This window comes from Hyaena hyaena, unplaced genomic scaffold, assembly GCF_003009895.1.
Source record: "Hyaena hyaena isolate Hyena2069 unplaced genomic scaffold, ASM300989v1 scaffold_248, whole genome shotgun sequence".
NCBI classification, from domain to species: Eukaryota; Metazoa; Chordata; class Mammalia; order Carnivora; family Hyaenidae; genus Hyaena; species Hyaena hyaena.
The window spans coordinates 763,814-898,182 of record NW_024080881.1 but is presented as its reverse complement, the minus strand read 5'-3'; the positions used below and the strand labels follow the sequence as shown (position 1 = coordinate 898,182).

Sequence of the window (134,369 nt, the reverse complement as noted above, 5' to 3'; positions counted from 1 at the left end):
TGATAAAAGTAACTCAGACAATAAAATATTTCAATAAGTTGACTGGATATAAAATTAACACACAGAAATCAATGGTCTTTGTATACAATAAACAATAATTAGAAGATGTAATGGCCGAGAAATTTATTTACAATAGCATAAAGAAGATTGATTTCCTAGGAAGAAACTTAGCAAGAAATCTGTAAAACCTAAATGAGGAAAACTTTAAGGGCGCCTGGGTGGCTCAGTCGGTTAAGTCCGACTTCGGCTCAGGTCATGATCTCACAGTTTGTGTGGTTGAGCCCCACGTCAGGCTCTGTGCTGACAGCTCAGAGCCTGGAGCCTGTCTTCAGATTCTGTTTCCCTCTTTCTCTGACCCTTCCCTGCTCATGCTGTCTCTCTCTCTCTCTCTCTCAAAAATAAACAAGACATTAAATTTTTTTAAATAAATGACGAAAACTTTAAACTATTGCTAAAAAAAGAAAAAATAAAAATAAAATATTGCTGCCAGACACAACAGTAGGTGTGAAAGACATCTCTGTTCTTGGAATGGGGGTTTCATCAACTTTGTAGAGATGTCAGTTACACTTAAGTTAATTTTTTTTTATGAGAGAGAGAGAGAGAGAGAGCACAAGAGGAAGAGAGAGAGAGAGAATATCCCAAGCAGGCTCCATACTCAGCACGGAATCCAACATGGGGCTCGATCCCACGACTCCAGGACCTCGACCTGAGCTGAAACCAAAAGTCACATACTCAACTGACTGAGCCACTTAGGTGCCCCCTGTTAATTTATTATTTTAATGGAACCCCCCCCCACAAAATAGCAAGCAACTTAGACAAGTTGATGCTACAGTTTATGGTGAAAAAGTAGTCAGGATGGCACAGAAACAGACACATAGGCCAATGGAATAGAATAGAGAACTCAGAATTGGACCCACAAATATATGGCCAACTAATCTTTGACAAAAGCAGGAAAGAGTATCCAACGGGAAAAAGACAGCCTCTTTAACAGATGGTGCAGGAAGAAATGGACAGCAACATGCAGAAGAATGAAACTAGATCATTTTCTCACACCATACACAAAAATAAACTCAAAATGGATAAAGGACCTAAATGTGAGACAGTAAACTATCAAAATCCTAGATTATAAAGCAGGATACAACCTCCTTGACCTCTACTGCAGCATTTTCTTACTTGACACATCTCCAAATGCAAGGGAATCAAGAGCAAAAATGAACTATTGGGACCTCATCAAGATAAAAAGCTTCTGCACAGCAAAGGAAACAATTGATACAACTAATAGGCAACGGACGGAATGGGAAAAGATAGTTGCAAATGACATATCGGATAAAGGGCTAGTGTCCAAAATCTATAAGGAACTCACCAAACTCTACACTCAAAAAACAAATAATCCAGTGAAAAAATGGGCAGAAGACATGAACAGACACTTCTCCAAAGAGGACATCCAGATGGCCAACAGACACATGAAATGATGCTCAGTGTCGCTTATCATCAGGGAAATACAAATCAAAACCACACTGAGATACCACCTCACGCCGGTCAGAGTGGCTAAAATGAGCAAATCAGAGGACTCTAGATGCTGGCGAGCATGTGGAGAAACGGGCACCCTCCTACACTGCTGGTGGGAATGAAAGCTGATGCAACCCCTCTGGAAAACAGTGTGGAGGTTCCTCAAAAAATTAACAATAGAACTCCCCTATGACCCACCAATAGCACTGCTAGGAATTTACCCAAGGGATACAGGAGTGCTGATGCATAGGGGCACATGGACCCCAATGTTCATAGCCGCACTCTCAACAATAGCTAAAACATGGAAAGAGCCTAAATGTCCATCAACGGACGAATGGATCAAGAAGATGTGGTTTATCTATATGATGGAATACTACGTGGTAATGAGAAAAAATGAAATCTGGCCATGTGTAGCAACGTGGATGGACCTTGAGAGTGTTATGCTGAGCAAAATAAGTCAAGCAGAGAAAGACAGATACCATATGTTTGCATGTATAGGTGGATCAGGAGAAACTTAACAGAGGACCATGGGGGAGGAGAAGGGGAAAAATAGTTGGGGAGAGGGAGGGAGGCAGGCAAACCATGAGAGACTCTTGAATACTGAGAACAAACTGAGGCCTGATGGGAGTGGGGGAGAGGGAAGGGGGGAGATGGGCATGGAGGAGGGCCCTTGTTGGGATGAGCACTGGGTGTTATATGGAAACCAACCTGACAATAAACTATGAAAGAAAAAAAAGGAAGAAAAAAAAAGTAGTCAGGAAAGTACTGGGCACCACAATGACTAGGAAGAAAGATTTGGGAGCCTTCCTCCAAGGTGTCCCCTCAGTGGCACCTTCTTCCAGTAGCCAATCCGTTTTGTCACCCCTCCTACCCTGTTCCTGGGCTGAACCAATAAAATATAGCAGAAGTGATAATATGTCAGTTCTGAGACTATGTTATAGAAACTGAGGTTTCCATCTTGGATCTCTCTTCCTTTCTCTCTCTTGGATCAGTTATTCCGAGGGAAAGCACGTCATGAGCAGTCCCATGGAGGGGCTCATGCCACAAGGAACTGAGGTCTCTGGACAGGAAGGAATGGAGGCCGGCCCACAACCACACGAGTGAGCTTAGAAGGTGACTTTCCAGACCACAGCCTCCACGGAGCCGTGAGCTGACTGTAGACTTGCCTAACAGCTTTATTAGCTCACGAGACACTCGAGCCAGAGTCCTCAATTTGGCTGCTCCCAGATTCCTGGTGCACACAGAAGCTGCTAAAACACAATAGAGGGCTATCGCAACAATAGATCGCTATACAGAGGACTAGCGGGCACTAAAACACGCTATAAAGCCTCTGAAATTAACACAGATGGTAGTGGGAGACGGATAGACAAACTAATGGAGCAAAATAGAAAACCTAACCCAAGCACAGTAGAAATTCGGTATAGGAAAGGAAGCACAGAAGGCATCTCCACTCATTAAAGATGATCTTTATGATAAAAAGTGTGGGGCAACTGACTAACCATTTGGACAAAGAAAAAAAAAATAGACCCATTCCTTACACTCTACATGAGTTGTTGGATCAGGAAGCTAAATGTAAAATACAAAACCACAAAAGCACTAAAAGAAAATATGGGTGAGTTCCTCTTTAACCTCTGAGTAGAAAAGGGCTTTCTTATTCTGATTCAAAATCCAGAGACGATATAAGAGACGATTAATAAATTTGACTACCTTCCATGAAGAAAAGATTTTTGCACGGCAAAAAATGCCATAAACAAGGGGCTCCTGGGTGGCTCAGTCGGTTAAACATTTGACTTCAGCTCGGGTTGTGATCTCACAGTTTGTGAGTTCGAGCCCCGAGTCGGGCTCTGTGCTGTCAGCACGAAGACCACTCCAGATAGTCTCTCTTTCTCTCTCTCTCTCTTCTCCTCCCCCACGTGCACACTCATGCGCTCTCTCTCTAAAAAATAAATAAAACGTTATTAAAATGCCTCAGACAACCATCTGAGGACCAGCAGGGGACACATCGGGAGACAAAAATCAACACGCTGAGGATGTCAGAGTAGAAACACAAGAAAAAGCTAAATCTCTGATGATACCATTGAACCAGTTAATTATCAGAGGAATTTACCACCTACTTGAACTTCTTGTAATGTGAAATAATAAATGTCCTTTATTTTAAAGCCTTTAGAAGGGGAGCTTTTTATTTGCCGTTGAAATTATCTCATGTTAATATTTGATCCCCATAAAACATTCCAGCAATAGAAACATTGTATATAAAATAGAAAACAAAAGCTCCTCACAAATTAAGAGAAAAATTTTTGACTTATATCCTTAATATAGAAAGAACTATTACAGGGGCACCTGGGTGGCTCAGTCAGTTGAGCATCCAACTTCAGCTCAGTTCATGATCTCGCAGTTTGTGAGTTCGAGCCCCGCATCGGGCTCTGTGCTGACAGCTCAGAGCCTGGAGCCTGCTTCAGATTCTGTGTCTCCCTCTCTCTGCCCCTCCCCTGCTCTTGCTGTCTCCCACTGTCTGTCAATAATAAACAAATGTTAAAAAATTTTTAAAGAAAAGAAAGAACTATTACAAAATGAGAGACAAAAGACCAAAACCCTGATTTTATTAAAAAAATTTTTTTAACCCTGATCTTTTAAAATGGAGAAAGAGCTGAACAGGAAACTCCCAGAATAAAAGACATAAAAATCCTTTTCAGGGACACCTCGGTGACTCAGTCGGTTGAATGTCTCATTCTTGATTTTGGCTCAGGTCGTGGGATCGAGCCCCGGGCTCTGGGCTGAGCATGGAGCCTGCTTGCGATTCTCTCTCTCCCCCATTCTCAATCTCTCTCTCTAAAATAAAAATAAATTCATAAAAATAAATTTTAAAAAGAATCTTTTTCAAACATATGAAAATATGTTCAAACTCACCTAAATGAATCAAATTAAATCAACACCGAAACACCCATCAGATTGGTAAAAAGTAAACAATACCACAACATATTTCGTTGGTGAGGCTGTGGGGAAACAAACTTATATGTCGCCAATGGAAACGGGAACTGGTGCAACAATCCTTCTGTGGGGAAATCTGGCACCTTCTAGCAAAGCTACATATGGACTTACTTTTTGGCCCGGCAATGCTGCCTCTAGAAATTTCCCCTGAGAAGACATCTCTAACCATATGAAAGCATACACGCACAAGGTTATTTATGGAGGCATTGCTTGTCATTGCAAATAACTGAAATGAACTTTACATGCTATACCATACGGGGGAGGTGGGTGAATAGATTTGGTACATCTAGACAATGCAGCTATAAAAGAAAAAAAAAAAAAAAAAAGAATGAGAAAAATCTCTTATGAACCATGAGGGAGTAATTTCCGGCAGCAGATAGGGTGCTACCCTTTACGTAAGAGGGAAGAGATTTTTTTTTTTTTTTTTTTTTTTTATTTCTAGGAGAGATAGAGAGAGAGAGACAGTGTGAGCAGGGGAGGGTCAGAGAGAGAGGGAGTCACAGACCGAAACAGGCTCCAGGCTCTGAGCTGGCAGTCAGCACTGAGCCCGACGCGGGGCCCGAACCCATGAACCGCGAGATCATGACCTAAGTGAAAGTCGGACGCTCAACCAACCAAGCCACCCAGGCGCCCCAAGAGGGAAGAGATTTTAAGAAAATAGACCCACACCGGTTCCTTTGTGCAAAAAGAAAGACAAGAAAGATAAACCACCACACTTTATGGAGTAAGTGGGAATGGGTTAGAAAGAATCCAGGGGGCACCTGGTTGGCTCAGTTGGTTGAGCGTCTGACTTCAACTCACGGTTCATGAGTTCGCAGCTCGCATTGGGCTTGCTGCTATTAGCACGGAGCCCGCTTCCGGTCGTCTGGCCTCCTCTCTCTCTGCTGCTCCCCGGGTTATGCTCTCTTGCTCTCTCTCTCTCTCTCTCTCTCTCAAAAAATAAATAAACATTTAAAAACAAAAGTAATCAGGGCTTTTTTGGAGAAAGGGTTCATTTCCGGGCTAGGGCAGATAAAACATGATGAGCCTGGAATAGCACCCGGTGACAGAAAGTAAGGAAGTACTCAGAAAATGATGGGGACAAGAGGGACAAGAGCTGATCTGAAGGAGCCCTCAAGGGCCAAATCTGGGACAATTTGAGCAAGGAAGTGAGTAATGATAGTGTATTGGGGTTCTCCAGAGAAACAGGGCCAATAAGATAAATATGGCAAGAGATTTAACAGGAATTGGCTCATGCAATGATGGAGACTGAAAAGTCCCACAATCTTCCATGTGCAAGCTGGAGCCCAAGGAGAACCATGGTATGATTCCATCAGAGTCTGAAAACCTGAAAACCAGAAGCACTAAGAGCCGGGGTGCCAGGGTGGCTCAGTGGTTAAGCGGCCACCTTAGGAGCAGAAGATTGATGTCCAGCTCAAGCGATCCGGCAAGGGGCAAATTCCCCCACCTTTTGTTTTTTTCAGACCCTCACTGGATCGGATGACACCCACTCACTTGGGGAGGGTAACTGCTTCCCTGAATCCACTGATTCTTATATTCATTTCATCCTGGAACACCTTCACAAACACACCCCAAAATAATGTTTAGCCAAATATCTGGGCATTCCATTATCCAGTCAAGTTGACACAAAAGTGAAGCATCGCAGATAGTAATAGATTATTACTTATAAATAAAATGAATATTCATGAGCCTATACTCATATAAATAAGTAAGTGGGGGAGAAGAAACAGCTCTTCCTTACAGTAGGATTCTAATAAATAAATGTACAAGGAACGATAGAAATAGAAAATCAGGGGGGCACCTGGGTGGCTCAGCGGGTTGAGTGTCTGGCTTTGGCTCAGGTTATGATCTCATGGTCCATGGGCTTGAGCCCCACGTTGGGTTCTGTGCTGACAGCTAGCTCAGAGCCTGGATCCTGCTTTGGATTCTGTATCTCCTTCTCTCTCTGCCCCTCCCCCGTTCGCATTCTCTCTCAGTCTCTCAAAAATGAGCACTGGGTGTTATATGGAAAACAAGTTGACAATAAACTATTAAAAAATAAAATAAAATAAAATAAATAAATAAATGTAAAAAAATTTTTAATAAAAAGAAAAAAGAAAATCAGGGGGTGCCTGGGTAGCTTAGTCAGTTAAGTGTCTAATTCTTGATTTCAGTTCAGGTCATGATCTCATGGTTCGTGAGTTCAAGCCCCGCATCAGGCTCTGCACTGACAGCAAGAAACAGTCTCGGGATTCTCTCTCTCTCTCTCTTTCTGCCCTTCCCCTGCTCTTGTGTACATGTGCAAGCTCTCTCTCTCTCTCTCTCTGTCTCAAACTAAATAAATTAAACATTGAAAAATAAAAATAGAAAATCATCATTAGGCAAACCCCACAGTAATCATTGTTGCAGACATGAATCATTGATGGATGTTAAAATTAGTAAGTAAAAGTATGATGGGAAACAAGATGTTTACATAAGTCCAAAGTATCTCCCCATAGATGTTTACTAATCACAAAGAGAAAGAGTGACTTCTCAGGGGAGAAACCCGGAAGGCACCACCTTGTGATGGAAGTTTATATGACCGGTTAGAAGATATACCAACATCACGTACCATCTAAGATAAAGGGCTTCACAAGAGCACTTCACTTCTGGAGTATTCTTACCCAAAACGAATAATCTCAAGGTAATCATTACAAAACATCGGATAAATCCAAATCGAGGGATATTCTAGAAAATAGCCGGCCGATACACTTCAAAAAAAAAAAAAAAAGTGTCAGGTTCCCGGAAGAAAGATAAATCTGACAAATTGTTCCAGATTGGAGGAGTCCAAGGAGGCATGACAGGTGTGGCAGCCAGCCTCCAAAATGGCCTGAGGGATGCTGCTATTCATGGAACGAGGCTGACCTGTGTACCAATAGGATGTTGTGGAAATGGCACAGGGTGATTTCTGAAGCTAGGTCATAAGGGGCTTGGCAACTTCAGCCGTCCTTTCTCTGGGTGAAGCCAGCTCCCCCGTTATGAGGCCACTCAAGCAACACCACGGGGAGACCCACGTGGCGACGAACGGATGAACTGGAGCCTCCTGCGGTTATGTGAATAGTTTGCCTTGAACGCGGATCCCCCATCCTAATCAAGACGTCAGATGACCACAATCCTGGCTGACACCATGAATGCAACGTCCTCTGAGACCCTGACCAAGAACTACCCACCTAAGCAGCTCCCAAATTCCTAACCCACAGAAACTATGAGATAACAAATTATCTGTTGTGTCGAGCTACTACATGTTAGGGTAATTGTTACGTAATTGTTACGTAACAATAAAAAATACCGCAATGATCTGCAATTTGGAATCCTGGATTGGATTCGAGACCAGGCAAAAGACATTAGTGGGACCTTTGGCATAAATAAAACAAATCTATAGCTTAGCTAACAGTATTATAGTGCCATTAATTTCCTAGTTTCAATAACAGTCCGGTGGTTGCGTAAGATGTTAGCGTTCAGAGAAGTTTGGCGAAGGGTATTCAGGAACTCTTGACACTGTTTTTGCAATTTCTTGCAAGCCTAAAATTATTTCAAAATAAAGAGTTTAAAAAAAAGAAAAGCGGGACACCTGGGTGGCTCAGTCGGTTAAGTTTCCGACTTCGGCTCAAGTCATGATCTCAAGGTCGGTTCGTGGGTTTGAGCCCGGCGTCGGGCTCTGTGCTGACAGCTCAGAGCCTGGAGCCTGCTTCAGATGCTGTGACTCCCTCTCTCTCTCTCTCTGCCCCTTCCCCGTTCACTCTCTGTCTCTAAAAATAAATAAAAAAGAAGAGAAAAAATATGCTAATGAAAGTAGAAGGAATAGGGGCGCCTGGGTGGCTTAGTCGGTTAAGCGTCCGACTTTCGCTTAGGTCATGATCTCGCGGTTCGTGGGATCGAGCCCCGCGTCGGGCTCTGTGCTGACTGCCAGCTCGGAGCCTGGAGCCTGTTTCAGTCTGTGACTCCCTCTCTCTCTGACCCTCCCCTGCTCACGCTGTCTCTCTCTCTCTCCTAGAAATAAATAAAACATTAAAAAAAATTTTTTTTAAAAAAGTAGAAGGAATAACCTCACAAATAAAAGAGCAGAAATTAATAAAATAGAAAAAGAATTTTAAAGCCAAAATTGGGTTATTTGATAATACCAAGAAAATTGAATCTGTTGGCAAGCCTGATGCAGAATAATTTTTATTTTTTATTATTTTTATTTTTTTTAAATTTTATTTCTGAGAGAGAGAAAGAGAAAGAGAGAGAGAGAGAGAGAGACAGCACGAGCAGGGGAGGGTCAGAGACAGAGGGAGACACAGAACCCAAAGCAGACACGGGGCTCGAACCGTGAGATCATGACCTGAGCCGAAGTCGGACACTTAACCAACTGAGCCACCCAGGCTCCTCTACCTTTCTATGTACACTTGGGTAAGAGGTGTCATCCCTGGACTGTCCTTAACCCACCCTCTATTATCTGTCCCCTTTACACATGCCCTCCGGGCCTGCGTCCAGAGGTCTGACATGGCTCCCTGTCTCTGCTCAGCCCTCCGACAACACTCAGGCTGTCTAGCCTGGTGGTGACTCTTCCCTGGCTTTTCCCCGAGACTGTGGGAAATGGCTTAGCCCCAGACACTGCTTGGGTTAGGGGTGCACCTCACCACAAGCCCTGGGGGAGCTCAGTTCCCAGGGCCTGGCCTTTGGCTCGCAAGAAGTGCTAAGGCGTGTTGAGGAAGCAGACAGAGCCCTAGCTCGGCCAGTCTCCAGCAGGGTGACTCTGGCTAAGTTCCCTAGCTTCTCTGAGCTTTTACTTTCTCATCAACAAAATGGCAACTTGCAGGGCACCTGGGTAGCTCAGTCAGTTAAGCATCCAACTGTAGCTCAGATCACGACCTTCCAGTTCGTGAGTTTGAGCCCTGTGTCAGGCTCTCTGCTGTCTGCTGTCAGCACAGAGCCTGCTTCAGATCCTCTGCCCCCCTCTCTCTGCCCCTCCCCGACTTGTTCTCACCCTCCCCGCCTCAAAATAAATAAATAAATATTTTTAAATGATTTGTTAAAAACAAATAAATAAATAAAATGGCAACTTGGGGCGCCTGGGTGGCTCAGTCAGTAGAGCAGCAGAGCAGGCGACTCCTTATCTTGGGGTTGCGAGTTCAAACCCCACGTTGAGCTTAGAGCTTACTTAAAAAAAAAAAATGCAGCAGCTTCTCACAGGACAGGGATTGAGAAAATGGACAAGGTGCAAAGTAAACAGGGGGTGAGAATGAGGCTGTGGGGCCACCCTGCCTGGGTTTCGGTCCTGACTTTGTCTTTCCCTAGTAGCTCAGCAAACCTTAGGCAAGTTACTCAATCTTCCTGCGCCTCGGTTCCCGCATCCAAGAAACAAGCATGATAACAGAACCCATGCTGTGGTGCCTGGGTGGCTCAGTCGGTTAATCATCCGACTTCAGCTCAGATCATGATCTCACGGTTCATGAGTTCGAATCCTGTGTCAGGCTCTGTGCTGACAGCTCAGAACCTGGAGCCTGCTTTGGATTTTGTGTCTCCTCTCTCTCTCTGTCCCTACCCTGCTGGTGCTCTGTCTCTCTGTCTCTCTCTCTCTCTCAAAAATAAACATTAAAAATTTTTTTAAAAAAGAAGAATTAAAATCATTTCTGGCATCCATTCAGAGCTCAGCACACACGGGCTGTGTGATAATCCTTACGATTCACAGCACACACAGAGGAGTAATTTTTACTATTCCAAACTCTGACCGGACGGAGGCCACAGACACAGGAGCAATTACAAAATAGGGTCACGTGAGACTGTGTTCCCCCTGGCTCCGTGCCACACGCACCAAGAGGAGGGAGAGATTCGTCTGGGTTTACAGCCGATGCTTGGAAGTGTCTTTGGAAACTGTTTCTGGGCAAATAGGAGACGGAAAACATCTTCCACCATGAGAAGCAAGAGAGAAGCCTTTGCCGAAGAGACCAGCAGAGTTGGGGGGTGTGAGGATGAGTGAAGTTTGGCCACAGGACAAAGTGCATGGGGTGGGGGGAGGCTGAAGCCCACGATGAGGGGGATCTAAGGGTCCCATGAGGACAGGCTTTGTCAGGGCAGTGAGTGGAAGCGGGTGTAGCCATCTGACTCACGTGGCATCTGTCCCAGGCTCCTTCCAGCTGCCTCCCTGGACCGCAGAGGTTAGAAGGAGAAAACAAAACAAAGCAAAAACAAAAAAACACCTACGCTCCAGCTGTTCAGTTGCAATCACGTGAGACTTAACTCTGAAACTAAGTGACACAGAGCCCCCCCACACACCCACCCCCCACCCCCGGGCATTCCTTCTGCCCCTGCGGCTCCCAAACCGCGACCCTGCGGAAGCTTCGGGGCCCCTGGATGGGAGTCTTCTCTCGCTGGAACAGCCTTGTCCCCGCTGCCTGTGCACTGCCACCTCAAGTGGCTCTGTCTGGAACCCTGCGCGGGAAATGAGTTCCAACAATCCCAACAGAGATGTCCCCTCGCTTCTCCACGAAGCTGCTGCCCTCTGTGCCCCTGATTCTGCCAGAACTGACCACTCCAGGGCCGTCACGTGCCCACCCATCTAGTCATCTGTCCAAACCTTTGTTACTTAGTCCTGCGATATCCACCGAGCTCTAATTTTGTACCAGGCGCTGGACCTGGGGCTGGGAACAGGGACACAAACCAGACATGGCGCTCACTGTTTGGGGCTGTCCATCGCCGTGAAACAGACCAGCCTAACACTTAAAGGTTTGCACCGATAACCACCCTTTATTTCCTTACAGTTTTGCGATTTGGGCACGGCTTAGTTAAGTGCACAACTCTTCTCCGTGTGGCATCATTTGGCCCAGCCAGCTGCTTTACCAGCAAAAGATGGGTTTACTGGGGAATCGCTGAGAATGATAATCTGGGACAAGCAAGCTACTACCGCAAAACCCCAGCCAAGTCCCTGAACCAAGGAGAGGACCGTCGTTTGACAGAAGCAAGTGGGGAGTTGGGAGTTATAAACTGGGAGCTTGAAGGATAGCGGCTTCTCAGTGGCTGAGCGGTGACGGTCTGTCATTGGCTGGGCTGTTGCTGGAGGAAGAAATTTGCCTTCCTCCTGCCGGGATAGGAAAGTAGGATCTATCTACTTGCAAGTTCCCTCTCTTCCTGTTGGGTCGGCAGTTGACAGCTAATGCTGGGTGTGAGAGCGCCCCCTACTGGCCTTCCGGCTCCATTCTAAATGAGGTTTCCTTTCATTCATTTTCACACTAGCATGGGCTCCGGATAGAGAAGAAACAGAACGCAATCCATGTGTGTCAGATAAATGATGGGACGAATTCCTGATATGTGTCCCCTGGGACCAATACCCAGATGAGTTGAGGAGTGGGCATTGCTAGTCAAGGAGTCTGGGAATTGTCTCCATTGCAATGCCTGCCTCTGGTAACGAGGCCAATGCCCACAGAGCTGGGACAGATAATGAGCAAAAGTGAACTTGGCCGCTGGGAACTGGAAAGCACTGGCCTCATCCAAGCAGCTCTAACTGGGAAGGTGGGCCCAGTGAGTCCAGATAGTCAAGTTTCCTGGAGAACCCCAAAATCCTTACTTCTTATGTGAAATCATATATTGTAAGCAAGGACAACTGATTTATAAAACTTGTCAGTGCTGCCCAGGCCAAACAAAACTCAAGCCAGGGCCGGAGGTGCCCATGGGCAGGCAGCTCAAGTCTCTGATCTGAAGGCTGCTTGTCCTCCAGAATACCGATGGTGCCTGCCTCCACGAAGCTTCAGGCTCACCTTGCCACCCAGCAACCCAGAATTGCTACTGTCCTTGTTTTTAAATCTTTATTTATTTTTCTGATTATGAAAGGAATCCCCTTTCTTGGTGAAAAAGTCAAACCTTACAGAAACTTGTAACCCATTCACATAGACCTAACCCTATCGCTACCTTCCACCCACATCAGCACCAGTAATAGTTGGTGAATATTCCTCCGGATATTTTAAGAGTTTCCCCCCCTCAAGGTCACAAAATTGAAATCTTACTATATAACCATTTTACAATCTCTTTTTTCCATAATAACATAGGATAGACAACTTTTTATGGCAGTGACATTGAACTCAATTTATCCTTCTTAATGCCTGTGTTTAGGAGGCACCGTGGTCAAGAGGAATGATTGTGGAATCAGATAGACTGGGGTTCAAGTCCTCTGTCTGCCATTTTGACTCTAAGTGACTTTAGCCAAATGGCTCAATCTCTCTGAGCCTCAGTTTCCTCCTCTTTAAAATGAGGGAAATAATGGTGTCTAGCTTGTAGGGATTAAATGCAAACATGAATGTAGGGTCTGGGCACATACAAAGAATTTGATAAACTGTAGTTATTAATATAGCATTCTGCCGCACGGTTATATAACTTTCACCATTTGCCTATTTGGTGCAATTTTCTCATTACAAACTGTCCTTCAGTGATTCTTTGTCAAGATGGATTCCTAGGATTGAAATTGCTGGGTCATGGGGTATCTGCATTTTTCTTGACTCACCGAAATCCTCAAAATCATTTTATAAATTATTATACAGGTAATAGATGAATACACTCTCACTCTCATATAGTTTTAAGTTGCTTATAAGTATACGGGGTAAAACGCAGTCATATCCCTTCACGATACCCCTCCCACACCTCCCCTCCTCCTATTTTCCCTAAAGATGTCCCTTTCAAGGTATATTCTTTCTTACTAGGTGTATGTAATACATAACACGTAATATAAATACACACACAGCTTATGTTTTTCTTTACATCAAAGAGATCTTACTTCCAACATTTCTGGAAGTTGCTTTTCTAACTTAATAACACATCTTAGAAATGTTTCTATATCAGGATATGTGGACTTACCTCATTCTAATTACTTAAAGAAATATTCCAGACTACAAAAAGAGAAAAAGGTAGGGGTACCTGGCTGGCTCAGGCGATGGAGCTAGAGACTCTTGATCTTGGGGTTGTGAGTCTGAGACTTGTGTTGGGTATAGAGACTGCTTTAAAAAAAATCTTAGGGGAGCCTGGGTGGCTCAGTCAGTTAAGTGTCTGACTCTTAAGGTCATGATCTTGCAATTCGTGAGTTCGAGCCCCACATGGGGCTATGCACTGGCAGCACGGAGCCGGCTTGAGATTCTCTCTCTCTCTCTCTCTCTGTCTCTCTCTCTCCCTTTCCCACTTGCACTGTCTCTGTCTCTCTCAAAATAAATAAACTTAAAGAAAAACAGTTTTAATCTTTAAAAAGAAATGTAGATACATCTATGTACCCTCCACCAGCTTAGGAAAGGAAGTGTTTTCAATAGAGCCAAATCCCTTGCGCATCTCTGATCAAGTTCTTATGCCTCCCCATCTCCCATCCTAAATTTGGTGTATTTCTTTATACTTTCACTAGTATATCTCTATCTGTAAACAAAATATAGTAAATGGTATCATACTGTATGAATTCTTTTATAACTTGTTGTTTTGATCTACATTATATTTTAGAAATTTCTCCATGTTGGGAGTACCTAACTGGTTTCGTCAGTGGAGCATGTGACTGTTAACGCCAGGGTTGTGAGTTCGAGCCCCACGTTGGCTGGAGAGATTACTTAAGAAATAAAATCTTTAAAAAGAAAGAAGGAAGGAAGGAAGGAAGGAAGGAAGGAAGGAAGGAAGGAAGGAAGGAAGGAATTTCTCCATGTTGGATCTCCTCATTCCTTTTCACTATATACTATTCCATTACATGACTCCATCACTATTTATGCTTCTCTTCTAAGGATGGGTGCATATTTGGGTGTTGTGAACAGCAATTGAGTATTTTCAGTGTCTGTTCCTTCTGGACAGATGAGAGATTTTCTCTAGGAGCGAAATTGCTACGTCAAAGGGTACACCCGTGGTCAAATTTACTAAATATTGCCAAATCACTCTCTACCTTGCCTCCGTAAAGCTTTTTGCCTTCAAATTCTTTTTTTTAAATATATATTTTTTAATATTTTTATTTATTTTTAGGAGAGAGAGAGAGAGAGACAGCGTGAGCAGGGGAGGGTCAGAGAGAGAGGGAGACACAGACTCTGAAACAGGCTCCAGGCTCTGAGCTGGCAGTCAGCACCGAGCCCGACGCGGGGCTTGAACCCATGAACCGCGAGACTATGACCTAAGCGAAAGTCGGACGCTCAACCGACTAAGCCACCCAGGCGCCCCTGCCTTCAAATTCTTAACATGTTGGGATGTTAAGGCTTTGCACTTTGACAACTCCTGGAATGAAAAATTATATCTCATTCTTGCTTGAATAGACATTTCCCTAGCTATCCATGAGTTGTGCATCTTTTCAAGCTTTTGGGTCACTAAAGTTCCTATTTACCTTTGACCATTTTTCTTTTGGGTCATTTGTCTTTTCTTATTGATTTGGAAGTGTTCTTTTTATATTGTAGATACTAATCCTTAGTCTTTGAGTCTGTAACTTGTTTTGTTTGGTTTATGGAATCTTTTGTTGTCAAATATATATGTAATTTTATCGAGGCATTATTTACCTATCTGCCCACCTCAAGTGTACAGTATAACAGATTTTTAGTAAATTTCTCAAGTTGTGCGACTGCCACCACAAATCGGTTTTAGAATGCTTCCCATACCCAAACATGACCCTTTAGATCTACTGACTGTTAATCCTGTTTATGGAACCTTTCAGTGCATAGAAACTGTATCTTTTTTTTTTTAATTTTTTTTTAATGTTTTATTTATTTCTAGGAGAGAGAGAGACAGCATGAGCAGGGGAGGGTCAGAGAGAGAGGGAGTCACAGATTGAAACAGGCTCCAGGCTCTGAGCCAGCAGTCAGCACAGAGCCCGACGCAGGGCTCAAACCCACGAACCGCGAGATCATGACCTAAGCAAAAGTCGGACGCTTAACCGACTAAGCCACCCAGGCGCCCCGCATAGAAACTGTATCTTAAGGAGTCAGATTTCTTCATATTATCCTTTCTGGTTTGTGCTTTCTGTGTACCTTTTTAAAGAAATCTTCTCCTACCTCGTATTGTCCTATGTTTTCTTCTGAAGCTTAAAATGTTTCCTTTTTAACATTTAAGTGAATCAGTCCTTCCCAGAATTGATTTTCATGTGTGGTGTGAAGGAGGAATCCAGTTGTTTTCCATATAGATAGTTAAGTCTCCCTCTACCATTTATTGTAGGGCCCACCTCCCCCCACCCCCACCCCTGCCCCGGGATCTGCATGGCTCTCTCTCATGTATCTGCTTCCCACACCAGCATGGGTCAGTCTCTGAGTCTCTATGTGGTTTCATTGATTTAATTATATATCACCTGGACAATATTACAATGTCTTAGGTACAATTATACTTGCTATGGAGAAGAAGTCCCCCAGTCAGCGTTTTTCTTCTTAAAAATTGTCTTAACCCTGTGATCGTATATATACATTTTTAAATAAACCCTTCAGTTCCCTCAGAAACCCTTTGGGTCTAGATTGAAATTTAGGTCCATTTGGAGGAGAATTGAGAGTTTTACAGTCCTGAGCTTGTTAACCCTCTGGGCCTGATAAAGCCTTCTGTGGTCTGTATCTCAGGGGGAGGAATGGAGATACTTAACTGCTGACTCATCTTAGAAATATTTATTGGTCTATTTTTCTTCTCAGTTTTAGCACATCTTTTATTTTCCAGGAAATTGTCCATGTCACCTAAGTTTTCAAATGTACTGCTGTAAAATTCCACCAACTACATTTATATTATTTAAAAACCTCTGCTGCGTCTGTGGTTATTTCTGATTTCCATTCTTTATAAGGCAACTTTTTTTTTTTAATTTCTTAATGTTTATATATTTTGAAGAGACCGAGTGCGAGTGAGTGAGGAGCAGAGAGAGAGGGAGACACAGAATTCAAAGCAGGCTCTGGGCTCTGAGCTGTCAGCACAGAGCCCAAGGCAGGGCTCGAACTCATGAGCCTTGAGATCATGACCTGAGCTGAAGTTGGACGCTTGACTTACCGAGCCACCCAGGCACCCTGTCTCAATTCTTTTTTTGATCAGTCTCAACAGAAGTCTATCTTGTGGGGTGCCCCAATCTTGTGGGGTGGTGGCTGGTGTCTCAGAGGTGAAAGAATTCACCCAAGGCAGAACAAAGGAGATAGAAGTTTATGGAATACATTGCAAAGGAGGGAGGACAGGACGAAGAAGAGAAGAGAGTGAAGAAGTGAAGAAGAGATTGTTTGCCAGGAGGCAGGGGTGTGGAGCTGTAGTTAAGGGCGGGAGGGTGAAGAGGCAGGGGTACATATGGAATTTTCCTGTTTTGGTGTCTGTGCCTGCTTGTAAGTAGTCCGTTGGCCAGCTAGGGCTTATGGGTATTTTGAGGTGGGTTGCCTGATTGGTTGTCGCTATGGGCCCTTCTACCTTCCTTGGGTTCCCATTGCTCAAGCCTGTTGCTAAAAGCAGCTTCGACATATCTTATTATTAGTGTATTCAAAGTACCAGCTTTCATCTTTGTTCATCACTAGTTCAGCTTTACTTATTTTATTAATTTCTACTTTGTTGTTGCCTTTTTTATTGGTAAAATTCACATACCATAATAGTCACCATTTCAAAGTGTACAATTCAGCGATTTGACGTAGAGTCAGCAAGCTGGGCAACCGTTACTAGTATCTATTCCAGAACATTGTTGTCACCCCCAAAGGGAATCCCATATCCATTAGCAGTGACTCCCCATTTCCCAATCCAACCCCTGGCAACCACTAAATTTCTGTCTATGTGGATTTTGCTATTCCAGATATTTAACATAAATGGAATGTAGTCTTTTATGTCTGGCTTCATTTTTTTTTTTAACTTTTTTTATGTTTTATTTTTGAGAGAGAGAGACTGAGCGCAAATGGGGAGGGGCAGAGAGAGGGAGACACAGAATGTGAAGCAGGCTCCAAGCTCTGAGTTAGCCGTCAGCACAGAGCCTGATGCGGGGCTGGAACTCACGAACCATGAGATCATGACCTGAGCTAAAGTCTGACGCTCAACCAACTGAGCCACCCAGGAGCCCCTATGTCTGGCTTCTTTCACTTAGCATAATGTTTTCAAGGTTCATCAATGTTATAGCATGAATCAGCTCTTCATTCCTCTTTGTAGCTGAATAATACTCCATTGTATACATATGTAACACTTTGTTTCCCTGTTCACAGACATTTGGGTTTCCACTTTTTGGCTACGTGGAATAATACTGCTATGAACACTCGTGTACAAGCGTTGGTGTAAACGGACACTTTCACTTCTCTTGGTTATGTACCCAGTGGAATTCAGGGTCATAAGGTAAATCTATATCTATTTTCTTCCTTTTTTTTTTTTAATATTTTATTTATTTCCAGGAGAGAGAGAGAGAGAGAGACAGCGTGAGCAGGGGAGGGTCAGAGAGAGAGGAAGTCACAGACTGAAAAAGGCTCCAGGCTCTGAGCTGGCAGTCAGCACAGAGCCCGACGCGGGGCTCGAACCCACGAACCGCGAGATCATGACCTAAGCGAAAGTTGGATGCTTAACCGACTAAGCCACCCAGGCGCCCCAATATATTTATTTTCTTGAGGAACTGCCAAACCGTTTTCCAAGGGACCTGTACTATTTTCTGTTCCTGCTAGAAATGCATGAAGGTGCCAATGTCTCCATATTCTTGCTAACACTTGTTACTGTGGGACTTTGTGTGTGCTTCTTTTCTTTCTTTCTCTCTCTCTCTTTTTTTTAATAACCATCTGGGTGCGAAGTGGTCTCATTGTGGTTTTGGTTTGCATTTCCTTCATGTGCCTATTGGCCATTTCTTTGAAAGAAATTTTTGGCCAACTCCTTTGCCGTTTTTGAATTGGCTTATCTGCCTTTTTATTATTGCATTGGAAGAATTCTTTTTATATTCTAGATACAGGTCTTTTGTCAGATATATGGTCTGGAAATCTTTTCTGTTAGTCCTTGGGTTGTCTCATCAATTTCTTGATGCTGTCTTTGCAAGCATAAAAGTTTAAAGATTTTTAAAAATTTTTTAATGTTTACTTTTGAGAGAGACGTAGAGAGCGAGAGGGAGAGGTGTAGAGAGTGAGCGAGACACAGAATCCAAAACAGGCTCCAGGCTCTGAGATGCCAGCACAGAACCTGACGTAGGGCTTGAACTCACGGACTGTGAGATCATGACCTGAGCGGAAGTCAGACGCTTAACCGACTGAGCCACCCAGGTGCCCCCAAAGTTTTCAGTTTTGATGAAGTCCAATTTGGCTAGTTTTTCTTTCATTGCTGTGCTTTTGATATCATATCCAAGAAACCATTCTCTAACCCAAGGTCATGTAGATGTATGCCTGTTTTTTTCCTAAGACTGTTACAGGTTTAGGTCTTACATTTAAGTCTTTGATCCATTTTGAGCTAATGTTTTGTGTATGGCGTGAGGTCAGGTTCCCAGAACCATTTGTTGACAAGACTACTTTCCCCCCACTACATTGTGTTGTTGGTAATCAATTGACTATAAAAGTATATGCTTGGGGCTCCTGGGTGGCTCAGTCGGTTAAGCGTCTGACTTCAGCTCAGGTCATGATCTCACGGTTTGTGGGTTCGAGCCCCGCGTTGGGCTCTGTGCTCACAGATAGCTCAGAGCCTGGAGCCTGTTTCAGAGTCTGTGACTCCCTCTCTCTCTGACCCTCTCCTGCTCACGCTGTCTCTCTCTCTCTCTCAGAAATAAATAAAAGCATTTTTAAAAAGTATATGCTTATTTCTGGACTTTTCAATCTACCCCACTGCCTTATTTGTCTATCCTTTTGCGATTACTACATACTCTTGATTACTGTAGCTTTGTAATAAGTTTTTTTTAAAAATTGGGAAGTGTGAGTACTCCAACTTTCTTCTTCCTTTTCAAGAATGTTTTCCCTATTCTGGGTCTCATGCATTTCCACATGAATTTGAAGATCATCTTCTCAATTTTTGCAATGAAGACAGTGGGTATTTTGACAGGGACTGCTAAAGTTTTAGATCAGTCTTGGGGACTACACTGTCTAACAATATTAAGTCCTATAACCCATAGATATAAGATATCTTTCCATGTATTTAATGTTCATTTATTTTTGAGCAAGAGAGAGACAGAAGATCCAAAGCAGGCTCTGTGCTGACAGTAGAGAGCCTGATGCGGAGCTCGAACTCACGAACTGTGAGATCATGCCCTGAGGACTGGAGCCAAAGTCAGATGCTTAACGGACCACGCCACCCGGACATCCCTCTGTGTGTCTATTTTTGTGCCAGTACCACACTGTTTTGACTACTACAGCTCATAGTAGAACTTAAAATCTGGAATTCTGATACCTCCAGCTTTGCTTTTCTTTACCAAGATTGTTTTGGCTATTTGGGGCCTTTTGTGATTCCATACATATTTTAGGATTATTTGTTCTAGCCCTGCGAAGAATGCTATTGGTATTTTGACAGGGACCGCATTAAGTCTGGAGATTGCTTTGTAGTACAGACATTTTAACAATATTTGTTCCTCCAATCCCCGAGCACGAAAGATCTTTCTATTTGTATCGTCTTCAATTTCTTTCATCAACATCTCATAGTCTTCAGAGTACAGGTTTTTCACTTCCTTGGTTAAGTCTATTCCTAGGTATGTTATTATTTTTGGTGCAGTTATAAATGGGATTGCTTTGTTAATTTCTTTCGGTTGCTTCATGATTGGTGTATAGAAATGCAGTGGACTTCTGTACATTGAGTGGCTATCCTGTAACTTTACTAAATTAATTTATTAGGTCAGGAACAGGACAAGGCTATCCACCCTCACCACTTTTTCAAGAAGCCCTGGCCACAGGGTTAAGAAGACGGAATACAAAGCATCCAAACTGATGAGGAAGGAGTAAAACTTTCACTATGTGTAGATGACATGACATGATACTGTGTGCAAACCCTGTAGTCTGGTTTGGTTATCGTTAGTCATGAAAGTGTCTATTCTTTTCAATCTGCCTTTTTAATGGATTAAACATTATTGGATAAGATGGATCTAACCATTCTCCGCTTAATGGACATGTGGGGATTTTTTTCTCTCCCCCATTTTACACGCTATTGTATCCAGTATTTTAGTTTTCTTAACCTCATGAATCAAATACTATTATTTGGGTTTTTTTAAATTTTTTAATGTTTACTTATTTTTGAGAGAGACAGACAGTGAGCGGGGGAGGGGCAGAGAGACAGGAAGACCCAGAATCCAAAGCAGGCTCCAGGCTCTGAGCTGTCAGCACAGAGCCCAACGTGGGGCTCGAACTCACAAGCTGTGAGATCATGACCTGAGCTGAAGTCGGACGCTTAACCGGCTGTGCCACCCAGGCGCCCCATGAATCATATACTATATTTGTTACTCCACTTATTAAAAATCTAATTTGTGATGAGTTTATTTAATTTTGGAAGAAATATGATGATATGGTAAAAATATGTGTCTTACTTTCTTTCATATGTGTGATACACATCCGGGGTCCCCACAAACAGGGCATATGCCTGACAGGCAGAGTGTGGGGAGGGGAGGCAAGATGTGAGCTGAGGTGTCAGAAGATCTTTCTGGCCATGTGGGGACAATAAAAGAAGAGTAGAGAATAGGAAAGGAGGGGCACCTGGGTGGCTTAGTCGGTTAAGCTTCCGACTTTCGCTTAGGTCATGATCTCGCGGTTCGTGGGTTCGAGCCCCGCGTCGAGCTCTGTGCTGACTGCCAGCTCAAAGCCTGAAGCCTGTTTCAGTCTGTGACTCCCTCTCTCTCTGACCCTCCCCTGCTCACGCTGTCTCTCTCTCTCTCCTAGAAATAAATAAATAAATAAGTAAAGAGAAGAGGAAAGGAGACTAGTTGGGTGGCTGTTAAACTTGGCCAGGCATAAGATGACGATGGTTTAGACTAAGACCAGGAGATGAAAATGGAGACACTTTGGAGGGAGACTCAATAGCACTTCACCTCTTGAGTAATACGCTGTAAGAGCCTTCTAACTGTTTCCCGGCTCTCACCTTTGCCCGCAACTCCATTCCATTCGATAGCACAGGTGCTAGAGTAATCCTTCTGGACCTAAGTAGAGCACGTCACACCTCTTCTCAGTGCCCTCCAACGGCTCCTCATGTCACTCAGAGTAAAAGCCAAAGTCTTTGTATATATATATATATATATTTTTTTTTTTAAATTTATTTCTAGGAGAGAGAGAGGAGACAGCGTGAGCAGGGGAGGGTCAGAGAAAGAGGGAGTCACAGACTGAAACAGGCTCTGAGCTGGCAGTCAGCACAGAGCCCGACGAGGGGCTCGAACCCATGAACCGCGAGATCATGACCTAAGCAAAAGTCGGACGCTTAACCGACTAAGCCACCCAGGCGCCCCAAGTCTTTGTAATGGCTAATGCCACCTGGTTCTGCCTCCTCCTCCTCCTTACCCTTACGCTATTTCCACTCTAGCCACACTCGCATCCAAACCAAGACAGGTCAACTCTTACCTAGCCGCAACTCTTTATCCAGATATCCACGTGGCTCACGCCTCTCTACCTCCTTCAAGTCCCTGTACCGCTTCTCACTGATACTGCAACCTGCTTCAAGCACCCTACCACACCCTGACCCCCTTTTGTTCTCTTTTTGCCTGTAGCATGAATCACTTATTACCTCCCAACATAGTAGGGAATTCACTTACATCATGGGTACTGTTTATCATCTAGCACATCTACTAGGATAAAATATCACAAAGGCAGAGAAATCTGTTTTGTTCGGCGACATCCTAAGTTCCTAGAACAGGCTGCATCTGACACACAGTTGTAGACGATGGAATAAAAGACTTATTTACCAGTTGGGATGTGGGGACAGATGGAAAGGGACAGGGGAACAAGATGCCTATGCTTCCGGGGCTGGGGTGGGAGACGACTAGGGGCACTGAAGTGTTTTAAAGGCAGGAGAAATTCCAGCTGAAGACCAGCCACGGGAGTCATCAGCACTTGGGTGGGGGTACGGAATCCACAGGAGCAGAGGGCATTATGTACACAAAACAAACAGAAGGGGCCCACGTGGACACTGACATTTAAATAAAAGGATAGACGGAGGAAAGGAGCAGATGTCTGGCCAGAGAGAAAAGCAGAGGCCTGTGGGATCACAGAAGCTGAGGGAGGAGACTCTTTAGAAGAGGAAAGAGATCGAGTCAGGCAAGAACTGAAAGCTGACCACTGGTTTTAGTCCCTAGAAAGTAACAGATGGCCCCATGGGGGAGCCAACTCGGTGACAGCTAAGTTGGTCAGGCCAGTTTTGGAGGTGGAGAAGGTGATGAGGCCAACCGCACGGGATCTAGAGTCAGACCCGATGCCAATCCGGCAGGTCTTGTTAAATCTCTGCACCTCAACTGTCCCACGTCCAAAATGAGTATCGCACCTCCTAGCTCATAAACTTTGGTGACTGAGTGTTAAGTGAGACGGAGGACAACGCAAGGCACGAACTGGGTGTATCGGCTTCATTCTGTCAACGAGCTGACCGCGTTGGCTGCGACTGCGACACAAACTGAAATACTGCGCAGCCCAAGTTCAAGAGTAGCTGCGCTTACGGCCCGGGGCTGAACAACAGAAGGAGAGCAAAGCTGTAGGCAGCGGGAAGCTGAAGTCAATCCTGAACACTATCCTCTGAACACTATCCCCAGATTAGCCGGAATTAAAGGTCTGCCTTCTTAGTCGCAGACACACCAGGCTGCCCCTCCCTTCCGTGGCGCAGCAAACGTTCCCGCTGGGCAGACATAGATCACCCGCCCACGGCCAGCGCTACCCCCCAGCCAACCCCGCCAGCTGTCCGCCCACTGGGGTTGGCCCCAGCCCTAGGCAACGCTGCCTCCCGTCCCTAGCAACGGCTCACCTGCTTTTCTCTCTCCCCAGGCCCGCAAAGGTCTTTCCTTTTATTGGTCCGCGTAACTCTATCTAGGCCAATTAGTAGCAGCCACGGGGACCCAACTCACTCCCACACAATTTGGGGGTGATCGCCGAGAAGCAAATTTTTCTTTTCTGAACCCAGTTCTCCAGGGAAGCATCTTATTTGTGAACCTGTTGTGAAATCTTCCGGAATGAGACTCTAGAACATTTTCTTTCTCTTAAGCCCGTCGTGCTTGCCCCTTGCACACTCCCCCTTCCAAGTGGTACGGCCCGCGCGAAGCCCCGCCTCCCAGCCGCTCGGAGAGCCCGAGCCCTCCGCTCGGTGGAGTACACTCAGCGGAGGAGGCGATACCATCTTTCACGAACACATGGGGGGACTCCAGCCACCTCCCGGGTTGTCCCATTCCGCTCCGACCACCTCTCGCGTCTCTCGCTCCGGCCGTGAGCACCAAGCCTAGATACACCGGTGGCACTACCGCTGCCGGCACCACGGACGGTGCGCGGCGCGGCCAAAGGGAGGGCGCACTTGGTACGATCCACGCCGCGCCCCGCCGGAAGTGAGGTGTCTCTCCCCCGAAGTTCCGGCTCGCAGGGGGTGGGGAGTGTTGTTAACCGGGGCCGCCTCCGCAGTCGCGGGGATTGAGCGGGCTCGCGGCGCTGGGCTCTGGGTGAGTCGGCCGGGGTGGGGCCCGGGTTGTGGTTGGAGTCGGGACCTGGGCCCTCCCCTTGCGGTCTCCGGGGTCGGCGCGCCCCCTCAGCCCCGCTTGCGGCTTGTCAGCTGGCGGTAGACCTCAGGCGCCCGCGCGGCCGCTCTCCGGAGTCTGGGCCCCACCTGCGACGTTCGCGGCTCCCGGCGCTTACAGGTGCGGGGGCGCCCCGGGTCCCTGGCCGTGCCGCCGCTGCATCCCTCCGGTCGGCCGTTTCTCCGGTGCCCCGAGTGGGCATTGCCCCGGGGGTTGGGGGACGCCGGGGTTCCAGGCTGACGTATCCCGCCCGCTCCCGCGGGGCGCGCCGCGGGGTTGCGCACCCGGGCCGAGCTGTCACCGGCGCTGTCGCCTGCCCGGCTGCGCCCCCCAGCGCCTGGCTTCTCCCAGGCCAGGCGGCACGTAACCGCTTCTGGAGACTTCTGCGTTTGCATCTCCCCCATCACCCTCGCGGTAGAGCCCGGGGTAGCCGTTCTCCCTCCTGCAACACGTTTGCCTGTCCCCTTGCCTCCCTGGAGGCGGTGGCTTGGCAGGCGGCGCAGAAAGAGCCCTAGATTTGAGACAAAACTGACCCAGGCTCTAGGCTCCAAGACGTGCGTCAGTCTGATCGCTTAACCCCCTTTGAGCCTCCATTTTCTTGTTTGTAAAATGGGGGGCGGGGGGGGACTTGTGCTCTGCTTGACGTCATGATAGTGAAGGAGAGGTGGGGGGGGTCTTCTCGCGCGCGCGTTTAGTGACAGCGCGCGGTAGGCGCTGTGCTGGGTTTGCGCAGTGTGCGCATCACGCAGGTTCTTCTCTCCCTGTCCCCACGCAGGTCCTCCAGGCCGGAGCGATGTTCCGCACCGCAGTGATGATGGCGGCCAGCCTGGCGCTGACCGGGGCCGTCGTGGCTCACGCCTACTACCTCAAGCACCAGTTCTACCCTACCGTGGTGTACTTGACCAAGTCCAGCCCCAGCATGGCAGTGAGTTCAGGGCTCAGGGTGGGAGGAGCTCCCTGGGAGGGAAGGAGGAGTCTGTCTGAGGCAGGGGCGGAGCTAGAGGGCAGGTAAGCGGGAGAGGCGGGAAGCGGGGCCACTGGCTCCGAACTTTGAACGAACGGGGACCACGGGGACCGGGGCATAGGGAGGTTCCGGAATCATGAGCCCCAGACATAGCAGAGCAGAAAGTGACCTCAAACCATAGCCTCTTCTCACTTCTAGGTCCTCTACATCCAGGCCTTTGTCCTTGTCTTTCTCTTGGGCAAAGTGATGGGCAAGGTGTTCTTTGGACAGCTGAGGGCAGCAGAGATGGAGGTAAGATGACTCCAGAAGTGAGGGGCAGGGAGTTGGGCAAGCAGAATGTCTTGAGCTCTTCTTTGCCCAACGCCCAGCACCTTCTGGAACGTTCCTGGTACGCTGTCACTGAGACTTGTCTGGCCTTCACCGTCTTTCGAGACGACTTCAGCCCCCGCTTCGTTGCACTCTTCACTCTCCTTCTCTTCCTCAAGTGTTTTCACTGGCTGGCTGAGGACCGTGTGGACTTTGTGAGTTGGGGGGTGGGGGGGGTTCTCCAAGGCAGATGGGAGGTGGTGGGCTCGTGAAGGCTGGTCTGGGGGTGTGGGGTGAGCCCTGGCCTTCCCAACGGGCCCCGTTTCTGCTCTGTCTCAGATGGAGCGCAGCCCCAACATCTCCTGGCTGTTTCACTGCCGCATCATCTGTGAGTGAGACCCTTGGGGAAAGGAGAGGAGGGAGCTGGAGGGGGAAGAGGCGCTAGGGAGGATGGAACGTGATAAGTCACTAACTGTGGACCCGTGCACTGGGGCACGGGCTTCCCCCTCCCCCCGCAGCTGTACAGGAAAGATAATTCGGGAGGTTAATTTGCATCCTCTGTGCCCTGTTCCGCTCCAGGGCTTCACAACTGTCCAGCCCCTCGGCTCTTGGCCTTCTCACCTGGAGCTTGGGCTGCTCCCGTGCCCTCCGAGGCACAACTGGGGTTCCCAGGGGGCTGGGTTCAAGCCTCCTGACTAGATGGCTAGGGCCCTGGTGGGCATGAGGGTGGGAGGGGTCTCGAAGTGGGAAGTGGCTGTCAGGCCCTGAGCTGACCCCACCTGCCCCCCCTTCGGGGGTCCCACAGCCCTCATGTTCCTCCTGGGCACCCTGGACTTCCTCTTCGTCAGCCATGCCTATCACAGCATCTTGACCCGTGGGGCCTCTGTGCAGCTGGTGTTTGGCTTTGAGGTAAAACTGGCTCGGGAGGCTGGGAGGACAGGCCTGAGGCAGCACTGAACGTGCCCGGAATCACGCGGCAGACCCTCACTGAGCACCTGCTCTGTGGCCAGGCCCGTGCAGGCCACCGAGGAGCAGCCACCGGTCCGTCTCCCCTCCTGCCTTGGGCCCTCCCACGCCTAGGAGAGCAGGGGGAGCACGGAAGGAGGCTTGGGTGGAGGGGGAGCCCTGGCCTGGCGCTCGGGGAGGGCCTTCCTGGAACGTGATGCCAGAGGAGCTGGCTGCCGATGGATGGGAGGACTTGGCTTGGTGGACGGTGGGGGAGGTGCTGAGTGACAGCAGCTCACGTCCCCACTGCGCGCTAGACCCTGTGCCAAGCGCCGGAGCTGTGTCTTTTAATCCGCAAAGCAACAGTCGTTAAGGAACGGTTAGTTCTGTCGCTCGGCAGACAGGCCAGCTCTGCGGTTCAGAGGGGTCTGCTGAGCGGCCAGAGGTCCCGCCGGCGAGTGCGCGGAGGCGCTCGGAAGACCGCAGCCGTGTCCAGTACCACGCTTGTGTCATTGCACTCTGCTGTGCAGAGGCCTGCGCGCGGCAGAGGGTGACCGGGGCGAGGGGGCGCTGTGTGCTCACGTACCCCGCCCCCGCCTCCCGCCAGTACGCCATCCTGATGACCATGGTGCTCACCATCTTCATCAAGTACGTGCTGCACTCCGTGGACCTGCAGAGCGAGAACCCCTGGGACAACAAGGCCGTGTACATGCTCTACACGGAGCTGTTTACAGGTGAGAAGAGCCCGGGCCTCCCCCTGACCGGGCCCGGTGTCCCCGGCCCTGCCTCCCGGGCCCGGTGACTGCTGCTCTCTGCACCTCCCCTTGCCCCCCAGGCTTCATCAAGGTCTTGCTGTACATGGCGTTCATGACTATCATGATCAAGGTGCACACCTTCCCTCTCTTTGCCATCCGGCCTATGTACCTGGCCATGAGGTAAGCTCAGCCCAGCCCGCCCTGCCCCTGCCCCTGGCCCACACCTGATTCTCCTCCCTCACCCAACTTTCACTGAAACTCTCCCTTCAGGCAGTTCAAGAAGGCCGTGACAGATGCCATCATGTCTCGCCGAGCCATCCGCAACATGAACACGCTGTAAGTGGGCCGGGCCGCCTGCTCTCCCTAGTTCCGCCCCAGGTTCCTCTGTCCCCACCCCTGGCTGGACCTCTCCCTGGCCTTGTCCTGACCAGGTATCCCGATGCCACCCCGGAGGAGCTCCAGGCGATGGACAATGTCTGCATCATCTGCCGGGAGGAGATGGTGACCGGTGCCAAGAGGCTGCCCTGCAACCACATTTTCCATACCAGGTGGGCGGGGCCCGGCGAGCCCGACAGCAGGGGCTGGGCCCTGGAAGGCGGCCCGTGGGGACTCTCTGACCATCACCTGGTCTTGACCCCCAGCTGCCTGCGCTCCTGGTTCCAGCGGCAGCAGACTTGCCCTACCTGCCGTATGGACGTCCTCCGGGCATCACTGCCGACCCAGTCACCTCCGCCCCCTGAGCCTGCGGATCAGGGGCCACCACCTGCCCCTCACCCCGCACCGCTCCTGCCCCAGCCCCCTAACTGTGAGTGCCCCTCATTTGGCCATCCAGCACACTGTCGAGTACTTGCCCGGAGCTGGGGATGGGAAGCACGGAGGTGAATCAGAGCCCCTGTCCTCCAGCAGCTCAGTCTGGGTAGGAGAGGGGTCATAGAAAGAGACACCAATGCATTGCAGTCACGGGTCATCAGTGCTGAGCTCAGAGAGGCCTGAGGGAGCAGGACAGAGTTCCTAACAGTGGGCCTCTCGCATGTGATTTGGAGCGGTCTCACTTGCACGTTTCCTCACTGCCTCGTCCTCTCTGCAGTCCCCCAGGGTCTCCTGCCTCCGTTTCCTCCGGGCATGTTCCCGCTGTGGCCCCCCATGGGCCCCTTTCCACCTGTCCCGCCTCCCCCCAGCTCCGGAGAGGCTGCGGCCCCTCCATCCACCAGTGCGGGTGAGTCTTTCTCGGCTGCTGCGACAGTCAGAGGGTGGGAGGAGTGGAAGCAGAGGCCTCAGCACTCAGCAACTTCCTGTTCTCACTCCGCACCAGCCCTTTCTCGGCCCAGCGGAGCAGCCACGACCACAGCTGCCACCACCGCCGCCTCCGCCTCGGCACCTGGCTCTGCCCCCGGCCCTGAGGCCGGCCCCGCTCCGGGCTTCCCCTTCCCTCCACCCTGGATGGGCATGCCGCTGCCTCTGCCCTTCGGTAACCTGAGCCACCCTCGGGGTCGATCTGGAGGGTAGAGGGTGTCAGCCCCCGACCCCAGGCAGTCCCACCACCCCGGCTGAGCCTCCGCCTCCCTGCAGCCTTCCCCCCGATGCCCGTGCCCCCCGCTGGCTTCGCCGGGCTGACTCCGGAGGAGCTGCGGGCTCTGGAAGGCCACGAGCGGCAGCACCTGGAGGCCCGGCTGCAGAGCCTGCGCAACATCCACACGCTGCTGGACGCCGCCATGCTGCAGATCAACCAGTACCTCACCGTGCTGGCCTCCCTGGGGTGCGTCCGCCCGGGGCCCGGGGCAGGGGGGAGCTGGGCCCCTTTCTCTTTTGCCACCCTGTGATACCTGCCGATCCCGGTCACCTCTCTGTAGGCATAGCAGCATCTCTGGGTTTCTTGCTGCCTCTATTCCTCGCTACAGGGACCCGCGTGGGTCTCAGGAGGGCTGATTGTTAGAGCTGACTTTGAATCTTGCTTCTTTATATTCTTCTGTAGTCAAATTACTCATATAATTGTCAGCGTTTTAATTCATTATGGGTACCTTTCTCCTATATGGGGACCCCGTGCCTGGAAATCACTGACCCTGATCTGAGACCGCAGATAAGTCACCCGGGGCCACCTGCTAAACGTCCGACTTCGGCTCAGGTCACGATCTCACAGTTTGTGAGTTCGAGCCCTGCACTGGGCTGGCTGCTGTCAGCACAGAAGCCACTTCGAATGCCTCTCCCCTACTCACACACTCACTCTCCCTCTCTCTTAAAACTAAATTAAAAAAAAAAAAAGTCACTCAGAACCAGCTTGGTCTAAGCTCAAGTTGTGGTCCCCACCATTCATTTGCTGGGTGACTGCTATCACTTTAGAATAGAAGGGTTCTAAAGCCTGTTCACAGGTTCCGTGCACAGTGCCTGGCACACAGCAGTGAGAGCACAGGCTTGGAGGGGAGTTGGGAGTCTGAGCGACCTGAATACAGTTTTCTTCAGTGGAAAGTCCGGGTGGGAACTCTGTGCGGAGCCTGGCAGCCTGCTAGGGGCCATGGTTTACCAGTGAGCAAGGCCAGCAGTTCCTGCCCGCACGTACCTTGGTCAGCCTGTAGCCTGGAATCCCGAGAACACGCTCACTCGTGTCTGCTGCGGACTCAGGCCACGGAGGCGCGTGTGTGCAGACTCCACCCTGCAAGGCTCACCAAGGGCAGAACCTTCCCAATCACGCCAGGTTTCCAGGCCTCACATCCCTCGTCTCGTCTCTTCTCTCCTAGGCCCCCCCGGCCTGCCACCTCAGTCAGCCCCACTGAGGAGACCCCTGGAGTTGTCACTGCCGCCACCCCCACCAGCGTCCCCAGCTCTGAGGCCACCACCCCATCCCCAGGAGCTTCCCCACCAGCCCCTGAACCAGACAAGCCTCCAGGTAGTCTCGGTGAGCCTGGAGGGGGGCGGGGGCGGGAGGGAACTTCTGTGGGTTCCACTTCCGAACTCTGTCCCCAGCTCCCGAGTCCGTGGGCACGGAGGAGCTGCCGGAGGACGGGGAGCCTGACGCAGCAGAGCTCCGCCGCCGCCGCCTGCAGAAGCTGGAGTCCCCCGTTGCCCACTGACCCTACCCCAGGCCTCCCCTGCCTCCACTCTTGAGCAGCCCTCGCTGTAACGTGTCCTGCCACCAAGTGCCAGCTCCCTCTCTGTGTGCACCAGGGAGCAAGAACCCCCAGCTCTGAGACAAAAGGAGGTGGCACCGCCTAGGCCAAGGGGAAGGAAGCCTGAGGCCCCAGTTGACTCCAGCCCTTCCAATCCCGGGCAGCCGTAGGGATCTCGGGTCAGTCCCCACCTTTCTTTCCAGCCCTTCACCCTTTTCCGCTGGGGCCGTGAAGGCAGAAAGGCAGTCTCCGAGAAGCCCTCTGCCCCCCTCTCTGGGAGAAGGGGCAGTCCTTCTAAGTCCACTTGTGTGTGTGTGTGTGTATGTGTGTGAAGTCGCTTCAGTGCTGAACAGTATTAGCTCCCCAATCCCATGTGTGAACTTCAGGGGCTGGAGGCAGGCCAGGAGCTTGCTCCCGGGGCCACCCACCACGACTGGTACCGAGTTCCCTTTTCTCACCCTGAACTCTCTCGAAGCTCTTTTTGACGGTGGCTGCGTCACTTATGCCCTGTGGTGTTGCGTGTCCTAGAGGCAGCTTCACGGCTCTGGGACAGGAGTAGTGCCCGGGGGCCGAGGAGCAGGCAGGTGCCACTCAGGTGCCCACGCCCCTCTCCCCGCCCCGGCGGTTTGTCTCCAGCGAGACTTCGCGGTTTCGCCCAGCAACCACTGCCCGGCCTCGCTGTAGGCAGAGGGCCCGTGTGCGCCCCGGAGCCACTGCAGGCCGCAGAGTGTGGGGAAGGCCACTTCTCAACTCAACAGAACTTTTCTTGAGTTTAGAAGAATTGGAATTCCTTGCCGTTGTCTTTTGGCTTAAATTTTGTCTTTGAACTTGAATGCTGACCCTAGGAAAGAGGAGCAGGAGCATCAGACTCCTGGTCTTTCCAGTTTAGAAAAGGCACTGGGCCAGGCAGGGACCACAGGAGCCGAGGCCTGCCCGCCCTTGTCTTTTTTTCCCTCGGTTTTGTGTTACAAGAGTTGCTGGAGACCGTTTCAGATGATTATTTAATTTGTAAATATTGTACAAATTTTAATAGCTTAAACTGTATATACCGCCAAATAAAGACTTGCATTGACCACGGTGGAGCTGGTATCCCGGGACGGTGTGCCGGAGTCGTCGACTCGCTCAGGCTAGGACTTGAGCGTCCCTGGGGGGGGGGGGGGGGGGGGGGGGGCGGCTTATTTAGACAAGCCATTAAACCATTAGGACGATACCCCATTTTCCAGATGAAGAAACCGAGCCCCCGAGAGGCTAAGCTTTTATAACTCCAGGGACGAGGCAAGCGTGACGATGCCCGGGCCCGGAGCAGGATGGGACAGCAGGGGCAGAAGGCCAGCATCTTCCTTCCCGAGGTCCCCCTGGCTGCCCGACACCAGCTCGGGGGGCCGGGAAGGCGGGCTCGCTCTGCGCCGGGCCGCTGGGGTCTCCCAAGCACCCCCTCGCGGACAGACTGGCTAAAGCTAACGCCTTAGCTTTCTGGAGCTAGAAACCCAGTCAGGCCCGACTCTGGCCTAGAACAGAGCAAAGGCGACTGGGCCTTCCACTTCTCGGGGCTAAAGAATGAGGCCAGGGGCTGACGCGGGGGCTCTGTGCCTCCACCCAGTACTGCACTTGGAACTGAAGCCCTCCAGGCCCCATGCCGGAGTTACCGTGTTCTCCACAGCCTCCACCAAGCCGGGCCGGGCCTGGGGGCCAAGGGGGGACGCGCTCAGCCTGGTGTTCCCCTCCCCTAAACTGGGTGGGGCTATTCCGCCAGAGGGCCAGTCAGCAACCTCCAGAATTTGAAGAGCTGCGCCCAGTGAGCTCCAATGAAGGCAGAGGCCAGTGACAGACAGCCCTCCCCCAATTTTACAGGGTCTCGTCCCCCCTTGATGTGAGCAAGGCCTGCTCTGAAGCCCTGAGCCCTCCCGTTAACCTGCCTACGCGCCTCGCCCTACCCTACCCCTGCTGTCCTCGTTGCTCCTACAGCTGTCTCCCTCCCGAGACCCCCCATCCCCACCCCGGACTCTAGTTGCGGGGGCTGCCATCAGGCTGCGCAGGGGGGGCCTCAGAAGCCCTTTTCCAGGAGCCAGGCTTTGAGCTGCTGGTCAAAGTAGCCCTTGACCCGCAGGGTACCTGTCACCTCATTGACCTGGGTGACAGGGGTCTTCCCCAGCAGTGGACTCAGGAAATCTTCCACATCCTTCTGCAGAGCCTGGGTGGGAAGAGAACAAACCAAGCCCAGTCAGACCATCCCCTCTAGCGGACTCCCATCCCTTCAGCCCTGAAAGGGTTGGACTCAGACCCTGACCAACCCCCTCACTTACCCAAATGTCCCCCTCCACCTTTCGGATCACAGTCATCTGGCGGTTGCCGTGTGTGATGTCCGTGTAGACAGGGATGTTGTGCATACGGGAGCGCCGCACAAAGTAGGGCAGGTCGGGCGGGGGGTCTGTGGCAGGGAGGAACGGCGAGGGGTCAAATCTGCCCCGGCTTTACATCACCGTAGCCAACACCCTTCCCCTCATAGTCTACGCAGAATCTACCTCTAGATCTCAGGTCGAAGACCCGCTCCTTCCCGAGGTTTAGAGCCAGGACCAGACTGTTCACCCGGTAATCTCGCAGGCCCAACCCAGGGCCTGGCACGAGAAGGTGCTCAAGAAGAGATGAGGTCAGGGCCACGCCTCCCCAGGTCCTCACCTGGGGCCAATCCTTGCACTTCACCCCTGGGTAGGGAGGCTAAAATCAAGCTCTGGCACAAAGAAATGGGGATTTGCAAGCACTGAACACCTACCTACCACATGCTGGGCTCTGTGTTAAGCACTGTGTTAAGTCCTGAGCAGATTATCTCCATTTTGAGAAACTATGTGACTAATGATCACACTGGCAATAAGAATGGAGCCAAATTCGAACCTAGAACTGCCCAACTCCCAAGCTCTGTTCTCAATTATGGTACGAGGCCTACCGGAGTCGGGGGGGGGGGGGGTGGTGAGGTCCCAGCTCTTGGGTCTTCTCTCTCTGCGTCACTCTTCCTGAATGGGAAGACCTCATCCCAGGAGCGTGCATGGATGGGCACTAGTAAAACAGGGCTGCATCCCCAGGCCCTTCCTTGAACATGAGACAGGTGCTAAGCCCTGAGTGACCTCAACACAAGCCCGGAACCCACTGGGGACTCCAGAGCCTCAGCCGGGGAGGAACACCACTAGGAGAGGTTTCCGGTAGCTTCCAAGCCCTCCCCGTCAGCCAGCTCACCTCTGGGTGGCTGCCAGCCACTAGGAGTGGGGTAACGTTCATGCTCTGGGGGCTCTGGGATGCTGCTAGGGGGTAACAGGCGCTCCACAAACTGGTATTCGTCCACAGACTCCACAAAGCTGGGGTAATCCGGAGGCCCCTGGGTCTGGCTCTGCAGCCAAAACCAAAAGGAAACCACCACTGATCCATTGGCCCAGGCACCCCCACAGGAGACGCAGAACCTCAGTAGGCAGAAAGGGAAACACAGGGGGCGCCTGGGTGGCTCAGCCGGTTGGGTGTCCGACTTCAGCTCAGGTCATGATCTCACAGTTCGTGGGTTCGAGCCCCATGTCGGGCTCTGTGCTGACAGCTCAGAGCCTGGAGCCTGCTTCAGATTCTGGGTCTCTCTCTCTCTCAGAAATAAATAAAAACATAAATTAAAAAAAATTTTTAATAAATAAATAAAACATTTAAAAAAAAAAGGGAAACACGGGTGCAGAGAATGGCATAAACAAAAAAAAGCCTGGAGGTAGGAAAGCACCAGACTTCAGTTTGCCGGGGTAGACGTGGGATTGAAAAGAAGTTCAGGCACTCTGAAGGACCTGCCTCTCTAGGGATTTCTGTGGGACTCCTGACCCAAAGCCAACTTACTGTAAATCAGATCAATACAGCATTTTTCAGTATTTAAAAATTTTCTTTTAACTTTTAGTCATTTTTGAGAGACAGAACAGAGTTGAGCAGGGGAGGGGCAGAGAGAGGAGGAGACAGAATCCAAAGCAGGCCCCAGGCTCTGAGCTGTCAGCACAGAGCCGGACACGGGGCTCGAACTCACTGACTGTGAGATCATGACCTGAGCCGAAGACAGACACTCAACCCACCGAGCCACCCAGATGCCCCGGCATTTTTCAGTATTTTAAAGTTTCTTCTAGAGGCGCCTAGGTGGCTCGGTTGGTCGCGTGTACAACTTCGGCTCAGGTCATGATTTCGCGGTTGGTGAGTTCGAGCCCTGTGTCAGGTTCTGTGCTGACAGCTCAGAGCCTAGAGCTTTGAGCCCGCTTTGGATTCTGTGTCTCCCCCGCTCTCTGCCCCTTGCCTGCTCGCAGTCTCTCTGTCTCAAAAATAAGCATAAAAAAAAAATTTTTTTTAAGTTTCTGCCAGAGGCTGGCTCCAGCACGTCCAGGGGTCCCTGAAGGATGGACGGTGTCGGCAAGAGAGAGAGCGAGCCCCGAGATTCTTTCTGATCACCAGGCAGGCATCTCTGTCCTGTTAGGTTTGGTGTCTTTATTTAAAGGTCCAACGACAACATGAGATCAGAAAAAGGAATTTTTACAATGGAAAGCTCTTTGTGATAAGATGCTTTGAAAAGTGTACAAGACCTGGTTTTTTGGAAGTATTCTTGCAGAATTACCCCAATCATAGTGAGGCTGAGTAAATCTTACAACTAAGGAAATAACAGGGTGTTCTTAGTGAAAAACAGGCTGACAAACATATTTGTTCTAATAACGCTAGGATTAGGACATTAGGTTAACTTGTAAAAAGACAGGCTAGGAGTCATTTTGAACTGGTTAATAAGTTGTCTGTGGAAACCTTTTTGACCTGATGCTGGATGTGTAAACACCATGGAAGCCCTAAATGTGTCGGCCTTTGTTTTTGGGTTATGTTTTAGCTACTCTTATCTATCCTCACCCCAGCCGCCAGTGTAAGGGAGGGTGTTTGCGGAAAGTAGGCCTTAAGTTCTGCCCTTATCTGTTTTTTAACGCTAAATTAGGCTCTTTGTCTTGGCAGCCAGGTTCGATTGTAACTTCTGTGTTCTTAACCCCCTTTATTATCTAAGTCTTGGATCTGCAAGGCCCATAGGAAGAGCCTTTTGACAATCATCCACAGTACTTTCATCTAAAATCTCTTTCGTAAAGGCAGGAATATGCTTTTCCTTATCAGGAATATGTGTGGGGAATATCAGTCTGATCTGGAATATTGTGAGGCCTGTTCAATACCAGCAGGTTCATTTCCAACATGAGCCAGTAGTAGCAGAAGGAGATCCCAGTTTTCATTTCTCATGGGAGGAGCTGTGCAAACACTGCCATTTCCTTGCTGTGACTGTCATCCAGCGAGGCCAGTGCGGCTCCCAGCAAGTTTCCTCTAAACATTCTAGTTCTGGGATGAGGCACTTTCAGCAATCTTGATAATGCCACTCACTATCATCTGATGTGAACGTTTTGGCCTCATATAACCACGATCAGGCAGTGGAATAAATGTATTATGGGTATTGTTTTGAGTTAATTCCTACAATGACACAGGTATTTTATTACCCCCTTTTACCATCAAGGAAAAATTAGGACACTAATAAACAATCCACCTATGGTAACTCTCCGCAGTCTGTCCTCCCATCTTCCAACAAATATCCTGGAATCCTGATAGCCCTGGGGGTTACAAGCAGAATGAAGTGGCCTGTATATCATGAACCCCAAGTTCTCTTAAGTGTCGCCAAAGATCTGGGGCCAACCCCTACACTGTGAAACGGTTTCCCTTTCTAAAATTACGCAGCAAGCGTGGATGGGTAGCCCCTCCCATTTCTGACTAACCCGAGCTGTCCACCAATCAGGTTCCAAGCCCCTCACACCGTTGCGCGCCGCAGGCCCTGCACTTTGCTTCTCAATCTTGTATCTGAGCTCCAGGGTTACAAGAATAACAACGAGACCCGCACGCAACCCTCTTCCCCCACCTCCAGTCTCAGCGCTCTCACCAGCCGCCGGAGCCCGCAGCCCGGCTGGACGCCGGTTCTCCAGCCCCTCAGCGAAGCTCGGAATACGGCCGCTGCCATCTTGAACCGCTCCCGTACACCGGCCTTCTGCGCGCGCAACCAGGTTGATCCCGCCCCTTCCTGGGCGCACCGCCCCCCCGGACCGAAAGAACGCCTGCGCAAAGCGTAAAGAGGCGGAGCTAGGACTACCGTGAGCGGTACAAAAACCAGAGGCCTTCGCCGTCGCTCAGCAGTGACGTGGCACGCAGCAGGCGGTGAGGACGTGCGCGCCCTTCTTCCTTCCTCTTTCTCGACTCCATCTTCGCGGTCGCGGCTGCGGTGGCCGTAGTTCAGGTAAGATTTTGGGCCCTCGCTGGATCCGGAGAGCTTAGCAGCAGGTTGGCCGCGAGGTCAGAAGACGCGGGAAAAGTAGAAGGAGAAGGGCTCTTCTGAGGGTCAGGTTCTGGTCCCCACCCGACCGCCCCGACAGGTTCGGCCTTACCCACGTGAGATCCCGCGACCACCGATCCCAGAGCGATCGGTCCCGGCCCGCCACCCTTCCTCCGACCCTTGTCTCCCAGAGCATTCTTTCTCATATAAGCCTTTCTTTCTTCAGTTGCCGACATGCAGCTCTTTGTCCGTGCCCAGGAGCTACACACCCTCGAGGTGACCGGCCAGGAGACGGTCGCCCAGATCAAGGTGAGGCTGCTTGGTGCTTCCTAGGCTCCATCCTCTTTGTTTTTAATCTCATCCTCCCACGGGAACGCTGATGAGTCTTATTTTTCCCCGTAGGCTCATGTAGCCTCTCTGGAGGGCATCGCTCCGGAGGATCAAGTCATGCTCCTGGCGGGCACGCCCCTAGAGGATGAGGCTACCCTGGGGCAGTGTGGAGTGGAGGCTCTGACCACCCTGGAAGTAGCCGGCCGCATGCTTGGAGGTGAGCTGGGGAGGATTGTCCTTTGAACTGTTTGTAAGCTCATAACGAGTGTGGTAGGTGGAGTTCATGGTCCTCAATCCGGGGCGGTTCTTGTTTACCTCCCATAGAAGGAACTCTTAAGAGGTCCGTGGGAGCTTGAGCCAGAGCCTAGTTCTGTTTTCAGTGACTTACAGACCCTGTGAAGCCTTGAATTGAGAAAGGATTCTACTGGGTGGGGTCTTCTCGCTCTCCTAACTCTTCCTGACCTTTCCCACCGCAGGTAAAGTCCATGGTTCGCTGGCCCGTGCTGGGAAAGTAAGAGGGCAGACTCCTAAGGTAGGTGAGAGTATTAGTGGTGTTCCTTGAACTTTGTTTTGTTTTGTTTCCTTCTATGAAAGCTAAGCCAAGACCTCTGGTCTTTCCTCTGTCTGCCTTCTCTCTGGAGTTAAGACTGAGGGAAGGCATGGAGGAAGCCAACCAGGGGCTCATCATTCCTCCCTTTTCCCAGGTGGCCAAACAGGAGAAGAAGAAGAAGAAGACAGGCCGAGCCAAGCGACGGATGCAGTACAACCGGCGCTTTGTCAACGTGGTGCCCACCTTTGGAAAGAAGAAGGGCCCCAATGCCAACTCTTAAGTCTGTTGTAATCCTGGCTTGCCCCCAATAAAGCCACTTAGTCCAGTCATCTCACGGTTTTATATTCACTTGCAGGGCCTCAGGGGGATGCATGGCTCCTAGGGCTGGTCGTGTGTTCATTAGTTCTTGGTACTGTCAAGTTGGAAGAGGCAGGGACCCTTGGCTGGCGTGGAGGAAAAGTGATCAACTACGAGAAGAGGCTTACCACGAACATTAGCAACCGCAGGTGCCAGCTCTTCCGATGTAGAGTTGGGCGAGTTTCCCGCCCCGGATAACCTGGTCATTCCCCCAAATCCTTTTTTGTTCTTGTGCTTTAAACAGAAGGTGCCAACAATTGGTGGAGGACTATGGAGGCAGGAGAGGAGTTTGAGCAGTAGACCGGCCAGGGAAAGCCATTCTGACCTGCCCTTGAAGTTGGGACCAGCTGTGGCCTTAGTGGAGTCCTTGGCAAGGGTCCGGTTTGTCCCCACTTCAGAAAGCGCACGGGGACCCAATTGAGTGGAGGCCAGTGACTGGGACAGGCAGTGTAAAGAATTCACCCAACGCAGAACAAAAGAGAAGTTTATTGAATACACTGCTGGGGAGGGAGGGCAGGACAGCAAAGAAGAGACTGGCAGGAGGCAGGCGTGGGGGAAGCTGAGGAGGTGGGAGAACGTATGGAATTTTCCTGTTTTGATGCCTGTGCCAGGTTGCAGGTAGCTCATTGGTCAGCCATGACTGGATGTTTTGAGGTGGGCCATCTGATGGGCCTATTTGCATTCAGCCTGGTGGTTGCTGTGGGCCCTTCTACCTGAGGTTTCCATTGCCCAAAAGTGGCCTCTACAGCAAGCATTGCCTGATGACAATCTGCTCCTTCTTGGAATACAGTATAACATGAGGTAAAGGCCTCGGGATCTAGATTTGGACTGCCTGCATTCTGCATCCTCGCTTCATTTGTATTCTGACTACCTGACCTTAAACTAGGTATTTAATCTCTGCCATCATCTCTTGAGAGTTGCTGTGGAGATGAATAAAGGATGTGAAGGGCTGAGGCCAGCACTTGCCACATGGGAAGCATGCAAGTATATTGGCTATTTTTCTCCCTAGTAATCTTTTAGAAAAAAGACATGCCCCCCTCCCAGCTAGGAGTTTGCATTCTTGTGGGTTTAAATCAGAAGCTAGTTAGTTACAAGTGCTAGAGCTTCAAAGAAAGGAAGCAGGGTGTTGTAATGAAAAAGGGGCAGTGAGGGGTGGACAGATCCGATATCCTGGGGAAGGTCTCTGAAGACGGGATGTGTGACACCTAAAACAGAACCTGGTCAGGTGAGATGACCAGAGTTCCAGCCAGGAGAACTGTGTGCAAAGCTGTGTGGTTTTGTCAACACGGACAGGAGTTTGGGTTTGAGTTAAGTGGCAATGGAGCGTCACCAAGCACAGGGCAGGGCTTAAAGCAAGGGCCTGATGTGATCTGACTTGTGATGCAGTACTTTATCTGCCTGATTTTTCTGGACAGCTGGCAAGAAAGGAAATCAGTTGAGGGACCAGTGGCTGAGACCAGTGGTGGTTGGGATGTAGAGAATGAGCAGATTGGAAGGTCATCAAATCCATCCAGATCTTGATAGGGAAATAAATGATCCATATTGAGAGAAATACAACATACTGGGCAGGGACTAGATGTGAGGTGAGGGACTAAAGAACCAGAGCTCACTTTGATGGGTGCCATGGGTCAAGTCTTCAGGGCGCTTGCCATGGTTTGTGTGGGCCATCACCCACACTCTACCACAAATTAAGCTCCATTAGGACAGGGACCACGTCTCTGACCCCGATGTGATTTTGGCACCTAGTATGGATTCTCCCCTTTAAAAAGTTGAATAAACCATAGGTTTGGAGGGGAAATCAAGTTCAGATAACTGAAAATTTGCTTTTGAGGGGAAATGCCTGCAATACACACACACACACACACACACAATCTAGGCCAAGTAGATTCTACTTCATCCTTTTTCTACTCTCCCCTTTATTTGCCAGTGTCCCCCTAGTTAGAATGGCTGCCCTTCCAGCTCGGGGACGCATCTCCTCCGCCAAGGGCCTGGCGCAAATAGCCGCCTAGAGTGGGTGCCTTGCAAAGTTGTTTCCGCGGTCACGCTTTTTGGTGCCGAAAAGGGAACCACTAGGGGGCGAGCTGGTACCAGCGGAGCTCGTACCCTCTCTCACCGCTCGGGGCGGGGCCTGTGCGTCGGGACCCGCCCCTGCCCGAGCACTCCTTGATAGAAGGATGGGGCTTGGCTTCCGAGTGTGGGCGGAAGTTGCCGAGAGTCCTCGGGAACTCTGGCTCCGCCCCGTTAGCCTCGCTTGGAGGCGGAAGCAACCGATGAGCGCCGGAAGTTGCCCAGAGCAGCCTGTGAGTGTTCGCGAGCCGCGCGGGACGCCGGTTGCCATGGAGCCGGCCGGGCCGTGTGGATTTTGCCCGGCCGGGGAGGCCCAGCCGGCGCGCTACACCTGCCCTCGCTGCAATGTGCCCTACTGCTCGCTGCGCTGCTACCGGGCGCACGGCACCTGCGCCGAAGACTTCTACCGGGACCAGGTGCTGGGAGAGCTCCGCGGCCGCAGCGCCTCCCCCAGCCGCCTGGCCAGCGCCCTTCGGCGGCTGCGTGAGCAACGCGAGACCGAGGACGACCCCGAGGACGTAGGCCTCAGGCCTGGCCCGGCATCCGGCGGCCCCTCCGGGCTCTGGGAACTCCTGGCCCCGGCCGAGAAGGCGGCCTTCGAGCGACTGCTGAGCCGGGGCGAGGCCGGGCGGCTGCTGCCCCCGTGGCGGCCGTGGTGGTGGGGACGCGGGGCCGGGCCGCCGCTCCTGGAGGAGGTGGACGCCGCCGCGTGCGGTGACCCTGTAGGGCAAGAGCCCACCCCCGCGAGGACGCCACCGGCACCCGTGAAGGAGGCCGCCGCCGAGCCATCGCTCGGAGACGCCCCCGAGGCCTGCGCGCCCCCGGTGCCCACTCGGATCCCCACGCTGGCCAGCCTGAGCCGTGGCCTGGCCTCGCCGCTTGTGCGCTTCCAGCTGCCCAACGTGCTGTTCGCCTACGCACACACCCTGGCCTTGTACCACGGCGGCGACGACGACGCCCTGCTCTCCGACTTCTGTGCCACGCTGCTCGGCGTTTCCGGGGCCCTGGGCGCGCAGCAGGTCTTCGACTCGGCCGAGGAAGCCCTGCAAGCCGCAGGCCAGGTGCTCGAAGCGGGCGAGCATCCTCCCGGGCCCCTGGGCACACGGGGTGCCATGCGCGAGGTCGCCCGCATCCTGATGGGCGAAGGCCCGGCCGCCCAGAAAGGCTACACGCTGGCGGCCCTGGGCCACCTGGCACGGACCCTGGGCCAGGCCCGGAGGCAAGCGGTGGCTGCCAAGGAGCGAGATCGCCTCTACCGGGCGCGGAAGAAGTGCCAGTTCCTGCTGGCCTGGACCAATGAAAACGAGGCGGCGCTCACGCCCCTGGCTCTGGACTGTGCCAGGGCCCACAGAGCCCACGCTGTGGCCGCCGAGGAGGTGGCAGCCCTCACTGGGGAGCTGGAGCGCCTTTGGGGCGGCCCCCTGCCACCCGCTCCAAGAATTCTCATCGAGGAGCTCCCCGGCTGAACTGGGATCTGTCTCTTTCTCGGGAATAAAGCTGTGACCGGGCTGCCCTGTTCGCAGCGCCCATTTCTGAGTAACAGCTGTTGTCCCGCCCCGCCCCAGCCGCCGACTCTGGGGCCCACAAACCACCTCTCAGCTTCTCCGGATCAGGGCTGACCCAGCCAAGTTTTCAACACCCCAGTCCCAGGAAGGAAGAGAAGTGGGATTAAGGGTTCCAGGCGTTTATCCTACGAGGAAGGGCAGCCCCGTCCGCTCCTGTTTTGGGGCACTGGCTTCATTTCTCCTGGCTCCAGAGCACCTCCCTGAGGCTGTTCCTCCCTGCCCCTAGGAGCTCAGAGCAGGGGAGGGTCCAGGCTCCCGGTGCTGGGTGCGCATGTGCCCCAGCCCGGGACGCGCAAAGCTGCTCAGTAGACGTAGGGCAGGATCCGGTAAGGCACACGCCGGCAGTACTCGTGCCAGGCCCGGCCGTATTTCTGCAGGCACTGCTGCTCATCGCGGGCCTCCCGGTGCACCAGCAGCGCCGTGAAGTAGAGGAGGTAAAAGTAGGGCAGCAGGTGAGACACGCCTGTGGGGGAAGGGGAGGCTGTGATCCCTCAGCAGCCCCGGGTTCAAGATTTCCACACCTGCTGGCTCGCAGGGACATCTGGGCTCTTGGGGGAAAGGTCCAGGGTCCCCGGCAAGGCGCGGGCACAGCTTAGGTTGGATGGAGGAACATCTGCTCCTGGCCACTCAGGGAGTCCCCATGCCCATCCCCGCCCCCTCCCCCCCCTCCCCCGGACTGCTTGCTCCACTAGGGCGCATCCCTGCTCTCCCTTCCACACCCAGCCTGGGCATCCTGTGTTCACCATCTCTGCCCCTCCCATGCGTGCCCCCCACCCACATCCCGTGCCCACCCAAGCCACTCACCACAGGGCAGGGACCATGCTAGAGCCATGATGAGGTCTCCAAGGTAGTTGGGATGGCGGACCAGACCCCACCACCCAGACACTAGCAGCTGTCGCCCCGTGGCTGTAGGGATGGTCTCAAGGCCTGGGGGAAAGACAGGTAGTGGGGAGGGGGGGGCACTGCAGGAAGCCCAGCTGTACTGCTTCACTCCCGGCTCCCTGGAAACCCAGCTCACCAGCCACTCTGGGGTCAGAAGGATTCTTGCGGAAGGTGTTTTTCTGGGAATTGGCTCCTCGGAAGATGTAGTAACCAACAGCTAGGGGGAAAGCATGAGCAAATGGTCAGCGTCAGGGGTTATAGCCTTCTGCCGGGCCCTGACCATCCCCCCACAGCCCAGACCCAGTTGGCGGGGAGACCTAGGACCCCGTCCTCCCCACCCCGCTGCTTTAGAGAAGTGCCTGAGGCTTAGTACCCACCAGATGCTGGATAAATGTAACATGAATGAATGGAAGGGGGAGGAGGCCCTTCCAGACTGACCGTTGATGAGGCAGATGACTGAGGCCATGGGCAGCCCCAGGGGCTGCGGGTGGTGCAGCAGGAACTGGGCCTGCAGGCTGTAAGTGAAGGGCACCCACGCTAGGTCCCCAAAGGCCAGCATGAAGCCAAACCCGTCGTGCGTGATGTCCATGGTGGTGAGAACAGCCTCCTGCAGGGATGGGACCCAGACGCACTGGCTTAGTCCCCATAAGTTCCTCAAATGCCCTCCCTGCCTCTTCGCCCAGGCCAGCCTCACCTCATGCCAGAGAGCGTCACCCACGTAGAGTAGCTGGAAGCCGTTGACCAGCCACATGGCCAGGGAGGGACTCCCCCGAAGCTCTGCTTCCTGCATCAGCAGGGCCAGGTTGATGAGGACCTGGGGTGGTGGCGGAAGGACAACAGGGCAGTGTGTCCCCAGCCCGTCTCTACAGAGGTGGTAGTACCTACATGGGGCAGAAGCCAGCCTTTCCCCTTATAGCTCTCCGCTCTCAGTCACTAAGTCCTCAGCCCTTCGTTGAATGGATCCAGGCCCTATACCCAGGGGCAAAAACTGCAATAGATGCTTCCAGAAGTGCTCCCTGCCTGTTGACTGACTCTTGCCTTGTCCTATAATATTCCTTTTGGGAGAAAGATTAAAACAGACCTGGTTTTGGGACACCTGGGTGGCTCTGTCGGTTAAGCGTGTGACTCTTGATTTTCGCTCAGGTCATGATCTCACAGTTCGTGAGCTCAAGCCCCATGTCAGGCTCTGCTGACAGCATGGGGCCTGCTTGGGATTCTCTCTCCCTCCCTCTCTCTCTCTCTCTCTCTCTGCCCCCCCCCAAAAAAAAAACATTTAAAAAACACAAAATCTTTAAAACAGACCTGGTTTTGAATCTCAGCTTTGCTACTTAGGCAAGCTGCTTACCCTCTCCAAAGCCTCCTTTCCCCCACCCTATGTGGGAAATGGAGATAATCATGGACCTGCCTTATGGAGCTGAGGACCAGTTGACCTAGAGCATGGACGCGCGAAGCACGATGATTCTGGCACATAGTGAACAATAACGGCTAGCTGGCAGCCAGCCTGGGCTGAGCACCCCATTCTGGTATCACTGGGTTTGGTGGTATCATTAATGTTCCCACTTCTAATCCTCACAAGAACCTTAGCAGGAAGTTCTCTGACTTTATTCCATTTCACACACAAGGAAATGGTCTCAGAGGCCAGGGTCCGGGTCCATGACAGACACTTGGCACTCCTCTCCCCTCTTGCCTGAGAGATCCTTTGAGAAATCCTGACCACAGCCCAGCATGGGGGATTATAACCAAAAACCACAGTTGGCATGTCATCAAGGCCACCAATGAGGAACAGGTTGCTGCCCCCAATGACCGGTATTAAGCTGGGCACCAACTTGGACCTGCGGAGAGCATAGCGTCACCCTCTCCTGTCCTCAAAATAGATTTTGAGCTTGACCACTTTATTTAAAGTTGCATCTGCTCACCTAACTCCCTCCATGTCTTTTCTCCCTAGCCATGCTATATATTTTTTACTTGGGTCTTGTCTGCCTTTCCCAATAGAATGTAGGCTCCATGAGGACAGAGATTTTTGTTTTTCTTGCTTTCCTGTAACTTTTTCTCCTGTGTCTCCTTGTATCTAGAGCGGTGCCCAGGGCACACAGTGGACCCAACAAATATTTGTGGAATGAATGAATAAGGGCTTACATCTGCGCGATATTGGCCTTGCCCTGCCTAAGCACAGCTTACCCATCCCACCCCTCCTCTTAGTCGCGCCCAGCATACCCAGCCGATGAGGCCAGGCCGCAGTTCACAGAAATATTTGAAGTCAAAGGAACAGATGCGCGGGTTGAGCTCCCGTCCCAGGAAAAAGTCGTAGATGGGATTGCCTGGAGAATAGTGGGGGATGAAGATGAAAGCAAAAGCACCCCCCACCTGGCCCCATCCGCTCCCTGCCAGGCCCCCTCTCACCTGAGTTCCCCCCAGGTGCCAGGGCGGAGGCAGGGGCTACCAGAGCCTTCAGAAAGAGGAGGAAGCTGAAGACGAAGGCGGTGAGGGTAGCCGCAAACGCCAAGGGCAGGAGCATTTCCGGGAGCGCCCCCAGAGGGAGCCCCACGGACACTGCCAAGCCCACCAACAGGGCCGTCAGCACCAGGGCCTGGAAGCCTGAACCGCAGTACACAGTGAGTCTTGGGGGCTGCGCCCCCACCCCTCTGCTCTCCCCCTCCATGCCACCCCCCACCCCAACACATATAAACAGTCCAAAGCCCAGGGAAGTCAGGGACTTTGCCCTTGGCTTTCAGTGGGTCACTCCAACCACCGCTCTGGGGCACAGAGTAGCAGCAAATGCTGCGGGGTAGGGGTGGAGGGACAAGGGACGTGGAGAGGGACAGGGAGAGCCCCGATGCCTGCCTGGGCACATAGCATAAAATAGGCGTCTATCGGAGCTTGGGGTGGGGGACTAATCTCCACGGGGCCTGGAGCCCCACCCCCACCGGCACAACTCCGGCGCCGGGATCCCCCAGGCACCGTTAATGGGGTAGCGCAGGCGACTCTTGTCCTTCAGTTCCAGCCCCTCGGCCACCTGCAGGCACAAAGGGGCTCTGGTAAGAGGTGAGCCTGCCTTCTCTCTAGTGGCGCCCGCTCCCTCTGCCCGCCTCCCCGCGGCCGAGTCCACACCTTGCGCGCCGGCAGTAGGTAGAGAGCCGCCTGAAGGCCGAGCCAGGTGAGCCACAGTAGCAGCATCTGGGGGCTCCACAGCACTTCGGGGCCCGGCAGGTAGGGGGGTAGGCCCAGGAGGCGCGCCGGGCCCGAGCGGGCCACCAGGAGCAGGTGGAACATGGTGGCAGGGAGCAGCAGCATCAGCGCCGCGGCGCCTGGGGAAGGGGGGGCGGCGGTCGCGTCGGGGGTCCGCTCCACAACACGCCCACGACCACCCGCAGGCGCCCCGCTGCCTCCAGGGCCCCCTCAGCGTCCCCACTGCCCCCTTCCATAGCCCGTCCGCAGCCCTCAGCCCCTTCCCAGACTTCCATCTTGGTCCCCGCCCCCATGCTCCCCCAAAGATCCTCCCCCTGCTTTGGTACTCCGTTCATTCCCCCGCCCTGTGGACCCGCACTCGGCAGACCCCTCCCCAGACAACCCCCCCCCGCAACCCCCCAGGTCCCTCTGCCTCGGGATACCCTTCCAAGCCTGCCATTCTCAGATTCTGCATCCTCCCCCATCTCGGAGTTCAGCCCGTCCTCGCCAAGCCTCTGACCCCAGCCCCGCCTGCCCCATTTACCCAGGGGTCCCCCGAATTCCAGCGGAGCCCGGGAGCCCTGAGGCGAGGCCATGGTATCCACTCCGCCAGGGGCTGGGGGTACACAAGAGTCCGTCAAAGGAACACAGTCCACCCCATCCCCCAGGAGATGAGCTTGGTGACGCAGAGGAGCGGCCCGCCTCGCCAGCGCCTGCTTGGTCCCGGAGCTCGGACTACAACCGCCGGAGTCCTGAGGTCTTTAAATGGACCCGCCCCCGGCCCATTCTGGCCCCAGCAATCCAGCCAATCGCCTCTCGGGAGTGGGCCTGACGCTCCGAGGCCACCTCGGTAGCCACCGCCTCACAACGCCACCCCAGGCAAGCCCCGCCCCCCGTAAGCGAGAAGGAGCAGGAGGCGGCACGTCTTTATTTGGCAAGTCTAGAGGCTGGAGGGGAAGGGCCACTGGGGCAGGAGGGCAGGAGACGGGCAGCTTGGGGCAACTGGGTGAGCCTGCGCCTGGCGGCAGCGGCACAGCCTAGCCACGCTCGCAGATGACCTCGACGACGCTGGGTTCCATGGGCACTGGGTCCGGGCAGCGCAGGGCGGCGGAAGCCACCACTTCATCCAACAGCAGGTGCACAAGCTCCTCGTCGGCCACGAAGCGCCACAGGTAGAGCTGCAGGAAGTGACAGTCCACCTGCACCTGTTGCAAGCCGAAGCGCCCGAAGGTGCGCAGCCGCACACACTCCAGCAACGTCTTGAGGCTGATCTTGATGATGCCGGTCAGCACGGACACCTGCAGGCAAGGGGACAGGCTGCTCTGGGACGGCAGGGGGTGGAAAGGGGCACCGGGTCCCGGAGGGCGCCCACGTTCTGGGCGGGGGCCAGAGAGCCAGGGAGAGGCCAGTAGCTGGGGTGGGGTGAAAAAGTCCCAGGACCCATCTAAGAGGGAGGGATAGACCTGAGGATGGCACCATCACCTGGAGGGGGAACGGACAGGGAAAGCGCAGCAAGCAGAAGCAGAGATGGGAGGGGCGCCTGGGGGGCTCGGCGGGTTAAGCGTCTGACTCTTGGTTTCAGTTCAGGTTATGATCTCATGGTTTGTGAATTCGAGCCCCGCATCAGGCTCCGTGCTGCCAGTGCAGAGCCTGCTTGGGATTCTTTCTCTCCCTCTCTCTGCCCCCTCCCGCATTCACTCTCTCTCTCTCAAAAAAATAAATAAATAAATAAATAAATAAATAAATAAATAAATAAAAATAAAAATAAAAATAAAAATAAAGAGCAAGCAGAGATGGGAGTCAGCACTGACAGACACCGGCAGCGGGGAGGCTTGCTGGGTTAGAGGCAAAAGAACACCAGGTCCCTGAGTGTGGGCTGGGTTGGCGCAGAGACTACCATGTGGCCAGGAATCCCTGATGAGGACCCAGAACTACTGTGGTAACAAGGACAAGGGTCAGAGGCATTCTAGATTGGCATCCAGCCCCAGGCTGGGCGCATGAAGATCCAGGGCGAGGGCCGCGGGATGCGGTGATGGCGGGATTCTAGATGACCCTACACTCCTAGAGACAGAGCCGGGGGGGGGGGGTGGCAGAGGAGTACTGGACTCCTTGAGTCAGATGCTTGAGCCAACCTTCCCAAGGGCCCCTAGAAGGTGGGGTCACTGGGGACTTCGGACCTTGTTGAACTCCACAGGGCTGAACACGTCAATACGTTCCGAGAACAGCTTCTGGATGTTGCTCAAGAGATTAGTGTCCATTGGGGCACTGGGTGGGGGGAGACAAGCAATCAGAGCCCACCCTACACCCACACTGTCCTTTGTCCATTTCCCCTCCCACCCCACGGGGTTACCCTGGCCGGCCAGACCTGGGCGTATAGCTGGGTGCGTAGCGGCCCTGCTGTCGAGAGCTGCTGTACACGGAGAAGGTCCTTTTGCTGGAGTCACTGCTCTGGGCCTTGCGGACACCTTCTTCGTACAGAAGACCCACCTGGTGGTGGAAGGGGGCACCCATTGTACAGAGGCCAGAGCAAGGGGACCCTCTAGCCCACCAGGCGCCCAGGGTGAGGGCCAAGGACACTCAAAATTACAAACTCCGGGGCGCCTGGGTGGCTGTCAGTTAAGCATCCAATTTGGGGCTTGGGTCGTGATCCCACGGTTTGTGGGTTCGGACCCCACTTCAGGCTCCCTGCTATGGACACGGAGCCCGCTTCTGGCCCTCTGTCTCCCTCTCTTTCTCTGCGGCTCCCCCATTTGCACACTCTGTCTCTCTCAAAAATAAATAAACATTAAACAAAATAGTAACAATAAGTTACAAACTCATTTGTTACAAGCTCCACAGGGTAGTGGGGGACCTGGTATCTAGTTGGTTCCTGGTCGCTATTTATGGAACTGGTGGAGCGGGACATTGGGGGGACATTAGACTTGGTCCTACGGCTCAACCTTCAGGGCTCACCCTGCCCTGATTCCCTGGGCGACTCTAGACCTCAGCCTCCTCCCACAGGTGACATGCAGGTGATGATGCAACGATCCAGGACTGAGGGGGGACCACAGACGCAGGCGCCGCTCCGCCCCTGCTCCGCCCCGCTGCCCTGATCCCCCGAGGGCGGTTTATCTCCCAAAACCCGGAGCCCGGGGCATCAGGACCCCTCCGGGCCAGCCCGGGGCCTGCACCTGCACGTCGATAGCCGTCGTGTCCTCCACCACCCGCTTCATGACGGCACGCACGTTCCGGGGCTCCAGGGTACTCAGCCAGTCCCGTGTCTCTACGCTCTTGCGCAGCATCTGTGATATGACCAGGCCCTGCACCTTCACATAGTGGGTCAGCAACCGCCGTGCCGTCTCCCTGGCCTCTGCGCACAGTGTGCTCACGGGGGTCACTGGAGACTGGTCCTGAGCCAGGGACGCAGAAGACAGAGGGACAGTGAGTACTGGGGGCGGCTCAGGAGCCGCCGGCAATCAGGAGCTGGGCACGGGCTGGATTCCCATTACCACCATCCCCTTCCCTGCTGTGAGGCAGCGGTTCACCTGCACGAGAAACTGTTCATCAGTGAGGGTGAGGATGTAGGAGATGGTGGCTGTCTCATAGTCCAAGCAGAGGCGGGAGAGCAGCAGGAGCAGAGCCGGTGGCGTGGCACCCCCCTTCTCCCCAGGGCTGTCACAGAAGCTCTGGGCCGTCTGGCACATGGAGCGGATGAAGCCCACGATGAGGCCCTCGCGGACACCCTGGCTGCAGAATTCGCCCTGCGAGGAGGAGGGCTGCAGATACACAGCGGGTCCCCTCTTCCAGGCAGGTGCTGTCGGGGAACCTCTACTGGGACCCTAAATGCCCTGGCCCCTCTCCAAGGGACAGCTTCATCCTGCATTCCGATCCCTGTGAGCAGCCCCCCCCCCCCCCGTGGCGAGGCAGTGCGAAGGGGACAAAGCCAGCGCTGGGGACCCTGCTTGCAGATGCCCTCGGAGCCTTCCCCTCCCCCCAGGGAGTGCCAGCCTTCCTCATGGCTGCCTGAAAGCACATCCAGGGTGCCTGGGGCAAGGACTGTGCAGCCTGACGACTGCCAATCTGCCAGATGAATGAAACAATGCCCAGAATGGGGGGCGGGGGGGGGGGGGAGACACAAGCCCAAAGGCAGGCCATACCCGGAAGTAGGGCTTGTTGGAGAACGACACCTCCTTGGCGGTGAAGAGGTGCACGGCTGCCAGCGAGGCCTTGATGTGGCTCAGGATGGAGCTGGCCACATTGGCCAGCAACTCGGCCAGGCCCGGGCCTTCCTTTCCAGCCAGGCGAGGCGCAGCCAAAGCCTGCCGCACGTCGGTCAGGCAACCCAGGAAGGCCGACCGCAGGCCCTGCAGGTGGTGGCCCAGGCGCTCGCGGGCCACTCGCTCCACGATCTCCGTGGCCGCCTCGGCCAGCCCGGCCGCGGCCAGCAGGGCCCCGGGCGCGCGCAGGCGCCGATGGAAGCGGTCCAGCGCCCGCACCAGCAGCGAGTTGTCCCCGCCTCCCTGCTCCTGCGCCAGCCGCCGCTCCACTAGCGCAAAGTAGCGGCCACCCAGCTCCCGGGCGAAGGCTGCCAGCTTCTCGGCACCCGCCGGGCCCTGGGCCGCGAACAGCTCCTGGTAGGCCGCAGCCACCTGGCAGAGGCCACCCACGAAGCCGCTTCCGCCGTGATCGGTGAACTCTAAGACGTCGGGAGCCGGAGGGGAAGGCCCCAGCTCTGCCTCCAGGCTCCGCAGCTCGGCCTCCAGCCGCCCGCGGGCGTGCGCCAGGAACTCCTCACACAGCTCCTCGGCCGGCTCGCCCAGGGCCAGCAGCAGCTCCACGCACTCCGCCTGCTCGGGGGCGCCCGAGCCGCCCTCCCTGCAAAGCGGGAGGTGGCGGTGAAGGACAGGCTGATAGAACTGGGACCGGGGTGGGGGTGGGGTGGGGGAGATGGACCGCAACTGGCAGGCCCAGGGCCCGGGTGGGGTGGGGGAGGCCCCGGGGCCACACCTGAACTGCTGCCGCAGCTGCTGTGCCAGGCGAGCCGTGATGACCTGGCAGTCATCCTGGATGGCGCGGAACGAGGGCAGGTGCTGGTACTGCTGCAGCACGGCCCGCGCGCGGCCCTGGTAGCGCACCGCCTGCCCGTAGGCGCCCAGCTCCACGCACTTGGTGAGGCGCGAGGGCAGCTCGAAGAGGAACTGCAGCTTCCGCAGCAGCGCGTGGACCCCTGGGGCGCGGGGACAGGCGGTGTCAGCCCCAGAGCCTCGGAGGCGCCGCTCCGGCACCCGCTTGGGGGGCAGGGCCCACCTGCTAGCTTGGTGATGCGCTCGTGGCGGTCCTGCAGGGTGGCGCTGATGCGCGCACTGAAGTCGGTGATGACCGCCATGTTGGTGGCCAGCCGGTCCATCTCGTCCTCCATCTTCCGGAAGTCGTTCTTCATCTTCCGGATGGTGTCTGGCGGGGCCAAGGGTCGCGGGGGAGGGGAAAGGAGACCGCTCGTCAGCTTGCGACAGGGTCCGACTGCTCCCCCCACCATACACACACACGCACACACGCACACATGCCCGCGCGCACAACCTTCCTTCCCAAATGCTTCTGAGCCACCTCCTCGAGGGTCACATCGATGAGTCAGTGCAAGAAAGACTGCAATGGTGCTTGGCCACAGTAAATGGGAGGGAAGGCGGCATTTTCTGAGCACCCCTCGTGTGCCCCTTCGGTGTGGGAGACAGCCCATGGGGCCACAGTCCCTGCGCTGAGAAGATGCCAAAAGAGGGCACAGAGCACTTGGCAGGAACCTGTCTGCTCCTTCCCAGGGGCGCCCCCCATGCCCAGCGCAATGTCGGACACAGAGGAGAATGTTCACCCTTATCTCCGCAGACTTCCCAAGCTGTTTCACTCCACCTTCTAGAACATGTCCTATCTTCTCTGAAGGGTCCTTTCCCTTTAGTCGTAAGAGAAACCTGCCTAAGAGTTTTTCTTTTCATAACCGGTGCCTGAGGGCCTGGCCCCTGGCTAGATAGTTTCTACTCTTCCCTTATTAAGACCCCAGCTATTGCGGCGCCTGGGTGGCTCAGTCAGTTAAGCGTCCAACTTCAGCTCACGTCATGGTCTCACGGTTTGTGGGTTCGAGCCCCACAGCCGGCTCTGTGCTGACTGCCAGCCCGGAGCCTGTTTCAGATTCTGTATCTCCCTCTCTCCCCACCCCTGCTCATGCTCTCTCTCTCTCTGAAATAAATAAAACATTAAGAAAGAAAAAAAAGACCCCAGCTATGAAGGCCCGGCCATCAAACTGCATCCCTCTTGCTGCCGTCCCTCCTGTCCTCTTTGCCACGCCTCTCAGTTCCTGATCACTGTCACCTCCTGGTGGACATGACCATCCGAGTGGATGAGGCTCCAGGCATTCCTGACTCTCCATTTGCCACTTCCTCAGTCCCACCCACCCTTGTTTCTGCCTCATCCATGCCACCCTCTCCTTGTCCTCGGCAAGACCTGCCTCCCTCCATCTCAGCCTCAAGCCTCGCCCGCTTCTGTAATTCTGATCATTCGCCCAGGCGGCCCGCCCCTAGCACAGGGTCACGACTCATCACACCTCTCACGGCGGCAGTTCCCTACCCATTCCCCAGGGTCCCGGACCCAACACCAGTGTCATCGCGGGTTTGCAAGCCCTGTGCCTCTTTTGCCACTCCCTCCGTTACCTGCTAGTGAAACCCTACTGCACGTTATGCCCAACTAGTCACCTATCCCATGCACCTGAACAGCTAAAACTGAGCCACAAAATCACGCCAACTGGCCTCCCTTTATTTTTTTTAATTTTTAAATGCTTATTTATTTATTTTGAAGTTTTTAAATGTTTTATTTATTTTTGAGAGAGAGAGAGAGGCAGCATGAGCAGGGGAGGGTCAGGGAGAGAGGGAGACACAGAATCTGAAGACAGGCTCCAGGCTCTGAGCTGTCAACGCAGAGCCCGACATGGGGCTCGAACCCACGAACCATGAGATCATGACCTGACCAAAGTCGGACACTTAACCGACTGAACTACCCAGGCGCCCCACCTTTATTTATTTTCCAGAGAGAGAGAAAAAAAGAGGGAAAGAGCATGGGGGAGGAGCAGAGAGAGAGGGAGACACAGAATCCGAAGCAGGCTCCAGGCTCTGAGCCATCAGCACAGAGCCGGATGTGGGGCTGGAACTCATGAGCTGCAAGATCATGACCTGAGCTGAAGTCGAATGCTTAACTGCCTGAGCCACCCAGATGCCCCAGCATGAGATTGTTGATCTCAGCATCGTGAGTTTGAGCCCATGTTGGGTACAGAGACCACTTTAAAAATATATTCATGGGACGCCTGGTGGCTGAGTCGGTTAAGCATCCGACTTCGGCTAGGGTCATGATCTCACAGTTCGTGGGTTTGAGCCCCACATCGGGCTGTGTTGACAGCTCAGAGCCTGGAGCCTGCTTCAGATTCTGTATCTCTCTCTCTCTCTGACCCTCCCCTGCTCACAATGTCTCTCTCTCTCTCTCTCAGAAATAAATTAAAAACATTAATTTTTTTAAAAAATAAAAATATATTCATAAAGGAAATTAAGGAGGATGAAGCAGAAATGTATCTGGAGACTTTAATTCACCTCTATTGATCTCCGATAGATCAAGTAGACAAAAGCCAAGGGAAACTACAGAAGATCTAAAGAACTAACATGGGCAACCTACTTATTCATATTGAATTATTTTCAGATTCCACAGAATACACCAAAACCTCACCACATATTAGGTCTTAAAAAAAATGTAAAAAATCTCAGGGGGCACCTGGCTCAGTCAGCTAAGCGTCCAACTCTTGGTTTCAGCTCAGGTCATGATCTCATGGTTTGTGAGATCAAGCCCCATGTTGGGCTCCTCACTGACAGCATGGAGCCTGCTTGGGATTCTCTCTCTCACTCTTTCTCTGCCCCTCCCCTGCTAACATGTTCTCTCTCAAAATAAATAAATAAGTTTTAATTTTTTTTAAAATCTCAATAAGTTTACAATGACAAGAAATTGAAATTATACAGACCAGCACTTTCTGATCACAATGCAATTAAATTGGAAATTAATAATAAAACAAAGAGACCCCATCATTTGGAGAAAAAAAGAAAACTTCATTCTTAATCGGCTGCTGGGTCAAAAGGGAAATAAAAATAAATTGCAACAACAATGAGAACACTATATCAGAACCTATAGGATATAGCTCTCTAGAGAGCAATTTCAGAGGAAATCCGTTTCAAATTCTTCTATTAATAAATTAGAATAAACATTCAATTCAAGAAGTTAGAAAAAGTACTAAAAAAGAATGAAAAGAAAGCAGAAAGAAGGAATTAGTAAAGCTAAAAGAAGTTAATATTAAAAAAAAGAAATTAATACATTTTTTAAATGGGAGAACTAATAAATCAAAGATCAGGGTCACTCAGGGTGCCTGGGTGGCTCAGTTGGTTACGCATCTGACTTTGGCTCAGGTCATGATCTCATGGTTCATGAGATCGAGCCCTGCATTGGGCTACTCGCTGACAGAGCAGAGCCTGCTTGGGATTCTCTCCCCCCTCTCTCTCAGCCCCTCCTCCTCCCCTGTGTGCTCACTCTCTCTCTCTCTCCAATATAAATAAACTTAACAAAAAGATCAGGAACACTGAAAAAAAAAAGGATAAAAAATAAAATTTATAGAATGTTAGCTAACCTAATTTTTAAAGGGGAAAAAACAAAATAAGAAATAAGGGGTGAAATAATCACAAATACACAAATCATAATACTCACAAGAGACAACTCTGCTCAATTCCACGTAAAGAAATTGAAAACCCGAATGAAATGAATAATTTGCTACAAAAACAGAATTCACCTAAGTGGATTCCAGAAGAACAGAAAACATAAACAGAGGGACTAGAGAATGGTCCAATAAAACAGTCTCCTTCCCCTCCACGCACAGGCGCCAGGCCCGGGGGAGGGGGGGGGTCTCCCAGGGCTGCTCCCAGAGCTCAGAAGGGTGGCTCAATCCAATGCTCTGTGTAAGCAGTGCACAAACAGAGACAATTAGAAAAGCTTGCACATTAATTTGTGGAACAAACCTAACACTGATACGAGAATGTTAGTAAAAACCGCAAAGATGAAAATGGTACATTTGTGTCTCTTACGAATAGAGATGCACAGATAAGTTAATAAATGGGGGTGTGTAGGTAAATTAGCAGACAGAACCCAGCAATGGATTAGAAATTTGGGGCTGTCTGGGGGGCTCAGGCAGTTGAGCATTCGACTTTGGCTCAGGTCATAGATCTCACAATTTATGAGTTTGAACCCCGCGTTGGGCTCTCTGCTGACAGCTCAGGGCCTGGAGCCTGCTTCCGATTCTGTGTCTCCCTCTCTCTCTGCCCCTCCCCGGCTCATGCTCTCTCTCTTGCTCTCAAAAATGAACATTTAAAAAAATTAAGAGTAAAAGAAAACCTACTGCTAGTGTCATTGCTGCTGAGCACACAGGCCCAGAGCCACTAAATCAGAAATTAAAGTTCCATCATGTCAAAAAATAAATAATCCATACCACTGAGTGATAAATACTACACTGTAGATCTCTGAACTATTTCTTTTTTTAATTTTTAACATTTATTTATTTTTGAGAGACCAAGAAACAGAGCGTGAGCAGTGGAGGGGCAGAGAGAGAGAGGGAGACACAGAATCGGAAGCAGGCTCCAGGCTCTGAGCCCTCAGCCCAGAGCCCGACGCGGGGCTTGAACTCATGAACTGTGAGATCATGACCTGAGCCACCCAGGTGCCCCCAGAACTATTTCACTTGTTGACAGAAGCAGCTTGCGCTAGGGCAAATGGTAACTGTTTGGACACTAATATGCTAGCTCGGAGAGGAGTGGGCGGTAACTGGTAGGAGAGGGCCGTGCTAGTCTGCAGCTTATCAACCTGAGTGCTGACAGCGTAGACCTGTTCCGCTTGTGAAACTCACAGAGCTGTCCACTTACGACCTGTGCACTTTTCTGTATGTCTGTGAATCTTTAGTGTTAAAGGCTGCTTTGTCTTTGCCTGGGAAAAGGAATGGCGAGACGCTTTTCACTGCACGATCTTTGAGAGACCTTTTCAAGTTTGAAACAGATAAATGCTGTTATTACAAAACTCAGTGTGGAGGCCACAGGCTGGCAAAGTTTATAGCCCGCAGGCCAAACCAGACTTGATCCCTGGTTGGGTGTTTCTTGTTTTTTTTTTTTTAACTGGGATATAATCAACATACTGTAAAATTCAGTGGTTTTTAGTATTTTCTTGGTGTCTTCACAAGACTGTGCAACTGATATCACGATCTATTTCCAGAGCATTCATCACCCCAAAAAGAAGTCCTGGAACCCTTAGCTGTCACTCCCTGTTTTCCCCATGCCTGCCAACCACAAATCTGTCTTCTGTTTCTATGGATTTGCCTGTTCTGTACATTTAACATAAGTGGAATCATATAATATTTGGCCTTTTGGGCTTAGCTTCTTTTATTTAGCATGACTGCAAAGTTCTCTGCGTGATAGCGTGTATCGGTATGTGGGAAGTAAGCTTAGGAATTCCCTAAACTCACACCCATGGGTTAACAAGGCATAACGGGGAATAGGAAGCCTCAGGATGAAAGCATCCAAGATTAGGTAAACAAGATTAGGTATTCAGGGTGGAAACACCCCCCAATTTAGTACAATAGCGGAAAGCCACTTTCACAGGAAGGAAGGACCAAAATAGGTAAACAGGGCTGCAGACCACAGTAGTTGCCTGGAAGTTGCCGGAAGCAGAGCTAATTAGCAAAAGAAAGGTGCCTTGTTGACCCTGAGGTGGCATGCTGGTCTTGTCCCCTAGGCTGGCGCCTCTTGCTCGCCATTAACATCCATCTGCCCCTCGCCAGGATTTTGTTTTGTATTGACCCAAACCCCTAACACCGCATATCTTCAAAACCCCCTTTCCCTCACACTCATGAGTTAATGTTCACGGTTTCGTTGTCTCTTTGTGCACGTCCATCACGCTTGTAAGCCTTCTGATCCTAATAAAAATGGAGCAAGGACCCTTACTCAGGGCTCTTTTCTCCTCCCGACATTAGCCTCTCTCGCATCTTAATCCTGCGTCTGCTCTTTTTCTAGACAAGAGAGAACTCCAGACCCAAAGTCTACGACATCGGTAGGTCATACTTTTTATGGCTGAGTAATCTTTCACTGTACGGACCCATGTTTGTTGTTCCATGGTGGCCACTGGCTTACTTCTTTTGGGTATTAGGAACAATGCTGCTATGAGCATTCACATCCATGTTTTTGTATGACCATGTTCTCTTCAGTGTATTCATTCCTATGAGTGGAACTGCTAGAACATATGCTAACTCTGTGCTTGGCTCTTTGAGGAATGGCCGAACTATTTTCAGGAGTACCATTCTGTATTCCTGCCAGCGATGTATGAGAATTCCAATCCTCCACATCTCTACCATTTGTTATATTCCATTTTCTGGAAATCCCAGTGGGGGGGCAGTGGTATCTCACTGTGGTTTGGATTTGCATTTCTCCAATAACTAATGATGGTGAACGTCTTTACATGTGCTCATTGATCATTTGTGAATCTTCTTTGGAAAAATGTCGATTCGAATCCTTTGTCCATTTTTAAATACAGTTGTCTTTCTAGTGCTGAGTTGCAAAAGTTCTTTATATATTCTGGACATTAGACCCTTTTTAGATTTATGACTTACAAATACTTTCTCCTATTCTGTGAGTTGTCTTTTAACTTTCTCGACAGTGTCCTTTAAAATACAAAACTTTAATTCTGATGAAGTCCAATTTACCTACTTTTTTTCTCCCTTTGTTGCTTGTGCTTTTGGTGTCTGTAAGGGTTTTCCACACATCAAGCAATTCTGCAACACCAGAAGCGTGTCCTACGATTTAACTTCATTGTGACACTACTTGCCTGGAGTTAGTGTCAGATCTCACAAGTTATGGGCTCAGTCACCCAAGACTACCCTACCCCCGCCTCAAATGTCAGTCCAAAGTCAAGGCTGTCACTGGGACTTCTGACCAACTGGCTATAAATTGGAGGTCCCCACCTATGACCCCTCTGCAGGTTCAATTAATTTGCTGCAGCGGCTCACAGAATTCAGGAAAACAATTTACTTATTAGATTACTGGTTTATTACGAAAGGATACAACTCAGAAACAGCCAGATGGCAGAGAGGCATAGGACCACATACGTGGGAGGGACAGAGAGCTTTCCTGACCTCTCTGGGCATGCTACTCTCCCCCATGCTTCCACGTGTTCACCAACCTGAAAGCTCTCAAACTCTCTCCTTTCGGAGTTTTGTGGAAGCTTGACCAATTAGGTATGACTGATCCAAGCATTAGCTATTGGTGATTGAACTCAATCACCAGCCCCTCCCCACTTCCACTTCTGGGAGATCTCTCAGAACATTTGCCCTAATGGTCACCACCTCACAAAACCCTCTCTCTGCCCACCCCCTTCGGAACCACTCCCAACCACCACCACCCCTACATATTATCCTGTTTTCTTTTCTCCAGAGCCCTTGACAGGTAAAACGATTGTATCACTGTCTCTTTCTCTAGAATGTATGTTCTGTGATGGCTGAGAAATTGTCTTGTTTGCAGCTACAGCCTTGTGCCTAGAGTCGTGCCCGGCACGCAGGCAATCCAATATTTGGCAAGCAAGTGAACAAATGAATGAAATCAGCTGAGGGGACATACATTCACGCTGACCCCGCCTTCCCTCTGTGACCACTCCTGTTTCCACTGCAGGCTCACCCTCTTCTCCATGGCCATCAAACAGGCATTCCTCAAAGCTTGGTTCTGGGCTCCCGCCCCTTCTCAGGCTCTATCCTGTCTGTCCTTGGGCAATCCCACCACGCTTCCCTTTAAAACCTCCTCCTCCTCTTCACAGCTGACTGCCAGGCTTATCCCTCCAGCCTCAATCTGCCCTCTGAGCTCCGGACCTACACATGCATCTGCCTTCTAGTCAGCTAATCTGACTCCCTTAGCCTCAGGGTTCTGAGATCCCACCCCTCAGTAAAGGCTCCCTGCCTCCAGCGTGAATCAGAAGGCCACTCCTGGGGCGCCTGGGTGGCTCAGTCGGCTAAACATCCAAGTTCGACTCAGGTCATGATCTCACAGTTCGTGGGTTCGAGCCCCGCGTCGGGCTCTGTGCTGACAGCTCAGAGCTTGGAGCCTGCTTCAGATTCTGTGTCTCCCTCTTTCTCTGACCCTCCCCTGGTCACTCTCTCTCTCTCTCTCTCTCAGAAATAAATATAACATTAAGGGGCGCCTGGGTGGCTTAGTTGGTTAAGCGTCCGACTTTCGCTTAGGTCATGATCTCGCGGTTCGTGGGTTCGAGCCCCGCGTCGGGCTCTGTGCTGACTGCCCGCTCAGAGCCTGGAGCCTGCTTCAGATTCTGTGTCTCCCTCTCTCTCTGACCCTCCCCTGCTCGCACTGTCTCTCTCTCCTAGAAATAAATAAAACATTAAAAAAGAAAGAAAGAAAGAAATATAACATTAAAAGAAATTAAAAAAAAAAAAAAGAAAAGAAGGTCACTCCTTAGAGGTACTCTGGGGACAGAAGAGATGGATTGGACTAGGTCTGTCAAGGTTCCTTCTGACCTGAGATGCTGCTAATATCCGATGTGGATCTCCAGAATGATCATAAAGACCAGAATCCTTCTCATGATCTACAAGGGCCTTCATGATGCAAGGGCCACAGTACCCTCCAGGGTCGTTTCATGTCTGGCTCCCTTTCAGAAACTAAAAGCAACAAACCAAAAAACCAGCACAGCTCATTTGGTTCCTGTCCCACACCTGATCTCCTCATAGTTTCTTGAGCACCAGATCCACCATGCAGGGGTCCAGCTGAAACCTCGGGGTCATTCCTTACACCCAAAGCTCCTCGACACCGCGTCTTGTGAATATTGCTGCAAATACTTCCCAGCTTGTCCATCTCTGTCCTGCCCCACGACTACCACCCCGGCGTAGGCTCCCCGAATCTCTGCCTTGGACTAGGGAAAAGACCTGCCTCCAGCCAGCTCGCCAACCCATTCCTCCAAGTGCAGCTGGAGGGATCTAGTCAAAACACAGATCTACCACATGACTCATGTATCTAATCACCTTGCGAGGCTCAGCACTTAGTATGGATAGAGGCAAAATTCCTTCGTATGCTCTGGGCGGTTGCACTCCAGCACATCTGCCCACCTGACCCGCCCCGCCCACACTCTGCTTTCCCTTCTACAGTAGATAAGCTCTGTGGAGCTAAGGCTAAGGCCAAGCTCGCCAGCACGCATTGCTCTATCCCCTCTCCCCTTCCCGAAGGCTTTGCTCCCACAGCTCTCCCTGGCTCTTGCCAGGCACTCCCCACGCTAATGTTTCGCCCAAGCTGATCAATTCCGTTCCTTGGAATGCTTTCTTCATTTGGCTTCTAAGACATCCATGCTCCTGACTGTCCTCAAACCTCCCCAAATGTTTGCTTTCTTTGTGAGATCTCCCGTCTCTTCATGACTTCTGGATGTCAGGCTGCTGCAGGGCTCAGTCCTTAGACCTCTTCTCTTCTCCCTACGAGGTCTGGTCTTTTTCCATGTACCTCGAGTTCCAGACTTCTCTGAACTGCAGACCCTTCACCTGACCAATTCAGAAAGAAAATCTTGACTCATTCCACTTTCCCACTGGTGCCATCCTGGTCCCCACCACCAGCATCTTGCCTGGGCTGCTCCAAAGGGCTCCGAAGGCGTGTCTCTGCCACCCTTGCCTCCCTATAGTTCATTCACCACAAAGTGGACAGAGAGGTCCTTTTAAAACAACGATCAGGTCACCCATGCTTCTCGCTGCATCTCACTCAGAGCAGGATCCCCAGAGCCACTTCTAAGTCCCTACAAAATCTGGTTCCCACTAACTATCTACCCTAGTCACCTGCCACTCTCCTCCCTCACCTCCCCCTAAACTCCCTGCTGCACTCGGAACATACCCGACGTGCCCCTCTCTTCAGAGCCTTTGCCACTGCTGTTTCTTCCCCCAACAAGGGCTGGTTCTTTCTCATCAGAGCTCTGCTCAAATGTCACCACCTCAAAGAGGCCTTCTCATACTTACCTAGCTAAAGGCAGACCCCAACATACATTACCCTTTTCTTTCTTTCTTTTTTTTTTTTAATGTTTTATTTATTTCTGAGAGAGAGCGCGCACGAGCAGGGGAGGGTCAGAGAGAGAGAGGGAGACACAGAATCCGAAACAGGCTCCAGGCTCTGAGCTGGCAGTCAGCACAGAGCCCGACGCAGGGCTGGAACCCATGAACCATGAGATCACGACCTGAGCCAAAATCGGATGTTTAACCGACTGAGCCACCCAGGCGCCCTTTTCTCCCTACTCGATTTTCTTCTTCTAGTACTTACTACCAGCTTTATTTGTGCATTCATTTATTGTCTGTCCCCCAGCTAGAAGGTGGGCTCCAGGAAGGAGCTCGATCTAGCTGGTTCATTGCTGTATCCCCAATATGCAGAACAGCTCTTGGCAAAAAAAAAAAAAAAAAGCCAGGGAGGGAGGGAGGGAGGGAGGGAGGAAGGAAGGAAGGAAGGAAGAGGCATTCAATGACTACTTGAATGGATATAAAACTTTACAGTATTTGTTGATTTAGAACCCCTGATTCCAACCCTCAATTTATAATTTTCTCTCTTTCTATGGAAAAAGATAAAATAACAAAACATCTTTATTGGTGGTTTGTTAAACCAGAGCTAAATGTCGAAAGAATACAAATTCCAAGAAATGGAAAGTGTAATGTCTGCAAAATTCCTGTGAGAAATTTCTTAGCACAGGAATTAGGATTTCTTGCTGGTTGGCGTTGGTATTAGCAAATACAGAGGTGCCTATTCACTGAGCCTGCTTCAAATCAGATAAAAGAACAATAACTATGTTACTACATCCGGCATTGTGACACTCAGTAGAGTAAGAGACGTCACAGTGGCCTTCACAGAGGTTCACGCAACATTCTCACAGACCACAAGTGGACCCCCAGGATCTGCCTCTAGGATTAAGTACACGTGGGTCCAAAATTATCACAAAAACTCTGAGTAGTGCATTTCACTGACATAAGACAGAAGTTAGTGTGCATGATAGCTAACCGTTGTCTAGCACTGTCCTGGACAGAGAATAAAGAGGGCAGGAGGGAAAAGAAAAGAAAAGAAAAGAAAAAGAAAACCTTTACATGAACTTGTGTCCCTTAATGTCATACATTTTCTGTCTCTTTGCTTAATTTAAAACGGGGGAGGGGAGGTAGATAGAGGAAGGGAGGACGGGAGGGAGGGAGAGACAAAGACAGAGACAAGCCCACCCTCAAGATAGACCTGGACAGGAGAAGAAAGCTACCACTAACGAGAGAAAGAAACCCTTACTGAGACATACTTAGTGCCACGGATTCTACGTGGTTAAGATAAATCCATTTCGGTTTAAAATTGCATCGTTTTTTGTTTTTTTTTTTAATTCCCTCTCCTTTGACCTCAGAACCACACTCTGGGCAGCTAGCACCTCTATAATCATTTGCCCACAAAAGCTCTGAGAGGGAGGCGAGGGCGGATTAATGTTAGGGACGGGCTGGAATCTGGGTCTTGTCCCCCTGAATCCCCTGCTGGTTTCCCCCCCGCACACGGGGGAACAGGTCGGCGGGACAGCGAAGGGTCCGTCCCGGTGGGAATCACCTGTGGCTGAGATGAACTTGTTGTAGTTCTCATAGACCAGGGTCTGCATGTCGCTGTCTAGAGCCCGGATCTGCCGCACCATGTCTGTTTCACTGTCCATCAGCTGGGCCAGGGGGCACTCTCTACGCAGCTGGAGTAAACCGGGTTGTTAGTGCTCGGGTCAGGGGGCACTCGGGTCCCTCCGGCTTTCAGTGCAAGAAAACCCCCATCCCTCCCCTGTCTGGAATCCTAGACATAGATTCTGGACGTGGTACAGGAGTTACTGGGTTCGGTCCCACTTGGGATTTGTCAGCATTTGAAATGCTCAGACTCGGCCAAGGCCCCATCCTAAGGCTGTCAGCGCCCGGGCCACGCCCCCTACCCGGGGCCTGTCAGAGCGTCAGCGCGGGACATCACGGACTCCGCCACCACTTGAGGCCAGTCCAGGTCTGCCCGTGCCCCCCTAGACTCCAGCTCTGTCCCCTGCTTCCTGCCCGAGGGGTGTCGTCTTTTTATGAACCCCGGCTTCCCTCACCCCGCAACAAAGTCGCGGGCGCGATCTAGGGGTGCAAGGCATCAGGAGCCTGGCTCCCCCCACCACACGTACACACACCTTGTCCAGATACACTTCCGGGTCGAAGTGCGCCCCGTTGAGATCCGTCGGGTCCAGGGGGTCCGACCCCGAGGGGCGCCCCGCCGCCTCCCCCTCCGAGAGGCCATAGTAAAGTTTTAGCATCCCGTGCGCCTTCCGCCGGCGCTCCGGAGCCTCTGCGTCGGGCCCCTCCGGAGAGTCCCCGGGTCCGGACCCCGGGCCAGGCCCAGCGGCTGCCGCCGCCATCGCTCCAACCGCAGGCCACGGCGTGAGGCTGGGAAAGGGCCCGGGAGGAGGCACTTCCGGGAGCCATAAAGTTCTTGTTGAAACGAGGCAGTCCTTCAGGTGAAACGTCCCCCCGCAGCCCTGGGTCCTTCGAGACTAGAGTTCCCCCGGACCTTTCCTCCCTGAGCGAAGAGGTTCCGGGAGAATCCTGGGCTCCCCCAGCTCCTCGGGTGGAGGGAGGGAAGCCCTGGGTGGAACTGGTCCGGTTGCTTCCCTCCTAGACGGAAGGCGGGTCCTGGCTCCCAGCCCCGCACCCTTGCGGGCAAGGGCCCCCTGGAGGCCGTGGACGGAACCCCGGCCGCGGAACCAGGGAGCTTGTGCCTGACATTCCGGCACTCGCTGGCTCCTCGCCTGGGCGGCGGCTCAGTTTCCCCTATCCTAAAACTAGGTCACAGACTTCACAGCGGGGTTGCGACTATTAAATGCCCGGACAAGAGGACAGGTAATGGCTTGAAGTTCAAACTGAGATACGATGAGTTTTAACGGAGAAGACGACTTTATGTCGTGGTCCTTGAAACATTACTTATGATGGGCTGTGGTGGGCTCGCGGGCAGGGGAGGGGCGGGCAGGGGAAGTGTAGGAATGGAAACCACCTCTTTTATTCTTTGGCGGGGGTCCTGCCAGCCAAACGCATTCCACCATGTGTTATCATATGGCCGGTGAGCTAAGAGTGTTGTTTCATGTTTTCATTAAAAACGGTTTTAAAAAAATTAAGAATGATATTTGATATGTGAAAATTATTTAAATTCATATAATCAGAGTAGATCTTAAAAGTTCTCACAAGAAAATTTGTAGCTATGTGACATGTTAACTAGACTAATTGTGATCAAATATCAAATCATTATTTGTACACTTGAAAACAGTGAAGTTATGTGAAAGATTCCAGTGTCTGTAGTTTTTTTTTTTTTTTTAATATTTATTTATTTGGGGGAGAGCACAAGCAGGGGAGGGGCAAGAGAGGGGGACAGGATCGGAAGTGGGCTCCGCACTGGTAGGCGGACAGCAGAGTCCTATGTGGGGCTCAAACTCACAAACTGCAAGATCGTTAACTGAGCCAAAGTTGGACGCTTAACTGACTGAGCCACGCAGGTGCTCCTTTTGGGTCCCCTCTGGATGTAACTTCATGTGCGTACATGTGCGTATACATGCATAATTTTAAAAACATTGAAGAGAATCACACCTCATGTATTGTCAGAGTATAAGTTTCAAAATGATAGAAGCCTGATGCTAGATCTGCAATGAGCATGTGACCGAGATGTATTAACCCATCAGTGAGGGGTCTCCCTCAGTAAGGTGCTAATACATCCTGGGAAGCTGAATATCGATAAGCGTTTAAACAGGATCTTGCAGTTCGTGAATTTGAGCTCCATGTTGGGTTCTGTGCTGACGGCTTCAAATTCTTTGTTTCCCTCTCTCTCTGCCCCTCCCCTGCTCGCACTCTGTCTTCTCTCTCTCAAGAATACATACACATTAAAAAAATTTTTTTAAACAAAGAAGGGACCCAAAAGATGTCCACTCACCAAACTATCAAGGGGGTTACCTCTATTAGGTACATAGGAGGCAGGAGGTTGTAGCCTTTTCTTCTGTATGCTTGTGTATCATGCAAATTTTATTTTGAGAGAGAGGGAGGGAGGGAGAGGGGGAGGGAGAGGGAGAGAGAGAGAGAGAGTGCAAGTAAGCAAGGGGCAGAGAGAGAGGGAGAGAGAGAAGCAGGTCCCACCTGAAGTGGGACTTGTGTTCTTACCGGAAGCGGGGCTCAAACTCACAAACCATGAGATCATGACCTGACCCGAAGTCACTTAACAACGGGAGTCACCCAGGTGCCCATCATGCAAATCTTTTACAAGAACATATTCACACACTACTTGGATACTTTTCTAAATGGCACTGAGCCAGGGATGCCTGGGTGGCTCAATCAGTTGAGTGTCTGGCTTTGGCCCAGGTCAGGATCTCATGGTTCATGAGTTCAAGCCCCGCATTGTGCTTGCTGCTGTCAGTGAAAAGCCTGCTTCAGATCATCTCTTCCCTGCTCTCTCTGTGCCTCCCTAAATAAACATTTAAAAAAGTTTTAAATGGCACTGAGCCAGAAACCCTCATGTATAAGAGCTCATGTGTATTCACCTGAGAACCGATATGCAAACAGTTGTCTCAGAGGTGAGCCAATGGCTGGGCATTGGGTATCACCCCTGTAATGTGTCAGAATGGGGGCCTTAAGGATGGTTGTGATTAAGGACACTGGGCAGCAAGCGAGGATGTGGCAGACTTTGGGTCTTGGCCGGACCTTGAACCTAACTTCTGAGGCAAAGAGACAGGAAGGAGGCCCCGGGGGTGGCCAAGTTCATGCTCTCCTTCTCTTTTAGTTCCTGGGAGTGTGCATATCTCTCCACACCACTTCTGCCCATTTTTCTGGACTATATGGTTGAGCGTCCTGGAGTCTTCACTTTACATGTACGGGAGAAACTTCTTGCTTAGAGGTGCCCCTGCCCACTCACAGCCTCATGCAGAACTGAAACTGAGTCTCAGTACTGACTCCTTCACTCATGGGGCATGAGCACTTGAGCCGGCACGCCCTCTCTGTACCTCAAACTTGTGCATAGAGCGGGATTTATGCCACGGGTCTCACCTGGGACTCTACGAAAGGATAGAGGTGATGGGTGTGAAAGTGCTGAGAGCTTGAAGGTGGCGAGAGAAGAAAGCGGGTCAGCATCAGGCCCCGGAAGAACATCTGGGGAGAGGATGGAAAAACCAGTTTTCTCTGGACCACCCCTAGGGAAAGGGGGGAAGGTGCCAGAACAGCTGTGGGCAATCTCTCACCTCTTCCCTTCCCTTCACTCCTCCCCATTAGGGGATGGAGCAGATACTTGGGGACTGCAATTCAGCCCAGGCCTCCTCACCTGGGAATGCCCTCGGCGACACTTCCGGGGCCTAGTCTCTCCTCGGCCTGAGACTTGCCCTGGACCTACGGAACGTGTCCTTCCACTTTTCCGAGCCCAGCTCTGTAGCAATGTACCCGCGCTGCCTCCTCTGGGGAACCGTCAAGGGACTCGGCGAGAAGATACGTAGAGGAGTGCAGTGTGCGGGCGAGGTGCTAAGGGACACTGTCTCTTCCTCAGCATGAGGAAGCCAACAGGCTCCCGCTGGCCTGTACCTTTCACCCTCCAACCTCCCTTCACTGGGAGCTCCCCTGGCCACTCGTGAACTGCTCCTGTATTGGCTGGAAGCCGCCTATATTCTAGAATCTTGTCCCCTCACGTCCTTGTGGTTCTAGAATCCCACCGCTCTTCTGGGCTCTGCACTCTCAGAACCTGAGGGGGGCCGGCTGCTTCTCCTGGGCGGTGCTGGCTCGCTCAGGTTCCACTGGCTGACTGGCGTCTACACTGCCGCCAGGATGCGCTGGCGGGACCGACTGGCTGTGCTCTTCTTCCCAGAAGGCATGGTGCTCACTGTGGCCTCACTGATGCTCTTCTTCATACACCTGAGTGTCTTCGCCAGCGACGTGCACAAATTCTGTGTCACCCACCACTATGACCGCATGAGCTTCCACTACACGGTTGTCCTGATGGTAGCCTGGGGCCAGGGCTCAAGGGCTGGTTGGGGGAGGCCCAGGGGCTGACAGAAACCCCGCGGTTGCCTCGGGGGCCACTCTCCCACTGGATGGGGGCTCCAGTTCTCCCAGGTGATCAGCATCTGCTGGGCCGCCATGGGGTCACTCTACGCGGAGATGACGGAAAACAAGTTTCTTCGGTGCTTTGCCCTGGTCGTCCTGAGTGAGTGGGGGAGGGGGCCGGCCTCAGGGGGAGGGGGAGCTCTGGGTCCCTGAGACATGGCAGAGAGCGGGCAGGGAGTGCTGATGCGGGGGCTCGCTCCTCTGCCCAGTGCTAAATGGAGCCATGTTCTTCAACCGGCTGTCCCTGGAGTTTCTGGCCATCCAGTACCGGGAGGAGAACCACTGAGGCCTGAGGACCGAGCTGAGAAGGGGGAAGGAAAAAGAGGCTTCGGGGTTTTAATAAAGTCTGTCATTTATTTCCACCTGTCGTCTCCTTGGTGGGGAGGAGGGTGGGAGGCTGGAGGCCCGGGGTAAGCAGGTCAAGCCAAATGTCTGAACTGCAAGGGGCCCCAGGCCCAGCCAGCAGCCACTCTAGTGGACCCGGCCGGGCCTGGGATCTTAGTGTCTCAAGCTTGAGGGAGAGGAGAGAGGAGCAGAGGAAAGAAAAAAAAAAAAAAAAGCCCCCAGACCTCCCCACCTCAGGCCCCCAAGTCCTAGGCTGGCCCAGCTCCAGGAAAGGGCTCAGGAGGGACCCACACGGATGTGAGGGTTCATGAGCGGGTCCAAGTTGGGATCGCTGTCAGCGGCGGCTCGGCCCAGGCGAGACATGAGGGCGAGGAGAGCCAGGAAGCCCAGAAGCCCCAGGAGCAGGAGCAGCCCCGCCCGCTGGAGCAGGGTCAGCGGCCGCTTACGAGACCCGGCCCGGCTCCTGGGGGGTGGGGGGGGGGGGACGAGGGGAAAGTCAGGTCAGGTGCCCGGTCCCCGACGGCCCCTCGGCCCAGACAGGAACTCCAGCCATGACACTTGGCTCCTGGCCCCGGGGGCCACCGTTCGCTCTTGAGCTTTGTTTCCTCACGTGTGCAGGGTCATCCCTGCACCTGCCCATTACACAGGTGCGGCTCAAACCAGCGGGGGCAACAACCAGTTCTGGAAACTGGACCGTATCAGGTGGTGTCAGAGCAGGAAGGGGCCTCAAAGAGCCCAAGCTCGAGCCCCAGATCCCTAGCTGGCGAGGAAACAGCCCTCGAGCAGAGCAGGCCCAAGACTTCTACTGGCCAGCCGCGGCCTCTCCACACGGCCTGACACCGGGTGTCGTGACCCAGAGCAGGCCCCTTCTGTCACGAAACCATCATGCCCAGGGCCTCTGGCTCTCACTTCCTCCCCTCCCGCCTCCCGCCACCCTGCCTCACCTGCCCCTGTGTACCTGAGCAGCTGGGCCAGCCAGCCCAGGGCAGGCCGGCGACGGTACTTGTCATCATCGCAATCGCCGTGGAGGCCTGGCGAGCGCTCGTCATCCCGCGTGTCGTACACCTTCCTCGGGGCTGAGGCTGCAGGGGCAGAGCCACCGGTCCCCGCAGGCTCAGAGAAACTGGCCTGGAGCAGGGCGGGAGCGGGGAGGGGAGGAGGTCCTTGCCCTCTCAGCCTAACAGGACATCTCAGAATTACCTCTGTAAGAGTGAGGCGGGGAGGGGCCCACCGGCCAGGACTCTGGAGCCCTGAGCAGCTTGGGAGGCCACCCCCTCCTTTTCTAGCCTCCTCTAGGCCAGGTAATGCCCCAGCTCACCATGAGTCAAGGGCTCAGTGCTGCCCATGTGGATCACCGTGTGCTGCTCGGGCCGGCCCGGGGAGGCTGGGGGCCGGGGGGCTTGGCTGTAGAAGGCTGGGGCGGCAGAAGCGCTGGTCAGCTCCTCTCGCTCAGGAGCACCACTGGCTATGGCAAGAAGAGAGCTGTCAGCAGGGCGGGGAGGCGGGGAGGCAAGGGTTCCCCCCACAATGGCAGTGCCGCGGCTTACCGTTAAAACTAGACCAGTCAGAGAAGTCAGAGGTATTGACGGGCTCGGGTTCCGGGCTCACCACTTCATCAATCTGGAGGAAGGAACGTGTAACATGTGTCATCGGCCGGCCTGATGCCCCACCCGTCTGGCCCAGGTGGCACCCAGGGCAGACGGTCAGACAGACAGACAGACAGACAGACAGATTCTCACCAGAGGAAGGCCCAGTCCTGCCCGGGCCCAGTTGACTGTGGCCAGCTTCTCTCTCAGTGCAGAAGCCACAGGGCCAGCCAGGTTGGTTGGGGGGAAGATTGGAGCACTGCAGCTGGGGCACTGGTAACCAGCAGGCGCTGTGTTTCGGGGTAGCTGGGCGGCACGTTCATTGAGGCAGGCCCAGTGAAAGAGATCTTAGGGCCCGTGAAATAGGGGAGGAGAGGCATGAGGAAGAGGACACTTAGGACTCCTGGCCCAGCAACAGCCCCCAGCCTTCTACAGGGACGCCTGCTCCCATACACGTAAGCCTGTAGCCTTCTTCCCGCCCTCACTCACATCCATATCATCAGTGGTCCCTAAGACTTGAGCCTTCTTAGTCACCACTGACTGAGTCAAGGTAGATGCTACCAAGATCCCAGCCCACTGGGAGGGAGAAGCCCACTAGGGTAGCAAGAAGATGCCAGCGACCCTTAAAGTGAGTCCTCTCTGAACTTGCACTTGTTACAAGATCCTCGGGCTGACAGCTAATCAAGAGCAGTTTCCAAAGAAGTTCCCAATACACACACAGGCACGCGTATGAGTGTCCACACCCATGGACACAAATGTACATGTGCATGTACCCATACAGTCAAACACGAGTGCCGTCCCCTGTATCTATACTTGCGGGCATGCAAACTCCCACACGAACATGTCTCCGCGTTCACATTTGCTAAAACTCAAGCACTATCACCCGCACGTTCTCTTGCAAGCCCACAACACACCTGTGTTCACATGTTCATACGATGTTACTCCCCCACAAGTACTAAGGAATCCATTAACACACATAAAAACATAACCCACGTTAAATTCACGTATATAGATACACACAGACACACTGACAAATACACGCATGGAGCTCTTCTGTACTAGCTCCTTCAAAAAGTGGAGCTAAGACTCTTACACCACAGTCAGGTCAAGGTCAGGACGCATGTGACTGCTGACTTCTTTTCACTGAATTTACTGTGGGAAACTCCCTTCCTCTCTGCCTTCAGCTCACCGTTGGTCCAGTCAGCTGCTGCTCACATCATGATGCGAACCACAAGTCTGACGGACTCTCCCTCAATCCTCAAAACAGGCAGGTAAGAAACTAAAAGCTTCAGGGACACATGGGTGGCTCAGTCGGTTAAACGTCTGGTCTTGACCTTGGCTCAAATCATGATCTCATGGGGTTGCGAGTTAGAGCCTTTCTCACACTCTCTCTCTCAGAATAGGTAAACTTTAAAAAGCCACAAAACAAAAACAAAAAAACCCAAAGAGCTTTAATGTTTAGGGAAAAACACTGAGGCCTAGAAAGGGAAATGACTTCTCTGAGCTCACAAAGCAGGTAAATAACATAGCAAGGCTAGAATTTGGGGCTCCAGCCTCCAGAGCTTGCATTGCATTGCCCTGCTACTTAGAGAGGCCCTGGAGACTGGTCAGCAAGCTGGGCCTGTCCTGATCCCTCCCAAGGTGCCCAGGCCTCACCATAACAGACGAGGCGGGTCGTCTCCCGGTTGGCCAACGGCGTGTTGCACAGGCAGCAGTTTGGATTGTAGTCGCTATCTTGGAGCCACTGCAGATAGGACTGGACGATGCACTGCAGAGGGAGAGAGAGGTCACAACGAGGAGCCCATCTCCTCAAGGCCCAGCTGTTCCTTTGTCTCTCATCACAAAGAAGAATCATCCTTTCTTTTGTTCAACCAATAAACATGTATTGAGCACACAGGGGGCTGGAGTCTGTCTTAAGGGCTGGGGACAGAGCCCAGAACAAACTAAACCAAGGTCCTGCCCTCCTGAAGCTTCCATTCTGGCCCAGGCCCTTCAGGGATTTCGAGAAAACCACTACTACCGGTCCACCCAGTACCCTGCTCTGCCCCTCCCCTGAAGTACGCACCTTGGCGTGATTGGCTACCAGGCAATGCTCGCAGACGTTGACCCGGTGTTCGAAACAGAACAAATTGGTCACCTTCCTCTTGGGGCACTTGCAAAGTCCCATATTCGACCCTGAGGAAGGAGTCTGAGTTAACTGAGAGTTCTGGTGTCCGCCACTACGAACTCACAAAGCCCAGACGGTTTCCACTTTCAACTCCTCTACACACCTCTCATAATCGCTCCAACCCCCAAATCCGGCCCTCAGCCCCTCTACGTTCCTGGCCACGCCCCCTGAGCAAATCCCGCCTCTAGCGACCCCCCGATTCCTTCTGGATCCCGCCCCCCGCCACGTCCCTCCATCAGCGTCTCTCCGATACAAGCGGCCCCGCCCCCAGGGGTTCCGCCTCGGCCCCACCCCCCCCAAGCCCCGCCCCTACCCTCAACACAGATTTCCCCCCCCTACGCTTCGTGTTACCGAACGGCCGCCACACGGGTCCCGACGGGCGCGAGCGCTGGTCCGAGGCGCGAAAGGACAGACCCCGCGCTCAGCCGAGCTCTGCTCTCTCTACCCAGGGCCGCTCCGATTATCCCTCCGCTGCCACGTCTCTTCCGGGTGCGGCGCGCTCCGATGACGCTAGCGTGCCACTGGCCCCGCCCCTGCTGACGCCGGATGGGAAGGCGGACGGAGAGGTGAACACAGAGCACGGCGGCCCTCCCGCCTTGCGTCACTTCCGCTTCCTCTCAGCCGGGCGGGTAATTCGAACGTTGCTGTGTCCGTCGACCCTCCGGGTTGGCGCGAGCCCCGGCGGCGGAGGCAGTGACGGAGATCGAGACCAAGGCGAATATGTCCGAGAGGCGAACGCGGTCCGGAGGGGCCGCCCAACGCTCCGGTGAGCGGAAGGCGCACGGGAATCCGGGGCCGAGCCGTTTGAGGAACGGAGGCCCGTGAAGAAGGCCCTCCCTCCGCCGCTGCAGGAGGCTCATTCCCCGGAAGGAGCCCCAAAGGGCTTGTTTGGGCACTTTCTCTCGCTCTCTCTTGAGCCTGTTCTCTAGCCTCTGAGCCTTAGAGCCCTCCCCTACCTCCTAACCTTTTTCTCTGCGCAGGGCCCAGGACCCCATCTCCTACTCAGCCTCTGCGGAGGTCCCAGCGGAAATCAGGCCCTGATCTCCCGAGCACCCTCCCTGAAATCTGGCCCAAGGTGAGCCCGGGAGTCCTCAGTTTCTGCCCCGGACGCCGGTGGACTAGTGTGTAGTTCATGTTCACTCCTCTTTTCCAGGCATCCCATGCGGCTCCAGTCAGAAAGCCCATCGTCTTGAAGAAGATCGTAGCCCACACTGTCAAGGTGAGGGCCAACAGAGAGCCCTTGGGTTGGGAGCCAAAATTGGGGGTGGACCTGTGATCAGTTATCACTGTCTCCACAGATCCCACCTGTGAACACGCCTCGAAGGAGCCCAAGGGTGAGTATATTTTCAGCTGCTGAGTTGAGTAGGGGGCACTCTAGAGGTGGGGCAGGACATGCTGGCTGCTCACATCTGCCCAGGTACCTGTTTTGAAGTACAGATCCTCCACTTAGGATTACAGGGTTACATCCTGATAAACCTGTCGTAAGTTGAAAAATGCATTTTTATGCATTGGATACACCTAATCCGTCGAACGTCATAGTTTAGCATAGTTTGCCTTAAATGTTCTCAGAACACTTAAGTCAGCACACCGTTGGGTAAACCATCTAACACAAAGGCTGTTTATAACAAAGAGTCAGATACCATTTAATTTCTTGAATACCGTTCAGAAAGCGAACAATGGAATGGTGGTAAGTTTTATCCGTTGTTTACCCACACGGTTGTGTGGCTGCCAGCATGAGGAGAGAGGACGTTTGTTGCCACATATCGCTAGCCTGGGAAACAATCAAAATTTGAAACGTGATCTCTGCTGAACGTCTATCAGTTTTGCACCGTAGTAAGTTGAAAATTTTTAAGTTGGACCATCATTAAGTTGGAGACCATCTGTACCTTAGAACGGTTTGCTTTTGGACACCTACGTGCATTCCCTGTTTTGCTCACTCCGCGGGGACTTAATTTAGTGAGGTCTTCTGGCGTCCCGATCGTCTGTATTGTTTTCCTTTAAGAGCTGAGCTGTGTTCTAATGCTTCCTCCTCCTTTCCACTCTTGTCTTCTCAGTTTGGGAGTACTGATTGTTGTAAGAAGAGCATACAGCGTTTTTCCTGGTGTAGCAGGAGTTACTAAGGGTGTTTCGTTAAGAGAAACCCTGGGCCTGAGGATACAATACATGGGAAAGGCTAGCTGCCTTTTAGGAGCACATGGAGCTCACAGTCAAGTGGGGAGAAAGACGGAAGAGAAAGCGAATGGCCTAGCATGCTAAGAACTGCAGTAAGGAAGGCACTAGAGGTCAGGAAGGCACCTAACCCAGACCGGCTAGCCTGCGACTGTTTCACAGAAGAGGAAACATTTCAACGAGGTCTTTAAAGACAGTAGTGTTTGGGCACAGGGAGCTGTGTTTGCAGAGACCCCGAGTTTACAAAATCCCCCAGTGCGGAGAGCAGAAGCTTGTTCAGATCGTGTTAGGGGATGGAGCGTGCTAAGCTGGAGCACTTCCTGATGAAGCAGGAAGGCCACGCTCAGGAGCGTGGGCTCCATCCTTGGCACCGTAGGAGCCTCTGGGGAGTCGGTAGTCACCGGGACAGGCTTGCATGCTTCAGAAAAATCCCTCTTGGGTCTGGGTGGCGACCGGGTTGGAAAAAGCCTGCCGGGCCTCTGGAGGCCAAGCAGGAAAACCTTCCAGGAATCCTGAAGTGACACAGTGGGGGCCTGAGAGAAGGGCAGGGGCAAAGTGATGCTCGGCCCCTGGGCTTACCACGTGACCATCCCCTCACACAGGACTCGGCTTAAAGGACACCTCCCAGAAGCCTTCCCTGACCACTTGCACACTGTCGCTGTCGTATTTCTCTTTGTAGTTCTCCTTAGGCCTTACAGATCTGTGAGAATATCCATGTGTGGTCTTGAGGGCGGGAACTTAGGCCTCCCCGTGGTGATCCCTCATTCTGGTTGATTGAATGATAGATTGATGACATAGTGACCAAAAAAGCTTCAAGGTCTTGGATGACTGCTTGGGTGTAGGGGATGAGGAGGAAGGAGTCCAGGGTGACCCCCCATTTTGTTCAGTATTCCCCCCCCCCCTTTTTTTTAAGTTTATTTATTTTGAGAGACAGCACAAGCTGGGGAGAAGGCGAGAGAGAATCTCAAGCATGCTCTGTGCTGACAGAGCAGAGCCCAAAGCAGGGCTCAATCTCACCAACCATGAGATCATGACCGGAGTCAAAATCAAGAGTCGGATGCGGGATGCCTGGGTGGCTTCATCGGTTGAGCATCTACCTTCGGCTCAGGTTGTGATCCCATGGTTTTTGTGTTTGAGCCTGGCCTTGGGCTCTGTGCTGACAGCTCGGAGCCTGGAAGCCTGCTTTGGGTTCTGTGTCTCCCTCCCTTTCTGCCCCTCCCACACTCACATTCTGTCTCTGTCTTTTTCTCTCAAAAATAATAAACATTAAATAAAATTTAAAAAAGAGTTGGATGCTTAACCGATTGAACCTCCCAAGCGCCCTTATTTAGCTTCCCTTTCACTAAGCCTCCGGGGGCAGATTTCCAGTGCTGGCAGCCAGGAAGCGTCTCTCTTGCTAACCAGCATACTTCTATCAGACCACAGGAGCGACTGAATTTGTCCTGTTTTCCTACCTTGTGCTGGCTGCCAGAAAACTCAGTGCCGAGTTTTGTGTGCATTCATTCAGTGAGCATTTATGGAATGCCTGCTGCATGCAATGCTGTGCTGAAGGTGTTGGACGTAGGCAGGGTCACCCAGACAAATGGAGATCCCTGCTCTCAAGGACCTCATGTTCTAGTTGGGGTGATGGCTGTCCAGTGAACAAGCCAAAATCAGTGCGATGGCTGCCATATGACCTAGGTCCCTGTGGCAGAAGGACATAGTGGTGGAAGGCGCTGGTCTCTATTCTGTGGTAAGAAATGGCTGTTCTGAGGAAGCAGCATTTGAGCTCAGAGTGGAATTTTTATGCAGCCAACATGTGAACCTCTTTTTTTTCCCCTCTTAATTTTTTTAAGTGTATTTATTTATTTTGAAACAAAGGAGGGGCAGAGGGAGAGAATTCTAAGCAGGGTCCACACTGCCAGGGTGGAGCCCGATGCGGGGGTAGAACTCACGAACCGTAAGATCGTGACCTGAGCCAGAGTCCGGCGCTCAACCGACTGAGCCACCCAGGTGCCCCGAAGTGTGAACCTCTTAACACACATACCAAATTAAGCCTTTTCGCGTTCACAACCTTGCCGTGGCTCCCTAGGTCTCAGAGCAAGGGTTTCTACAGCCTCCCCTTACACTGTCCTACAGAAGGCCCTACAGTGCCCCCCGTTACCTCTTGAACCCCATCTTCAGCTCCTCCCCTCACTTCCTCTCGCTTCAGCCACACTGGCCTCCTTCCTTTCCCTTTCCTGACACACCTTCACCTCGGCACTTCTGCATCTTCTGTTCCCTCTGCCTAGAACTCTTTTCCTCCAGGTGACTCATTCCCTCTCTTCCTTCAAGTTCTAGCTCACACGTCCCCTCAGTAAGGCCCGTATTGACCTTCAAAGTGCTTAGTGCCTGTCACATGCTCCATGATTCCCCCCACGAGAACGGAAGCTCCATGGAGACCAGGGCTTAGGACGGTATCTGGAACTGGGCAGGTGACCGCTAAGTACTTACTGACCGGACGCACACAAAACTATTGCCAGCTGTGTGACATATGGACCTGAGAGGGCACAGGCAGTAGCAGGAAGAGTGGTCAAGAGGTTGTGGCTCTGGGCCAGACGACCTGTGATGGACGCTTGCATCGGTAGAGGTGGCTAGATTCTGGTCCGTGTTCGGAGACAGAGCCAAGTGGTGAGGAGGCCTCTCATGTCAACAGATGCGGATTCCGAAGTGATGATCGATTGTTCTTTTCTTCCCCTTCCCCAATTTGTCTCAGGGTCTCATTTGTTGCCTGTCCTGTCTTTTCTCTTCCTTTTACGAGCATCTTGTGCGTCTTTCCACTCTTGAGTCTCCTCGGACCTTTCTGGAAGTAAGTAATAATAGCCAAGTGACAGGAGTTGTTCTCCCTTCTGTCCCGGTACAGATTGCTTTTTTCTTGGAGAAGGAAAACAAGCCTCCTAGCAAGGAGCCTGCTAGGGAGGAGCTCTTCAAGACAAGCAGCGTCCCCGTCACGCCCACCCCCACTCCTGTGCTGTGCCCCCTGAGCGTCGAGTCCGACTCCAGGGAAGGAGACCTGGACGCCAGAGACTTGGAAATGTCAAAGAAAGTCAGGCGATCCTACAGCCGGCTGGAGACCCTCGGCTCCGCCTCCACCTCCACCCCGGGCCGCCGGTCTTGCTTTGGCTTTGAGGGCCTGCTGGGGTCGGAAGACTTGGCCAGAGTCTCACCGGTGCAGTGTTCAAAGTTCACTGAAGTCCCCAGGGTCCCTGTGAAGCCCTGGGCCCCAGATACCACTCTCCCTGGAATCTCCCCACCCACCATGAAGGAGAAGCGGAAGAAGAAGAAGGTGCCAGAGATCCTGGTGAGTGAGGGGCGGGGCTCTTCCTCTGCGGTCACACCAGCCATGCTGGGAGACACATGGGGGCTCAGGCTGGCCCGGGGCTCAGCACCTGCAGGGCACAGGTAGAAATGCTCTGGCCAACACACACCCCTTTCCTCGCTCACCTGCCCCTCCCCCCCATTTTTCTTCCCCTAGAAATCAGAGCTGGATGAATGGGCTGCAGCCATGAATGCTGAGTTCGAAGCTGCTGAGCAGTTTGATCTCCTGGTTGAATGAGATGTCGTGGGGGCCGTATTCTCCCCTCCCTTGTACATAGCTCCTCCCCCCCCCCCCGTGGAGAAGACACTTGGGGTCCCCTCCCCCGGCCTTGTTCCCTGTGCCTGAGCCATAGCCACTGGAGGCCTGTCCTCTGAAAGCTTGTGCGGGGCGACAGCCATCTCAGGAAACGGGGCTCCCCTGGCCTGGCCATGCACTGCTGCCCTACGTCTAATCTGACCCACCAGCTTCCCCCTCCCTCCCTCCCAGGGGAGCCCAGCCAGTTTCTGGGTGGGCCTCGGACCAGGGAGGAGGGATGACTGGCCCAGCCGGGGGAGAGGAAAGGGCTGGGGCTGCAGGTGAGAGAGGGCCCGGGCCCCTGTCGGGGATGGAGCCGCTCTGCACTAGCTCCAGCGGAGACCCGTACAGAGGCCCACGGCGGCCTCAGGAGCCCCCCGCCCCCTGCGTTGTCTTCTCCTGGGGGCTTGGTTCCCGGCCACGAGCCCGTCTGCGTCAAGAGGCTTGGGCTGCCTCTCAGGTTCTGTAGATGGTCCAGGAGGGAACGCTAGCTGTGAGGACGAAGCCGGACACTGTAGTTTTACCTCGTAAAGGAGGGAGGGAAGCCTCGGTTGGGTCTGAGACCATGAGCCTTTCTCGGGAAAAGCTGTCCCGTAGCTCCGCTCTGCCGCCGAGATGTTCGGTTAAATGCCAGGCTGCTGGGGGCAAGGAGGGTGCCGCGGGACCGGAGGCCCGGGCCTCTGCACGGGGCCGGGAAAGGGGCTGTGGTGGGAGGTGCCCCTCTGGTTACTTACTCACCCAAAATAAAGTGCAGAGTCTACGCCACTGTAGAGGGAAAACGGGGTCAAATGATCCGAATCCTAGTCCCACTAGCGTTTTGCAGCCACACCTATAAAGTTCTAGGAGGCGCCTTTTCATCTGTCAGGAAAGGAGAGGGGTCGGAGGCAGTTTTCACTTTTAGTTTCCTTAGCGTCTGCCCCTGGGAGCGAGTGAGTGCGGGCGTGGGTGTGCTGTCACCTTTCTGGGGAGCCCTGCTCCCCCGCTTCTCCTTTGTCCGTGCTGGTCACGTGCGGCTCACGGAGGCCGCCCCCCCACGGTTCCCGCCGTTCCCCAGGCAGGTGTGTCTTCTGACGTTTGCAGGGCTGTGGAGGTAGAGGGGAGTGGGCATGGCTAGTGGGTAGCAGAGGTGCAATGTGCTGGGTTAGGACGCTTGGTGAGCCCGGTGGGCAGCCAGCAAGAGCCCTTGAAAGGCCCAGGGACCGCAGGCTCCCTGCTCAACACTTCATGCTTTGTCAGACCCCGCCCGCGAGCCCCTTGCTGCGATGGGCCCGGAGCCCCAGAGCCGGAGGGCTGAAGACTTGTCCTCGCTGGCCGGCGGGCGGAGCGCCCAGCAAGTGCCTCAGTCCCGTGGAGTTGGGGGTGGCTGGGTGCCGTGTTAACGTTGTCACTGCAAATTCTCTCTGTCCCTGAAAAACTGAGACTGGCGTTTAAGGAGAAACCGTGTTGTTGTTTTAATAAAATGTTTTTGATTACAAAGTTTCTGTTTATCTGTAGACTGCTGTTTTATAGACGTAGAGGCGAGGATGGAAGGTCCAAGAAGCCAAGACTTTGGCCTGTGTCACCGGGATTGTCCCGTGGTGCAGGGGATTGCCAGCCTGGCCCCTGGGAGCCCCGTGATCACTGCTCTGCTCACAACGTTTATTTTTTTCCGGCCAGTGACACCTGTTCCTTCAAGGCGGGACTGCCTGGAAAGGAGGCCTCTGGGGAGCCCCAGCCCCTCCAGGCCCAGGAGGAAAGAGGTGGGACCGCCTGGCGCCTGGGGACCCGCTCCTCGCAGGGTCCAGGGTCCGGCCTTTGTTCCCCCTGAGGCTCCTGTGAAGCAACCAGCTCCTCACCCCAGCCCAGCCCCCTGTCGACCACCGGCGCAGACCTTCCTGGGGGGCTAGTCAAAGACAGATTCAGTTTGCCCACTCGACTCAAGGACGCCCAGGGACACGTGTACAACTCAATGGCAGTGGCACAAACTAATGTCCCTTCTGGCTCCTCCTGACACTTGTCCTTGCCTCCTAGTCCTTGAAACAAGTTGAGGTCTTTAAATCCTAAGTTCTCCCCACATCCTCCCCACCTCCTACTCCCCCCACCCCCCGTCCTCGAGGAGAGCGGTCCCCTCTTTTCGAGGCCAACTTGCCACGTTGGCTTTTGATTCAATTCGCTCATCTCTGAGGCCTTTTCCTCCCGTCCTGAACAGTCAGTCTTCTGTTTGTTACGTCAGAAACATCCACCAAAAAATCTTGGCCGTCACCTGTTTCAGCTATGCCTCCTTTTAGGGTTCAGCTCTTTGAAAAAATGCTCAAAAGTTGCTCTCTGGGGGCACCTGGGTGGCTTGGTTAACCTTCCCAACTTCAGCTCAGGTCATGATCTGTTTATGAGTTCAAGCCCTGCATCGGGCTCTCTGCTGTCACTGCAGAGCCCGCTTCAGATCCTCTGCGCGCCCCCCCCCCCCCCCCCCCCCCCGCTCCTCCCTGCATGCTCTCTCTCAAAATAAACATTTTTTTTAAAAAGTTGCTCTCTGCCTCTGTCCCATTGACTACAGAAGTCATCCCCCCATTGACTATGGAGATAACCAGTGACCTCCCCCCCCCACCAATGCTACAGACTCAGGTCTCTGCCACGCTCAGCCTGGCCAAGAACCCCCTTCCCGGGGCCTTGGTACTGCCGGCCCCTCTTTCTTGACTTCCCTGGAAATACCAGGACCCCCGGTTCAGTCCTGGGCCTTCTCTCCAACCCGCTTGCTTCCCCAGACGACAGGCTCTGTGGGCCAGCGTGTGTTCAAGCGTTGCCAGTCTTTATCTGCATCCCATACCTCCCTCCCGAGCCCCAGACCAGAATCTAGAATTGTCTTCCAGAGCTGGACCTCAACTCCGAAGTCAGCCTCAAACGGCTCACCCATCAGCTCGCCTCTTCCCGGGCTCCCCAGGCCATCAGCATCACCCCAGCTGATGCTGCCAGGAGGCTGGGGGTCCTCTGCAGCCCTGTGCTCGCCCCCACCCCATTCATCAGCCCCAACCTCCGCCTACCTCTGCCCCATGGCCGTGGACAGTGCTGGCCTCCTAGCAGGTCTGGTTCCTTTTACTCTCTCACCTCCAAACTCCACACTCGGACCAGACTCACTTTCCTAGAAGACAACCCGTTTCTCCCTTGCTTCAAGCCCTTCATACAACTCCACTTCTGAGTGTAACACCCAAACGAATGGAAAGCAGGATCTCGAAGAGATTAAGAGATAACTCATTTGTACAGAGCATCATGAGGCTTCCTTTCGTGGTGTAACCACATCTCCTGCACGTATTCCCCGGTATCCACACAGTGTAGACGCTTGACACGCGGATCGGTCGCGCTTGCCTCCCTCCCCTCCCGAGGCCCTCGGCTTCCCACCCCCCAGGGTCTCCTCATCCCGCCCACCCTCCCAGTTAAGGCCCAGACAACCCACACAGAAACACACAAAGGTCTCCATGCCTCCTTGTCACCTGGGGGCCACAGCCCAGGCGGCTCACGCTATGTCCCGGGGGAGTGCCCTTCGGCACTGGCCTGCCCAAGCTGCTCCCTCTTTTGGATTGCTCTCCTTATGCCAAGATACCCCATTCCCTGTGGACAATCCAGCATCATATTCACGGCAGAGTCTACCTTGAGCTCTGGGCCAAACGTGCGGCTCCCTTGTTCCGTGGCCTGGGCTGTCTGCAGGCTCTGTTACAGCACATCTCCCTGTGCTGTGGTCGCCTGGGAACCTGGGACCTCCCCCCAGCCCTGGGGGGCTTCTGGGCAGAACTGGGTCACGATCACCTGTCTGTGTATTCTCAGGACCCTGCCGAGGCCTGTCGCACAGACAGCAGTTGGTCAACCAGCATTTACTGGGGACCATCGGCTGCAGAGTGAGCCGTGTTCTGTCATGTTCATGCCACTGGTTACTGAACCTTTTCTAATGTCTGGGCCCTTGAGGCTGCTCCCAGGTTTTCTTCTTGGCGTAAGTCAGCCACTGTGTGTAAACTCTTTTTTATTTATTTCCATTAGAGTCGTGTCTTTAAGCCTAGTTACCAAAGCAACCTCACCAGGGACAAAGGTCCTGTCTAGTCTTGTAGGTCTGGTCTTGTCACCCGCTGCCAGCTTCTCCCTGGGACAAATCGAACCCAGGGGCAGAGCTGCCCGCTTGGGAGAACTGGTGTTACCTCGGAGCTCAGGGAGTCCCGGGGCTCCTGCAGGGTATCGGCCGCCGCGAAGATTCCGTTTACATCATGTGGACAGGAATTAGAATCATTTAGGCCACTGGAAAAGTGCAATGTCCTGCAGAAAGCACTCCACATGGGATGCCTGCCACAACCCATAGGCCTGTCAAAAGCCCCAGATGGAGCTCCATGTGAAGGACACGTGGGAGGTCACTATTTGCCTCCTAATTGGATTGTCCTCCATCACCAGGCCAGCAGATGTGCAAGCTTCTGAAAAGTCTGAACGTGAAAAAACAGCAATGATTCCATCTATTGACTGAAGACTTCATGTCGTCTGGGGAGGGGTGGGGGCGCCTGGGTGGCTCAGTCAGTTAAGCGTCCTACTTGGGCTCAGATCAAGCTCTTACAGCCTGTGAGTTCAAGCCCCGCATCGGGCTGTCTGCTGTCAGTGCAGAGCTTGCTGCAGATCCTCTGTCTCCCTCTCTCTGCCCTCCCCCCATCGCTCGCTCTCGCTCTCCCTCTCCCTCTTGCTCTCTCTCTCTCTCTCAAAAATAAACATTTAAAAAATATGTATTTAGGGGCGCCTGGGTGGCTCAGTCGGTTAAGCGTCCGACTTCGGCTCAGGTCACGATCTCGTGGTTCGTGGGTTCAAGCCCCGCCTCTGGCTCTGTGCTGACAGCTAGCTCAGAGCCTGGGGCCTGCTTCTGATTCTGTGTCTCCCTCTCTCTCACCCTACCCTGCTCACGCTGTCTGTCTCTCTCTCTCAAAAAAAATAAATAAAACATTAAAAAAAATATATGTATTTAAAGACTTTCTGTCACTTGGGGAGCAGCTGTATTTCAAGCCTACTTGGTGGGCTGTCTAACATCACTTTGTAGAGACAGATGCATGTTCAGGCTCAGGAATGTGAACTTGTTCAAGGGGGTCCCAAAGGAGGTCCGAGGAAAGAGTGGGTCCAGCTCCCATTGCAGAGCAGGGAGGGAACAGGACAGGGGTGAAGAGCATGGGCAAGAGTGTGGCAGTAGGGACAGGCCAAGCTGGTGCTGGGAAGTGAGGCTCCTGGCTGCTCTGAGCAGAGACCTGTTAAGGGACAGTGGCATATTCAGGGGGTTAGAAACAGGAGCGTGCATGACAGACGGCCTTGAATGCCACACTCTTTGTTTCTCCGTGTCTGTTGATAGATGCTTTCTACGCCAAAAGTGGGAGGGATTCTCTGCTTTTTCACAAGCTTCTCTAGGATTCCTTTCCACAGTGTGCCCCTCACGTCCTCACACCCTACTCCTTGCATCTGCAGGCATTTGGTTTATAAAATATTACCAGCATGTAGCATGGTGCCCGATAAACTACGGGCCACCTAGTAAAATCTGAATTTCAGATAAACAACGAATCGTTTTTTAATATAAGTATTTCCCAAACATTGCATGGGCCATACTTCTACTTGTAAAAGTATTCGGTTTCATCTGAGATTCAAATCACACCGGGTACCCTCGTGCTTTATTCGCTAAAGGTGGTAATCCTAACGTTGAAGGCTCTGGTTTGCTGGACAGGACCGGCGGTGGAGGCTCTCCAGGCTGGAGGCTGCCTCAAGGAAACCAGACAAGGGGGCGCCTGTGTGGCTCAGCGTCCAACTTTGGCTCAGGTCATGATCTCACGGCTCGTGGGTTCGAGACCCGCATCAGGCTCTGGGCCGACACCTCAGAGCCTGGAGCCTGCTTCGGATTCTGTGTCTCCCTCTCTCTTCGCTCCTCCCCGACTCCCGCTCTGTCTCTCTCAAAAATAAATAAATTTTAAAAAAAAGAAAGAAAGAAAGGAAAGGAAACCAGACAAGGCTGGAAAGGGGAACTCGGCAGGACAGTGGACGTGCCTCACCAACCAGGCTTCTGTCTCCTTCAGTTTCCCAGGGGCAAACGAAGAGCCCGCTCTAAACCCGTGGCGAAGCCAGAGGCACAGCCTGTTGAGAAACAGGAGCCAGAAGACCCTCAGGTCTCCGGGGAGCCAGTCTTAGAGGTGACAGGAAGCAGCAGGGCCTCCCAAGGCAGACAGCAGGGGCGGGAGGAAGGGTGGCAGGCAGCTGGAGAAACTTCCTCTGCCTGAGAGGAACTTGGGGCTGCCGGCCACCAGCCCCGCTGTCTTGCTATACGGTGTGGGAGGACCCAGTGCCCCTGGCTGCCAGCCCTCTGCCCTTCCGTCACCATGGGACCTTCTCTTGCCAAAGCCATCTTCTTCAGAGCAAACGCTGGCCTTGCAGCCAGAACCTTCCGTCACATTCCTGTTTACGCTCCTGAGCACAGAGGAGCCCACGGAGTCCAAAGACCCTGAAGAGTAAGGCTGAGTGAGTGTGTGCAGGGGAGGGAGGCAGAGGGTGCTTCTCTGGGTTAACATTCAGACCTGGGCCAGCACTTGGGCCCCGGGGTGGGCAGAGAGGAGGCCCATACAGGACCTGGGCCTGGAGCTGCCCCCACCCGACCCTCCCCCAGCCTCTAGCCCCTCTGCTCCAACCCCCGCTGTGCGCTCGCCCCAGGGATGAGGAGTTCCAAGAATACCGATGCCTGGACAGGGAAGACTGGGGGCCCCGGCGGACCTCAAAGGAGATCAGCCATTTGCAGAATGATTGCATGAGGTGAGCTGGGCCCGGGGCAGTTGGGGGCAGGTCGGGAGACAGGGCTTCCCCCGCTGATGTCAGGGCCTGGGGCTTGACAGCCATGGGTTTGCATGCTCACCCGCCCCTCCTCCTTCCCCTCTTCCCTTGCCTTCTCACCGTTCTGCACCGAATGACCTTCCCACTGGCCAGCGGGTCCCTTCCCCACCCCCTCAGCTTGTGTCCTCCTGTGTGAGCGGGACCTGCCCCACAGGCATAGGAGGCCACAGCTCCTTCCCATCTGGCAACTGGGCACCCACATGCCTGGTCAGCAAGGCTGCCTGCAAGGGACCCCCACCTTTAACTGTCCAAGAACTTGAGGGAGCAGTTTGGTCTTCAGAGCAGCAGGGTTGGGGCTCTGTTCTCTGGACGTCAGGCTCTGGGACTTGAGGTCTATGTAATTCCATGGCTACTCGGCCCTCCGTGGTGATGCTGGGGTCTGACTTCCGCCTGGAGACAGGTTTGGGGCTGTGACAGGGAGACACATTCCCTGCGGGCTGCACGTGGGCTCCTGTCGCAGAGACACCAGCGGTCAGCACCTTGATTCACACGCGGAGAACTCAGGCAGGGCTCCTTCCCGGGCTGACCCTCTTGCTGGCCTGGAACCATGCAGAATTCGGTCATGGTCCCCACCGCAGCCCAACAGGCGGGAATGGGCAGCCTGCGAGATAGAGCAGCCACCCCTTCTCCTGCTAGAGAAAAGGAAAAGCACCTTCATCTCCCTCCGGGTCTCCTGCTGTGAGTCACGTGGGAAGAACAGCTCCCTCCCGCCTAAGGCTTTGCCAGGACAAGACTGGACTCTTGGTGGAAGCTCGTTCCCAGGTGGCTTTTCCAGGTCACACACGCAGCTCATGCAGGAGACCCGAGACCCGTGCTGGGGCTGCGGGGAAGTTGCTTAGGCCAAGAGCCTGGGGGCCGAAGGGCGTCTCTTTCCATTCTAGACTTCGGGAGTCACTGAGCACTATCCGAGCAGACAACCTGGCCCTGGGGGAGAAGCTGCAAAGCCTGGTGAGCCCCTCAGCCCGGGCCCCCTTTATTTGTTGTGCCCCCCCCCCACCTCCGCCTCCCAGCCAAGCTAGGGGGCCTCAACCAGCCCTGCCCGGGGTCGGTACCCACCTCTGGGCCCTGCAACTCTGTTCCAGTCGAGCTTGTCCTATAAGAGCCTGGCGGAGGAAGCAGAGACCCTCCAGGAGGAGGTCAAGGCCATCCACGAGGGAGCCCAGGCTGGCCAGGAGGCTGCTCAAGCCGTCCAGGAGGTGGCGCTGTCGCCAGTGCACTAGCAGCCCCCCTGTGGCACATGGGGAGGAAAGGCAGGCCCCTCTCCCATAGCAGCCCAGCTCCCAAGAGGCAGCTCTCCCCGCAGACACCGGGGTCAGCCCTGGCCAGGCCCGAGGCTGGAGACTGGTCGCCTCCTCGGGACACCATGCCAGCAACTCCTCTCCAGGTCCCAGCAATAAACTTCTCCGAAGCCGCAAAGCCACTCCCCACATGTGTGTGGGCCCTGGGAATCAGGGAGAGCGGGAGGTCAGCGGCTCCAAAATGAGCTTGGTCCCTGGGGCCCCTCTGCGACTCCCGCCCCACCCTTGGTTCTCTGGCCTTGAACTCCCGCCACCCCAGAAGAGGTTCCAGGTCTGGTGTCAGCCTTAAGGGCAATGTCCCTGTGATCAGCACTGCGGTGGGATTAGAAGGGGAATCCCCCTTCCCCCAAGGATGGAAGCAGCTGGTCTAACTCCAAAGGGTAGAAGGAGACTAGTGGCTGGAAGAGCCACTACCCACCTTGCGACCTTGGATAAGTCTTTGTAGGTCAAGTCCTGGGCAGGGGTTGGGGGGCTGGTAGTGGGAGCTTTACAGAGGTCCAACACCCAACACCTGACACTCTTGAGAGCCCTTGCCCTATACCGATGGGACTCTTCCTGCCCTGGGTTGCGACAGGGAGCATGGTTCAGTTTGGTTTGGTTTTCAGACTCCTCAAGGAGGGGCACCAGAGTGCCTCAGGCAGTTGATTTCAGCTCAAATTCTTGGGATCCAGCCCAGCAGTCGGCTCTGCACTAACAGTGCAGAATCCCTGCTTGGGATTCTCTCTCCCTCTCTTTGCCCCTCCTGCATGTACTCTCTCTCTCTCTCTCTCTCACACTCAAAAATAAATACACTTATTTTAAATGTTTTTTTTTTAATTTTTTTTTTTTTAATTTCTAGAGGAGAGAGAGAGAGACAGTGTGAGCAGGGGAGGGTCAGAGAGAGAGGGAGACACAGACTCTGAAATAAGCTCCAGGCTCTGAGCCGGCAGTCAGCACAGAGCCCGACGCGGGGCTCGAACCCACCAACCGCGAAATCATGACCTAAGCGAAAGTCGGACGCTTAACCGACTAAACCACCCAGGCGCCCCTAAATGTTTTTTATTTATTTCTGAGAGAGAGAGAGAGAGGCAGCGTGAGCAGGGGAGGGTCAGAGAGAGAGGGAGATACAGAATCCGAAGCAGGCCCCAGGCTCTGAGCTCTGAGCCGTCAGCACAGAGCCCGACGCGGGCTTGAACCCATGAATGGTGAGATCATGACTTGAGCCGAAGTTGGACGCTTAACCGACTGAGCCACCCAGGTGCCCCTAAATACACTTATTTTTAAAAAATAAAACTCCTTAAGGAGGAAGAGGACAGAGCCAGCAAGACTGATGAGGTTTTGGGGGGTGACTGCGGGGTTCGTGGGGTCCAGAGCCGATGACCAAGAAAGACCTCTTGAAGACATCTTTGTTGCAAAAAGGTGATTTTATTGAAACATGGGGACAGGACCCGTGGGCAGGCGTTGCTGCCCAGGGACCATGAGGAGAGACTGGGTCTGTACTATGGGGTTGGGGGAGGTAAAGTCCTGGGGCGGTTTCCCGGGAGATTTTCAAACGCTAAAGAGGACTTCCAAGATTGGGGAGGCCTATTGTCAGGCTAAAGTGGTTTGCCCTCCAGCAAACCATTAACATGAAAAAGGTAGGGAGCTCCTGGAGAAACATTGTACTCCGCCTGCCTCCAGTATTTGTCGAGGGGCTGCAGTTAGAAGGAAATTTGTTTCTATCTGCCTGTTCTTTCTGCCTTTATTTCCCACGTCACTATGGAGGGTGATGGAGACTTAGGTCCTTCAGGACTATGATCTCTATCCGTGAACCATTTGTTTTTCGTCTTTCCTTTGTTCTTGGGCAGCCAGGGGTGCCCAAGGAAAGTCATAGATGTCCCACCTGGTGGCGGGGAGGGTTGCAGCCTGTCAGCTTGCCTTGTCCTCCCCCTTCAAGATGACAGAGCCAGTTTAAAGGAGGATACAAGAAATCTACCTGTATATATATATATATATATATATATATATATACACACAAAGGGGAAAAAAGAAGGAATCCTGAAATCAGATCGCTATTGCTAAATTAGATCAAGGTTGGTCAATATCCTATAGAACCATATTTGTCAGAGGCGCCTGGGTGGCTCAGTCGGCTGGGCATCCGGCTTTGGCTCAGGTCATGATCTCAGTCTGTGGGTTCCAGCCCAGCCTTGGGCTCTGTGCTGACAGCCTGGAGCCTGCTTCTGATTCTGTGTTTCCCTCTCTCTCTTTCCCTCCCCCATTCACGCTCTGTTTCTCTCTCAAAAAATAATAAACATCAAATAATAAAAATTTTTTAAAAAGAACAATGTTTTTCAAAGCGCCATATCCCTAAGGGTGAGATTATGTACTGGGGAGAAATTCTACAGTATGACACGAGAGGACTGTGGCCATCTTCCTGCCTCATACCCACAGCAGGGGACCCTACCCAAGAGAATGGAAATTCAGGTTTGCAGCCCCTCTTCAGACCTAGTTTGATGTACACCAGCCCCAGTGGGATCCAGCCCAGGCCCATAACTGCTGACAGATTTGATTCGTGAAGGCTTGATTTGATCACAGCTGCAGGCTGAACAGAACGAGCTCTGACTGAGCAGCCGCCTCTCCTAGGCCTCCCCTCTCACCGCCTGGATGGTTCTAGGAGTCCCAGGCCCCACCCCCACCCCCCACTTCCGAACCAGTTCTTGATCAGTGGCCCAGCTGTTGTAAACCGAGATCTTGCCATTTTCCTGAAGGGGAACTGCTGATGCTCAGAAGAGGGGGGGGGGGAGGGGAGGGGGAGGGGAGGGCAGGGTGCTGTTGAACCGGATGCTCGCTCGGTCCTGTTGGAGCTTGTTTCCACTGAAATCCTCTAGCATCTGAGCCTGGGAAAGCCAGCATGTGAGTACACGCCCCGTGAACACTGCGGGAAATGGAGTCTGTCACAGAGCCCTCTCTGCCCCCTTGTCTCTAAACCCCAGAAGAGCTGACAGATGCCCCGGAGGCCCTAACATTGTCCTGCCCTGAGCTCAGTCCCTACAGCCACTCCTGTTGACACAGCAAGGCAGCAGGACCAGGGAGGTCCCACAGCACAGCCATGTGGGCCCTGGGGCGTTCCTGGGTCTACACACACACTCACTCACACTCACACGCACACTCACACACACGCTTCTCCCAGAGCTGCTAGTCAAAGCGGGCAACTGTGCCATTCGCAAGCTGGGCCCAGGCCTTCCGGGCCTCTCGGTCTTCAAGGCACTGAGACTGGGTTTGCAAACCAGCCCCCAGGGTCCCCATGGTTCTGCCCTGTGAGGAGCAGAATGGGAGGCCCTCCCTGGCCCGAGCCCGAGAAGGGCTGTAGCTCTGTGGATAAGAGGCCCGCTCCTGTGGCCTGAGCTCAGCTCCGCCACGTGCCAGGCCTTGTGGCCTCGACTGAGTAACCCCGTGTGCTTCATTATCTGCCACGTGGGGTTAGCCTCAAGCCCACCTCAGAGCCCCTGCGAGGACTGGTGACCTAGTGCAGGCTCGGGATGCTGTTAGCAAACAGTGAGTGTGGGCAATTAGCCTACTTCCGGGAGGCCCTGTGGAAGCAGGGTGGGGTGGGTACATCAGCAGGCTCCCCACTCCCGCCCAGCCTCAAGGGGCCACTATTCCTGCCTGGGAGGAGGGGCCGACCCCGTAGCCCAGCACCTTCTGGAAGCATCCTGCCCCTGAGGAATGGAGGACTCCACACCCCAGCACATAAGGGCGATTGTGTCATGCAGGCCCCCACCCGTGACTGCTCAGCGATCCTACTGGGGCTCATTCAGATGGGGTCTGCTTCCCTGGTTTCTTATCCCACCTTTTGTATCCCCGGGTGTTGCCCTGGATGCTCCTTAAATCCCAGGTGGCTGCAGCAGGAACGGCAGGTGCTGAGCAGGTGGGCTGGTTCAAGCCAGCCTTCCATCCATTCGATGGGCATTTGCTGGGCGCCTCCTAGTGCCAGGCTGTGTTCTGGGCTCTGAGGATTCAGTGGGGAATACAACAGAGGCCTCTCCCCCAACAGAACTTCCCTTCTAGGGTCGGGGGAGACGAGAAAGGATGGCTAAGCCAGAGGGAGACAGATGGAGAAACATGAAGCCAGAGAGGGAAGGGAAAGCGTGAGAGGTGAAGGAACACGTTGGGTGGAGCAGCAGGGAAAGTGTCACAGAGAAATGACTTTGGAGCCGGGATGACAGGGACCTGAGGGACCCCGAGGACAGCTGGGAGAACAGTGTTCTGGGGGCAGATGGGGGTGAAGCTTCCATCTAGGAGGGAGGAAGGGTCAGCAGGCCGGGGCCAGGGAAAGATAAGTGACTGCCGGGCAGTGCTGAGGGCCTGCTCCAGGTTTGGGATCATAAATGTAAAGCAAGAGCAGTGAGGTCACGTGACTCTGCAGGCACATTCAGGGTCAAGAGGACAGGTGCAGAGTCGGCAGAGCGCCAGGTTCTCTTCCCCAGTGAAAGCCGAGGGGGAGGCTGGTGGAGAGGCTTTGCAGGGGGCGGGTGGGGCCGGAGGGAGGAGAGGGAGAGTGGGAAGAGCTGGCACCAATGGATCAGGGGTCCTGGAGGGACCAGGGAGCACCTGCAGGCCGCAGGATCAATGAGGGAGGTGGGAAAACAACGGGAACGCGTTAGCCACCTTAGGTGGTTCCGTCAACACCAAATCCAGATGTTCAGGGAGGAGCCAAACCAGCCACCGAGCCAAGATGGAGAAAGGAGAAATGGGCCAGGTTTCCATCCGGTGTAGAAAGCAGCGTAGACACCTGCCGACCCCACGGCCTGGCTGGGGTTCTCAGATGGCACACAGAGCTGTCAGACGCTCTTGTCGACGTGTCGCATCTGTAATTTCCCATGTTCAGGGAGCTAAATCCTTCTGGGAGGGGGTGGCGTGGGACCCTGGGGCTGCTGCCGCATTGTGTTATCCCCTGTCTATTTCTCAACTTATCAGCTGATCTTGATGTCCCTCCCACTGCCTGCCAGGTGGTGACTATCCTCCTGGTTCTCAGGAATGTGTATCTTCCCCACTCTTACAGGCTTCTGCTCAGATCCAAGGTCATATCTGGAGTGCTGATAACCACCTTGTAAAAACTGACTTCCGGGGCGCCTGGGTGGCTTAGTCGGTTAAGCGTCCGACTTTCACTTAGGTCATGATCTCGTGGTTCGTGGGTTCGAGCCCCGCATCGGGCTCTGTGCTGACTGCCAGCTCAGAGCCTGGAGCCTGTTTCAGCCTGTGACTCCCTCTCTCTCTGACCCTCCCCTGCTCACGCTGTCTCTCTCTCTCTCCTAAAAATAAATAAAACATTAAAAAAAAATTAAAAAAAAAAAACTGACTTCCTGGTGTGTCTCCCTGAAGCCACTGATCACACTCACACTAATCCCCACCCAGAGTCCTCCCATGCTGACCCCTCTGACCAGTGGCACAAGGGGGGCTGGCTGGTGGTGCCCGCAAAATGGGGCTATGAGCAGGAAGGGGGCTGCTCTGGGAGTGGGCTGGGAAATCTCACACACACACACACACACACACACACACACACACACACACGAGTCTACCTTGCCCAGCTCCCCCAGCTCTTGGGGCATCTGTGGGACAGTCAATGGGCTGTGGCCCGGCTGGGCAGAGGCCCAAGGCAAGATAGGTCATGAGAGTAAGAGGAGTCACAGCTTGAGCCCCAGGGATCTCCCCAACCCTGTCTGGGTCTCTGAGGCCCGGAAGAGGCTCAACATTTGTAGTGAGAACTTGATGTCTTCCTCTCCTTCTCAGCTTTGTACATGCTGGGCCATTTGCACGGATGGCTTGTCCCTCACCTTCTCTGCGTGTTGAATGCCTTCTTCTCACTCTTGGAAGATTTCCTCAAATGTTCCCTATTAGAATTCCTCATTCTCTGCCTGGGAACACGCTGGTCCTCCCTCTGTAGGGGCACTTGCCACATGGTTGAGCCCAAAGCCTGCCTGTCTCCCTGCTGGACTTGAATTCCTAGGCACCTATTCTTCTTCAGGGCCTAACATGGATCTTACACAGAGCTAGATGAATGGATGATGCTTGCAGGTATAAGAGAAGGAGTGATAAATGAATGGATGGATGGGAGGGTGGGTGAATAGATAGATGCGTGCATGAATGGATGCATGGATGGATGCATGGATGGATGGATGGATAGACGCGTGGATACATGGGTGGATAGGAGAATAGATGGGTGGGGAATAGGAGGGTGCATGGATAAATAGTGGATGGATGGATGGATGAATAGGTGAATGGATTCCAGATAGAGCAGATAGGGTCAGAGAATGGAGGAGGAAGTCACCTTGCAAAGGAAGAATGGGCTTCCCTCTCTAAGGGTTCCACTTCCTCATATAACCTGGATCCCTGCAGGCTACACACAGAGAATTCTTCTGGATCCCCTTTCTTCTTTTAGCTCCAGGTTTTGCATTCTAGGGAGTCATGTGATGCAGGAGTGGCTAAAATGTACTGAGCTCTGACTATGTGCCAGATACTGGGCTAGATATTTCTGTACATGAAGTCTTGTTTAATGAAAACAGCACCTGTTTTGTGAAATAGGTCTATGGTAGAGTGGAGATTTTATAGCTAAAACAAACAAACAAAAAACAAAAGCATAAACAAAAAACAAACAAACAAAGAAAACCCAGAGTCAGAGAAGCTAAGTGAATTGCTCAAGGTCATAGAGTTTATATCCAGCAAGCATGGCATTTGAACTCAAAACCTGCTCAAGTAGCCAGGACTGGATGCCCTGGAAATCCAAGGGTGCTGAGGAGCCAGAGGCAGGGGTGACGGGGCGGGGGGTAGGGGAGTGGGAGAGGCCCGGCCTCACTCTGAACAGTGGCTCTGAGTTCCAGTTCTGGCTGAGATCTGGTCCCTCTCTGGGCCTCAGTGTGCCTATGTGGACCTGATACCCTGGGGGGTTGCTTCTGCAAATGTGCAGAAATGGAGGTGGAAGTGACCAGCTTGAGGCCCTCCCTGCAGGATGCTCCCTGACTCTCCCTGCCAGCAGGGGGCCAAAGGGCAGAGCCACCCATGGGGTAATGGTTAACCAAACCTGACACCCAATTATAAGGAGGGACCCCAGCGGGCCACAATTCCACAGAATGTGGTAGGGAAAAATCTGTTATAATATAGCCGACAGGACTGATAAGGAAACACCTGTTCGTAATCAAAGACCTTCCCTTTCCAGGTACTTCTTCCCACCCTGCTTGTCACACCCAAAAGGAGGAATGCAGAAGTAACAGGTTATAAATTGATCCCTCTGCTGATGCTCTGGGCTCAGACCTCTGGAGAATGATCTCCTCTGAGCCCACTTGTGCAAAATAAACCTCCTGCCTTCCAAGATCTCCGAGTGCCGCTTGGTTCTTCTGCCAGGGGATCCACACCAGATAACGTAACAGATGCAGTGGCTGAAGGTATTCGGGTGGCTGGTGGCGGCCGCTGCCCTCGTGGGGCTGGGATACATCCTGAGCCACTTTGTCATCGACAACGGGGCGGAGGTTCCATCTGTCAGCGTTTCAATCTCCCATGACCAGAATCAGAAGATGCCTAGCTCCTGGAGAAAGCAGCAGCTATCCAACAAGATGCAAGAGAACGTTAGGTGAGAGGACTGTCTACCCTCCCCTCCTGGTCACCCAAGGCGCCTCCCTAACCCTGGGCCAGGCCCTCCCATCTGCCCCGTAGGGAACTCTCTAGGTGATCAGGACAGATCTGTTATAAGATGGCCGATAGAACTGATAGGGAATTTCCAGTCCTGACCTAAGACGCCCCTTCTGGGTTCTTATTCTTATCCCTCTTGCCGCCCTAGCCTGCTTGCCGCAGGTGCCAAATTACTTGTAACCCAGAATGAGGAAGTAACAGACTTTAAGTTGTTCCCTCTGCTAATGCTGGGAGCCTAGACCTCTGGAGAATGAGCTCCTCTGAGCCCACAGGTATAAAATAAGCCTCCTGCTTCCAAGATCTCCGAATGCCACGTGGTTCTTCCGCTGGGTGATCCGGACCAGGTTTCGGGTTCCCTGGGCAGGAAACCCAACCGTGCTGGCCCATTGTTGCCACGGGTTTGGGAAAACGGCGAGGCGAGGTCATCGCAAACAAGAAGGCGCGTCCTGCCTGAATTTTGGCAGTCTCCGGCTCCATCGGTTGCCTCAGGCTGGCCCCGCTCCGCCGTTCCCACCAGACTCGAGGAGACTTGGCAAGTGAGGACCTGGAACGGCCCTCGGAAACTGGTAAGGCCTGGGCCCTATATCTGTCCTGTCCGGCCCACCCGTAGTGGTGGAAGGGGGAGCTGATCACTTCCCAGAGACCCCAGGGGTGTCACCTGTAGGAATCCTGTGGGAGGGAATGTAATAACCTCTGGTGCGCATGTGAGTGTGGATGTGCGACTCGGTCTGGCTTGCCTGCCAAGTTCGATTCTGTGGCTCCACGGCTGGGCACCCTTAAGGTCCCCAAAAGTCTACGGAGTCTGAGTGGGCCTGTCTGCGATTCCGTGGTGAACTGCATACAGTCTATGGCGGCATCGGAATAGTTTCCGATCGTAAGTCACAAAGCTGAGACCGCTATGGCTAAGTGTCACCTAAGTTCCTTTGGGACACGGCCAGACGGGCATCTGACTGGTCTCCTCATTAGCGGAGGCACCCTACCCCTCTGTCTGTCTTTGCGGCTCCATCTCACTGGAACATTGTAGGGTCGGGACAGAGCAAAAAAGGGTTTTCAGGACGCTATGGAATTAAGAAAACCCCCGGCAAGTTGAAATGGCCCACTTTTGGTGTAGGACGGCCCTCGGAGGGAACCTTACATGTCCCAACGGTCCGCCGCAGCTGGCGTGTTGTCACTGGGGACCCAGGTCACCCTGATCAGTTCCGTATATCGACTCCTGGTTAGAGATTGCCCAAACCCTCCCCCCTTGGGTGCGATTTACCTGCAACAAACAGGGACAGGCTAGGGTCTAGTCGCCTTGACAAAGAGGACCAAGGAAGGCCAACAGAAGTCCTGACCTCCACAAAATCTCGCCAGTGATCCGGAGGAAGAACCAATCTTGCCTCTGCCATATGAGCACCCCGGTTCCCGATACTCTGCCAGCTTTGGTCTCCCCGGCACCTCTGGACTCGGTAGACCCTTTCTCCCCTGGACCAGCGGCCAGATTGCACCCTCGGCCAGGCGCAGGTGCTCTCCAGATGCCAGTCCACAGCCACAGAGACTAAGAGGCTCTCCCCTGGGGGATCTGAACAGGGGTTAAGAGGCCCATGAATATGCCCAGCAGCAAAGGACATCTCCTGGGGATTAAATTAGAGGCTATGCAAGGGTCACCACATTTATACCCAGTTTGACCACAAGGAAGAGAGCCAGGGCAAAAGGATGGGGAAGGTCCAGCCCCCTAAGTGTGGGGGGGAGGCCCAGAACCTCCTGAGTAAGGGATCAATGCGCCTACTGCAAGGAGAAAGGACGTTGAAAAACTGAATGTCCCAACCGGGGAAAGTCCCAGAAACCCAGCCGATACGCTAAAGAACTCTGCAAAAAAGACCTCATGGGTCTAGCAGGAATAGATGCAGATGGAGGGGGAACAGGCTTCTTTCTCCTTGGTCCCCCTGGGCCCACGATCAGAATGAAAGTAGGGGGCCAGACTGTGACTTTTATGTGAACTCGGGGACGAATGGCATAAATTCCTCGAGCTACCTGAGTGCCCTACCCCCCTCCTTGGCCAGGATATACTCTTGAAGCTCGGGACCCAAATAACCTTTGAGCCAACGGGACACCCCAGCCTCCAATTTGATCCAAGACGAGAAGAATCAGGCCCTTTATAATGGCAATCACTACACCAATAGAGGAAGATTGGAGGTTATTCTGTGCCCGGTCCCACCTGGTGGCCTGCCTGGATCAAGACTGCCTTCCGCACTGTATGGGCCAAGGACAACCCCCACCCCCGACTCCTGTCCCGGACTTGCCTACAACCAGGCCCCTGTCATTGTAGTTAATCCCAGGGGCTGAACCGCAGACACAGAGGCAATACTCCCTCCCATCAGAGGCAAGGGCAGGCATCCGAGAGAGCAGGCATTCTCATGGAATCCCAATCACCCTGAACACCCCGCTCTTGCTAGTCAAGAAGCCGAGAGGAGGGTAGCGACCGGTTTAAGACTTGCACCCTGTGGTCCCGAACCCGTACACCCTCCTCAGCCAGATCCCAGTCTCTGCCACCTGGTTTACCTGCCTAGACGTAAAGGACGCCTTCTTCTTCCTCTGCTTGGCCTTCCAGAGCCAACCCTTGTTTGCCTTCCAATGGACCGAACCAGACACGGGCCATCAGATGCAACTGGCTTGGACGCGCCTCCCACAGGTGTTTAAAAACTCGTCTACCCACTCTGGGGAGGCACTGGCTTGAGACTTCGCCGGCTTTCCAAGGGAGGCCACACTCTGCACCCTCCTCCAGTGTGTGGATGACCTCCTTCTTGTCAGCGATACCCGAGAGAACTGTACAGAGGGCACAGGGGCCCTCCCCCAACTCCTGTCAGACTCAGGGTATCGGGTCTCATGGAGAAAGGCACAGATCTGCCACCAGCAAGCCCGATATTTAGGTTTCCTCCTCACCCAGGGAATGGGAGAGTAAGGCCAGAAAGAAAGGAGGCCATCACCTCCCTACCCCAGCCCCAAACTAAGAGAGGGGGCTCTGAGAATTCCTGGGGGCTCGGAGGGGTTCTGCCGAATCTAGATTCCCGGAGAATGGATTCTCGGCAGCAACAAGACGCCCCTATAATCTCTTGGTGGGGCTAGATTGAGAACCCCCTGTCTGGACAGAGGAAGCCAAGGCTGCCTTCCGAGAGATAAAGGCCACCTAGAGGCAGGCACTAGCCCTTGACCTGCACACAGGCCGTTGTGGCCAGTAGCATACCTGTCGAAGAGGCTGGACCCATAGACCCAGTGGCAGCAGGATGGCCACCATGCCTTATGGCACTAGCGGCCACGGTTCTGCCCATTAAGGACCAAGAGACAGGCCTCCCCACCTCAGCAGGCAAGAGACATAGTTCCCTCCCTAATCTGTGCCTCAACCCCCTCCAGGAGTTCAAAGAAACAATTGTCCCCCAGCTCAGCATTACCGGCCACAATCCGCAGCGATAACGGGCCCGGGTTCGTGGCGGACATTATACAAACTTGAACCAGCTCCCTCCACATCACTTGGCTACTTACCAGCCTCAAAGTGGAGGGAAAGTAGAGCAGATGATTCGCACCTTAGCCAAGTTCTGTCAGGAAACAGACTTCTCGTGGCCAGACCTGCTGCCCCCGGCCCTCCTGCAAGTCCGTTGCACGCCAGGAACTCAAGGTTTCTCCCCGCCCCTTTTTTTTAAAAATATTTTTATTTATTTCTAGGAGAGAGAGAGACAGCGTGAGCAGGGGAGGGTCAGAGGGACAGGGAGTCACAGACTGAAACAGGCTCCAGGCTCTGAGCTGGCAGTCAGCACAGAGCCCGACGCGGGGCTCGAACCCACGAACCGCGAGATCATGACCTAAGCAAAAGTCGGACGCTCAACCGACTAAGCCACCCAGGCGCCCCAAGGTTTCTCCCCTTTTATTTTATTTTTTAAAAAAAAATTTTTAATGTTTTATTTATTTCTAGGAGAGAGAAAGAGACGGCGTGAGCAGGGGAGGGTCAGAGAGAGAGGGAGTCACAGACTGAAACAGGCTCCAGGCTCTGAGCTGGCAGTCAGCACAGAGCCCGACGCGGGGCTCGAACCCACGAACCGCGAGATCATGACCTAAGTTAAAGTCGGACGCTTAACTGACTAAGCCACCCAGGCGCCCCAAGGTTTCTCCCCTTTTAAACGAATATATGAGATCCCCACTCCATGTCTAGGGAGCCTCCCAGGGAACCAACACCAAACAGGGAATAAGGGAACAACTTCAAGCTTTAGGGGCCACCCTAAATGAGTTATCCCATAGGGAGGGCCCCGGTCTCTTTAGGATCCCTGTACACCCCTTCTCAGTCTGGGTCAAATATTGGAAAAAAGACCCTCTCAAACCACAGTGAACTGGGCCTCATACCGTTATTCTGACCACCCTTACTGTCCTCAAGGTCTCCGACATCTCTCCGTGGATCCCCCATTCGACAGTCAGGACGGCCAAGCTCCAGCCACAGAGGACAGACCCAGTCAAAGCAACGTTCTGGAGCATCCTAGATTCTTAGGATCTTCAGCCCCGCTCCTGCCACACCCTGGATGCTGGCTGGTCTACACACGGCAGAAGCTTGAGGAATCACTAAGTCCAATAAAATACCCTGTCCTTACTCCCTGCCATAGGATTGCCTCAGAAAGCTGGGAAAACGGCAAGGGGTTCCCGTTCACACTCGCCTTCCTCTTACGGATAGGATGTTCTGTTCGTTTTGGTTGCCTCTAGTCTGGGCCCCATTTGTAAACCGTCAGCCCTAAGGCCCAGGCTATCCCAGCGGTGTTGCTACCCATCCTCCTAAGGGCATCGGGACTGGCATAGGAGGCATAGGCACTTCTGTGGGACTAACGAATGGCCGAACCCCTAGAGTCCTTGCAGAGCCAAATAAGTTCCCTGGCAGGACTTGCCCTCCAGAACAGATGAGCACTTGACCTCCTCCCTGCCCAGAAAGGGGGAACCGACATGTTCCTTGGAGAAGAATGGCGTCACTTTGTAAACCAGTTGGGAATAGTCACAACCAAAGTCAGGGGACTAAGGAAAGGCCCAGCCCATAATAAAGAAAGATGACGCCCTCTAATACAGCCTAGATCTGGTTAAAGGGGCCTCAAAGGGGAGAATGATTGGGAAAAATCTGTTATAAGGTGGCCGACAGGACTGATACGGAAATTTTGGGAGGGAAATTCCAGTCCCGACCTAAGATGCCCCTTCTGGGTTCTTCCTACCCCGCTTGCCACAGGTGGCAAATTACTACTAATGCAGAATGCGGAAGTAGCAGACTTTAAATTGTTCCCTCTGCTTATGCTCAGGACTCAAGCCTCTGGAGAGGGAGCTCCTCTGAGCCCATAGGTGTTGAATAAACCTCCTGCCTTCAAGATCTCTGAGTGTTGCGTGGTTCTTCCTCTGGGTGATCTGGAGCAAGTTCACTAATACCTGGAGCCTCCCCCGGCCTCCAGCCCCTGGGGTGAGGCGCTGGCGGGACCCAGACTCAGGCCTGGACTCGGCCGAGGCCCCCACATATGAAGTGTTGCTGTCCTTCCCCGGCCGGGAGCAGCCCAACCGCGTGGCCGTCGGTGAGGTCCCAACTGCTCAGGTCTGGGGATGCCTTGGGGCCGGATCTGCCTGGCCCAGCTCTGACGCTGCCCCTCCTCCACAGTGCATCCCACTGGGAACGTGCTCTTCTCCTGCCGCCAGAGTGAACAGAACCTGACTGGGGAGCAGGGCGGCCCTGATGTGGTGCCACCTTATGCCGCCTATGCTCCCCCCGGAACCCCACAGGTGGGTCTGGGGCACTCCCTCCCAGCTGCCCTGGCCCAGTCCCCTCTGGCCCCACCCCAAATTCTCCCTTCCTGACCCAGGGCCCTTCCCCTTACACCATTGCTACACCTTTTGCCCATCCCTTAATCATTCTATAAATGCTAATGGCCCCATGTTCAAGGCCAGGCTGACTACAGAGTACCTGCACCCAGAGAAACAAGGTGTGACCTGGAGGAGCTTACAAGCTCTGGGTGAGGTGGGAAAACAGAATCAAAATCCTTCATTCTGCCACTCAACCTCCCTCTCTCCTCTCCTCACCCCCTCTTTCCTGGGCCTGGCTCTGAGGATCCCCTCCCTTTGGGACCAGGGCCTCCTCGTCTATGCCAACCGGGGAACGGAAGAAGACTTTATGACCCTACAGACTCAGGGCATCAGACTGGAAGGCACCATTGCGCTCACCCGCTATGGGGGTACAGGGCGTGGGGCCAAGGTGAGCAGCAGCCCCCAGGGCAGGAAACTGGGTGGGGAGGGGGCCAGCAGAGGACAGGGAGAAGGGAGGGGAAGGGAAAGGAGCAGTGTGGAGTGGCCTGTGTAGCCCTGGGCTGGGGGACCAGAGGCAATATGTGTGCTGTTATCACTCATGATGTGCTGTGTGACCCTCCCCTCCCCTCTCTGAGCCTTAGCAAATAAATGGACCAGGTAAAATGTTCAGCTCTGCCATTCTGGGCGACTAAGTTCTGTGAAGTAGTTCTCCTGAATATTGGACTCCAATCCTTCCTGTAGCCCTCCCTCCCAGCCCGCATCTTTTCAACTAAACATTTTGGCTAAGTATTTCACATGTGTGGTTCTCACAACTGTGGGAATTTTTTTTAAGGTATAGAATGAGAGAGGGGAATAGGGAGTTCGTGTTTAGTGACTCCAGAGTTTCAGATTTGCAAGATGAAAAATTCCCGAAGTAGGTGGGGTTGATGGTAATGCCATAGAGTGTGGATGTCTTATGCCACTGAATTGCATGCTATAAAATGGTTAGGGTAGTAAATTTCATGTAGATTTCAGCTCAGGTCCTGCGCTTAGGTCTTGATCTAGCAGTTTGTGAGATTGAGTCCTTTGTCAGGCTCAGAACTGATACATGGAACCTGCTTGGGATTCTCTCTCTCTTTCCTCTTCTCTCTCTGCCTTCCCCCCTTCCCTGCTTGCATGCATGCTCTGACTCTCTCTCAAAATAAATAAATAAACTTTAAAAAAAAAAGTGCCCAGAATTAAAGCTGCAAAAGGAGAAAAGAGGAATAGACATAGTAGATTTATACAGATTACAGAATTTCCAGTTAAAAAGAAAACAGTTCAGAGCAGAAAAGTTTTTCTTTCATGTCATCCTCCAAAGAGATAGCTATCCACACTTTCTTTTGGAAGATTTGCATATGAAGATATATTTTTATTTCTCCTTCTTTTTGTATAAAAGTAACATACTATACCTACCCTTTTCTTTAAAGATAGTATGTCTTTTTTTTAATGTTTTATTTATTTCTGAGAGAGGGAGAGAGAGAGAGACAGCGTGAGCAGGGGAGGGTCAGAGAGAGGGAGACTCAAAATCTGAAGCAGGCTCTAGGCTCTGAGCTGTCAGCACAGAGCCCGACGCGGGGCTCGAACCCACAAACCGTGAGATCATGACCTGAGCCCAAGTCAGATGCTTATCTGACTGAGCCACCCAGGCGCCCCTATACCCACCCTTTTCAAGCTGTGCTTTTTGTCACTTTGGAATGTCCGGGAGATTCTTCTTGTTTGGCACATAAACGTGTCCTTGTCCTCTTTCTTTCTTTCTGATGTACTATTTTGTTTTATTGTGCTAAAATACACCAGTATAAACTGACCGTCTTAACCATCTCTAAGGGTACAAACGCAGAGGCATTAAGTACCTTCACAATGTTGTGGAAACCATCACACCATCCATTTCTAGAACTCTTGATCATTCCAAACGCAACTCTGTGCCCACTAAAAATAATGTCCCCTTCTTTCCTCCCCAGCTCCTGGTGACCTCTATTCTACCTTCCAGCTGTATGAGTTTGCCTATCCTAGAAAGCTCCTAGAAGAGGAATCACACAATATTAGTCCTTTTGTGCCTGGCTTCGTCACTTAGCTTAATGTTTTCAAGGCCCATGACGTTGTATCAGAGCATCACTGCCTCGCACACTCTACACCACACATCGGCTTATCCATTCATTCTGCCGGTGGACATGGGAGCGGCTTCTGCCTTTTGGCTCCTGTGGTCGGCGGCGCTGTGACCACGGGGCACAAGCACATCCTGTGTCCTACCTGACTGCCTCAGTGCCCTTGCTAAATTAGTACAAAGAAGTGTCAGACACCCTTCCTCCAGACACTTCTGATATGAAGATTTTGCCCTGTTTTCTCTTTCTGCTTCTCTTTTTGTTTTCTGGAGTGTTTGAAAGTTGTAGAAATGCTGCACTTTTACCCATCAACATATCACTGTGCATTTAAGGACGTTTTCTAGCAATGACCACCACACAATGACCAGAATCTGGAAATTAACAATGTTTGCCATTGTTCTTATAATGACCTTCAGAGCAAAAGAAATTTCTGGTTCAAGGGCCAGGCCAGGATCACACATTGCCTGTGTGGTAGTGACAGGGTGTGTCATCTGTAATAGTTTCTTAGCTTTTCTTCGTCTTTCTGGATCCTGATCTTATTTTGTGGAGTGTTTATCTGATTAGATTCAGGTTACACATTTAGGGGCAGGAAAGAGTGTGAGAGTTTGTTACTGCAAGCATATAATCATTTTATGCTTCACTTAAAACAGAAGGGGCGCCTGGGTGGCTTAGTCGGTTAAGCGTCCGACTTTCGCTTAGGTCATGATCTCGCGGTTTGTGGGTTCGAGCCCCGCATCGGGCTCTGTGCTGACTGCCAGCTCGGAGCCTGGAGCCTGTTTCAGAGTCTGTGACTCCCTCTCTCTCTGACCCTCCCCTGCTCACGCTGTCTCTCTCTCTCCTAGCAAAACAAACAAACAAAACAAAACAAAACAAAAAAACCAGAAAAGCTGAGCAATGATCAAAGGGTACTGAGTCGTAGCCAGAGATGGGAGCACAACCAGGAACGTTTGGTGCTGTGGAGGGTTAGGGGGTGTCTGGAGGAGGTAAGGGGCAAGCGAGGGCCGCCAAGGCTTTTGGGAGGAAGCTGGAGATGGAAACGCGGCTGCCAGAGGCCATGAGAGGCAGTGCCCACTAGTTGTGGGCAGCTAGTGAAGGGGCTGCTATTCCTGCCTGGGAGGGGGGCCCAATCCCGTAGCCCAAAACCTTCTGGAAGCATCCTGCCCCTGAGGAATGGAGGACTCCACACCCCAGCACATAAGGGCGATTGTGTCATGCAGGCCCCCACCCGTGACTGCTCAGCGATCCTACTGGGGCTCATTCAGATGGGGTCTGCTTCCCTGGTTTCTTATCCCACCTTTTGTATCCCCGGGTGTTGCCCTGGATGCTCCTTAAATCCCAGGTGGCTGCAGCAGGAACGGCAGGTGCTGAGCAGGTGGGCTGGTTCAAGCCAGCCTTCCATCCATTCGATGGGCATTTGCTGGGCGCCTCCTAGTGCCAGGCTGTGTTCTGGGCTCTGAGGATTCAGTGGGGAATACAACAGAGGCCTCTCCCCCAACAGAACTTCCCTTCTGGGGGGGGAGACAAGAAAGGATGGCTAAGCCAGAGGGAGACAGATGTTGGAGAAACATGAAGCCAGAGAGGGAAGGGAAAGTGTGAGAGGTGAAGGAACACGTTGGGTGGAGCAGCAGGGAAAGTGTCACAGAGAAATGACTTTGGAGCCGGGATGACAGGGACCTGAGGGACCCCGAGGACAGCTGGGAGAACAGTGTTCTGGGGGCAGATGGGGGTGAAGCTTCCATCTAGGAGGGAGGAAGGGTCAGCAGGCCGGGGCCAGGGAAAGATAAGTGACTGCCGGGCAGTGCTGAGGGCCTGCTCCAGGTTTGGGATCATAAATGTAAAGCAAGAGCAGTGAGGTCACGTGACTCTGCAGGCACATTCAGGGTCAAGAGGACAGGTGCAGAGTCGGCAGAGCGCCAGGTTCTCTTCCCCAGTGAAAGCCGAGGGGGAGGCTGGTGGAGAGGCTTTGCAGGGGGCGGGTGGGGCCGGAGGGAGGAGAGGGAGAGTGGGAAGAGCTGGCACCAATGGATCAGGGGTCCTGGAGGGACCAGGGAGCACCTGCAGGCCGCAGGATCAATGAGGGAGGTGGGAAAACAACGGGAACGCGTTAGCCACCTTAGGTGGTTCCGTCAACACCAAATCCAGATGTTCAGGGAGGAGCCAAACCAGCCACCGAGCCAAGATGGAGAAAGGAGAAATGGGCCAGGTTTCCATCCGGTGTAGAAAGCAGCGTAGACACCTGCCGACCCCACGGCCTGGCTGGGGTTCTCAGATGGCACACAGAGCTGTCAGACGCTCTTGTCGACGTGTCGCATCTGTAATTTCCCATGTTCAGGGAGCTAAATCCTTCTGGGAGGGGGTGGCGTGGGACCCTGGGGCTGCTGCCGCATTGTGTCATCCCCTGTCTATTTCTCAACTTATCAGCTGATCTTGATGTCCCTCCCACTGCCTGCCAGGTGGTGACTGTTCTCCTGGTTCTCAGGAATGTGTATCTTCCCCACTCTTACAGGCTTCTGCTCAGATCCAAGGTCATATCTGGAGTGCTGATAACCACCTTGTAAAAACTATGGCTTCCTGGGGCGCCTGGGTGGCACAGTTGATTAAGCGACCAACTTCGGCTCTGGTCACTATCTCATGGTTCGTGAGTTCGAACTTCGATCTCGCCTGCTTCGGATTCTGTGACTCCCTCTCTCTCTGCCCCTCCCCTATGCATGCTCTGTCTCTGTCTCTCAAAAATAAATAAACGTTTAAAAAAATTAAAAAACAAAAACAAAACACTGTGGCTTCCTAGTGTGTCTCCCTGAAGCCACTGATCACACTAATCCCCACCCATTGACCTCCCATGCTGATCCCCCTGACCAGAGGCAGAGGCAGGGGCTGGTGGTGCCCGCAACACGGAGCTGCGAGCAAGAAGGGGGCTGCTCTGGGAGTGGGCTGGGAAATTACACACACACACACACACACAGAGTCTACCTTGCCCGGCTCCCCTGGCTCTTTGGGCATCTGTGGGACAGTCAGTGGGCTGTGGCCCGGCTGGGCAGAGGCTCAAAGCAAGATAGGTCATGGGGGTAGGAGGAGTCACAGCTTGAGCCCCAGATGCTGGGAGCCACACTGGCCTCGCTGGATGACAGTCACAGCGAGGAAATAGCAGCGTTTGCACAGCTCCTGCCATGAGAAACGAAAACTGGTATCTCCTTCTGCTACTACTGGCTCATGTTGGAGATGAGACTGCTGGTATTGACCAGGCCTCACAATATTCCAGATCAGACTGATATTCCCCACACAGATTCCTCATAAGGAAAAAGCACATTCCTGCCTCTTCAAAAGAGATTTTAGATGAAAGCACTGTGGGTGATTGTCAAGATGGATGGATAGACACGCAGATACATGGGTGGATGGGAGAATAGATGGGTGGGGAATAGGAGGGTGCATGGATAAATAGTGGATGGATGGATGGATGAATAGGTGAATGGATTCCAGATAGTTGCAGATAGGGTCAGAGAATGGAGGAGGAAATCTTGCAAAGGAAGAACAGGTTTCCCTTTCTAAGGGTTCCACTTCCTCGCGTAAGCTGGATCCCTGCAGGCTACACACAGAGAATTCTTCTGGATCCCCTTTCTTCTTTTAGCTCCAGGTTTTGCATTCTAGGGAGTCATGTGATGCAGGAGTGGCTAAAATGTACTGAGCTCTGACTATGTGTCAGATACTGGGCTAGATATTTCTGTACATGAAGTCTTGTTTAATGAAAACAGCACCTGTTTTGTGAAATAGGTCTATGGTAAAATGGGATTTTTATAGCTAAAACAAACAAACAAAAAAAGCATAAACAAAAAACAAAAACAAACAAACAAAAAAAACCCCAGAGTCAGAGAAGCTAAGTGAATTGCTCAAGGTCATACAGTTTATATCCAGTAAGGGTGGCATTTGAACTCAAAACCTGCTCAAGCAACCAGGGCTGGATGCCCTGGAAATCAAAGGGCGCTGAGGAGCCAGAGGCAGGGGTGATGGGGCCAGGCCCGGCCTTGCTCTGAACAGTGGCTCTGAGTTCCAGTTCTGGCTGAGATCTGGTCCCTCTCTGGGCCTCAGTGTGCCTATGTGGACCTGATACCCTGGGGGGTTGCTTCTGCAAATGTGCAGAAATGGAGGTGGAAGTGATCAGCTCGAGGCCCTCCCTGCAGGATGCTCCCTAACTCTCCCTGTCAGCGGGGGGCCAAAGGGCAGGGCCACCCATGGGGTAATGGTTAACCAGACCTGACACCCAGCTATAAGGAGGAACCCCAGCAGGCCAAGACTTCACAGGATGCAGTGGGTGAAGGTGTTTGGGGGGCTGGTGGGGGCCGCTGCCCTCGTGGGACTGGGGGTCATCCTGGGCCACTTTGCTGTCCCCAAAGGGGCTGACACACCAGCCTCCCAGGACCTGGATCTGGAGATCCTTGAAACTGTCATGAAGCAGCTGGATGCCAGTAAGATCCGAGAGAACCTTAGGTGAGTGGACTGTCTACCATCCCCCTCCTGTTCTGTTCGCCATAGGGGCGTCCCTAACTCTGGCCCTGGTCCCTGCCTGTCCCTAGGGAACTCTCCAGGGAGCCTCACCTGGCCTCCAGCCCCCGGGATGAGGCACTGGCCCAGCTCCTGCTGCAGCGCTGGCGGGACCCGAACTCAGGCCTGGACTCGGCCGAGGCCCCCATATATGAAGTGTTGCTGTCCTTCCCCAGCCGGGAGCAGCCCAACCGCGTGGCTGTCGGTGAGGTCCCAACTGCTCAGGTCTGGGGATGCCTTGGGGCCGGATCTGCCTGGCCCAGCTCAGACGCTGCCCCTCCTCCACAGTGCATCCCACTGGGAACGTGCTCTTCTCCTGCCGCCAGAGTGAACAGAACCTGACTGGGGAGCAGGGCGGCCCTGATGTGGTGCCACCTTATGCCGCCTATGCTCCCCCCGGAACCCCACAGGTGGGTCTGGGGCACTCCCTCCCAGCTGCCCTGGCCCAGTCCCCTCTGGCCCCACCCCAAATTCTCCCTTCCTGACCCAGGGCCCTTCCCCTTACACCATTGCTACACCTTTTGCCCATCCCTTAATCATCTACAAATGCTAATGGCCCCATGTTCAATGCCAGGCTGACTATAGGGTACCTGGACCCAGAGGAAACCATGTGTGCCTTGGGGAGCTTACAAGCTCTGGGTGAGGTGGGAAAACAGAATCAAAATCCTTCATTCTGCCACTCAACCTCCCTCTCTCCTCTCCTCACCCCCTCTTTCCTGGGCCTGGCTCTGAGGATCCCCTCCCTTTGGGACCAGGGCCTCCTCGTCTATGCCAACCGGGGAACGGAAGAAGACTTTATGACCCTACAGACTCAGGGCATCAGACTGGAAGGCACCATTGCGCTCACCCGCTATGGGGGTACAGGGCGTGGGGCCAAGGTGAGCAGCAGCCCCCAGGGCAGGAAACTGGGTGGGGAGGGGGCCAGCAGAGGACAGGGAGAAGGGAGGGGAAGGGAAAGGAGCAGTGTGGAGTGGCCTGTGTAGCCCTGGGCTGGGGGACCAGAGGCAATATGTGTGCTGTTATCACTCATGATGTGCTGTGTGACCCTCCCCTCCCCTCTCTGAGCCTTAGCAAATAAATGGACCAGGTAAAATGTTCAGCTCTGCCATTCTGGGCGACTAAGTTCTGTGAAGTAGTTCTCCTGAATATTGGACTCCAATCCTTCCTGTAGCCCTCCCTCCCAGCCCGCATCTTTTCAACTAAACATTTTGGCTAAGTATTTCACATGTGTGGTTCTCACAGATGTGGAATTTTTTTTAAGGTATAGAATGGGAATTTTAAGGTATAGAATTTAAGGGAATAGGGAGTTCGTGTTTAGTGACTCCAGAGTTTCAGATTTGCAAGATGAAGAGTTCTCGAAGTGAGTGGGGGTGATGATAGTGCAATCAAGTGTTGATGTCCTTATGCCACTGAATTGCATGCTATAAAATGGTTAGGGTAGTAAATTTCATGTAGATTTCAGTTCAGGTCATGGGCTCAGGTCTTGATCTAGCAGTTTGTGAGATTGAGCCCTTTGTCAGGCTCTGCACTGATAGCACGGAGCCTGTTTGGGATAATCTCTTCCTTTCCCTCTCTCTGCCCCTCTCCCCACCCCACACACACTTGCATGCACGTGTGCTAATTTTTTAAAAAGTGCCCAAAATAAAAGCTGCAAAAGGAGAAAAGGGGAAGAGCCATAATGGAATTCTATGGATTATAGAATTTCCTGTTAAATACAAAGTTTAGAGTGGAAAAGTGTTGGGGCGCCTGGGTGGCTTAGTCGGTTAAGCGTCTGACTTTCGCTTAGGTCATGATCTCGCGGTTTGTGGGTTCGAGCCCCGCGTCGGGCTCTGTGCTGACTGCCAGCTCAGAGCCTGGAGCCTGCTTCAGTCTGTGTCTCCCTCTCTCTCTGACCCTCCCCTGCTCACGCTGTCTCTCTCTCTCTCCTAGAAATAAATAAAAATATTAAAAAATAAAAAAAAATAAAAAAAAAATAGAGTGGAAAAGTGTTCCTGTTATGCCATCGTCCAAAGAGGTATCCATCCACACTTTCTTTTGGAAAAAGTGCATATGAATATATATTTTTATTTCTCTCTCTTTTGATATAAAAGTAGCATACTATATCCACCCTTTTCAAGCTATGCTTTTTTTCACATTAATACATCCTGGAGATTATTCTCGATCGGCAAATAATTGTGTTCTTTGTCTTTTCTTTCCTTTTCTTTTCTTTTCTTCTCTTTTCTTTCCTTTCTTTCCTTCCTTCTTCCTTCCTTCCTTCCTTCCTTCCTTCCTTCCTTCCTTCCTTCCTTCCTTCCTTCCTTCTTTCCTTTCTTTCTTTCTTACTATTTTGTTTTTATTGTGCTAAAATATACCAGTATAAACTGACTGTCTTAACCATCTCTAAGGGTACAACTCAGACGCGTTTAGTACCTTCACAACACTGTGGATACTATCACTATACCATCCATTTCTAGAACTCTTGATAATTACAGACGCATCTCTGTGCCCTTTCAAAATAATGTCCCCTTCCTTCCTCCCCAGCTCCTGGCGACCTCTATTCCACCTTCCAGCTGTATGAGTTTTCCTATTCTAGAAAGCTCCTAGAAGAGGAATCACACAATATTTGTCTTTTTCTGCCTGGCTTCGTCACTTAGCTTAATGTTTTCAAGGCCCATGACGTATCAGAACATCATTGCCTTGCATGCTCTACACCACACATTGGCTTATCCATTCATTCTGCCGGGACACTGGGGCTGCTTCTGCCTTTTGGCTCCTCCAAGCGGTCCCGTGTGACCATGGGACACAGCACATCCTGTCCCCTACCCACTGCCCGTGGTGCCCTAGCGCGATGCCTCTGCTTACATGACAACCCCACTGATAAGCATCGATCTGCCTGTGCCCAGCGGTCTTTTGCTCCCTCAAGCAGGGCTGCAGTAAATAACTTGTGCAAGCATCATCTTGCCCGTGGGAAGACAGATCTGGCCCCGCTGCCACAGGGAGAGAGGGAAGAGAAGAGGACAGGACACCTCCTCTCCCTTCCTCCAACCACAGTCTCACTCACCTCCCGCAGGCTATCAACGCGGCCAAGCACGGGGTAGCTGGGGTGCTGGTGTACACGGACCCCGCAGACATCAATGATGGGCTAAGCTCTGCCAGCGAGACCTTCCCCAACTCTTGGCGCCTGCCTCCCTCAGGCGTGGAGCGAGGCTCCTACTATGAGTATTTTGGGGATCCTCTGACCCCCTACCTTCCGGCCAACCCTTCTTCCTTCCGCCTGGACCCCACTACTGTCTCTGGATTTCCTCCCATTCCTACTCAGCCCATTGGCTTTGAGGATGCAAAAGTCCTCCTCTGGTAAGCTCTGGTGCCCCGGGGGCTCCCTCCACCCTCCAGTGGCCCCCAACATCCAACCCCAACACCCTCCACCTCCTCTGCAGTAACCTCCAGGGGACCCTGGCCCCAGCTGCCTGGCAGGGAGCACTGGGCTGCGACTACAGGCTGGGGCCTGGCTTCCGACCTGGTGGCGACTTCCCAGCAGACAGGTGAGGTGGGGCCCCTCTGCCTCAAGGCTCTTCTCCTCTTCCCTTGTTATGTTTCTCTGCCCACATCAAGGCCTGGCCTTTCCCTTTCTTCTCTCTCCCAACCTTCCCCTGACTCCAAAAAGTATGACTTGTCTTTGGGGAAGCCACAAGGCCCTGTGGCATTCCACGTCCACTTCATCCGTGACCTCTACTCTCCAGCCATCCTCTCTGTCTTGAATGTGCCAAGCTCATTCCCAAACCAAGGCCTCTGCACCTGCTATTCCCTGTGCCTGAAGGCTATTCCCCAGGCTCCTGCCACTCCTGGCCCGCCCTTCTCCCACCTACCAGCAGGTGTCCTCTTGCAGGTCAACCTGTTAGTGTCCTCCCCACACCCCTTCACCGCCTGCAGGTGCTGTCTTCCTAGCGGTTTGTCTCGCTCAGGGGAGGGGGGTCCCCAAGGACGGGGCTGTGTCTATCTCAAGCACGGCCCAGAGCCTAGTACCGCGCACGCATACACGAAGTATCCAATAAATACTCATCTGAGTGAGTCCGTGGAAAGAACTGGACTCCCCAGAGCGGGGCTCTAGCCTGGCTGCCTGTCCAGGTACTTCCGGGCAAGAGACCTCGTGGTGTCCCTTTCTCGCCCTGGGCCTCAGTTTCCCCTGTATTGGGTTGTGAGAGGAGTGGGGAGGGCCAAGACTCTGGTCGCCCGCTTGGCTCCCCAAGCCAGGTGAACGTGAGCGTCCACAACCGCCTGGAGCTGCGGAACTCCTCCAACGTCCTGGGCATCATCCGCGGGGCGGTGGAGCCAGGTGAGAGCCCCTAGGCGCCCCCAGACCACGCCCCCTGCGCTCCGCCCGGCTGGCCCCGCCCACCCGCCTTCCGCCCTGGTTTCTGAGTCTCCGCTCCTCTCTGCAGACCGCTATGTGCTGTACGGAAACCACCGGGACAGCTGGGTGCACGGGGCCGTGGACCCCAGCAGTGGCACTGCTGTCCTCCTGGAGCTCTCCCGAGTCCTGGGGACCCTGCTGAAGAAGGGTGAGGCAACCCTCCGTCCTGATCTAGGGACTCTCCCAGCTGGAGGTCACCTGCAGCCCGCTCTCCCCTGAGGTCCCGCGAGTCCTGTCCCACCTCCTGTCTCTCACTCTCCAGGGCCCACTTGTGCCAAGCCTGAGGGCCCTGGGGGCCAACCTGCATGGACACCAGCCCTGGCCTTGCTCAAGTCGCCCAGTGGGACATGGGGAGCCCGGGCACTGGCTTCTGAGAGCCTCCTGTGTCCCTCCAGTGGAGCGAAGCTGGGTGCCGCTGTGAGCACGGCAGTGCCCGGGCTCTGGCTTCAGCCTAGTGGGACAGGCATGACAGGCAGTCATTAACTCAACAAATATGTCCTGTAAGCCTACTACATGCCAATCCAGTTCTAGGTACAGCAGACCCCACAGTGAACACTTGAGTTGCTGCATGTAAAGGCAACTGTGGTCTGCACTAAAAGGAAAATTATAAGGGGGTTTCCTGGTGGAAGCCCGACCTCAGAAAGGCCTCCCTTCCGAGCTGGCATTTTGAGGGGGAGCTCCCAGCGGAGGGCACAGTGTGGGAAGGGGGACCGGACCCGGTGGCAGCCCAGCTGGGGAGTTTGGAGTTCCATCCGAAGGAGGCTGGGAAGACGGTGTGGGATGCTAATCAAAAGGGTGACATGCTGGAGTCCCAATTTTATTGATTTAAAGTTTATTCATTTATTTTGAGAGAGAGAAAGTGCAAGCAGGGGAGGGGCAGAGAAAGAGAATCCCAGGCAGGCTCCACACTGCCAGCTTGGACCGATCTTCCATTACCTGTAACATCCTAGAGCTATAACTATATAATTTGAATTGATACCAACTTAATCTCATATGAAACTCTGCTCCCGTAAAGCGCTGTCCTTCCCTGTTTGTGTTACTCATGTCACAAGTTACATGGGTTTACACATGTGCCCATTCCCATACTGATTTTGAGGTGCCTACGAGACATTCCCCAGGGAGAGGGCAAGCAGGCAGTTGAAGGTGCTGATCTCCAGGTCAGAACAGACTCCAGAGAGAAACTGGGGGGTCAGTGTCACAAAAGGCATGGGAAATCATAGGTGTGGTAGAGATCAACTGATAAGTGGAGGGGGGCAGGGCTTGTGGCCTTCCCCGCCTTTGATACAAGGGTAGGAATTTCTGGCTTGTCGTTGCTGTTCCAGTTTTTTACTTGGAAATAGGTGTTTGAAAGTTGCAGAAATGCTGCACCTTTATCATATCACTGTGTATTTAAGGACATTTTCTAGCAATGACCACCATCCAATGACCGGAATCTGGAAATTAACAATGTCTGCCGTTGTTCTCATAATGGCCTTTAGAGCAAAAGAAATTTCCGGTTTGAGGGCTTGTCCGGGATTGCGCTTTGCGTGTGTGGTAGTGATGGTGTGTGTCACCTGTAATGGTTCCTTAGCTTTTCTTTGTCTTTCTGGATCCTGATATTATTTTGTCGAGCGTTTATCTGATTAGATTCAGGTTACGCATTTGGGGGCAGGAAAGAGTGTGAGAGTTTGTTACTGCAAGCATATAATCATTTTATGCTTCCAAAAATTTCACTTAAAACAGAAGAGCTGAGCAATGATCAAAGGGTACTGAGTCGTAGCCAGAGATGGGAGCACAACCAGGAACGTGTGGTGCTGTGGAGGGTTAGGAGGTGTCTGGAGGAGGTAAGGGGCAAGCGAGGGCCGCCAAGGCTTTTGGGAGGAGGCTGGAGATGGAAACGCGGCCTCCAGAGGCCGTGAGAGGCAGTGTGGGTAGCTAGTGATCCCATGGACTCTGGAGCCCGACTGTGGATTTGAACCCTGCCTCTGCTTCCTACCAAGTGTGTAAACCTGGGCAAGTCCTTTGACTTCTGTGTTACTCAGTTTCAATTAAGAAATGGAGACTCGAGGGGCGCCTGGGTGGCTTAGTCGGTTAAGTGTCCGACTTTCGCTTAGGTCATGATCTCGTGGCTTGTGGGTTCGGGCCCGGCGTCGGGCTCTGTGCTGACTGCCAGCTCAGAGCCTGGAGCCTGTTTCAGTCTGTGACTCCCTCTCTCTGACCCTCCCCTGCTCACCACGCTGTCTCTCTCTCTCTCTCCTAGAAATAAATTAAAAAAAAAAAAAAAAGAAATGGAGACTCTAACAGTCTCTCCCTCAAGGCATTGAGGACTTAATATGAATAATGCCCTAAGGAGAACGTCAACAAGTGGTGGAGAAGTAAGGAGACAGTTGGGGACAGAGGGTCAGGAGGTCTATCAAAGCATGTCTATAAGGAAGGGGAAGGGAGGGCGTTCTGGCAGAAGGGACAACCGGAGATTGGTATTGGGGTCAGTTTTGGGGCGGGGTCACAGCACAGGCTGGAGGCTGGAAAAAGGAGGCCAGAGCCTCTGAGAAGTCTGGGCTGGAGAGTAGCCCGTGACCTACCTTCTGTCTCTGGCTGCCCCGCCCCGTCCAGCCCTTCCTTCTCTCCGAGTTCCCAACCTTTCCCCTAAGCTACCCCATGATCCCGGGATCCTATCCTCCAGCCCTTTACCCCCCTCCGCAGGAACCTGGAGACCCCGCAGATCAATAGTGTTTGCAAGCTGGGGGGCAGAGGAGTTTGGCCTCATTGGCTCCACGGAATTCACCGAGGTGAGCGAGCTCTGCAAAGCAGGCGGTCAAGGGGATTCCTGAGCTAGGGCACCGCCGCGCTGACGTCGGCCTTCCCACCCGCAGGAATTCTTCAGCAAGCTGCAGGAGCGCACCGTGGCCTACATCAACGTGGACATCTCCGTGTTTGGTATGGGGGGCAGCTGGGCTGGGTGGGGGGTGGGGAGGGAGGAAATGAGGGGCTGGGGCCTGAATAAAGGCTTTCTCTGATCTTCCCACAGCCAATGCCACCTTGAGGGCTCAGGGAACGCCCCCTGTCCAGAGCGTCATCTTCTCCGCGGCCAAACAGGTGAAAGGGGGAGGGGCCGGAGGAGGAATGTCCCCGGCGGGGCGGGCGGGGCTGGAGCTGGTACTTATTAGAGGGTCCTGGAGACGGGACCGAGGCTGGCGCCAGGCCCTTGTAGGACCTAGGAAGGAGACTCTGGTGGTCCGGGCCGAGGACGGCCTTTTGGGCCTTGGGGGAGGCCAGTCCCAGACTGGATTCCTCTCCGGGTCAGATCCCCGCTCCAGGCCCCGAAGGCCTCAGCATCTACGACAACTGGATCCGGTATTTCAACCGTAGCAGCCCTGCATATGGCCTGGTCCCCAGGTGAGCCCAGGGCCAGGACTGGGGCCCGGGAAAGCCGGGCTGGCCCAGTGCCCTCCAACCCAACTATCTTTCTTTTCACAGCCTGGGCTCTCTGGGTGCCGGCAGCGACTATGCACCCTTCATTCACTTCCTGGGCATCTCCTCCATGGACATCGCCTACACCTATGACCGGGTGAGGGAGCACTCCTCTGTCTCCCAGCTCCGTACCTTGCTCCCTTTCCTCTTTTAGAGCTGCTCTAGTGCAGACTGAGTGCGGCTCCACCACTCAGCAGCTGTGCTACCTCGCCAACTTTCTTAACCTCTCTGAGCATCTGTATATGCTCCCATTAATTTACCAAATTCAAGGTACTACTGATTTTAAGCTGCAACATTGTGATGTGCACTATTCACGGGGGAAAAAAGCAACACTGCCAGTTAGCTGTGGAGTGACATTGACTTACGAAGCATCATGGGGCAGGGCACCTGGGTGGCTCAGTAGGTTAAGCATATGGCTTCTGCTCAGGTCATGATTTGTGGTTTGTGAGTGCAAGCCCCACATTAGGCTCCCTGACAGTGCAGAGCCCACTTCGAATCCTCTGTTCCCCTCTCTGCCCTTCCCCCACTTGTGCTCTCTAAAAAATTAAATTAAATTGGGGCGCCTGGGTGGCTTAGTCGGTTAAGCGTCCGACTTTCGCTTAGGTCATGATCTCGCGGTTCGTGGGTTCAGCCCCACGTCGGGCTCTGTGCTGACTGCCAGCTCAGAGCCTGGAGCCTGTTTCAGAGTCTGTGTCTTCCTCTCTCTCTTACCCTCCCCTGCTCACGCTGTCTCTCTCTCTCCTAAAAATAAAAAAAAAAAAATTAAAAAAAAAATTAAATTTCAAAAAAAGCATCCTGGAACACCTGGCTAGCTCAATCAGTGGAGCATGCAACTCTTGATCTTGGGTTTTAAGTTCAAGCCTCACATTGGGTGTAGAGATTACTTTAAACACTCAGATTTTTAAAAAATTAAAAAAATTTTTAAAAAATATTTATTTGAAAGAGAAAGAGGGAGACAGAGTGTGAATAAGAGAGGGGCAGAGAGATGAAGACAGAATCTGAAGCAGGCTCCAGGCTCCAAGCTGTCAACACAGAGCCTGATGTGGGGCTGTAACTCATGAACTGCGAGATCATGACCTGAGCCGAAGGTGGACGCTTAACCGACTGAGCCACCCTGGCGCCCCTAAAAAATGTTTTTAAAAATGTTTGTTTATTTTTGAGAAAGAGAGATAGTCAGATTCCGAGCAGGAGAGGGCCAGAGCGAAGGGGAGACACAGAATCTGAAGCAGGCTCCAGGCTCTGAGCTGTCCCCAGAGAGCCTGACCATGGGGCTTAAACTCACAAACTGTGAGATCCTGACCTGAGGCGAAGGTGGACACTTAACCGACTGAGCCACCCAGGCGTTCCAAAAAGCAAATTCTGAAAATAAGAGGCATCCTGTTTCCAGAGATCTTAAAATATGAAAAACTGTTTACCCCAGAATAGGTTAAATAACAGTATAAACCAGGGGTGATTCGTGGCACTAGCGTGAGGGTAACACAGAATAAGCGATCTTGGATCGCTATTAGCTGTGTGAAGTCAGGCGGGTGACTTAACTTCGTGAGCCTCAGTTTCCTCCTTTGTAAAGTAGGAATTCTAGGGGGCGCCTGGGTGGCTCAGTTGGTTAAGCGTCCGACTTCAGCTCAGGTCATGATCAAACAGTTCGTGGGTTTGAGCCCCGCGTCGGGTTCTGTGCTAACAGCTCGGAGCCTGGAGCCTGTTTCAGATTCTGTGTCTGCCTCTCCCCTGCCCACACTCTGTTTCTCTCTGTCTCAGTCTCAAAAATAAATCAGAACTAAAAAAAAAAAATTAATTAAAAAAAGTAGGAATTCTAGAACCTACCTCATAGCCATGACGATGAGATAACGTCCCTATGTTGTGGTACGTCTCCTCCCGCTTCTCATCCCAAGCCTGTCACTCGGTCCTGTTCCCCTAGAGCAAGACCTCGGCCAGGATCTACCCCACCTACCACACAGCCTTCGACACCTTTGGTTACGTAGACAAATTTGTGGACCCTGGTGAGGAAGGGGGCCAGGGGAGCCCTGGGGCTGGAGCGGGGTGGGCTGAAGACCGAGCCCTGGCCTGATCACACTCCTTGCAGGCTTCAGCAGCCATCAGGCCGTGGCCCGGACTGCAGGGAGTGTGCTTCTGAGGCTCAGTGACAGCCTCTTCCTGCCTCTGAATGTCAGTGACTACGGGGAGACCCTCCGAGGTTTTCTGCAGGCTGCCCAGCGCGACCTTGGGGTCCTGTTGGAGCAGCACAGCATCAGCCTGGGTATGGAGCCCCCTTAACGTGGAGGCGTGGGGAGCCCTGCACCTCCAGGGCTAAGCTGCTGGCTGTCCCCCCCCAGGGCCTCTGGTGACTGCAGTGGAGAAGTTTGAGGGGGCAGCCGCGGCCTTGACCCAGCACCTAGCAGCGCTGCGGAAGGACACCCCTGAGTGAGCAAGGGCAGCAAGCAGGTGTCTGGGAGGGCGGCATCTGGGGCAGGTGCAGGCTGGGAGCTGGGCTGCTGCTTCCAGGGTGACAAGAAGTCCTGCCGCTTCCAGCCCCCTGCAGGTCCGGATGCTCAACGACCAGCTGATGCTGTTGGAACGGACCTTCCTAAACCCCCGGGCCTTCCCAGAGGAACGCTACTACAGGTGAGGCTGCTCAGAGCTCTTGGCGGGAGTGCCGCACGGTGAGGGTGGACAAGGGGGACCCATCGGAGGGCAGAGACTGTCAGAGTCAGAGCTCAGCCCCTTGAAAGTTGGGGAATCGGGCTCAAATGAGGGGAGGCAAATCAGTCAAGGCCACCTTGGAACTATGACGCCCATCTCTCCCCCGACCTTGCGGCGAGGGCCCCACCTTTCAGAGGCAGTGGGGAGGCGCTTTTGTGGCTCGCTGTATACAGAGGAGCCCCTTCCAGGCTGACGCTCCCCCCTTTCCTGGTCCCTGAGTGACTCTGCGTCTCCCCTGGACCTTCTTTCAGCCACGTGCTCTGGGCACCCCGCACCGGCTCCGTAGCCACGTTCCCAGGACTGGCCAATGCCTGCTCCAGGGCCATGAACATGAGCCCAGGATCTGCAGCCTGGGCTGAAGTCCAGAGGCAGCTCAGCATCTTGGTGGTGGCCCTGGAGGGCGCCGCTGCCACCCTGCGGCCTGTGGCTGACCTCTGACCTCAGCCCTCATTCTCCAGCTCCCCACCATCCTTTCTCCCAACTTCCTCCCACTCTGATTTTTTGGGGGTGTGTCCCAGATGATGCCAGCCTGAGGCACCATCACTGGACCCTCTTGAGCCTCTGAGACAACAGCTCGGGGTCCCGCCAGTTGTGAACACATAAAAGGAGTGACAAGCCTTCCTCGTCCTGGATCTTGTGCAGAGGGTGAAGACTCAGAGATGGGGATGACGGGGAGGGGAGTGTCAAAACCACCAGCCACTCTTGGGGGTGCATGGGCAGGGATAGGATGCGTAATGCCGGCCAGAGACCACCAGACCCACCCCTCAGGGACCAGCAGGGAAACTGAGGCCTGGGAATGGCTAGGGCCTTGCCCAGGCTGGGTTCCTCTCTCCCTCCATCCCTATCACATCTCAACGACTCCCTGCGCTCCCCCAAATAAATCAATTATACTTATTGTCCCTACAAAACAAATTCCTTTTATTGTGTAGGAATTATGAAAAACCAAGAAACCTGAGTGCTTGGATCCAGGCCTGGGTCTGGGAGAGTGTGCAGCTCCTCACGCGGGGGCCTTCGGTGCATCCACACCCTCGTCCTCCTCTGCCATGACCACCTCCTCCAGGGTGCGCCCCCCCAGCTTGCTCCCCACCAACACTCTGCAGGTCCCGGCAGGTGGCAGCCCTTCCTCCGTGTAGCGACCCCTGAGAAACACAACTCTCTCCTGTCCATCCAAGGGCAGTCCGTGGGCCTGACACAGATCCCGTGCCTCTTCTGGCCCATCCAGGGCCAGCAGGTGGACCATGAAGCCCAGAGGCAAGGTCTGGCCTTTGGGGGTGCTCAGGGCACGGGCGAGGCGGGCCAGGGCTCCCCGGCGGGCCCGGCCTATGTGGCACTGCACGGCGCAGCTTTGCAGATAAGGCAGGATCCGGAGCAGGCGGAACAGGCGCGCGGTGTTGCCTTCGCGAAAGGCCGAGTTCACAGCCAGAGCCCTGCGCAGGGCCGGGCAGGAACGCAGGGCAGCCGGTAGCTGCAGAACCTCGTGAAGGGCCTCCACGGAGCCTGTGAGGGAGGAAGCGCGGCGGGAGACAGCTCAGTGTCTTTCTCAGATCAGGTCCACTTTCCATCGCATCCCTTTAGGCCTCTCCCCTCCCCTAGCCTCCCACCTTCCCGGGCCCTAAGCCACGCCCACTTCCTCTAGCCTACCACGGAGCACTTCTCTGAACTTGGGCCACCTACCTTCCGCTCCGGCTGCACCCCTCCTCTGGGCCAAGCTTCCTTTCCCCTCCCCCTTTCTCCATGGGCCTGGTCCAAGGCCTCATCGGAAAGAGTTGCTAGAGCCCATTCCAACAGTCCGGATCCTCTCAACAAAGTGAGGCATGGTTTTCCGATGGAGGTGACAGGCCAGATGATTTCACGACTTGGCCTGAGACTGTCCTTGAGTCCCTCCGTAGTAGAATTTGACACAAAAATCCAAGTTTTCGGGGCACCTGGGTGGCTCACTGGGTTAAACGTCCAACTTCGGCTCAGGTCATGATCTCACAGTTCATGGGTTTGAGCCCCGCATTGGGCTCTGTGCTGACAGCTCCGAGCCTGAAGCCTGCTTCGAATTCTGTGTCTCCCTCTCTCTTTTCCCTTCCCTGCTCATTCTCTCTCTCTCTCTCTCTTAAAAATAAATAAACACTTAAAAATTTTTCAAAAAAATCCAAGTTCCCTGGCTTCAAACCCAGCTCTCTCCACTGCTCTAGCTGCTGCACAGAGAGGAAGCTGGGGCTCCCACACCTTCCCTGTCTGCCTGGTGAGGCCTTTTCTTCAAGCAGCTTCGGCCCCTGCTCCCCACACGAGAATCACAACGGAACCTCAGGCCACTTTTGTGAACTAAGGCTTCCGACCCATCAGTACGTTGTGAAATCAAGAGCATTTTGTTACAATTAAATAGAATAGTATTAGACCGCACCATCCATCCACAGGGAGGATCTTAAAGCCTTGAAACTTCCGTGCAGGAAGTTTCATGGGCAGATATTCCTGGCTGCTTTGCAACACTGAACTACATGTTTCAAAACGTTTGAAAATCACTTGGGTGAACATTCCCGTTCCAACCTCGTCCTCTCCGCTTTTGTTACCAAAAAACCCTGAGACCCAAATGTGGGAATGGCCAGGCCAGAAGGCCCACGTCCGGGCTCAGCGGATCTGGCGCACTGACTCGACACACATTTAAAAGGCAGGATGAGTTAAGGAGCTAATGGGGAGGCTGTAAAGCTTCTCGTTCCTTCTCCGGCCTCCACCGTCTACAGGGAGGCCCCCTTCCCACCCCCCACGCCCGCTCCCCGCCCTTCCGCCGGCACCCCAACTCACCCAGGTTATAGAGCAGAAAGAGGCCCTGGAAGGCCGCCTGGCGGGGATGCGGGCCGGCGCTCTGAGCGTAGCAGCGCCGCAGAGACCCGAAGCCTTCCTGCACCTGGGCCTGCAGCAGCACCGGGTCCGCCGGCCCGCGCACGGCGTCGGGCCCCAGCCGCGCCACCACGGCCAGCAGCACAGCCAGCGCCGCCTCCAGCACCACCGCCGCCTCGGCGTCGCCCGCGCCCTGCAGGGCCAGGTCCAGCCGCACGGCGCGCAGCCGGTCCGCCACGAAGCTGGCCACCTCGGCGCTGGATGCGTCGGCGCGCTCGGCCACCTCGCCGGCCAGGTAGCGCACGGTGGCCAGCAGCACGGACGGCGGACGCAGCTGGCTGGGCGGGGGCCGGGCCTTGCCGGCGGCCGGCCGCCTGTACTCCTTCACGGCGCGCTGCGGGTCCGCGCGGGGCCGGTCGCCGCGGCACCCCGGCGCCACCTCGAAGCGGTGCAGGCGGCGCTCCTTTTCGCGCTGAGCGCGCTCGGCGGCCGGGCACATGTCCGGGCACGTGCCCACCGGCAGCTTGCAGCCGGACATGGGTGGGCTGAGGGGAAAGGACAAGCTCTCAGCATCCCGGGGACCGCGGCAGCCACTCGATCCATTCTACCCGAGGGCCGGCGGAGGCCGGCGGTGACTGGCGGCGGAGCAGGTAGACCCTGGCTGGGCCCCGCCTCCCCGCCCTGGGCCAAGAATCCCCACCGTCCAACAGGCAACCGCCGTCCTCTCACCGACTCTTGTCCCCTCCCACAAGGCCTCGAGCAGGCCTCCCGAGACTCCCCGCGTTGTAGTCCAGCGCCACCACGTCCGGCTCAGGCGGTCCTGAGACCTCCATGATGCACCGCGCGCAGCCCAGCCCACTCCCATGATACACCAGTTTGTAGTCCCTTCCGCAACCAATCGCTTCGCAGGAGGGGCGGGGAAGGAGTGGAGCCACGCCTTTCCAGGTTTTATCCCGCCGAACCCCCACACTTCGTCTCTGGGCACCTCCCAAAATGACTGACCCTAATTTAGGTTCCTCTTCATCATCCCTTTCATCCAATAACCTGGTTCAGTCGGCCTTACTGTCATTCTCTACTCTTGTTTCCCTGGAGACTATTCTCCCCGCTTTCTAGATCAGGGGTCAGCAAACTTTTTCTGCAAAGGGTCAGATAGTAAATGCTTTGAGATCTGGCAGGTCGAAACTAGTCAACCTGCCAACTAGTCACCTCAGCTGGCGGAGTGGGAAAGCAGCCACCGCCAATATTAAATGGATGAGCCTGATTGTGTTCCACAACATCTTATTTTTAGATACTGAAATTTCATGTCATTTTCGCCTGTCACAGAATACTATTCTTTTGATTTTTTTTTTCAATTATTAAAAAAACGTAAAAACCGGGGCGCCTGGGTGGCTTAGACGGTTGGGCGTCCGACTTTCGCTTAAGTCATGATCTCGCGGTTCGTGGGTTCGAGCCCCGCGTCGGGCTCTGTGCTGACTGCCAGCTCAGAGCCTGGAGCCTGTTTCAGTCTGTGACTCCCTCTCTCTCTGACCCTCCCCTGCTCACGCTCTCTCTCTCTCCTAGAAATAAATAAAACATTAAAAAAAAACAACGTAAAAACCCTTCTAGCTCATGGGCCTTAAAGAAAAAGGCAGTAGGCAAAACGAGAGCGCTGGCCCATAGTTTGCAGAACCCTGTTCTAGACGGGTAAACAGCTAGTTTAGGACCGGAGATGCTGCGCATGCAGGATAGACAGGATCACAAGTATGAGTCCCTGATTCCAAGGTGGCAGACGTGGTCAGGGAGCTTCAAATTCATTATTTGTCTCATTCTTGGTCCAGTTACATAGAGAAATGACCCCTAAAGTTACAAGACCAGATACAGGGTCGGGCCCCAGGGACAGTAAAAGGGAGTGGCTGGCAGTGCTGGAGCTAGTCCTGGGTAAGGGGTCCCGCCCTCTCAGGGCGGGAGTTGGGACAGATGCAGGCGCAAGATTTCTTCTGCCCGCTTTAGGTACTCAGCTGCCTTCTTCTTCACACCCTCCCGGCGGGCAGATGATGGGTCACCTATGGAGAGAGAATGGTTCAGCTGAAATACCGGGGTTCAGAAGCCCTGGTCCAGCCCCTTACGGTTCACAGAGCATCAACATGCATCTCCCCCACTCCCCAGGAATCAGATCCATTCTCCCCATTTTACAAATGAGGAAGTTGAGGCCACAAGAGGTAAAGAAACGGCCCAAGGCTATACAGCTGGTCAGTGACGAACAATTCTGATCCTTGACTTGTTTGCTTTTCACATTCCCTTCCCTTCACCGCACTATCCGAAATTCTCGGCCTGACCTTCCACCTTCCAGTCTTACTCACCGGGAACCCCTTGGAGCAGGATGTGAACGCCGTCCCGATAGCCTTGCAGGGCTGCAGGGTACGCCCCTGCCTTCTCATCGCGCAGGGCCTGGGTGATGAGCTCTGTGGCTTGGCTCAGATAGGCAGGGACGGGTCCTTCTTCCTCCTCCTGCCCTCCAGGCTCCCAGGGCTCCTGGTCCAGGCTTTCAGACTCTACCTCCATGGCTGCCAGCTCACCCACGTGGGTTGGACTGGGGCCCGCACCTTCTACAATCAGATATGGAGGACTCACGCCAGACTGGCCCTCCCTTTCCCAGGACCCGCTGCCCATCCCCAGACCTGTCTTGCCCATCAAGGTACCGACCTGTCCCACGTGGAGGGAAGCAATGCCTGAGCAATTCAAGAGCCATTTGCACACAGCATCTATTTAAATTTGCACACAGATCTATTTCACTGAGGCAGTTCTTTGGTTTTGTAAAAATAATAACAAAAAAATGACCTTCCTAATTCTTTCCTTGGGTGCACATTAACATTAGTTTGTGAGGTCTGGGTCCCTGGGCCTACTCCTCTCCTGACTATAGTTGAAATACAAATCTAAGAATTCTCTCCACAAAGTCTAACTGAAGGATGCTACAGCAACTTTGCCAGGCCAAGGATAGAAATGCTCCAAACCCTGGAATGTGAGAATAATGGATTCCGAGAATTTCAGGTCTTACAACTTCAGTTGAGAACCGCGTCTGTGGGAGGGCCTTCCCCGTTCCATGGGGTGGGGGTGGGCGGGGTCTTGTGGTGCCTCCACCTTCCAGCAGCTGCTGCAGGGTCTCCTGTGCTGCTCTCTGAGCTCAAACCTCGCCCCTCCTCAATCAACAGGCCTCTCCTGCCTTCAGGATCTGTAGCGCAGCCCTGAGCCAGGCGGGAAACCCCACCTTGGGCTTCCAATGGAAGGAAGTCAAAGCCTCTCAAGACAGCGTGACCCCTGCCTGTTCCAAAGCTTTCTCAGGGAGAAGATCTCATGGTGGGAAGTGGCTCATTTCCTTCCTCTGCGGTTGTTCACTGTTCACGGGCCTCCAGCATATGCGCCCTTGCAGGCGGCACCTGCTTCTGATTCTAAGGCTGGCGATTGCCCGAGGTGGGGGGGGGGCACCTTTCAAGGATTCACACAGGCACTACATGTGCTAGTTGGTGGCTCTGCCTACCCTCCTTGCCCCTACATCAGCCCCCCTCTGCTTGTCCAAGCTTGTTACCTTCCCTGGAGAAGGGGTCGAAGAGGGCAAGCTCAGCGTCTGTGAGGGGGCCTCGGGCAGGGGAGCTGGATGCCTCCTCGGTGCTCCCACAGTTAAAGACGAGATCCAGGGCCTCCTGGGCAGGGCTGGATGGTGGGGGATCCGCTGAGGAATAGATCGTTGGTGACATTCATGCCTGACCTTATCATTTCCCGGCTTTCCAAATGGAATCCCCTCTCATTAAGTCCTTGTGGCACCCAAGGGCACAGATAAGCCTATGTTTAGGGTTTGTATGTTTAGGGTTTAGATTAAGAAACTCCAGCCTAGACAAGGGAAACGGCCTGGCTAGAGATCCTCAGCAGGTAGAGGCGCTGGAACATACCCCAGAATTTTTACTGGGGCAAATCTTTGCTGGGGAGGAAGTGTGTGCCCTCCACCACCCCCAGACCCTCCAGCCCCGGCACCCTCCCCACCCCCAATGTACCTGGAGCCTCCAGTTCCTCAAGGCCTCTCCTCTCTGCAGGGAGTGGCTGGGGCAACCAGGGCTCCTCAGGGGGCGGCGTGGGGATCAAAGGGGGTGGCAGGATGTGCAGGTCCCTGGACATGTCAGAGGGCCGAGTTACCTCCCCACCCTGAGGGAGAGAAAGACAGGGATGGGGGGGTGGTCTCTGGTGGGGCCTCACGGGCAGGTATGGGGAGGAGGGATGAGCAGGTGCACATACCCGGAAGAACTCCTTGAGCTGGGGGCTGTTGTTGAGTGCAGGGATGTGCACCGTGAAGCGTAGCAAGTCCTCAGCCCCCTTCCGCCGCTCCTCAATCACCGAGGCCTCAAACCGGCCTGCAGCCACCCCCAGGCAATGGGTGGGGAGAGAGGCAGCGATCTGTATATTTCACTTAATATGTATGTTTCACTTAACCCAATATAACCAAAATAGTCTCCTTTGAACCCGTGATCCATATATAAATGATCAAGATAGTTAACATTCTATTTCAGCGTGCACTCACCCCCTAGGCACACCTTGGCTCAGACTCCCCACATCTGCCTTACAGTTGCTGTTTTTGAATAGCGAGGGTCTAGAGGGTCACAGCAGCTTTGGGGAAGGGGGATTCTTGTTCTGCAACTTACAGGCCGAGCCTCTTCTGACCCTGAGCCTCAGCTGCTTTGTCTTGAAAATGGGGCTAATGAAGACAGGATGTTAAAGGGCTTGAGACAACACTAAAGGCTAGGCTGCTCTGAGCCTCGGTTTCCCCCTGTGTGGAAGGAGGCTGTCCCTGAGGGTCCTTCGGCTCCCTGAAAGTGTCTCTGTTGGGGGTTTTGGCTCCCCTCATCCAGGCCCCACCATCAGGGGTCCTCCTTGCCCACCTGTCCCTCCATCTGCAGCCTGAAAGCCTAGATCAACACTCAACAAACACCTGGGCCAATACTCACCGAACACCTGGGCCCGGGGGAAGGCAGGAAACTCCTCCAGGCGGCGGAAGAGGTTGCGGTGGGTGTAAGCCAGGTCTCCATGCAGCTTGCGGAAGTCGCTGTACCGCTTCCAGACCACCACCTAAGGGGGATACAAGACTTGACTCAGGCCAGCAATGGTGGAAAGAGGTTTCTCCACCCCCAGCGTGGGCCCAGCGCGGGTGTGCAATTGGGGGGGTGGCACCCCCTTCTCCCAGGGTCGCGGAGTTACCAGTTGTTCCTTTACTGCTCCCGCATCTGGAATTGGGGAATGGTCCCCCTTCCTCCCAGGAGCCTCACCTCTTTGACATCCTCTGGGTCCCTCTTTGAGATGAACTGAGGAAGAAAGGCAAGAACCAGGTGAGACCGGAGACTGACATCCGACACCCCATCACGCAGTCAAATCCAGGGATGCCCCAGGTACCTCCCAGCCCCCCTCAAAGAGGCAGAGGCCTTTGCCTGTTGGCCACTGGTATCAAGGTGATCTGGCTTTGAGGCTTTGCATGACTTGGAGCTGTTTTACCACGTGCCCGTTTCGTCATCTGCCAAATGCGAGGATCCCTAAAGATCCATCCAGACCCCTTGGTCCTCAGCCCAACTTTTAGCTCAGTTCCTTCGCGAATTATGTGTCATCCTTGTACACTGGCCCCGCTAACCTCTGTATCTTCCAATTGGAGCATATGTGCCACCTACGAGAGCATTATTTCATTTCCTTCAAAGGGCCGAGTCCCTGCATTTCATACTGAAACCAAAGAACCTCAAGTTCTCCAAAGATCAGGTTCTGTCCCAGGAGCCGCTCCTTCCTTAAGTGAGGAAGACTCTGTGGGCAAACACTCTCGAACACAGAAGACCCATGACTGAGGTTATGATCCCTCAAAGAGCAGACTGGGGTCTGAGGTGGAAAGAATTCCCTGTATTCACTATGCTATATTTCTAATAATTAGGGGGCGCCTGGGTGGCTCAGTCGGTTAAGTGTCTGACTTCGGCTCAGGTCGTGTCTCGCAGTTTGTGGGTTCGAGCCCCGTGTCGGGCTCTGTGCTGACAGCTCGGAGCCTGGAGCCTGTTTCGGATTCTGTGTCTCCCCCTCTCTCTGCCCCTCCCATGCCTGTGCTCTGTCTGTCTCTGTCTCTCAATAATAAATAAATGTTAAAAAAAAAAAAAAAAGAAAGAAAGAAAGAAAGAAAAGAAAAGCTTGGACTACCTGATAGTTTTCAAAACATCTCCTTTTAATTATCCTAGAGGCCAAGGTGGCAGATATGATGAACACGCTCATTTTACAGAAGAGGAAATGGAGGTTCAGGGAGGAGGTGGGACCTGTGCAAGATCAGACACCGGGGTTTGCAAATGATCTGATAAAGGGTTAGTACCCAAAATATATAAAGAACTCCTATAACACACCAAAACCCAAACAATCTAATTTAAAAATGGACAGAGGAACCAAGTAGACGTTTCACCAAAGAAGACATCTAGATGGCCAAAGGACACATGAAAAGACACATCACTCACCATCGGGGAAATGCAGACCAAAGCCACCTCACCCCAGTCAGAACAAAGAGGTAAGAAATAACAAGTGTTGGTAAAAATGTAGAGAAAAGAGAACCCTCGTACACTGTTGGTGGGAATGCAAACTGTATGGAACACAGCCCTAAAAAATGAAAAATAGAAATACCATTGGATCCAGGAATTCTACTTTGGGTAGAATTTCTTTGGGTATTTACCCAAAGAAAACAAAAACACTAATTCAAAAAGATATACACTGTATTTACTGCAGCATTATTTACAACAGGCAAACCGCAGAGGCAGCCCAAGTGTCCACTGACGGGTGAACGGATAAAGAAGATGTGGTATGTACATAATGGACTAACACCCAGCCATACAAAAGAATGAAATCAGGGCGCCTGGATGGCTCAGTCGGTTGAACGTCTGGCTTCAGCTCAGGTCATGATATCACGGTTCGTGAGTTTGATCCCCGCATCAGGCTCTGTGCCAACAGCTCAGAGCCTGGAGCCTGCTTCAGATTCTGTGTGTGTCTCTCTCTCTGCCCCTCCCCTGCTCACACTCTGTCTCTCTCTCTAAAAAAAGAAGAAAGAAGGAAGGAGGGAAGGGAAGGGGAGGGGAGGGAGAGAGGGAGAGAGAGAGAGAGAGAGAGAGAGAGAGAAAGAAAGAAAGAAAGAAAGAAAGAAAGAAAGAAAGAAAGAAAGAAAGAAAGAAAGAAGGAAAGAAAGAAAGAAAGAGGGGCGCCTGGGTGGCTTAGTCGGTTAAGCGTCCGACTTTTGCTTAGGTCATGATCTCGCGGTTCATGGGTTCGAGCCCCGCGTCGGGCTCTGTGCTGACTGTCAGCTCAGACCTGGAGCCTGTTTCGGAGTCTGTGACTCCTTCTCTCTCTGACCCTCTCCTGCTCACGCTGTCTCTCTCTCTCGCTCTCCTAGAAATAAGTAAAACATTAAAAAAAATTAAAAAAAAAAAGAAAGAAAAAAAGGAAAGAAAGAGATAAAGGAAGAAAGAACATTTAAAAAAATTAAAATTGGACAAAATATTTGAGCAGGCACCTCCCACCAAAGAATATGTTTGAATGGCCAATAAGATTATGAAAATATGCTCAACATCGTTAGTCATCAGAGAAATGCAAATTATACTGCAATGAGGTGTTACACATCCACGAGCCTAGAATGCCGAAAATGGAAGATGCTGATGATATCAAGTGCTGCTGAGAACAGGAGTATGAAACAGGACAACTACTTTCGAAAACTGATCATTTCTTTTTCTTTTCTCTTCCTTCTCTTCAGATTTTATTTTTAAGTAATCTCTACGCTCAACATGGGGCTTGAACTCACAACCCCAAGCTCTACCAAAAGAGCCAGGCAGGTGCCCTGAAAATTGGTAATTTCTAAAATGTATTTACTTTGAGAGAGAGTGTGTGCGAGCACAAGCTGGGTAGGGGCAGAGAGAGAGAGAAGAAAAGAGGGAAGAAGAGAAGGAAAATCCTAGGCAGGCTCAGCACTGGCAGCATGGAGCCCTACTCCGGGCTCAAACTCACCAACCACCCAGAGATAATGACCTGAGCCGAAACCAAGAGTCAGATACTTAACAGACTGAGACACCCAGGTGCCCCCAAACTGGTAATTTCTGGAACTACACATGTACCAATCAAGTGACCCAGCAATTCCACTCCTAAGTACATACCAGGAAGAAATGGGTGCACACGTCCATAGAAGACTTGTACATGAATGTTCACACAACTTTACTTGTAACAAATGAAACATTTTTTTTTAAGTATTTTTTATTTATTTCTAGGAGAGAGAGAGAGAGAGACAGCGTGAGCAGGGGAGGGTCAGAGAGAGAGGGAGTCACAGACTGAAACAGGCTCCAGGCTCTGAGCTGGCAGTCAGCACAGAGCCTGACGCGGGGCTCGAACCCATGAACCGCGAGATCATGACCTAAGCGAAAGTCGGATGCTTAACCAACTAAGCCACCCAGGCGCCCCGAAACATTTTTTAGACAACAGGAGAATGAATAAAGAAATGGTGGTATATTTATACAAGGGACTACTTCCACACAGCAATAAAATAGAATCGACTACTATACACTCAACAACATGGATGAATTCCAAAAACATTATAGACAGCGAGAAAGGCCAGACACAAGAGTACTTGCAATGGATGATTCCATTTGTACAAGCTTCAAAAACAGACAAAACTAGTCTATGGCAACAGAAGTCAGGTCAGTGGTTGCCTTTGTGGGAGGACTATAGAATGGAAAGGAACAAAGAAAGACGTCTATATCCTGGTCTGAGTGCTGCCTGTACAGATGTACACATATGTAATGTGAAAATTCCTGGGCTGTATGCTTAAGATTTGTGCATATTACTTTACGTAAATTATGTCTGTTTTAAAAAATTTACAAGGAGAAATAACAAAAAAAAAAAAAAAAGGAAAAATACCAGCAAGTGACTTGTAGAACGTCACTGTGTATAAATAATAAAATGGATACACATGTCTGCTTTTTTAAAGTCTTTTTATTTTTTTATTTTTTTAAATTTTTATTTTTTTTATTTTTTATGTTTTATTTATTTCTAGGAGAGAGAGAGAGAGACAGCATGAGCAGGGGAGGGTCAGAGAGAGAGGGAGTCACAGACTGAAACAGGCTCCAGGCTCTGAGCTGGCAGTCAGCACAGAGCCCGACGTGGGGCTCGAACCCACGAACCGCGAGATCATGACTTAACCGACTAAGCCCCCCAGGCGCCCCTTTAATAGTCTTTTTAAAAATTTTTTATTTTGGGGCCACTGGAGTGGCTCAGTCAGTTAAGGTCCGACTTCGGCTCAGGTCATCATCTCACAGTTGGTGGGTTCGAGCCCCGCGTCGGGCTCTGTGCTGAATGCTTACTCAGAGCCTGGAGCCTGCTTCAGATTCTGTGTCTCCTTCTTTCTCTGACCCTCCTCGTTCATGTTCTGTCCCTCACTCTATCTCTCAAAAAATAAATAAATGTAAAAAAATGTTTTATTTTTATTTTTTGTTTTGTCAGGTGATTATCTTTCTTTTTCTTTCATTTTTGTTTAAATTCCAGATAGTTAACATAAAGTGTAATGTTAGTGCCAATAAAATTTTGTGACATATCTACTTTTATTTTTTCTTAATTAATTTATTTTGAGAGAGAGACAGGGAGAATCCCAAGCAGGCTCCGAGCTGTCAGTGAAGAGCCTGACTCGGGACTTGATCTCATGAACCTTGGGGCTCGATCGATGACCTGAGCCTAAGTCAAGAGCCGGAGGCTTAACCGACTGAGCCACTCAGGTGCCCGACATATCTGCTTTTAAATATACGGTTTATCTGCAAGGATAAATAAGAAACTAGCTACACTGGTTCTCACAAAGATGGCAGACAAATGGAGATGGTAAGGGAGGGAAAATTATTTATCTTTAAAAGTTAAAAAAAATATCAAAATAATGCATTTACTTGTTTAAAAACAGAAAGACTTCTGAGAACCGGCTACAGCAACTTGCCACACCCTTCCCACCCATCTAGTGACGTCTTCCTAGGGGCACTATTTTTGTGTGTTTTTCAGGCCAAAGGAAACACTGAAAGGATAGGGGGAAAACTCATTTGAAATATCTGGGATTCTGCACTTAAATCCTGAACTTTGGAGATGTCTTTGTGTTTTGGTTTCCCTTTAATAGTTACTAATGCACCAGTTTAATAGTTGCCAGGTTCAAAATTCTAAAGGTACAGAACAATTTATAGCGACGTCTTACCCCAACCAATTCTTGTAGGTTATTCTACATTCTTTAATACCGTTTCTATTTTTTAATTCTTCTCTTGGTTTCCCCCAAGTATCTATAAAATGTGCTTATAATCGCTGTTACTGCCTCATACGTCAACTTTCCTCTTTATCTATTGACTTCCTGCTACAAACGTGAAGATAGAGACTTACTCTTCCGATCTTTTGAACTGTATGAATTTTTAAAGGCATAGATGGGTATTTTCTGAAAAATTAAAAACTAAAGTCTTCTTGTAAATATCAAACAAACCAGTTAGCAGAAGTTACTCCAAGAGATTGGAGAACTAACTAACATGCGGATGGGGCCAAAGTTTTCCTCCTAATTTAAAGAAATTCACAGCCCGAACTGCAGACACCACACTTTGGGCGTGGGAACCCACCCCTCCCACTCCGGGAACTGCCGTCCACGCCCTTTTAAAAGGACAGCGCCCTCCCGGGGCCTCGCCCCCTGAAGGCTAATGGAGTAAACGAAGGCTCCTACCGCAGCCTCCCCTTAAAGGGGAAATCCATTCCTGTCGTCTAAAAAGGGAGCTTCCAGCTGCTCCTTGCCTTAAGGTAAAACCCGGCCCCCCTCTGTTAAAAGGGTAAAGGCCCCTGCCGGGCCCCACCTCACCTGCGCGGTCACTTTATACTCGGTGTAGCCCTTGGGGTGGGTCCGGGGGTCCGAGACTGTGTAGTGCCGCAGAAAGTCGTCCTTCGCCTGGCGGGACATGGCAGCCGAGCTGGAGCCGGGCTGACCGCCGGCCTCTGCCTCCTCCACGCCGCCCCCGCCCCTACGGGTCAGTCTCCGCCAGCCACCGCCTCGGCGGGGCTTGCGCCCTCCTTCCTTGGGCCCAGGGAGCAGTCGCAAGTGACGGCGCAGTTCTCGGCCCGGGCGCGCGGCCAGGGAGCGTCTAAAAAGTTCTCGGTTGTTGGTAAAGCGTGAACCGGGTGATTGAAGAAAAGTAAGCACCCGGGAGGTTGGATCACGCAGCTCTGATGGCGGTCAAGCCCGCCCCATCAGGCATCGCCAAACAGCTTCTCCTCTGCTCCGAATTCCCTACTTTCATCTAACCACCCAACTTTCATTGTGTCCAATGTGTGCCAGTTGTAGCCAAATCATTTCCCTGTCTCCCTCCGTAGGATTCGATAATTCATGTTTTCCGGGAAGGTAGGGGCATCACAAGTTCTGAAGTCAAACTTTTTTTCTTTTTTCTTTCCTTTTTTTAAATTGTATTTGCTTAATTAATTAATTAATTAATTTATTGTTTAATTTACATCCGAGTTAGTTAGCATATGGTGCAACAATGATTTCAGGAGTAGACTCCTTAATGCCCCTCACCCATGTAGCCCCTCCCCCTCCCACAGCCCCTCCATCCACCCTCTGTGTGTTCTCTATATTTAAGAGTCTACTAAGTTTTGTCTCCCTCCCTGTTTTTATATTATTTTTGCTTCCCTCCCCTTATGTTCATCTGTTTTGTTTAGTATCTTAAATTCGTTGTGTGAGTGAAGTCGTATGATATTTGTCCTTCTCTGACTGATTTTGCTTAGCATAATACCCCCCAGTTCCATCCACATGGTTGCAAATGACTTTTTTTAAATGTTTATTTATTTTTTAATATTTTATTTTTTATTTTTGAGAGAGAGAGACAGCATGAGCAGGGGAGGATCAGAGAGACAGGGAGACACAGAATCTGAAGCAGGCTTCAGACTCTGAGCTAGCTGTCAGCACAGAGCCCGATGCGGGGCTCGAACCCGCGAACCGTGAGATCATGACCTGAGCTGAAGTCGGAAGCTTAACCGATTGAGCCACCCAGGTGCCCCTTTAATGTTTATTTTTGAGAGAAAGAGAAATGGAGTGTGAGCCGGGGGGAGGGCCAGAGAGAAAGAGTGAGACACAGAATCTAAATGTTTTATTTATTTTATTTTATTTTTTTGAGAGAGAGACAAGCGTGAGCAGGGGAGGGTCAGAGAGAGAGAGGGAGACACAGAATCAGAAACAGGCCCCAGACTCTGAGCTAGCAGTCAGCACAGAGCCCGACACGGGGCTGTAACCCACGAACCCTGAGATCATGACCTGAGCCAAAGTTGGACATTCAACTGACTGAACCACCCAGGTGCCTCATGAAGCCTGAGTATCTTGAGTGAGGGACTGAGGGCACAGTGTCTGGCAAGGGGACTGATTTGTTCCTGGTGTGCAGTGTTGGCCGCAGATTTAGCAGCCCAGGCTCTGGGCACTCCTGACATCTGGCATCCTGAGACCCCCAACAGGAGACCATGAGTCCCGGGTTTCCTTTTGAGAACCATCCTTTTGGCTGGGGGTAGTTATGATCAGCATCTGGGACAGGCCCAGGAGGACCCTGACTGAGACCACCACCGCCAGGGTGTGAAGCTTAAAAGTGGTAGTGTGGGGGGCGCCTGGGGGGCTCAGTCGGTTAAGCGTCCGACTTCGGCTCAGGTCATGATCTCACAGTTCGTGGGTTCAAGCCCCGCATTGGGCTCTGTGCTGACAGCTAGCTCGGAGCCTGGAGCCTGCTTCAGATTCTGTGTCTCCCTCTCTCTCTGACCCTCCCCTGCTCATGCTTTCTCTCTCTAAGAAATAAATAAAACATTAATAAAAAAAAAAAAACTTAAGGGGCACCTGGGTGGCTTAGTCGGTTAAGCGTCCAACTTTCGCTCAGGTCATGATCTCACAGTTCGTGGGTTCGAGCCCCGCGTCCGGCTCTGTGCTGACTGCCAGCTCAGAGTCTGGAGCCTGTTTCAGTCTGTGACTCCCTCTCTCTCTGACCCTCCCCTGCTCACGCTGTCTTTCTCTCTCTCTCCTAGAAATAAATAAAAATCTTAAAAAAAAAAAAAAACTTAAAAAAAGTGGTAGTGTGGGGGAGGTACTCAAGTCTCATGGGCACTCCTGTTGCTGAAACTCAGACGTGTGGGCACCGTACTGCCAGTCTCCAGAAAGAGGCGAAGCAAACTCCCAGAGGAGACTTGGGGAAGCTCAGGCACAGAGTAGATTATCCAGGAGGTGTTTGGGAGGAAGCTGAGATCGGGTAACCTCTGGAACAATACACACCTCTGAAGACCCATTTTATTTGTTTGTTTATTTATTTTTGAGAGAGAGAGCACAAGCAGGGGAGGGGCAGAGAGAGAGAGGGGAAACACAGATTCTGAAGCAGGCTCCAGGCTCTGAGCTGTCAGCACAGAGCCCGACACGGGGCTCGAACTCACAAATTGTGAGATCATGACCTGAGTCAAAGCCCAGCGCTTAACAGGCTAAGCCACCCCGGTGTGCCTGAAGTCCCCTTGGAGACATCACTTCTGCCCTCCCAGCTCTCTCAGCAGGACTGGCTCCAAGTTTTCTTCTTGCCCATAATTCCGTCCCCACTCTGGCCCTGCAGTTCCCAATATTCTCCTTTTTCTCTTTTTTTTCGCCCTGTGCCCTCCAAGCCTGTCGCTGGACACTGTAGAAGAAGTTCTCAGACGCCAAACCAAGTGGATGTGCAGGGCTGCCTCTGTGAGAGGGTAGCAGCAGCCGGGGTCTGCACATAGGCTTGATTTCGTGTTTCATTAGATGTAAACATCAAAGAGCCTCAACGTATGAAAGGGAGCACAAAGGGTCTTAAACATTAACGAGAGGGGCGCCTGGGTGGCTCAGTCGGTTAGGTGTCCGACTTCGGCTCAGGTCACGATCTTACGGATCCGATCGTGAGTTTGAGCCCCATGGCGGTCTCTGTGCTGACAGCTAGCTCAGAGCCTGGAGTCTGTTTTGGATTCTGGGTCTCCCTCTCTGACCCTCCCCTGCTCACGTTCTCTCTCTCTCTCTCTCAGAAATAAATAAAACATTAAAAAATTTAAAAAAAAACATTAACGAGACACACATCTGGTGTTTAGGTGAAGGCGTGCAGAGAGTGCGTACAGTTTCACCGACTGCCAGGCAAGGACAGTGGATCTGTTTCTTAACCGCCTTCTGGGGGCGCACGGGGCCCTGTATCTTGTGATGCTATTGAGTTCGACAGCCTGGAGACCAGATCATGGCTGATGCTTCAGTGATTTTTCCCTTCACCCTCCAGGGCTTATAATACCTTCTCTAGCAATAACTCCACACTTCTCCCCTTTTGTTTTTCAGTTGGAGAAACAGGAGTTGTGGTAGAAGTGGTGAGCATCAGGGTGTTGGTGAAGAACACCTTGGGTGACTTGTTAGAGGAGCAAAGAGACACCAGCACGTTGATGACTGCAACGAAGAACAATGTTATAATAGGGTTAAACCAGGAGTGGGGATTGAACCCGGAGAACCAGTGTTTTTGTGTGGATCTGGCTAGAAATAGCACTGAGAGTGTCAGTGGTAGCTCGTTGGCTTTCACCTTGAAGCTCTTTTCATTGCCTTTGCAATCTGACTTTCAAATTGTCAATGGAGACGTTTAGGGGTGAGTCGCATGCCTGACTGAGATGTTGATGCATCTGATTCCAAGACTCATTGTCTAAAGCGGGAGTGATCCAGTAGGTTGTGAAATCTGAGTTGTGATGGGGCCCATACCGCATACAAGTTGTGATGGGGTCCACAATGCCTGTTGATGCTCTCCTGGCAGGGACAACAGCAGCTTCTAATGCCTCAAATCAGGCGAGGATTTGTTGATCGACCCTCACCTGCCCTTCTAAATTTAACGTCGTGTTTTGCACGTGTTGATTTATGTGGTGCGAGGTCTGTAAAGAGCTGGCTAGAGAGGCAGTTGCCGTGCCCCCAGCACTGTAAGGGCCAAAAAATGGTGGCCAAAAAAATGTCCAGAAGCCTCTTGGTTCTTTTTCTTCCTTCTAATGCAGAGTCAGGTTGTTTAATTGGGGACCCCTCCCCCACTCAATTGGACTGGTAATCAGAGTTATGCCTTTTGTTTGGCAACATAAACAAAGGTTATATGTAAATGTGGTATGTTTATAGTAGAGAAACAGGGTCACCCACATTTTGTTTCCTCTGAAAGTGGTGTGTGTCTCATTAAAATCTGGAATTGCAGATGCAAGTAAGAAAATACATGGCCTTGGAGAACATATACAAGTGCTCATCGGTTTAGGGCCAGTTAAATTTGCCATGTATAAATGTAGCGGGACCATGTCTAAATTTTCTTCGAACAAATGGCAGGCCCATCCTCCAAGAGGAAGTTTTAATAGAGGAATAGGCGTTAGTGGAATATTTGAGTCTACGTATCAGATCTGCAAATCCTGGATTCCATGTGGCGTTAGAAGCATCGGCATGGAAAGGAAGTGACTAATTCCAAATATGTCCTTCCCAAGTTTTATTACTTTCCAAAACCATCAGCCCTTGGGGTCCCCAAGAATTGTTTTTTGTTTTTAATTTCTGAGAGAAAGAGAGATACAGTGTGAACAGGGGAGGGTCAGAGAGAGAGGGAGATACAGAATCTGAAGCAGTCTCCAGGCTCTGAGCTAGCTGTCAGCACAGAGCCCAACGCGGGGCTCGAACCCACAAACCGTGAGATCATGACCTGAGCCAAAGTTGGACGCTTAACCGGCTGAGCCACCCAGGCGCCCCTGAAATTTTTTCTAACATTCATTTATTTTTGAGAGAGAGAGAGAGAGACAGAACGCAAGCAGGGGGAAAGGCACAGAAAAGTGAGACCCAGAATCCGAAGCAGGCTCCAGGCTCTGAGGTGTTGGCACAGAGCCCGACGCAGGGCTCGTAGTCACAAACCGTGAGATCTTGACCTGAACCGAAGTCTGATGCTTAACCAACTGAGCCACCCAGGCACCCCAATCTTCCTCTTCTTTGGATATGACATCGTGTTGGGAGGGGTCCCCATCATCATGATGTTTGAAGTATTGGATCCTTGAGTTCCTCGTGCCGGTTCATGATGTGTTTATTGATCGAGCAGGTACCCACACAGGACCTTGAGGAGAACGCATGGCAGCAGAACCTCTCCCCCAGGTTAACAGCTGTACTGGACCCTTCCAGGTTGGCCTCTAATTAGGCAATCTATACCATACCTTGGGTTCTGGGAGTTTCTGTTCCACTTGAAAATGTTTGAGCATAGCAGAATGAAAATGTGTCTAATT

At 52.8% G+C, this 134,369-nt stretch overlaps 12 protein-coding genes across 20 annotated transcripts; 6 read left to right on the top strand and 6 right to left on the bottom strand.

The window, feature by feature from the left end:
- Positions 1-23,874: 23,874 nt before the first annotated feature.
- Positions 23,875-31,192, top strand: SYVN1 (synoviolin 1). Of its 2 annotated transcripts, none has more exons than XM_039244727.1 (16): positions 23,875-23,974; positions 24,825-24,974; positions 25,212-25,304; positions 25,382-25,534; positions 25,659-25,707; positions 26,125-26,228; positions 26,872-26,998; positions 27,100-27,199; positions 27,290-27,355; positions 27,451-27,567; positions 27,661-27,824; positions 28,107-28,235; positions 28,332-28,487; positions 28,589-28,775; positions 29,752-29,900; positions 29,978-31,192. In XM_039244727.1, the coding sequence occupies exons 2-16, from the start codon at positions 24,843-24,845 to the stop codon at positions 30,082-30,084; spliced, it is 1,833 nt and encodes a 610-aa protein (XP_039100658.1). In that variant the 5' UTR covers positions 23,875-23,974; positions 24,825-24,842; the 3' UTR covers positions 30,085-31,192. The 2 variants fall into 2 exon arrangements, with proteins under 2 accessions (XP_039100658.1, XP_039100657.1); XM_039244726.1 differs by having other exon boundaries at positions 23,882-24,169.
- Positions 31,108-36,191, bottom strand: MRPL49 (mitochondrial ribosomal protein L49). 2 transcript variants are annotated; one of them, XM_039244728.1, is made up of 4 exons: positions 36,050-36,191; positions 33,349-33,499; positions 32,424-32,548; positions 31,108-32,311 (listed from the first exon to the last, which is right to left on the bottom strand). In XM_039244728.1, exons 1-4 carry the CDS (start codon positions 36,146-36,148, stop codon positions 32,165-32,167), a joined length of 522 nt encoding a protein of 173 aa, XP_039100659.1. In that variant the 5' UTR covers positions 36,149-36,191; the 3' UTR covers positions 31,108-32,164. The 2 variants fall into 2 exon arrangements, with proteins under 2 accessions (XP_039100659.1, XP_039100660.1); XM_039244729.1 differs by having other exon boundaries at positions 36,071-36,191.
- Positions 36,192-36,309: 118 nt separating this feature from the next.
- Positions 36,310-37,666, top strand: FAU (FAU ubiquitin like and ribosomal protein S30 fusion). Its single transcript, XM_039244730.1, has 5 exons — positions 36,310-36,421; positions 36,684-36,766; positions 36,860-37,004; positions 37,264-37,319; positions 37,492-37,666. Exons 2-5 carry the CDS (start codon positions 36,692-36,694, stop codon positions 37,615-37,617), a joined length of 402 nt encoding a protein of 133 aa, XP_039100661.1. The 5' UTR covers positions 36,310-36,421; positions 36,684-36,691; the 3' UTR covers positions 37,618-37,666.
- A 2,322-nt stretch (positions 37,667-39,988) lies between these two features.
- Positions 39,989-41,301, top strand: ZNHIT2 (zinc finger HIT-type containing 2). Its single transcript, XM_039244735.1, has one exon. It carries the CDS (start codon positions 40,031-40,033, stop codon positions 41,225-41,227), a length of 1,197 nt encoding a protein of 398 aa, XP_039100666.1. The 5' UTR covers positions 39,989-40,030; the 3' UTR covers positions 41,228-41,301.
- Positions 41,302-41,429: 128 nt separating this feature from the next.
- TM7SF2 (transmembrane 7 superfamily member 2) lies at positions 41,430-46,131 on the bottom strand. Of its 2 annotated transcripts, none has more exons than XM_039244732.1 (10): positions 45,918-46,131; positions 45,317-45,513; positions 45,167-45,221; positions 44,609-44,803; positions 44,423-44,526; positions 42,903-43,022; positions 42,647-42,815; positions 42,345-42,425; positions 42,131-42,253; positions 41,430-41,789 (listed from the first exon to the last, which is right to left on the bottom strand). In XM_039244732.1, the coding sequence occupies exons 1-10, from the start codon at positions 45,967-45,969 to the stop codon at positions 41,629-41,631; spliced, it is 1,257 nt and encodes a 418-aa protein (XP_039100663.1). In that variant the 5' UTR covers positions 45,970-46,131; the 3' UTR covers positions 41,430-41,628. The 2 variants fall into 2 exon arrangements, with proteins under 2 accessions (XP_039100663.1, XP_039100665.1); XM_039244734.1 differs by lacking the exon at positions 45,918-46,131 and adding an exon at positions 45,817-45,897.
- A 151-nt stretch (positions 46,132-46,282) lies between these two features.
- VPS51 (VPS51 subunit of GARP complex) lies at positions 46,283-63,095 on the bottom strand. Its single transcript, XM_039244731.1, has 10 exons — positions 62,639-63,095; positions 62,047-62,176; positions 50,660-50,806; positions 50,360-50,579; positions 49,510-50,227; positions 48,898-49,113; positions 48,544-48,762; positions 47,739-47,860; positions 47,551-47,638; positions 46,283-46,671 (listed from the first exon to the last, which is right to left on the bottom strand). The coding sequence occupies exons 1-10, from the start codon at positions 62,861-62,863 to the stop codon at positions 46,411-46,413; spliced, it is 2,346 nt and encodes a 781-aa protein (XP_039100662.1). The 5' UTR covers positions 62,864-63,095; the 3' UTR covers positions 46,283-46,410.
- Positions 63,096-66,044: 2,949 nt separating this feature from the next.
- On the top strand, positions 66,045-66,931 carry TMEM262 (transmembrane protein 262). Its single transcript, XM_039244826.1, has 3 exons — positions 66,045-66,464; positions 66,570-66,669; positions 66,779-66,931. The coding sequence occupies exons 1-3, from the start codon at positions 66,291-66,293 to the stop codon at positions 66,853-66,855; spliced, it is 351 nt and encodes a 116-aa protein (XP_039100757.1). The 5' UTR covers positions 66,045-66,290; the 3' UTR covers positions 66,856-66,931.
- Positions 66,932-67,108: 177 nt separating this feature from the next.
- ZFPL1 (zinc finger protein like 1) lies at positions 67,109-71,172 on the bottom strand. Its single transcript, XM_039244825.1, has 8 exons — positions 71,019-71,172; positions 70,566-70,675; positions 70,157-70,268; positions 68,654-68,847; positions 68,462-68,534; positions 68,233-68,379; positions 67,873-67,996; positions 67,109-67,377 (listed from the first exon to the last, which is right to left on the bottom strand). The coding sequence occupies exons 2-8, from the start codon at positions 70,665-70,667 to the stop codon at positions 67,191-67,193; spliced, it is 939 nt and encodes a 312-aa protein (XP_039100756.1). The 5' UTR covers positions 70,668-70,675; positions 71,019-71,172; the 3' UTR covers positions 67,109-67,190.
- A 76-nt stretch (positions 71,173-71,248) lies between these two features.
- Positions 71,249-84,993, top strand: CDCA5 (cell division cycle associated 5). 2 transcript variants are annotated; one of them, XM_039244823.1, is made up of 10 exons: positions 71,249-71,433; positions 71,648-71,742; positions 71,821-71,886; positions 71,966-72,001; positions 75,718-76,155; positions 82,518-82,631; positions 82,840-82,946; positions 83,146-83,244; positions 84,204-84,270; positions 84,405-84,993. In XM_039244823.1, the coding sequence occupies exons 1-10, from the start codon at positions 71,388-71,390 to the stop codon at positions 84,540-84,542; spliced, it is 1,206 nt and encodes a 401-aa protein (XP_039100754.1). In that variant the 5' UTR covers positions 71,249-71,387; the 3' UTR covers positions 84,543-84,993. The 2 variants fall into 2 exon arrangements, with proteins under 2 accessions (XP_039100754.1, XP_039100755.1); XM_039244824.1 differs by lacking the exons at positions 82,518-82,631; positions 82,840-82,946; positions 83,146-83,244; positions 84,204-84,270; positions 84,405-84,993 and adding an exon at positions 76,330-77,946 and having other exon boundaries at positions 71,268-71,433.
- A 19,475-nt stretch (positions 84,994-104,468) lies between these two features.
- Positions 104,469-116,046, top strand: NAALADL1 (N-acetylated alpha-linked acidic dipeptidase like 1). The gene is made up of 18 exons (XM_039244938.1): positions 104,469-104,653; positions 104,740-104,912; positions 104,996-105,117; positions 105,463-105,585; positions 107,757-108,040; positions 108,124-108,228; positions 108,934-109,019; positions 109,126-109,245; positions 111,780-111,865; positions 111,950-112,013; positions 112,105-112,172; positions 112,381-112,472; positions 112,554-112,644; positions 114,463-114,544; positions 114,628-114,801; positions 114,878-114,965; positions 115,074-115,166; positions 115,496-116,046. Exons 1-18 carry the CDS (start codon positions 104,469-104,471, stop codon positions 115,680-115,682), a joined length of 2,223 nt encoding a protein of 740 aa, XP_039100869.1. The 3' UTR covers positions 115,683-116,046.
- A 92-nt stretch (positions 116,047-116,138) lies between these two features.
- On the bottom strand, positions 116,139-118,765 carry SAC3D1 (SAC3 domain containing 1). The gene is made up of 2 exons (XM_039244939.1): positions 118,035-118,765; positions 116,139-116,741 (listed from the first exon to the last, which is right to left on the bottom strand). Exons 1-2 carry the CDS (start codon positions 118,606-118,608, stop codon positions 116,242-116,244), a joined length of 1,074 nt encoding a protein of 357 aa, XP_039100870.1. The 5' UTR covers positions 118,609-118,765; the 3' UTR covers positions 116,139-116,241.
- Positions 118,766-119,811: 1,046 nt separating this feature from the next.
- On the bottom strand, positions 119,812-129,162 carry SNX15 (sorting nexin 15). 5 transcript variants are annotated; one of them, XM_039244941.1, is made up of 8 exons: positions 128,947-129,162; positions 123,359-123,394; positions 123,041-123,161; positions 122,334-122,449; positions 122,096-122,243; positions 121,633-121,776; positions 120,410-120,655; positions 119,812-120,112 (listed from the first exon to the last, which is right to left on the bottom strand). In XM_039244941.1, the coding sequence occupies exons 1-8, from the start codon at positions 129,043-129,045 to the stop codon at positions 120,006-120,008; spliced, it is 1,017 nt and encodes a 338-aa protein (XP_039100872.1). In that variant the 5' UTR covers positions 129,046-129,162; the 3' UTR covers positions 119,812-120,005. The 5 variants fall into 5 exon arrangements, with proteins under 5 accessions (XP_039100872.1, XP_039100874.1, XP_039100873.1 ...); XM_039244943.1 differs by having other exon boundaries at positions 122,334-122,492; positions 128,947-129,010; XM_039244942.1 differs by lacking the exon at positions 123,359-123,394.
- Positions 129,163-134,369: the final 5,207 nt, after the last annotated feature.

Excerpts from the sequence above, each read along its gene's own strand:
- SYVN1 (XM_039244727.1), top strand. The coding sequence starts at position 24,843 with ATGTTCCGCACCGCAGTGATGATGGCGGCCAGCCTGGCGCTGACCGGG. Across the intron at positions 25,305-25,381 it reads TGAGGGCAGCAGAGATGGAG|CACCTTCTGGAACGTTCCTG; the intron begins GTAAGATGACTC and ends CCCAACGCCCAG. Across the intron at positions 28,488-28,588 it reads GCCGCTGCCTCTGCCCTTCG|CCTTCCCCCCGATGCCCGTG; the intron begins GTAACCTGAGCC and ends GCCTCCCTGCAG.
- MRPL49 (XM_039244728.1), bottom strand. The coding sequence starts at position 36,148 with ATGGCAGCGGCCGTATTCCGAGCTTCGCTGAGGGGCTGGAGAACCGGC. Across the intron at positions 32,549-33,348 it reads TGGCTGGCAGCCACCCAGAG|ACCCCCCGCCCGACCTGCCC; the intron begins GTGAGCTGGCTG and ends TCCCTGCCACAG. Across the intron at positions 32,312-32,423 it reads AGGTGGAGGGGGACATTTGG|GCTCTGCAGAAGGATGTGGA; the intron begins GTAAGTGAGGGG and ends CTTCCCACCCAG.
- FAU (XM_039244730.1), top strand. The coding sequence starts at position 36,692 with ATGCAGCTCTTTGTCCGTGCCCAGGAGCTACACACCCTCGAGGTGACC. Across the intron at positions 36,767-36,859 it reads AGACGGTCGCCCAGATCAAG|GCTCATGTAGCCTCTCTGGA; the intron begins GTGAGGCTGCTT and ends TTTTCCCCGTAG. Across the intron at positions 37,005-37,263 it reads AGCCGGCCGCATGCTTGGAG|GTAAAGTCCATGGTTCGCTG; the intron begins GTGAGCTGGGGA and ends TTCCCACCGCAG.
- ZNHIT2 (XM_039244735.1), top strand. The coding sequence starts at position 40,031 with ATGGAGCCGGCCGGGCCGTGTGGATTTTGCCCGGCCGGGGAGGCCCAG.
- TM7SF2 (XM_039244732.1), bottom strand. The coding sequence starts at position 45,969 with ATGGCCTCGCCTCAGGGCTCCCGGGCTCCGCTGGAATTCGGGGGACCC. Across the intron at positions 45,222-45,316 it reads ACCTACTGCCGGCGCGCAAG|GTGGCCGAGGGGCTGGAACT; the intron begins GTGTGGACTCGG and ends TTGTGCCTGCAG. Across the intron at positions 41,790-42,130 it reads AGCATGGTCCCTGCCCTGTG|GCGTGTCTCACCTGCTGCCC; the intron begins GTGAGTGGCTTG and ends CTTCCCCCACAG.
- VPS51 (XM_039244731.1), bottom strand. The coding sequence starts at position 62,863 with ATGGCGGCGGCAGCCGCTGGGCCTGGCCCGGGGTCCGGACCCGGGGAC. Across the intron at positions 49,114-49,509 it reads CCAACAAGCCCTACTTCCGG|GGCGAATTCTGCAGCCAGGG; the intron begins GTATGGCCTGCC and ends TCCTCCTCGCAG. Across the intron at positions 46,672-47,550 it reads GCCCTGTGGAGTTCAACAAG|GTGTCCGTGCTGACCGGCAT; the intron begins GTCCGAAGTCCC and ends CCTTGCCTGCAG.
- TMEM262 (XM_039244826.1), top strand. The coding sequence starts at position 66,291 with ATGCGCTGGCGGGACCGACTGGCTGTGCTCTTCTTCCCAGAAGGCATG. Across the intron at positions 66,465-66,569 it reads ACTACACGGTTGTCCTGATG|TTCTCCCAGGTGATCAGCAT; the intron begins GTAGCCTGGGGC and ends TGGGGGCTCCAG. Across the intron at positions 66,670-66,778 it reads CTTTGCCCTGGTCGTCCTGA|TGCTAAATGGAGCCATGTTC; the intron begins GTGAGTGGGGGA and ends TCCTCTGCCCAG.
- ZFPL1 (XM_039244825.1), bottom strand. The coding sequence starts at position 70,667 with ATGGGACTTTGCAAGTGCCCCAAGAGGAAGGTGACCAATTTGTTCTGT. Across the intron at positions 68,848-70,156 it reads GACCCGCCTCGTCTGTTATG|ATCTCTTTCACTGGGCCTGC; the intron begins GTGAGGCCTGGG and ends ACGGGCCCTAAG. Across the intron at positions 68,535-68,653 it reads CAGGACTGGGCCTTCCTCTG|ATTGATGAAGTGGTGAGCCC; the intron begins GTGAGAATCTGT and ends TCCTTCCTCCAG.
- CDCA5 (XM_039244823.1), top strand. The coding sequence starts at position 71,388 with ATGTCCGAGAGGCGAACGCGGTCCGGAGGGGCCGCCCAACGCTCCG. Across the intron at positions 71,887-71,965 it reads TCGTAGCCCACACTGTCAAG|ATCCCACCTGTGAACACGCC; the intron begins GTGAGGGCCAAC and ends CTGTCTCCACAG. Across the intron at positions 82,947-83,145 it reads GAGTCCAAAGACCCTGAAGA|GGATGAGGAGTTCCAAGAAT; the intron begins GTAAGGCTGAGT and ends CGCTCGCCCCAG.
- NAALADL1 (XM_039244938.1), top strand. The coding sequence starts at position 104,469 with ATGCAGTGGGTGAAGGTGTTTGGGGGGCTGGTGGGGGCCGCTGCCCTC. Across the intron at positions 105,586-107,756 it reads GTACAGGGCGTGGGGCCAAG|GCTATCAACGCGGCCAAGCA; the intron begins GTGAGCAGCAGC and ends CACCTCCCGCAG. Across the intron at positions 115,167-115,495 it reads CCAGAGGAACGCTACTACAG|CCACGTGCTCTGGGCACCCC; the intron begins GTGAGGCTGCTC and ends ACCTTCTTTCAG.
- SAC3D1 (XM_039244939.1), bottom strand. The coding sequence starts at position 118,608 with ATGTCCGGCTGCAAGCTGCCGGTGGGCACGTGCCCGGACATGTGCCCG. Across the intron at positions 116,742-118,034 it reads CTTTCTGCTCTATAACCTGG|GCTCCGTGGAGGCCCTTCAC; the intron begins GTGAGTTGGGGT and ends CCTCCCTCACAG.
- SNX15 (XM_039244941.1), bottom strand. The coding sequence starts at position 129,045 with ATGTCCCGCCAGGCGAAGGACGACTTTCTGCGGCACTACACAGTCTCG. Across the intron at positions 122,450-123,040 it reads CCCCCGGGCCCAGGTGTTCG|GCCGGTTTGAGGCCTCGGTG; the intron begins GTGAGTATTGGC and ends GGGTGGCTGCAG. Across the intron at positions 121,777-122,095 it reads TGAGGAACTGGAGGCTCCAG|CGGATCCCCCACCATCCAGC; the intron begins GTACATTGGGGG and ends TCTATTCCTCAG.